The following is a 117878-nucleotide window of genomic DNA, read 5'->3' on the forward strand; positions in this document are numbered from 1 at the left end:
GAAGGGAAGGGAAGGGAAGGGAAGGGAAGGGAAGGGAAGGGAAGGGCAGGGAAGGGAAGGGAAGGGAAGGGAAGGGAGGGGAAGGGAAGGGAAGGGAAGGGAAGGGAAGGGAAGGGAAGGGAAGGGAAGGGAAGGGAAGGGAAGGGAAGGGAAGGGAAGGGAAGGGAAGGGAAGGGAAGGGAAGGGAAGGGAAGGGAAGGGAAGGGAAGGGAAGGGAAGGGAAGGGAACAAACATACAAACCTCTCAAAACTAATTGCCTCAGAAGAGAATTCCTGTGCTACTTAGTGGGTCAATAGCAGTACTCAGTGGAGAAGCTGCCATCTCTTGAAGGTGTCTCAGTGGTAAATGATGGTATAGATGTATACAGCAATAAAAGACCTCAAGTTATCCATTGACTCACTTCCTACTGCATTACCAGTGGAAGATGAAAGAAAACCAGTATGGTGAAAGCAATTGAATTTAACATTGCGCAGATTTGGGGATAAAGCAGCAAAATTAGACCTTGCTGATCCACTAAAGCTGGTCTGATACTCTTTAACTGGAAGAGTTGGCTTTGGTGGAATTCCATCACTGATATGATCATGTTTACTAAACACACAAGTCCCAAAACCTGGTCCACCCATGAAGTTACGCTATCCAGATGATCATTGTACTCCCAGAAGGAAAGATTCATAGATCCTGGCTGCTGCTATTTTCTCTGGAAACAATTTTCTTTGGAAAAATTTCCTTTCAAATAATTTTTTGTTCAGTTTTCAGCAATTGGGTATTTGGAATCTCTATTCTGTCTGTCAGGCTGTGACTCACAGTACCTGTCAGAAGTGTCTCTTCATTTGCAGCTTCCATTGGAGCTTTCTGCTTTCCTTACGCATCTCACAGATGTTGTGGGTTAACCCCCATAGGCAGCTGAGTCCTGCCACATTCTTTCACTCGCTCACTTCCCACAGCTGGATTTGGAAGGGTAAAAATGAGAAAACTTGTGGGTTGAGATAAGGACAGTTTAATAGGTAAATCAAAAGCCACACATCCAAGCAAAGTAAAACAAGGAATTCATACACCCTTCCCCATAGGCAGGGAGGTGTTCAGCCATCCCCAGGAAAGGAGAGCTCCATCATGCCTAACAGTGACTTGGGAAGACAAAAACTGTGAACAAAAACATTACACCCCCTTCCTCCTTCTTCTCGCCAGCTTTATATGCTGACCATGATGCCATATGGTCTGGGATATCCCTGTGGTCAGCTGGATTCAGCTGTCCTGGCTGTGTCCCCTCCCATGTCTTGTGCACTCACTCTCTGGTGGGGTGGGGTGAGAAACAGAAGGTTCCTTGACTATGTGTAAGTGCTGCTTAGCAATAACTAAAAAATTCATTACTGTGAGGGTGGTGAGACGTTGCAACAGGTTGACCAAAGAAGCTGTTGATGCCCCATCCCTGGGAGTGTTAAGGGCAGGTTGGATGGAGCTCTGAGCAACCTGGCCTAGTGGATGGTGTCCCTGTCCTTGACAGAGGGATTGGAACTAGATGATCTTGCAGGTCCCTTCCAACCCAGGCCATTCTATGATTCTATGATTTGTGTGCTATCAACATTGTTTTGGTCACAAATCAAAACCAGCACCATACAAGCTACTATGAGAAAAATTAACTTGTATGCCAGCCAAAACCAGTACACCAGATCAAACTCAGGCTGCTGTTAATAAGCATAATTTAGCCTGCTAAACCTGAATTTAGGCGCCTGTTCTGCCATACACAGAGCAGTGATCAGCTAGACACTGATCTAAATGCTGTTGGTGTTGTGACATTTTCAGTTAATGGGAAAATTGTCAGGCAGGTTCAGTACCTGCTGTGGAGTGTTTTCGTAATTACCAGAATGTGAAGTGAGCAAAAAAGCATGAGACTAGTGTAATGAACCCACACAATGTTGTCACCAGTTTTGTTAACTCATTTGCCAGGTCTAAAAAGTTCTGGGGGAAAAAAAAAAGCACTCCATTGTGCCAAACCAGATAGGGACAAAGCAGGGCAAAGTCCCCTCAGAATCACCTTCTTATTGCTGTCTAGACACCCTTCTCATTTTCCATTGTGATTTCAACTGCTGCACTTTTCTGCAAAGCTGGTGCTCCATTCCCCTCTCTTGCGTGCAGAAACAGCACAGGAAAGAGAGCAGAACGAGGGCAGGAATGGGGTTTTTTTTGTGAATGCTGAACAGAATCCAGAAGAGACACTTTTTTATCCATAATTGCTTACTCTTGATTTCTTTTTCCCTCTGGCTTGTTTAGCTTGATAAGTTGTTTGTTTGTTTGTTTACTAAGACTACTCCATACTAGGTGTTTTTACTTCCTAGCACTTTTTTCTATTTATAAGCTTCCTAACTTTATGCCAACTTCAAATGAATAATTACTGTTGATAAAACGCTTAGTCTTTTCAGATTTCTAATTCAAACATCACTATTTTGTTAAGTGCCTTCTCTTGAAATAGGAATGTGGTGCAGTGGGAATCTCAAGGAGAGCACAAGGTTTCTTAGGATCTTTAGTGGCCTGAAGCTCCTGGACTAGCTCACTGTGAAACAGACGGTGACAACTCAGCTAGGTGTACAGACATGATATGCCATGACATGTTGCATCTGGCACATGTGTATATATATATATATATATATATATATATATACGCATCTGTATAGATGAATAAACATATGACCACAGCCAGAGCTGAAAAAGATTATGTTGCATTCAAGCTTTAAAATCTGCAGCTCTTGCTCTGCCTGATGCTGTGCTGGATATTAAGTTAGGTGTTCCAGGGATACAAATATTTTTATGACCAACAGGATAAATCTATAAATCTCTTTAGGTACACTGCAAAAATGCAGTGGTTTTAGTTCTAACTTTATTTCAGTGATAATTCATCGTCTGAAAACACAACTGACTGCTACTTGCTGCTTTTTTTCCCCCTTATTTATTTTTAGTGTGAATTGTGAGCAGATTTTGTAAATGAATAGGGAAACAATATTTGGAGGGGCTACCTATTGTAGTTACTTTGCACTTCCATGCATCCTGATCTGAAGTCCATGAAGTGCCCAATTGGTTCCAGCACCTCCCTCCTTTCCACAGGAGGAGAAGCATGGAGGCCACCAAGCTGCTGCAAGTGCTCACAGCCTGCCTCCATGATTTCTGGGATTTCTCTTCCTGTCATGGAGGCCATAAGGAACCTACCCCATATACTGGCAGTTGGTTCAACAAAGTTGTTGTCATGCCACTAATCCATGTGACATGCATGGCAGAGCAAATCTGTGACAGCACTTCAGAGTTACTGGTGAGGGGAAATGAGAGAATATTCCTTGATATTTTCCTCAGGCTCTTCTGGCCTTCCATGTGCCCATACAATCCTGAACTATACTAGGTGGCCTCCTGTCCCAGTCTGATGAGACTGAACTGTTTGCTAAGGAGGATGAGTTATGAGGTAGACCAAACTCCTCTCTCTCAGCAATTGTAATATCAAAATTAAGGGGCTTTACTCGAGGAAAATGTGGAAAAACAGAAGAAATAACAACCCTTTATTGAAAGATATATGTATGTTGGCAAAAACAGCAACAAACCCACAGAAGAACCAGACAGCAATCTCAGAGGGAAAAAAAACCAACAACAGCAACAGCGACAACAAAAAAAGTCTAAATGAATACTTCTCTGTCCTTTAGCACAGTCCTAATTGCGGTCGGCAGGGGGCGCTGTTGGATCGCTGGAAGGTGCAGGGTCTGCAACGCCCCGTTGTGGCCTGCAGGGGGCGCTGTAGGACCGCTGGGAGGTGCAGGACCTGCAGTACCCGGTCGTGGTCGGCAGGGTGCGCTGTGGGCTCCGGCAGTCACCCGCGGGAAGAGGGGCTGGAGAGAGAGGTCCCGGACCGCGTGGGGAAGCCGAGAAGGAGATGGGGGGGTCCTCACCTCCGTGGGGGCGAAAAGGAAGGCAGGCAGTACACTCCCACGGGAACTCACCGCTGTCTCAAGTGGCGGGGACTCACCGCAGTCTCAGGTGGTGGTGTCTCAGAAAAACTCCCCCTCCTCTCCCGCGGGCAAGCACACTCTCCGTTGAGGCACAGCAGCTCCGGGGAGCGGGACAGTCAGGCAGGTCGAAGCCAGCAGGATGAGAAGTCGAGCCGACCAGGATGAACAGCCAAAAGAAAACTAGACCTCCGGTCCCCCTCACCAAAAAATGCCTGTCTGCACCCAGGGAGCCAACAACGCAGTCCGCGTCCTCGCCTCCCAACAGCACCAGCCCCCCGCCTCCCTCTCCCGTCTCTCCAAATGGGCCATTAACCTAGGCAGGCTATATCTTTTGTAACGTTAATGACCTCCCTCCCCCTCCCCCCCCTCCGTTTTTTCCCTTGGAGTGGGGCAGGGGAAGAAAAATTCCCCTGATTTCCTAATCTATAACACCTCCTAATCCAGAAGATGAGCTGCAGCCTGTGACCCAAGGCAGGAACATGTTATCATTATTGTTCCTATCCCTTCAGAATTCTTTTATACCATGTATTTTAGCTAAATGTCTTTCTAAAATCAGGTATATTGTACTTAATATTGTGGAGGATCCAAAGTGTATATGAGGGATGTTCTCTGCATGCACAGGGATTAAGAATATTTAAATAGGTAAAGTAAAATATAATTATTAATAGTTTCACTACTACATATATTCTTTTACTTTCATTATATACTATTGATAGAGGGGCAATAAAACCTCAAAGATTTGTTGGAGGATTTTTTTTTTTTTTCACTTTGGGGACCTCAATAAATAAACCAAGTTTTGAGGTTACTGTATGGAAGAGTTGAGTTCTAAATAATAGGAAGAACTGGTGTTGGTTTGGAGCTGGCCCACTTATCTGCTAGACAAGTCTCCCCATGTATGGTTGGTAAGGTTTATGATCAAATGGAGTAGTTCTTAGTCCACTAGATTAAAACTGCTCAGCTGAAGGCAGATAGAGATGTGCAAGTGTGTGAGAGAGAAAGTCTTGATTAATATTGTGTTGCTTTCACCTAAGACTTTGTTTGGGTGCCTGGTGATTTTGTCTTCATTAAAGAAACGCAAATAAGGAAGTCAACACAAGTAGCCCTGACAACAGCTGTTAGAGAAGAAAGAGGAGAAGAGAGGAAACAAGTCTAATAACTTCATAAAAAAGGAGGTGAACCAGAAAACATTTTTAGTGGATTTAGAAAAGGAAACCCGAGATTATTTAAACATCCTTCCTAAATTCAATATTGATATGAATAAGTTTAAAATTCTTTGTCTCCATTTTTTTTTTTTTACGTTTATTAAGCTCTATCCAAAAAGTTGAACAGAGTTTGATTGCACCTCCTTTTGAACATGTAGAAGTTACACAGTTACATAGGAGTAACTATGTAACTTCTACAACTTGGACATTACATAGGTGCCTGTTCAGTGCCTCTGCTTGTGAAACACAAGTGGAAGTACTGGTTGTGAACTGCTGCAGTCATTAGCAGACAGATTCATTTCTGTCAGCTGTCCAAAGATCACTCAAGAATTAGAAACTGGGTGCATGTGGTTAGTCAAAAATGCAGATTAGTAATTTGGTGATGCAGGTTGAAAAGCTGAGATTTTCCAGAGTATACTGATGAGAAAAATGAAAACCTGACCATGCCTATCTGCTGGTAGCTTCTTCCCATATAGTCAGATCACAGTTTAAAGTTAAATACATTTATAAAGACATAGGGTTTTTTTCTGTTCTTGAAAGAATCGGCCTTTAAGACCCTGCAGTGGCTCAGACACAGAAGCCTCACTTACTCCGCTCACAGCTTGCAGGCAGCAAATGCCTTCGTTTCACCGCTGGTTCACATAAGCCAGGCTTGGGCTATTTCTGCTTCCCAAGTAGCCTGCGGGGAGGCTGTTGCTCAGAGCAACATCACCTCTTTACCAGTTGCCAGATCCACTCCTACCTCTGGCGATACACAGTCTGGCTGCTGCTGCCTCACTGCACACCCCTCCCTGAGCTTTCCTCTAGTCCTGTCTTCCCCTCTGTTCTCACATTTCTGAGAGTGTATGTAATAGGTTGTAACTATTTGCATAGGTAAAATACCAGTGTAGGGCCAGTACACTTACACACCTACATTTGCTGGCTATTCTGTTAACAATGGAACAGTCTACCATAACTGTAGTGAAATCTAGGAAAGACTAGTTTCTAGTTTTCTCCTTAATAAGGAGCACTGTAGTAATAGGTTATTGCAATGCTCCTTAAGGAGAAAACTGCTACCAGATAGAACTAGTTCTGGACTGGCCTGGATGATACAGGAATAGCCTGCTCCATAATGAAAGTATTAATGCAAGACTTAATTATGAGGCTTTCTTACACAACTTCATTTAAAATGTTATTTAGTATATATCAGCTCTTGTATTTAGCTCAGGAAATAGTTTTAATAAAACTAACCAAGCTCCTTCAGGTTTGCAGTTTGCTGAACAGCATTTCTCTCTGGGACAAGCAGGCATCATGAGGTGAGAAAATACATCAAGTAACAAATCTGTGGTAGCTACTGACAACACTGCTGAATTCATATTAATTTGGCTCAATTTCTACAACAATATAAATCCCACAGGAAAAGCCTGGTTGCAAATTTTACCACACTTCACCACTGAGACCTTTTTCAGTTTCAGAACTCTCAACATTTCAATACTGGCTACATAGTTTTCCAATTATTCTGTGTATTACCTTCACTTTTACTTCCTTACCTTTTCTATTAAATGTCCTTTCATAGTTTATTTTTTTACTTCTGGGAAGAGAAAGGTTTGGGGAAATAGATCGCCAAACCCATTGGCATGACTCAGTCTGTGAATATCTTGTATTAGGTGTATTATTCTTACACATTAGGTGTAGTGGTTTGAACCTTGTTCTCCCCAGAGGCTAAGAGAAGTGGTAGACCCCAAGGGGTGGAAACCCCTGGAAGTTTTGAAGTTCTGCCCAATGGGCGCTCCTGCAGAAATGTAAACATATCACAACCAGACCGGAAAAGAAGAGTTGTAGTTTGGTTGGTTGTAGGAGAGGTGGCCATGTTGTAGAGCCACAAGGTAGGGGCTCTGAGCCCCTTGGGCCCTCTGGGGCCTCCCAGCCCCTGGCTGGGGGGGCTGCAGGGACCTGGAACAGCATAAAGCTGGGCTAGGTGCCTGTAGTATGCCGGGAGATGTTTTCTCCATGGGCACAGAGCAGCAGCCGACGCTGACCAGAGAAATGGTGGCAGAGAGCCAGAGATAAGACCTAAACTGAAGGAGCAGAGAAGCAACATGCAGCACCAGAGAAAAGACTCCTGGAAGGAGAGCTGAGGAAAGGAGAACCAGCAACTGAGAGCTACAGAGTTCTTGGGGGTAAGACTGTACCACACTCCCCCAAAACTCCCTTGAGATCCCTCTTGGAGAAGAGGGACATGGACTCCTATTTTGGAGAGCAGTTTTAGACATGCAGCACCGGAGAGAGAGGAGCTGAGAAGCTCGGAGCGTCCCGCAGCTGGACCGGGACGGCCAGATGGAATGTGGGGGGGGCGACCTTGGCTTTCCCCCCCTTGCACTGCTGCCACGGTGGCAGCCTGAGAGACAGGGCACAGAGGCCCTGCAAGGAGCTTGAATCTCCTGGAGATACCAGACCGTCACGAAGACCCCCCTGTGTCTCGTGATATGACGTGGTGATACGACCTTGTCTGGGGTTACGAAGACCACGGAAGACCCCTCGGTTGTGAGGCGATGGGGCCGGGGGAGCTTGAATACCTCCCTCGTGGATGCTGGCAGAAAGCCAGCTATCAGCTGCTGCATGCATGAGAAGAAGAAACCTGCTGCCTCAGAAGATGCTGCTGCTTAAGGACTGGAAGGGATCTGTCCTTCTTTCCCTCCTGGACTTTTATTTGGAGGGGAGAAGAGATCTGATCCATTGTAAATACATATGTCATGGTAGAGATAGTTTGTGATCATGTGTATAATGTGATGTTATATTTATTTGTACAGTCATTGTAATATATTTCCCTTTCCCCCACTTTGGAGTCTGGTGTGTTTTGTCTGGAAAAACCCATCTCACATTAGGTTGAGATGTGGGAGGGGGAATGGAGCTAGGGAATTGGATGTTGGGGCTATCTCAAACCATGACATAAATGGTAGCAGAGGATGGTTGCGAACCATCGAGAGAGAGAGAGATAAGAGCCATGATGCTTGTGGTAACAGAAAGAGTTTTCCAGACAAAACACAGACTGTACCATTGTAGAGTAAGTAATACTATAGTAATGTAAGTTAAGTATTAAGAGTAGAGTTAAGTTTGTGATGATGCTATATTGATGTGTAGTAGAGAGATTTTGATTATATTTTAGTTTATTGAAGATTGAATGTTGATTAGAGTTTTTTTTCAGTTGTTGTGATATGTTGACATTTCGCAGGAGCGAGGGGTGGAGTGTTGTAGTGGTTTGAACCTTGTTCTCCCCAGAGGCTAAGAGAAGTGGTAGACCCCAAGGGGTGGAAACCCCTGGAAGTTTTGAAGTTCTGCCCAATGGGCGCTCCTGCAGAAATGTAAACATACCACAACCAGACCGGAAAAGAAGAGTTGTAGTTTGGTTGTTGTAGGAGAGGTGGCCATGTTGTAGAGCCACGAGGAAGGGGCTCTGAGCCCCTTGGGGCCTCTGGCCCCCTCCCAGCCCCTGGCTGGGGGGCTGCAGGGACCTGGAACAGCATAAAGCTGGGCTAGGTGCCTGTAGTATGCCGGGAGATGTTTTCTCCATGGGCACAGAGCAGCAGCCGACGCTGACCAGAGAAATGGTGGCAGAGAGCCAGAGATAAGACCTAAACTGAAGGAGCAGAGAAGCAACATGCAGCACCAGAGAAAGGACTCCTGGAAGGAGAGCCGAGAAAAGGAGAGCCAGCAGCAGAGAGCTACAGAGTTCTTGGGGGTAAGACTGATACCAGATCCCCAAAACTCCTGTGAGACCTCCTGGAAGGAGGAAGATGATGGACTCTTACTTGAAAGAGCCTTGAAGTGCGACATGCACTGTAGAAAGGAGCTAGAGAGCTCCGAGAGGAATGCAGGGGGAGTTGACCTTGGCTTCCCCCCCCCTCGCACTGCTGCCACGGTGGCAGCCTGAGAGACAGGGCACAGAGACCCTGCAAGAGATACCAGACCGTCACGAAGACCCCCCTGTGTCTTCGTGATATGATGTGGTGATACGACCTTTGTCTGGGGTTACGAAGTCCACGGAAGACCCCTCGGTTGTGAGGCGATGGGGCCGGGGGAGCTTGAATACCTCCCTCGTGGATGCTGGCAGAAAGCCAGCTATCAGCTGCTGCATGCATGAGAAGAAGAAACCTGCTGCCTCAGAAGATGCTGCTGTTTAAGGACTGGAAGGGATCTGTCCTTCTTTCCCTCCTGGACTTTTATTTGGAGGGGAGAAGAGATCTGATCCATTGTAAATACATATGTCATGGTAGAGATAGTTTGTGATCATGTGTATAATGTGATATGGTATTTATTTGTACAGTCATTGTAATATATTCCCTTTCCCCACTTTGAGTCTGGTGTGTTTTGTCTGGAAAAACCCATCTCACATTAGGTTGAGATGTGGGAGGGGGAATGGAGCTAGGGAATTGGATGTTGGGGCTATCTCAAACCATGACATATTCTTAATAGATCTTTGTGCGTTAAGTAGGACTGTAGCTATTCCAGTGCTACAGCAAGTGGAATAGCACAGCTTAAGCCAAGACCTTACAAATACAAAAAAAATCTTACAAGACCATACAAACTAGAAAGCCTGTCCCCTTGCCTCAGTCTCAGACCTTCAGAAGTATGGTATCATCCTCCTCTTTTCCTTAAGGTAACATTTTGACAATGTAGGAGGGAAGGTTCAGGTAGAAAGTAAAGCCAAGGAATGGAAGGATGTAATAAAAAACCTTGTAATCCTTGTAATAGCTTTCTTAGCAATATGCTCATTCACATGCTTTACTACATTTATAAGCAGCAGTACTGGCTACCCACCTTTGGTGCTTGCCAGCACAACACCATGATCAAGTCCTGAACACTCATTGCTTACATCTAGGAGCAAAGATGACTTAAGTAACACAACTCTGTGCTTAGCACCAGATTAAATGTAGTCTGGATAAACAAAAATAATGTATTTGAAATTGCCTTCTAATCTGAATACTTATTTTGGTATTTTTTAAGAAGAGATTGCTTAACTGGAACGGTGAACTCAGACTCCTTTAGCTAAAAGGTGAATCATTTTGTTATTTTATGGGTTTTTTTCAAGTCCTACTGCAATCCCCTAACAATTCACTCATTATTTTTATTAACAATCCTCCATTTCAAAGACCAGGAGGAGCTGGTCTACTAACAATTATTATTTTTAGTAGACCAAAGTGTTTTATTAGCATTTCTACTTCGGGTAGGTGGGGAGTACCCTGATAAGTATTACAAGTTAATACGTGGATACTCATCTTGACAAAAACTTTCCAGAATGAGTCAATGCAGCTGAACACAACCAGCTAACCTCTCTCATTTCCTCAAATGTGAACACTTACATTGGTGAGCAGAAGCTCTCTGTATGAATGCTAGGATGAAGTGTTGCTTCACGTGACACATTGATTACATTTGTGGTTCTGCTTCTTTCTTTTTTGTGACTTTGAGTGAAATTTAATTTGTGAGCACACTGGTCATGAATTTAATTTCAATAGTGTTGAAATGGTCAGTTAACACCTTTTGAAGGTTAAATGTATCTGCATGGATTTCAGTGTAAAAGTTTCAGAAGGTTGTATCTGTGATTTTGTTCTTTGCTATAATCAGAGGGTAAGATCAGTAGGGTCAACATAGAATTAAAAAATCCAAGCTCAGGTTTCTTTGCATTCCTAGATGATTTTTTTGGTAAGTACTAACCAGTGTAAGAGCAGCCACACAGATTTCCTCAGGAAAGATACCATGTGTTGCCGAGGTATTGATATCCTCACATTATGATGTGCTATAAATATGTTTTTAAGAACCAGCAATATTTTAAAAGGTAAGTGCACTGACTTGGAGGCTGTGGCAGGAGGGTGAGCCCACTGATGGCTGCTGCTCAGGAACATAAAGGCAACCTCAGCTGGCTTACTTATCTCAGTACCTGCCCCCAGACATTCTCGGTATACATACATTTCCACACATGCGAACCAGTTTTCTTTTCAGAGACTTCTTGTCTTCTGTTTGCTGTTCTGTTTATCAAATGTGGAAAGTAGTTCTTCAAATTGGCAGATATAATTACTTTCCAAATTCACAGCTTAGCTAAAGCTTTTACTTCAGAACAGTAGTAACTGCTACTGAATGAGAGAGTTCAGGTCTGCTGAGAGTGCCTGATATTAATTTGGCTATGTATCAGTTTCACCCACTGCAGTCTCAAGCTGAGAATAAAAGCCTCTTTCACTCAGATGGTCTTATTTATTAATCTCTTGAAAGTTTCCACAGGTATGTGCTCATAACTTTTCAACAGAACAGTTATTTTTCTCCAGTTTAACTACTGTTCACATTCCTTTAGACAGAAGGAAAATGTGTGTCATTGTAGTCAGGCCTGTATAATTATTTTGCTTTGAATCCTCATTTCCAGATTGAAGTGAACAGAAGTGACTTTAGGATCACGTCATAGTCAGTTGAGACACCCTTAACATCAGTAAATTCCCTTTGGATGGATACAGAAGTGATCTGTCTGGGTTAGAGTCTTAAAATTGGGAGAGCCGAGGTACTTACAAATGTTAGACATATTTATAAGGAAAGATGTAGAAGCCGATCTATTCCATGAAAACAGACAAGAAACAATAACAGGAATTCACCGCTCAATGTGATAAACATTTCCTGAAGCTAACCTGGTCTAATTCAGGCAGTGGAGTGGTTGTTTTGCATCCTGAGGGGATGGGACATGGAGAACTTGTATTCCACCACAGCCAGAGCAGAAAGTTGGCTAAATGCTATTTCCTGCATCCAAACAGTAGTGCCTCTCAGTTTGCCTCTCCTGTTTCCTTGAAGGGTTCACAATCACAGCATGTGGCAAATGTTTGTGATGCTGTGCCCAGAACAGCCCAGCATGACACGGTGCTGGATATAAGTACAGCTGGATGGGGTGCCAAAATGGTTAAAAAGGATACAATTGCTAACCATCTTCACTTTGACTAATCCCTTACAGGGAAAATAGTACATAATAAAACCATATTTTTCCTCTGGGCAGTAACAGTTCATTGAGAATTGAGCTGACAAAATAATGGGCAGCCTAGGGCTTAGACCTAAAAGTAAAATAAAGTACCCAGGAAAGCATCTGCAGAGACATAGTTCCAATTTTTAGGAAATCTATGAAAGAAAGTTTCAAATCTAGATACAGAAAATCTCAGCTACCCCAGTGTGTCAGCAAGTGACTAAGACAACTGGGTGGTTCATGCCACATCCCTGTCCTTGAAGGGCACAATGATTGTCTCTTGTTTACTATAGTTGTGACAGAAATAGTTGCCATTTACTATAAACAAGTATATTTGAAACCAGTATTTTAATATTTTATGTTGTGTGCAATTAATTTCACACTTAGCTTCAGTTTTATTCCTTTCTGGGCATCCCTGCTGCTGCTCCGATCCTCAGCTCTGCTGTTGCTGGCATCACCAATGCCACTGCCCTCAGCTGGGCTTGCTGTTCCTGCAGAGGATGGAGTGAGAAGAGACGTGGCAATGGCAGCAGCAGTGGCAGCAGAAGGGCTGGGATGAGCCTCAGAGGAGGCAGATCTGTGCCCTGCAGCTTTCTGGACAGCTGGAGAGGGTTGGACAATCAGGGGTCATTTCACAGAATCACAGAATCGTTTAGGTTGGAAAAGACTTCCAAGATCATTGAGTCCAACCTTTCACCAGTCACCACCGATTTAGTGGTTTTGTGGCTGAAGTGCTACTGTTGAGTGACCATTTGGGATGTTTTGTTTTGTTTTGTTTTTCCTTTTTTATACAGAAAAAGAGCTAGCTTGTAATCAGGACAATAAAGTAACAGAGTGGTTTGAAATTTAACACCTGGCTAAATCCAAATATCCAGGTTTTTTTTGCAGTCAGTATGTTTAGCAGCATTCAGAAACACTGAAGTCAGTGAAGTCACTAAGAAGTAAAATGACCTATTACAGATGGCTAGCACTGAGATTGAGTTTATCATTAAAGAAAATTCATTGCCACAAGAATATATATCTGAGTAATTTAAAACAGAAAAAAAAATCCCAGAAAGGGTGCTCTGTAAGAAATTAAATCAATAAAATATTAAAGAATGTATACCCATTTCCTTAGGATTTCCCCACTGCTCTCAAAAAGTTAAATGTAAATTGGCCAATAAAAGTAAAGAGCTACTACAGCCCTTTTAAAGCCAGGGAAGTTAAAGCAAATAGTGACCGTTAAGGTACTGGTAGAACATCTGTGGAACTGGAATTTCCTGATGACTCTTGGTTTGTAAGTTACCAAACAGGTTTTGTTTCTTTTTTCAAAACCTGATCTGTCATAACAATTAGTCTAAACTTTTAAGGATTTTTTTTTTAATGTAAATGAATTATTGGCTTTCCTTTTTGACCTCTGCTCTCCTGTGAGTCTTAAACAAACACGCTTTATGATGTACAGCCTGAACTAGTAACCAAATGTCCAGCCAAGAAAAACAATTGTACCTCAGCTTTCATTTACGAGTTTAAAGGCAGAATAGGTCCTTTTCTGCATATAGGTAAATCAGCACTGTAATTGTACATCATGATTTGCTGGTAGTTTCCATTTACAATGAAACCACCAATAGAATAAAAATAGCATGAGATTGATTTCAATAGAGACAGATCTGGGATAAATCTTGTAAAGTGCTATATGAAAGTTAGATGCCTCAAGGAAAAATTGATGGGAAGTGAGCTCATGATATAAATATGATATTTCATGATATAAAGATCTTCTTGACCACTGCATTACTAAGACCTTTTTTTTTACTATAAAGAACTTGTCCTTATCTACTGATGATGAAATTCCAGATGCAAAGTCATGGAAAAATTAAAAACAAGAATTATTTGTCTCATATTTGGTTTAGTTAACAAACATTAACATATCATAGAATCATAGAATGGTTTGTGTTGGAAGGGACCTTAAAGATCATCCAGTCCCAACCCCCCTGCTGTGGACTAGTGGACACCTTCCCCCAGACCAGGCTGCTCAAAGCCCAATCCAGTCTGGCCTTGAACACCTCCAGGGACCAAAACTAGCACAGTAATTCTCTCAGTCTAGGCATGGAACAAACCCTGAGAATACAAAGTACTGCTACCCAGCTGGAGCTAGTCAAGGTATTGGTCTCATTCCCTGTAGGATACATCTGCAGGTGTCTCAAGGATGCAGGACTACCGCCTCTCTAAGATCTTGCTTTATGGTGAACTTGCCACTGGCTGCCGCAAGAGAGGAGCCCTGAAGAGAAGATACAAGGACGCCCTGAAACAACATCTCAGCCTTGGTCATATTGATCAACATAACTGGTCTACTCTGGCCTCCAATCGGGAGGCCTGGAGACACACCATCTATAACACTGCTGCTTCTTTTGAGAACGCACGCAGGATCACTCTTGAGGAGAAAAGACAACGCAGAAAGAATCGTGTCTTGCAGAATATTCCACCTAAGGAGTCTTTCTGCTGTGCCTTTTGCAAATGGACGTGTCTATCTCATATTGGCTTTTTTAGCCACCAGCGTGCTTGTAACAATTGTGGGTAGAGCCCTTCTCAAACCTTCGTTCACGAACCCTAGCCATAATGACATCTGCAGGTATCTTTCTTTACCCTGGATTTATAAACAAGATTGGGATTACCTAATATACCTGTACAGGAGACGAGGTGAATCCTTATTCTGTTCAGCCTGTTCCTGGCAGTGCTAGAGTCAGTGTTGAGCCTAGAAGGTCTTTGAACAAGTCATCAGTCAACATAACAAATTACAGGTGGGTAATATACATGAAACAAATTATAGGCACCAAACTTCCCAAAGGTATTGCAACTGCTGACAGAACTTCCCATCATTTATTACCAGATGGAGAAAGAAAGGGAGCTGAAAATATGCGCATGTTCAACTCTGAAAAATGAAATGAAGCCATGTAGTGTTCTCTAAGGCTGTTAGTATGTCCTTGCAAAGACAAACAGGAAGATGCAAAGCTAAAGACTGGCTGAGGCAAGTAGAGTTAAAATTACCTGTAGAATAGCAACTAGAAGACCAGGCTGGCATGAAGTCCTCTTGTGCACCACACTACAGCCAAGTACTGTGACTTTTGGAGCCAAAAATGCATGTCAGGTGGCCTCAACAGTCCTGATGAGGTGACGGGTGAGATGGCGTCTGAGACCAATTTGTTCCAGACAGCTTGTTCCTGTGTTCAGAACAAGGCTAATAAACAGAGGACTGAAGAAATGTGAAAGGTAAATGTGTTTCAAGTAGATGACATTTACTGATTCAAAGTAAACTAGGGGAAAAGGACTTGACATGATAGTGGGATTGGGATTGTGTTTCTTCAGAGGACTGTCAGTTTAACCTTGAAGTAGATCCACTGAATGATGCACACAGGTAAAGTAGGATCCAGTCCCTTTGTTGCTGGATGAGCCTTAAACTGCAATCTGTTTCTTTCCACAACCTGGTCTCAAAAATAAAACCTGCTACTCAGTTGCTACCCAAAACTACCTGATCTTGAGCTGCTTAGTACCTATCTAGATGTTGCTTGAACCAGGATCCAGATACAGATGAGACAAGTAAATCTTTAGGCATGGGGCTGAAGGAGATTTTCTTTTGCATTGGCACAACTGGACCTTGTTAGTATGCAAGCTTGAATGTCTGCTCTGTGAGCAGGATATTCACCTACAAATATCCTTCTTAGGCTTTGAGCATTCAGATTCATATGTCCTCTTCCATGGAAAGTGTCCTCATCACTGGGAGAAGGTTAGGCACAGGGCTGCTCTTCTGTTAGTCTTGTATGTTGAATCAGGTATTGCATGTGAAATAAAAAGCAGTACAAGGGGCATGGGGAAAAGTTTTCTCTTCTTCCTGTTATTTTGTTCTTTCCAGGGTTTCTTAACAAATAGCGTGACCGTCTCTGGCATTTGAAAAATTATGTACTGTGCAGTGCAATAGAACCTCTCTTTATTGCAAAGACATTGTGCCTGTTTTTTAACTTTTTTTATGTTTGCACAGGTATGCGTCTATCTAAACACAAACATAAATTGCTGTACTTCTCTTCCATTTCTCTGCTAGGAAGACAGCAATGCTATTTAATGGTCAAAATAAAAATGTTTCATCTAGAAATGCATGGGGTTTTTTTAATTAACTGCATAAAGGTCTACATGAATAAAGGCATAAAAGTGTATTCATTGTTTCAAGCATGTGGTGAGAATAATGTACTATTAGATTTTTAAATGCCTTATTTTTAATTTTTATAAGTGGCTGACATTACGAAAATTGCATGTCTACATGTGATGCTACATGATCCTAGAAGGACTGGAAAAAAGATAAAATGGAGGAATTTGAGAATATTTCACAGGTGAAAGAATAGTGAGATGGGGCCAGCTGGTTACTGTTAGCTAAAAGGCTTCTGTTTGAAGATTTTCTGGTACTGTTAGACACACCTCAGTTAGCTCTGTTGAAGTGAGTCAGTTAACAGCTTCTTTAAAAAAATATTCCGTGGGTTTTAATGTTTCCTTAGTTGTGGTGACAGAACTAAGAACAGATACTGTGCAATCCTTGTGGCAATGATACTGTTAAACATGAGCAGCCTAGCTGAGGAAAGATAACATAAACTGAAACACGTATATTATGTGTTTGGTGGTTTAGCTTGCCAGCAGTAGATGGCTGTAACCCATCTCTACCGTTAACCTTTTCCATTTCTGGTGAATAAAAACTATTTTAAAACTTACACTAATTCTTACGGTATCTAGAATTCTCTGATTTTTAAATCTGACAAGGTATGTGCCTTTTTTGGAGTGGAAATGGGGGAAATTGATCTTTACTATCCCATCAAGCGTAACACAGCATCAGTGTAGAAGAAACGCGAAGCACCTTGTCCCCCAACCTGGTGCCCCTCCTGCCTCAGTCAAGGTGCAGGACGCACAAGCTGTCTCCTGTTTATTTTCACCTCTGGCTGCCCCCTGGACCAAGGCCAACCCAGTGTCTGAGTGGCCACTGCCAAACATGTGCAGCCCCAGAAGACTATCATGCTGGGGACCAGTCCCCTCACCTAGGGCTACCTGAAACTAAATCTGCAGAGCTAGCAGTAGCAGGAGGGCTGGAGCAGTGTTGCCTATGTCCATGACTCTCCGTCAGACCTGCTTGCTATGACTGCATTTTCTGATCTGTATGCAATAGAAAGAAATATTGAGACACAGACCTCTTGCACTGATTCAGGTCTTTGCTGATGCTGGGTTTGCACTCTTGTAATTCATTAACATTGGACCAATATCTCAAAATCACCTGTATGCTGAGGATACAGAGGAAAAGGTGGTTTTTTTGCAGTATAAGCACATAATGTAGTTTGATCTCCATTTAGTGCATATGAATTATCTGGAATATATTTTAATGCTAGTTGTAATGACTGTACTTCTCATGACAAAATGTCTGGATTACAGTATCTCATAAATCACCATAGTAAGCAGGGTGTGTGTTCCCAAAGGAAGAAAAGCTGTCTTAGCTGTCTGGTAGTAATAAAACTAAAAATTCAATTTACTTTACTTTTAGGTCTAAAAAACAGACTAGGTGAAAAGGTACTATGTAGTGGGTACCAGAGGCCTTCCTGCTATGATTTAGGCAAGGTAATAGATGCATAGTGAGAAAACACTAGGATATGGCTGCAGATGATTGATATGTGATGCTTAACTTCCTTTCTTTCAACTTTCAGATGAAAGTGAGCATCCCGATCTGCACTGTTCTATCTATGGAGCTATCTCAGGCTTTTTTGGTTAGTGAAAGTCAGTGTGAATGGCCTTGTTTCAGAATTAAATTTTAAAAAGTATCAAGGCATTATTACTTTGAATTAATTTCCCACCAGGAAAGATTTTCCCAAATAGTTGTTCCATTTTAGGCAAACTAGAAATTTAACTTTTCAGGGAGGAAAAGTCCTAGGTGTCTCTCTGAAAGGATTTTATTTCCATTTACTGTCAAATCTTCTGGCACTGCCTGATGTCATTCATACAGAATGCATACATACTACTTTGCAGGTGGAAGGGGACTGTATTAGTTGTTCTTAGGAACATAGTGTAAAGATTTTAGCTTTATTTTGTTTTAGTTTTATTACTATGTGCTGTTTTTAGCTCCTTAGAGTGATTTTCATTTAGACTTCTCATTTTACCTTGGAGATGCAGGTTTGTTGCCATCCCAGTAAGAAAAGTGTTCAGATGTAGTATCACTCACAATGCTAATTATTAGTGCTAACACATGTGAAGGACACCCTGCAGACACTATTCATCGCAGAAAGAGCAAGCCAGTCACCCCTGCCAGTCATTCAAGCTGTTACAGAATCTCCTAACAAGAATGCAACTGTATTCATAATTTCTACTGTCAAAAGACAAAGACATTCTCCACAGAATTTCTTGTGCCCTGTTAAAGACAAGGCTTTATCAACAGCGCTGAGTGGGAGCTGCCCACAGGCTCCTCCAGCACCAAGCAAAGGCTGTGTTAGAGGAAGGTGTGTGGCATGGTATGACATGGCACAGCGTGGCAAGGCACAGCGTGGCATGACAGGGCATGGCACCGCTCAGTGCAGCATGGAAGCCAGACTGGGCATATAGCACCTGTCTGGGATAGCTGTGGTGTGAATCACTGGCTCCTAAATGTACAGTGGTCTCTCAGTCAGGATCATTACAACTTCTGTTTCCAGAAACTTGTAGTTTCCCACAAGTAAAATTTTAAGTCATTTGTAACACTTCAGCACAGTAGTGGTGGACAGGATGATTACAGATGAACAGACAGAATAGACAACTTTTTAAGATGTCAAAACTTCATTACAACAGTTTCCACCATATTCCGCCATTTTACTATTGTCACCCCCTTACTAGTTTTTCTGTTCCTCCCTTCTGCTCTCTCTTGTCAGCTTTCCTGTTTTCTGGTTCTTTTTGTCCATTTTTCCAGTTCCAATCTATTTTATTACACATTATTTTCTCATTCTGTTTTCCTCAGTATAACAAAATATATTAATCTCACTTGACTTTTAGTGCACTGCCCTGTGATTTTTGTGATGTATTTCCTTTGGAGGAAGTGCTCTCCTTCCTATTATTTTACATACTTGCCACAGTAGGGCATTTGGATAAAGTTACAGTAAAATCAGTGTGATATTTTGCTGCCTTTTATTTCCTCTGGACAATTCAATATTTACATCTAGTAAAAGTCATACTGTAGCTAACTGTTCTTCTTCTCTCCCCACCCCCCCCACCCCCCAATATGTGTCCACTCAGTATGTGTTCACTGCCAGGACTCCACAAAAAGTGAATGGATCTATGCCATTTTCTGCGTTCCCAAGCTTTACATGGGCTTCCCTAGCCACTTTACTTCTTCACATGTAACACTGCATGCTCTGTCCCTTCTTAGCACCTCCCTGCTATGTGGAAAAAAGCAAGTGCTTGTGCTAAGCAGAGTCTCATCACTGGCTCTGCTTTTCACTGCTTATTTTTAAGACTTGTTTTTGGCTCTAAGTTAATGTAGACAACTTCAATTTCGCTACAAGTCACTGTGCTTTGCAAACCTCTGCTAATGTTCTCTGTCTAACAAAAAAAGTACTGTGTGACTCTCATATAATACACTGTAGAGCCACTGACATCACAGGGCCTTAGATCTGCCCAGCAGCTGGACTCCCTGTGGCAGGAATAACATGATAATGTGCACTGAGCAGCTGTGAAACCAGGGTTTGCATGTTGAACTTCAGCACTGGAATCTATTCAGTGAGAAAAAATGCAAAGGGCCTCTTGATATATACTTAAGTGTTGACAATGTTTTATCCAACAGTGTAATCCTTTCCTGCAGATTCTCATTAAACACCTTGGCTGAAATTTTATTCTTCAATTTTTTTAATAAAGACAGAAAATCTTCTATCTGGTAATAGACAAGACATTTAAAAGGCAGGGTAGTGAAGGCTGGGGTTTTTTATTCCAGTTAAGATTCATTTGCATAAGCATTTTGAGGTTGATAAACTTTTCTTTCTGAAACTATGCAAAGTCCAGCCTACTGTATCCCTGTATTGCTTCGTTGTGTTTTCCTGACTTCTCCAGTCTGGCATTTTTCAGATGTCAGTTCTTAGGACTTACCATCAGTCTGAACTACCCTTCCAGCTTGGTAGTGGGCCTCTGATATTGATTGGTTTGTACCACAACCTCAGAGAAAGACAAAAGAAACCTGCAACAGAGAGAGTGACACTTCTTCCTTAGGAGTTACAAGTGTGAATAGCATGCAATATCTGCACAGAGATCTTCAAACATCAGTGAAGATGTACACAGTGGGCTGCATTTAAAAGGTTTTTCCAGAGAGATGTTGGCAGCATGTGCATCATTCCCTACCTGCATGGGGCTGGCCAAGGCAATACATAATATGGAGAAGGGTTTACCTTTAACCCACTTGCATCTACAAAGCTGGTGACTTCTTCAGAAGAGAGACCAAATTCTTGTGTGGACAGAGACATGTATTTCTCATTCTTTAAAAAAAAAAGAGTGTGTGCTGTTTGTCTGAGACAGAGGGGAGGGGAAGGAAAGGAAAGCTTTCTGATGTGTCTGCAGCAATATGTCTTTGTGCAGTCTTAAAAATTAACTAGGTGCTGGGCTATGTTGCATGGGCCAGGCTGGATGGAAAGAGACGTATAAATCCACATGTTTAGGCAAAGGATCAAAGTCCAAAGGTAAGACTATGATAGAAGAAGATGCCTCTAACTTGAGGTGTAGTGGGGTATGGATGTAATTTTGAACATAACTATTCAATGTGGTATATAGGTGCTTTTAGTTCTTTTTGAGAATTGGCCAAGGCTAAGAGCTTGAAATACAAGTTGAATCATAGTCCTTTACTGCAGTTTGGGCAACATCAAATATGGGAAAGAAAAGTGGAGCCAGTGCTGTTACTGTTAAAAAACTGTTTAATGTTCCCTTTTTGATGCTGATATTTTTTTCTTCTGTTACCTTTGCCAACAAATGACACAGAGCACTCAGTAAAAAGTGAAATAATTTTGGTGGAATTATTTTGCCTTTTTTCCATCACTTAAGGAAAGTAGCTCTTAACAAATATTAACCAAATACTCTCTTCTGTCAAAAATAATCTATACTACTCTAACCCCAATGCCTTTATATAAAGAATACTACTACCACTGGTATATTCTAATGTACAAATTTTAAAACAAGATTTTGCTAAGATTATATATTAGGTATTAAGTTTCCATCAAGGGCCTCCATAATGTAATTTCTCAGTCTAAACTATTTTAAGTATCAGCTCCTGTACAAAGAGACTATAAGCTGCACCAACACAAATGCCGCTAGCCTTTTTTACAGTTGGTTTTAAAAATACCATACAAGTCCAGATACACAAATTTTCCTCGACAAGACAGAGCACACATGAAAATAATCACACAAAAAAGATTTGTTTTCCTCCATCATTACATCTACTTTTATGAAGCAGCTACATCATTATTATAGCTACTAACCAATCTTTAAATGGCCAAAAGCCAAATACATTCTTAGAGCAGCACATAGGAGAAGACTGACTTGATTGTGCAGATTCCTCTTTATGTCCAAAGGGGAATTTGTACAAGAGTACATTTTCCTTCTAACTATACTCCAAGAAAAAGTGAGGAACCATCTTCTACCATCTCATTGTTGTATCTCACAAATGGATTAGTCTGTAGCTTCATTTAAGGAGGTAGGCAGAGCCAAACAGTGGTCACAGCAGTACCAGAAAGTCCTAAGTGTCTTCATTATTTTCCAGATTTTTTTCAAATAACCATTATTTCCAGCTTCATCTGGGCTAAGTGATTCTCTGAAATGCAACTGCCAGTAATGGGCAGATACCTTTACATTACATGTAGCAAGCAGCTACATGTGAAACTGCCACTCATGTAAGCAAACATTTGACAAAATTTCATCCCTGAGAGATTGTCATGGTTTGAAAGCCCCAAAATCCAATTCTTGAGTTCAAGCCCCCTCCCTCATCTCAGCCCAGTGTGAGATGGGTTTTCCAGACAACACACGAGACTCAAAATGGGGGGGCAAAGGATTATATTACAATGACTGTAGTCTGTACAAAAGAATATTATAATACATTACACATACAATCTCAACTATCTCTACCATGATAAAACAGTATTTACAATGGATCAAATCTCTTCTCTCTCCAAATAAAAGTCCAGGAGGGAAGAAGGAAGAGATCCTTTCTACTTTCAGAGCAGCAGTGTCTCTAGGGCAGCAGGTTCTCTTCTTTCATGCAGCAGCTGTAGCTGGATCTCTGCCAGTACACAAGAGGGGGGTATCCAAGCCCCTCTCGGCCCTTCAACTCCAAGCGAGGGTCTTCTCTCCCATGGGCTGTGTTCACCAGGACAAAGGTCACTTCACCACGTCATATCACGAAGTGCAGGGGTCTTCGTGATGGTCTCTATCCTCAGGGGATTCAAATTCCCTTACAGAGCTCCTGTGCTCTGCTTAACAGCAGCGGGGGGGGCGAAGCCCCCCTCTGCATTCCTTCGGCCATCCGACTCCAGTTCCAGGATGCCCAAGCTTCTCAGCTCTCTCTTTTCAGTGCTGTAGCACTCCAAGACTCTTCTCAAGTAAGAGTCTGTCTCCTCCTCCTTTCTAGGACGTCTCAGAGGGGTTTGGGGAGTTTGTTTCAGTTCTTACCCAAACTCTCTCTCTCTCTCTGTAGAGCTACTTCTCTCTCTTCTGCTGGCTCTCTCTCTCAGACAACTCTGTGTGTCTTCCTTGGCTGCATGCTTTCTCTGCTGCTTCTCTCTTACCTCTTGGCTCTCTGCCACTGTCCTCTGTATGCTGCTGCCTCTGCCATTGCTCCGGTGGAGGAGAGAAACTCCCAGCTTCTCAGCTACAGACCTCAGTCCAGTTTAACACTGTTCCAAGTCCCTGTAGCCCCCCAGCCGGGGGCTGGGGGGGGGGGGCCATAGCCCCCAAGGGGGGCTCCTGCCCCTTCTCCTTGTGGCCTCAGAAACATGGCCACTTCTCCAACAACAACTACTACAACCCTTCTTTTCCAGTCTGGGTGATATGTTTATGTTTTGCAGAAGTGCTCATTGGCTCAACCCCAAGGGTAGCCACCCCCTGGGGGTTTACCATTTTATAATTTCAGGGGGAAAACTTTTTTTCCCCCACCACAGAGATATGGCAGTGTTCTTGGGAAAGGGATACTAAATTAAAAACAACAGGTGAAAAATGAGCAATATGTGGGGACTTTGTGGGGACTAATATTTAAAGGGGGTGTCAAAGTGGGTGTGTGCAACAGGAAAAATGAGTTACAGCAAACCTCAGGTATTACATATTATTTAAAACGTGGTTTATAAGAAATGGGTTATCTGACTCTGGAAATATTTTTCTTCAACTCTCATTCCTTTGGAGTGGTTTTGTAACTGTATAACTGCTGGAAGAATATAGGAAAACAGTTATATGGACTGGTGTGGAGTGCAGCAGTCTCCAGTCCAAACCCCTGCCCAAGGCAGGCTGAGTTGTGGGATCAGACACAGTTGCTCAGGGCTTTATGTAGCCAGGGTTTGAATTCCACAAAGGGCAAAGAAGGCACAGCCTCTCCAGGCAGCCTGTCCCAGTACTTAGTTACCCTGCTATGGAAATTCCCCAAGCTGGCTTTCTCTATCTGGAAAGTCTCCTGTTTCTACTTAAGCCACCACTGACAAAAATGCCTGGCCCCTGGTAACCTCCTTGTAGGTAGAGCAGACACCTCAAAGTTGCCCTCCTCCAGTCCAGCTTGCTGCCTTTCCTCACAGTGTCTGTTGAAGCCTTGCTCATGTACATCCAGGCCAACATCATCTACTGCTCTCCTCTCATCCACAAAGCCAGTCATTTTATCACAGATGATCATCCATCGGATCAGGCATGATTTAGCCCATCTCCATCTTCTGCCTTGTGTGCCCATATACGCCCAAGAGTTCTTGTGTCACACATGATTTTCCCAGGGACTGAAAATGAGGCAACCAGCCTGTAGTTCCTCCGATTGTTCCATTTGCCCTTTCTTAAAGATGGGTACATTTGCTTTGCCTTGGTCATTTGGGGCCTTCTCCAATCTCCACAACCTGTCAGAACTGAAGGAGAACAGCCTTTTGAGGATGTCAGATAGCTCCCATAGCACCCTTGGGTATAGACCAACTGGTCTTAGGGCCATGGGAATGTTGACAGCTCACCTGAAAGCCATCAAGTACCTCAGACTCAGTCACTACATCACTGCCCTCCATCAAACAGCTGGTCCAAATATGCTGTTTAACCTCCACTGGCTAAAAAGCAATTCATGACTATAGCATTTTTGACAGAGCTATGTGAAGTATTTTGATATCTTGATTGTCATTCTGTTGCACTACAATTGTCACTTTCCAGTGTTTTCTGCTCTTAACATAGTTTTAATTTCTTGAGAGACTGTTCTAGTCTATTCATCTTAAGATGCTGAAAGGTAGCTTTGTAGAGGATTTTTCCTCTCATTTAAAAAATTTCTACATGTGAACATTTTTAGTGCTAGAAAGATGCTTAGTTGGTGAAAACAGTTTCATGTTGTCATAGTTTCATGCAAATCAACTGAAGTGCATGGATTACACAGCTGAGCTGCAGTCTAGCAGATTTAATACTTTCTGAGTGTTCTTCAGGCTGCTTTCAGTACCTCTTCAGTAAAAATTCAACCTTCAAAGGTCAAGAAGGGCATAAGGCCTCTATATTGACTGCAGATTTTGATACATTCATAGGTAAAAGCAATGTGACTTCCAAACCCTAGTAGTATGTAGTTCTATACTGTAGATTTGAACAATACTGAGATTATGTGCGATAGATCATGGACATTTAGGAACAACTCCTCTTTCACAGAGTATTTATTTTAAGAATCCTGATGACCTTGACAGTGGCAGCTAAGGAATTTTCATTTAAAAGAAAATCCTGGATCTTTTAAAAATTGTTCTCTGACAAATGAAAGGCAGATATGTATAAGCAATTATTCTTAAAAGCATTTGAGATGCTGGATATAGTAAAAAAATAAGCTAAAAATAGCTACTAAGTTGAGAAACAAAGTCACCCATTACATACAAGATCTAATCCATTCTCTAGGTCCTAGGAAGTATCCAGAAAGATTTCAGTTGCTGAAGAAAACCTTGTTTTTTTCCCCAAGTGTATCTGAATATGTAATTATTGCATCATTTTAGAAAGATTTTCAGATAATCCACCAAAGGATTCTTCTGCTTACATACATAGTAGAGGAGACTTACACCATATTTTCAGTCTAGATATTGCTGGGACCTTGGGGTGGAAAGCTGGGAATGGGGGGAAGACAGCCTTCAGGACAACACCAGTGAAGTACCCTTGCCATGAGTAGGATCTGTAAACCCATCTGAAAGTAGTTTCACTGAAACTTCACTTCTCCCTATACCTTGGCCACCTGAACTAATGTTTGGCAAGGTCTGTGTTTCTTTCAGATGTCCCCTCTCTTCATGGCAGGAGGAGAGAAAAAAAGGCAGAAGACCATGAAACGAGGAGGCAAGGGTGGGAGAAATCTTGTATTCTAAGGAAGGAGAAAGCCTATGAAACTAGAGATACTGGGGAATAGACCTCCTTCACTGTGCGCTCAGTTATGTAAGCAGGCAGAAAATGTTAAAAAGCAGCAAAGGCAAAAAGGTTTGACTAGTTGCTGTGAAAACACAGTTAACTTTCTCTTCAGCCCTTCTGGGTTTGGTCACTTGAAAAGAATAAGTGCTCTTCAGAGGTCTGTTGCCCTAGGGAGTAGGGACATTATCTCAGTTAAATATTTTGTTTGCTGAGTTTCCTGGCATGGCAGCTATTCAAATTAAATTTAGGGGAGAGGGAAGAGGAAGACAGGAAGGGAAGAGTATGTGTAGTGCTTGTATTTTACCTTGTATTATAAGTGCTTAAAGATATAAAATAGTTGTATAGTCTGGATATTTAGTTTTTCATTGTTGTCTGATTGTTGTTAAGGATTTATGTATCTCACAAGCAACAGCTGCTCAGTGCTATGGTGCAAATAAGGCACTAAGGAAAGAATAAATGCTCCTAGTCTCACTGCCCCAGTGTAGGTTCACCTGGGTTTGCTCTAATGGAAAAGCAAATCCCCTCTGCTCCTGGGGGCCCCTGTAGCAACAAAAATTGTATGTGTCAGGATGCAAGGCTTACAAGTGTGTTGTATGTTAATTCATAAGAGCACCTCCTTGCTCTGTATGCTTGGCAAAGACATGCCATGCAGGTACCTGCAACAGCACTGCTTGGTATGTTGTTAAAAACAGGTTTGCTGATTTTTTCAGAACTTGAAAAGGCATAAAGGGTGGCTGGGACTAAATCAAAGTTAAGGTCAACAGCATTTCAACTCCTGCTTGTAGATGAGGTATTACAAAATCATCCTAATAATGTAGTGGTTCAAAAAGGTAATTAAGGTTTAACTGCCTGGTGAAAGCAACATGTTTAATTAACAACAGTCTGCGGTTAAACAGGATTATGAGCATTACCTACAGATACGTGATGTGTACTCTTCCAGTATGTTTTCTACTTTAAACTGATTTCACATTAACACTGGGAAATCCCTGTTTCCAGCATCACTAATGCAATTCACACAGCTGGTGCCAAAATATACTAAAGACTCACTCGTAACTGTTCATGCTAAGCGACAACTGTCACTGTCCTTATCACACACCAGTTGGCAAAATACACTTTGAAGCCTTCTGACCATTTCTGCTCCCTATTCTCTTGAGTAGCAAAGACAAGTTGGCTGAAAGGAAGAGAAATAAAGGTGTTTGATGTAGACAAACTATTTCAATAAAGATAGTGAAGATTTTAGTAACTAGACATTTTCTGCTAAAAGATGTCTTAAATACTGCTTATTTAAATGAGATAATGAGGGGGTAAAGTCCCTGAAAAATAAAAAAAAAATAAATAAATATTAAGGTAGGCAAGATTAGTATGATTTCATGGTACAGGCCTCCCAGTAGGCCTAGATTCTTAAATCCAAAGGAAATTATTTTTGAAAAATATAGCTAGATCTGTCACAAAAAGTTCCAGCATCCTGTTTTGCAGTATGTGACATGGATTTTAACAAGTGGCATCTGCTTAAAGCCCATCCTGACATGTTCCACGTAGTGGAATTTGTTTTCATCTTTTGCACAACTTAGGGGTTTTTTGAGGAATCTTAGAAAAGTTAAGTTTTTTTGAGTAAAAGAATATATTTTTAAATATGCTGGTTTACTTCAAGGACTTGGTTGCATCGTTTGCTTGCCAAGCTCCATTACAGGCACAGAAGACAGACAAACTAAAACAAATACTGGCAGATCCTAGAAGAATGCAACCATGTTTAAGACTCCAAGAGCAAAACTCACTTTGAGAGCCACAGTATTTAAATGAGGGCACTGAGCAACATATTCCCCTGTCTGAAGACACTGAAACATAAGGCAAGGCAAATAAGGGAGACAATGCAAATACAAAGGATCTGTGTGAGGTTACTGGCTGATCCAGAAAAGAAAAAAAAAAAAAGAGGAAAAAAAAAGAGAAAAAAAAAAGGAAAAATAAAGGGGAAAAAAAAGAATAAAAACCTCCAAACTGTTATTTGTATGCAAAGAGTAAGAAACTGAATCATTTCAGTTACGAAACAGAAAAACTCAGGCTATGTATTTGGGATACACGAGGAAAATAACTTAGTGCAGGTTCTTGAAAACTGAGTAAGTATATCTGGAAAAAGTTGAGTGGCTTGATTTGGAATAAAGAACTTAACCTAAAGGGTATTGCTTGTTATGTCCGCTCAGGCACACGGAGGGCTCCTTGTCTGTCAAAAGCAGGTTGCTATTAATTCACCACACTGTAGTCTAGGGCATTAAAATGCCCTAAAATGATCTATTGGAAAGAAGAGAATTTGAAAACTACGGAAACTTATCTAGATTATTGAAGTGTTAAGCTAAGGATGAACAGGAACTGGAACTGGGAAGCCATTTTATGTAATACAATTTTCCACATTTTAATTGATTGAAGAGGTACTCACTACAATATTTTATTTATTCTGTGACTAAAAAAAATCCACCGCTAACATTTTTAAAGACTGTCACAGCCATTCAGAGCTAGCAATAGTAACTATATCATTCTGATCAGCACAGTACAAGTATGTTGAAGCAAATGGCCTCTTCTTTCATTTTTGTCTTGTAATGCACTCAAGTTATAACCTAGGTCAATTTTTGTGAGGCCTCTTGAAAATGCACCAAGTAATGGTGATCTGACTAGTGACCTTAGTTATAACTGCAGTCTTCATCTTGTAGCTTTTCTGTCATTTTCTCTTGTGCTAGATAGCAAGGAGTGAGAGCCAAACACATGCTCCCTGTCAAACCAAACCTCAGGCAGGTAGGAGATGAAAGCACAAGTATTAAGTTCTGGGATCAAATTAGCCTTTGACCCCAAAAGGCTTTCAGCCCCGTGACCCTTAGTGATAGACGATACTATGTTAGCACAAGCAAATTTTTGTTATTAATGCCACTCAAAATGCTTATGTGTTAAGTGGGGACTGAACTAGGCCAGTGTCTTCAAAGCACTGAGCTCTTTTCAGAAAATCTTTTATTGAAAATTAAATGAAAAGTTAGGGGATTTTGAATAGCATACATAGTACTTCAACAATTTCAGTGGCTAATCACTGCTTCCCAGCAATGGTAGTGAGCTGGACTGAGAAACTGAACCAGCTTTAAAACACAGAAACAGAAAACACAGAAACATAGAAAAAGTAAAACAGGGGGGAAAAAAAGGAAAAGAAAGGGTTATGCAGTAGGCAGAATGCAAAACAGTTTGCTTCCTGGCTGTCCAAAGGATGACAGGATCACTGTGTGAAAGCTGGTGTAAGCTGGGTACATGCAGCAGGAACTGGAAAAAGCAGGTACTCTAGAGTGCCCTGGGCAGCACCATAGCTGAACCCACCATAAGAGTTTTAATTTTTAGTGCTCCATCCTCTGTCAAGTAAGCTTCCAAGTTCAATCCATTTTGCCACAAGTCTATGTGTTCACTTCTTTCTCGATTTGGAACCTGAAGGTGATCAGAGTAAACCAGCAGCTTTCTTGAATTAGAGCATTACTGTATTCAGAATTAATGGTTGAAGGGTTGATGTCATTATTAAGTTTTTAATTTTTGGCTATTCCTGACAAGAGCCCAGTGTCTTCAGCACAGCATCAAGATCAGCTTCTTGCTGCAGTATCAGTGAAGCATTTTTCTTTCATGTTCACTCACGTCAGTATTAGACTTTTACTCCAGTCTTCTAAGCATCTAGTAGCAAACTGAGACAAGTTATAAAAAAAACCAAAACAAACTGCAGATATCAGTAAGGGATATAATCTAGATTTCAAGTTTTATTGCTGCCTGATTCTATTATGATTATTTTGGCTAAGTTTCTTGGTAGATTCAGTGAAAATTAATGTTGCAAAATGTGGAATATGTCAAGATTATCTTAAGTCAGGATGTTCTTCGATGTAAGATACTCATAAACTTTCACGCCTAATCAGCAAGAAAGGAGACCTAATCAATGTGGACCCTGAGATTAGCTCAGTTAGTTACAGAATGCTGCTAATAACACCAAGGTTGTGGGTGTGATCCTTGTACGGGCCATTCACTTAAGAGTTGGGCTTGATGATCCTTGTAGGTCCCTTCCAACTCAGAATATTCTGTGAAATGGAACAGGCAGCAGTTAGCAACCCTTACTCAAGGACATCCAGGAACTTACAAGTTTTAAGAATGTAGTAAATCAAGATGTTGATGTATGTCTATGTATACATTGCTAACTTGGCAAAATACTCAAGGTCCATGTATCCTATACCTGAACTACGTTCATTTTAATACTAAAACTTGTGCCTACAGGTCAAAAAGACCCCTGCCTCGTGAAGACCCCCTCTCCTAAGCATGTATAGCGGTTATGTAACTTGTATAGAAATTACTAACTCATCATAATAGAGGAACTGTACTTGGAAAGTTACTAACTCCGAACTTCTGCGTATAAATAATGGCATGAAAAGTCTGGAGGGTCATGCTTGATTTGTGGACCACCACTGAGCACCCAGGCTTGCAGACATCTGGAATAAACAATCCGTGTCTCTCTCAGGTGTGTAATTATTAGCTTGTTGCACACTGGGTAATGAATCTGATTGTGTGGACAACACTAATGTAAGTTGAATTGCTTTCTTTACCCATTATAGCTGGTGATGGTGGTTTTCCTGCTTGTGTAGTTGCAATACCCTTAATTTATCCAGTAATTTCCTTTGGCACATTTGGTACTTTCTGAAGAAATTAAGAGTTCTTTTGAGAAAATATCTTCCTAGACCATTTAAATTCTACAGATCAAAGTGTCTCTTTTCTAAGTTTTCAGAGGGTGGGATTTTTGTAGTTCACTTTCCCCAGAAGAAAAAGAAATTCCTCATCTTATGGAAAATGTACACTAAACAGCAATATTCTCCTGTTTTTCCTTCTGTACAGAAGATACAGTGAGCCTACACAGGATCTCTCTTGACTATCTAAACAGTAACAACTGAAGCAGGTAGTCAAGCACTTCACTAGTCTTCACATCAAGTGTTCACTATTTATAATAGCAGTATCATTAACGACAGAGATGAGTAAAAGCAGGCTGAAATAGGTAGGTAAAGGGGCTGATGCTCTAACTGTCTAGCAGATTTCGAGCAATTGAGTCAGCAGTCCATCCCGTGCACCGAACACAGATCATCAGTTTTTTCAGTCTACTTGAACCAGCAGTTCTGGTCTCTTAGAAGCTATTCATGTAGCTTGTCTTCAGGTGCAAATTCTTAACAACAAATGACTTCCTTTCTGCTAAAAATATAGCATCACTTCCTGCAACTTCCCAATACTATATGCAGTGAAGTTAAGCCTTTTTGTAGCTTGTGCAAAGGTGGTAGAGCATAACTGTCTACAAGAACATTCTTGCAGAAAAGCCAAAGGGTGGGGAAGACAGGGAATTTTTCTCAACTGCCTTAGCTCATTTCTTAGCTCTAAGAGGCTTTAATTACCTCTTAATGTGAAACTCTCTGAAGTCTCCCTAAACAGCTTTCAGGTGGTTTTGAAGGCGGGGTTGGCAAGAATAGGCTCTACTTCAGATTAAATTACTTGCCTCCCTAGCTGTTTGCATGATGAACAATAAGCAGTTCATTATGTTAAAGTATTGAGGCACACCTTAGGAGAAACACGACAAACCACCTTTGTAAGAAACACATGATACCATTACAGCAACAGTTCACAAAACAAAAATTTTAATCTATTTTGCCTCAAATGAATTCCACTGTCATCTCAAGAGTAAGATGAGACACCTGGCAGTAACGATGCATGACAAACCAGAATTGATATAGAAAGAAATAATATCATCCCTCACAATATCCTGTTATTTCACCCCCACACTTCTGTGCCACACTGTGGCAGCTAAACTAAGCAGGGACCTAACTGGAACAAAAATCATCCTGACGTCTTCCTTTCCCTTTCACCACAAGATGCAAATAAATACACCGGCTAAACCTAAACAAGCACAGACACATGAATGAATGGTAATATGGAGGTAAGGTAGGACTTACCTCAGCTGCAGCTTCAACTGTATGGAAACTTACAGTAAAAACATTTTAAGTCTTCATCATTAGGATTTTTTGGTGGTGCTTTTAGAGGTTCTTCTATGGTGGGAAGAGGCAACATCATTTAGAAAAATAACTTTATTTTTCTGTACTCAATGTTAAAATAATCTGGAATGCAAGTTGAGCTTGACATAAAGCAGAAACCAGCAGTTCCATCAGTGACATTTAGACACTACTGCAGTTAAGTTTTTGAGAAATTTGAGTCATTTTGAATCCAAAAGCAAGACTCCTAGTACACTAAGAAGTGTAAAATTACAAGTCTAAATCTCATCAGGCATAAAACTGAAATTTCCCTGAGAAGATGTAATTACAAACTAGTGTAAACACTTTATATCACAATATCAGGGGGCTTTGAGAGTACAAAAGCAAGATTTGGCTACAAAAATTTAAATGCAATTCCTTAATACTCCATGCTAAAGACAAAATTTTCAAGAGGACTAAGAATTACATGTAACAGAACTGCAGCAAGCAGATTTAAATTATGACAGCTGGCTTTGCATATCCCCTTTTGCATAGTTTTCAGATAATTTCTAATGTTATATTCCTGAGTCTTTCAGTACTCAGAACAAAGTCTGTGCAGTCCAGCTGCATTTCCCCCCAACCCTTCATCTTTCTCTTCCAGCTAGCATTGCGTTCATGGGAAAAAAAAAAAAGAATAACCATGAATAACATGCATTTTCCAGGCCCTAAAACAAACGGTTTAGCCAAAGGAAATCCATTAATTATACCTTCTAGAAAATAAATATTCCAAATAGTTGGCCTTCCAAAAGTTGCTGTTGTGATTTTGTACCTAAAGCTCTGAGCCTCAGTGTGCAATACCAGGGATGCCCATATTCACTCGAGACATGTCTTTTCTTCCCCTTGTCCATGGACAAGGCAGGGACAGCATCAGCACCACTACACCAACATGGTTTATTATACCCATCATCAGCATCACCACCATTGCTGTTACGTGTCAAAGTACTTAGCAGTATAGTATTTGTACCTATGTTTTGTAACAGGAGCATACAGTATTTCACTTCTTTTGCATATACAAAGCCTTGTGTCGCAAATACTCTTCCAAACATTTCACTGCAAAAGGGTCAACATCAGTGTCAAACTTATTAGCGAAGAAGTGGTGGTTTCGTAGCATCCAGTTCAAGTCTCCTACCCCAAAAACACAGACAGAGCGAATGTGAACTCCGCTGCATGGTGGGTACGGTGCACCTTTGGACACGTCACCTTCAAAGTACTGCCACTTGACAAACCTGGCCAGTGCATTCATGTCAGAAACATCGTACTTGTCACTAGAAGAAACTGCACCTGGGACATCAGGGATTCTCTGAATTGTTGCCCACAGGTACTCATCTGGGCTGTAAGTATCTTTTGCCCACTCAATGAACTTAAGTATTTTGCTGCTTTCTAAAACATATTCTACAAATCTTCTGCTAACTATAAAATAGGCACTACCAGAAAAAATTGGAGTACTCAGAGGTGGTAGTTGTTTGTCTGTGCCTGTGTTCTTTATTTTACCATCAATAATCTCATGGTGTTTTTTCCACCTTACTTCTTTATAAACAGGCATTTTTTCTGTTTCCAAGCTGTTTTCACCTTTAAGGGCTTTCAATTTCTCTACTATTTCCTGGTTAGTTTTTATAGGAAAGTCCATACCACATAGATTTATTAGGTATTTCCAGTTTGAACTTCTACTGTAGAGATCTTTCATGCAGTTAATGTCTGCCTGCACCCTGCTCCATGAAGCATATACCACACTCTCTAACTGGCTTGAAATAAAGACATTATCAAAACATGAGACTATTCCCTTCACAGCAGTGAAAAAAGATTCTGGAGATTTTTTGTCTACATGAATGCAGTAAAAATTCTGTGGAGCATAGATTGATCTTAGAAGTCTATCAAGCATCTCAATTTTGTGATAAACCACTATTGAGTAAGCAATCGGAAATTCTGCTTCTTCATTGCTGAGAGGTTCCATAATGTATTTCCTAGTCTTGGTGAAGGAGGCACAGTCTGCCGTCATGTTAATATAATCATTTGTTGTTAGCCTGGGGCGTTTCTTAAATGACACTGACAATGTCTCAAGCTTTACCTTTTGTATTTCTTCTATATCCCCCTCAATAATCTTGGTGCAGTTAACATTGCTAATAGGATCTTCTTTTGTTAGCTCTAGATGTCTCTGATTTAAGAAGTCTTCTTTCTGGTTAACTTTCAAAACTGAAATGATTACTAAAATAAGAGTTAGACCCAAGAAAAGCCTGAAGCGCAAATTATGGCAAAACCGTAATTTCCTCTTCAGCATTTCAAATACCAGGTAGCTTCGCACGGCTAAAAAAAAAATGTCCTCCCTTCTGCTCATATCAGCATCAACAACTTCAGAAACAAGTTTGTGTTTCTCAGGAATTTGGCGAGTTTGTCAGGAAAATGGAAGGAAAAATCCTAAAAAGAAATGAAATATGATGTCATTCAAAGACTAAAACATTTCTTAAAAAAATTATTAATTAATAATCACATTGTTATTTAGTGACAGTAAAAAGATGAATAGTTCAGTCAAAAATATTCTGTTGAAAATCAGAAATTAATGAATAAAATTAGTTTATTTTTCTAGAAAAAGACTGGGAGAAGCAGATAGTTTTTTGTGAAACCCTATTTCCACAGTACTAAGACTACAAACCAAAGTTCAGTAAGAAAACAGAGCTGATTCAGCTGCATCTAACAAAATTTAAGTCAGATACATTACTGAGAAGCAAGTATTTCTTGTTAATTCATGCTTCAGAGTTTGACAAGAATGCTTTACACCCATTTCAGTGTTGACAGACACTTGACATTGACATTATCATTAAAACTTACACTTCCTGGATGGTAGTCATGCATTATTTCTCACAATAAAAGAAGGCAATAAAGGCAAAGAAGATTCTGAAGCCTTTCAACATTTTTATGTGAGGTACAGTCTCTTCAATGTCTTGTGCATGAGCTTAGAAATACCAGCAGTAAACAGCTGATGAGAAGAGGGGGGGAAATTAGTATAGCAGAGTACCTCAATTTTGAGAGAGTTGTGAGAACAACCGTTACTGAATTGCTGAAATACCTTTTTAAGGTAAAAGATAATACTTATCACCTATATCTCAAGCTGACTTGTGTGAAGTCACTGCAAATGCACAAATCTAAGAGCACAGTAGTGTTGTATTACCATTTTTTAAACACACTTGTTTTTATGTGGAAATGTGCTGCAAGGTTGAGTAGCAGTAAGATTTCTAATATGACAATTTTATTTTCATCTTTACTTCACAGGCACTACATCATTTTTGTTTGTTAGCTTTGCTTCCTTTTAAGCACCTTTTTTCTGTTTCAGATATTCTGTGAAGGGATCACTGCACAGTAATGCAGCTGCTACAGCTGTAGCTGTTGAGAAAACTAAAGTGTATTACAGAACTGGGTATCTTTTTTTTTTCTAAGTACTACCTTAAGCAGGTAAATTGATATTTACCTGAATATCAAGAACAGGATATCCTTAAACAACTTACATTGCTACTCAAGTGCCATTTCTACTCACAAATTCACTGCCTAATAACTTAGTGCAGGTTTGAATTTCAACCTCTAACTGCAAAAGCCTATACATTTTTCAGAGAATGTCTTCTAAAATTTGAATCTGTAAGTTAATGAAATATCCAGTATTTGAGAGATATAAAGCTCCTTAAATTTTTGCTACTTTCAAGAAAAAAACAGTGCCTCTGTATAACTTTCTGAACAGCTCTAAGAATAACAGCTACTCAGAAAAACTGGTAAGAAACTTTAAGAAAAAGAAGCGGTACTGCATCCACTTCTGGGTTTTGCTATAGGCTGTTTAGCATAAGAATTTCCTTTTTTTGGCCCTCTTTTATTTAAGCTACCCCAGTGTCATTTTAGCTTTTACTTCGTCAACTGTGGCTCTTAACCTGCTACTTGCACATCTCAGAATAGGTACATTTAAGAAACTGAGGCCTGGCATCAGAGTTTTTTGTTAGTAATGCTGCCACTGGGATGCACTACACATTGGGTCCACCACTTTGCCCACAGCACTGCAAACTGAGGGAGCTGACACATGCGTAGGAGATGGGGGGCAGGTGCGGATCACTGTACAAATGTCTGACGCAGCCATGAGGATCAGCAGTATTCTAAGTGCTATAATTAAGCATTTTGTAACTCAAGCCAAGAGCAGAGACCACAAACTAGACATGAATTTGTGACTAACAGCATTATATAAACATCTTAACTACTGTAAAGTGTACTTCGTTTTCAGAGTTGCAATTCTAATTATTATATCCTGCATTTCTTATTTATCTTAGGGAAGGTAGACATTTGTTTGGAAGAAAATTTAAATTTTAACCCTTAAGACAAGTAGCCAGGTGAGCTAGCATGCAATTACAGCTGAAAACATAAGAGAGGTACATTCACACTTTGAATTAAAACAAAATTTTAAAAGAAAAATTCCACAATTCCAGCTTTCAGTTTGCAATGTGACATCGAACACAATGACATAAGTCAGAACAAGTTTTAACGTGTTTTATAACTTTATCACACACTTGCTTACTTGATGTCCTGCTAGTTTTGACTGGTAGATCTGATCCAATAAAAATAATATTCATCACATATTAAATTAACAAAGGAAGGATACAAGCTGTGTATGTGATACTGTCTATTACTGTTTTCTGCCTAACAACTTAAAACTTTTTTAGAACTTAAAGTGTACTTCAAATACATTTATATTTGTGACGCTTTAGGTGACAGAAGTCGGAATACTTTCTTTAAGCTGTTAGCACTACCATTTTATCCTATTCTTAGTTTTCAGAGGACCACTATCACGGAAGAGTAACACACACTCAAGAAGATTACTACCCCCTCGCTGTTTTTACAATGCAGGGAAACAGTCTTAATTGAAAGTGACCATCGTGGTCTTCACCTTCTAAAATTTTCCAAGAATAAAGCTTGCTAAGAAGTCTTTCCCGCTCCAGTTTCAGAATAAAACTTAATTGAAAGCAGGATAAAGAATCTCTTTCAGAAAGGCCTTGTATACCCAGCTGGGTGCAATTCCTCTATTGTTATAAGACCCTGCATTTTCATTATACCAAAATGAGAGATCTGCAAACATTTACACATTAACGTGGCTCTTATCTTTATGTGGAGATTTTTCCCCCACAGTCAAATTTTTTTTCACTGACACACTGCCTCCTCTGACCAATTTTAACAGTAAGTTACTATTTGTTTACACTTGCAATTTCTAAGTCCTAAAACTTGATCATATCCCATTCACAGAAGCTGACCTTTACAGGGTAAGATTTGGTACCTTCCATCTAATAATGCATCTAATATTCTTAACAAGCCCAGAATACTCATTAATATAGCATTCAACTGCATTCAGTAAAGCTTTTAACATCTTTTTCTTTAGCTCTGCGTAGTTTTAGTGTGCATACTAGAGAATACCCTGTCAGAGGCAGCACTTTGCACTGTGGGAGAGCTGAGACGTTTGTGCCGCCACAGAGAAACAGCTTTATTTGGCAACTTTCGTCTTGCTCTCAACTGAAATTCAGCTGCAGAAGTTACATACCTGACACACTTCCTTTTTTACTGCCTCCTACTCAAGTCAGAGTCTGTATTTCTGATGCAGTAGTCATTAAAAGGGGAAACTTAGAGCAGTTGCTGGTAGTTGGGGTAGTTAGTACAAAGGCTGAGTTAGCTGCCCGCTTCCCTCTTTCCTGCCAAAATTATTCTTCACTGCTGTATATAAACTGTACAGCATGATTAAACAAATCCAAGATAATTTCAACTTGATTTCTACTAGAAACTCGTGTTCACCATTTAAACAGACCTTATGGAAAGAAGGATTATTATACCTAATTTAAATCTCCATTTCTGACACCTCTTTGGTGTCAGAGAGCATATCACTTGGCTCATTTGCATCTTAAGTTTGTTTTGTGAACAAGTATTAAGCACCTGGCAGTTTGGGAGCAGTCTTGGTAAAAACTAGGTTCTGATTTAACTTTTATACTATTTAACTGTAAAGGTGCAAGTGTAAAACAGCCGATTTCAGTAACAATGTCTTTAGCTGGTCACTATATAAATTTGAGTTAACTCTACATGCTAAATTACTAATCTGCCCATGGAACTGACTGAAATGAGTCAGCACTAGACTACATGGATATTTATGATAAAGGAGCCACAGACAGGAGGGAGCAGCACCCTCCGAGTCCAGCTTAGCATATGATTTTAGATAAGTTTGGCTTCACCCACCCTTAAAAGCAAATACAAAATCCCACAAGAAACCTAGGTTTCAAAAAAAAGCCCAAAAAGACAACTAAGCAAAAAACTTTTACAAGATCATACCACAACTTGGAGGGAGACCAAAGTTCACATGAAGGTTTTATGCAGACAGGCTGGACTGGAGGTGGCAGTCCTAAGAACAAGGATGCTTGTGAGGGCACAGAGCCAGCAGAGCACTGCTACACCAGCCCTGACAAAGGGTGTGAGCCTCAGTCCAGCATCGTGGACACCAGCCTTTGGCTGCCAGCACAGCAGACCTCTTCAGCTGCAGTTTCACAGTGCAACTGGTCTGACACCATGATGTGCTGGTGGTGAAAGGAATGACCCCACATCTCTGCCAACCACACATCAGGCCAGGAGGGGTACAACAACAGACTGAACCATCTGGGCTCTAGGGAGCTCTCCAACATCAGCTCTCCTGGCTGCTGGCAGGGCCATAAGAGCCCCTGACAGCTCCAACCAGCCCCCTCTGCACTCCCCTGTGACCCCATTGCATACCAGTGACACCGCTGCAGGGTCAGTCTCTAGCCCCACAATCTGGCCACGGGCCACAAGCTGATCCAGTCCAGCCTCAGCCAGGGAGGTGCCTGATGTCAGGGCATGTCTGTGCCCACCAACTGCCCCGCTCCTAACCAGGCCCTGACAGACCTGACATGGGGAGCCACCAGCCCTGCGATGCCATGGAAATCTCCCCTCGCCATGCCACAGTCCAGAAAACACAGGCTCTGGGCTGTAGGCTCTCGCTTGGACTGATATAGCTGGGAGTGAGAGATACAGCTTTTCCTAAATGAGGTGAAAAGCAACAGCAACCTCTAACCAGCCTTATGCTAGGGTGGCTATTCACTCTGCCCGAGTTACAGCACCAGTATTGGGAAAAGGGGACTCCTGGCACTCCAGGGCCTCCCTCATGCCAGCTCACCTAAAACACATTGTCCTCCTCTGTCCTGCCTGAAGCAATTTAGAGAACAGAGTGAAATAGTAAATTAAGTAAATATTTTTTGTATTTAATCAATTACCAATACATTTTCACTCAAAGTATAATTTTTCCTCCAAAAAAGCAGTTAGGGCTTGCAGTGAAACGGTGCACAGATCCATGTCACAATAAGATGAAAATCATTAGGGGCTGGTGGCATAGGAATAAAAGAGAAAAAGCAGTTATCTTTTAATTTTGGCACTTCATTCTTCTCTTGTAGCAGTGGGAAAACGGTTAATGCAACACTTCAAACACTGATTTAGCAGAAGCATTGCAGCCTCCAAAATACATCTTGGGCCAGTATCAGCACCAGAAATTCAGAAGGCGGCAGGTACACGGTAAGAAAGTACTCTGGGGTACTTCAGCAGCCTGTACATTTTGTTAAAAGCTGGCAAAAAGGCAGGAAAGACCTTAGAGTTAGGAAGCATCACAGAGGCTGGCAGGAAGTCAAAACAAGTTCTAACAAGAGCAGGGAAAATCTGATAGGTCTTGCAGACCTAGCTGCAATGTCCTGGTGTCATGACTCTCTCAGCCTTGTGGGCTGCTGAACTAAAGTTTCCTTCATTTTTCTTCCTATTCTGCTTCCTCTAAACAAATATCAGAGGAAGCAGACAGTGATGTTTGCTGTGTTGTAGTTGCTTCAGTGACTTTTGGCATAAAGGTACTGTGGAGAGCACCCAGCAACATGAACATTATGCATAGGCCTCTATTTTATGTCCACAGATACATCAGCTTTTAATCAAAGCTTTACAACAGTTACTTGAAAACTTCCTGGCAGTTGCACTAACATCCTACATCCATGCATGACAACATGAGACTTTTATTTTTACAGAAATGTATTGAAGAAAAGCCAAGTGGAAAATACAGTACTGAGTACATCCACGTTCGAAGCGGTAGTTGGGACGGGCCAGGAGACAAGTAATCATCTTGATGGGTGGGGAGTGAGAGTCAGAAATTACTTATTTTTTCTCTGTTCTCATTTTGGAGGAAGGGAAGATATAAGGAAACTTCAGCTACCCCTGAGAACAGTAAGTGGGGTTGACCTTGCTGTTCTCTTTCCCCATTCACAAATTCCACCTGAGATACAAACCTTTTCCTCAAAACTACAGAATAAGTCCCTCTACTGAGGGTGGATTTGCTGGAAAGCCCCTGAATTTTACCAAGGCATATCCGGGATGCTTCCAAGCCACAGATCCCAGTTATTACAATTAGCCTGCTTCCATTCAGATTCAGTTATGCAAAACATTAATTCTGATGAGGAAGTGATTTTTAAAGCTGTAAGCACCTTGCATGAACACAAACATGCCTAAGCACAGACAGACTGAACAGATACAGTGCTATTGGCAGAGATCTGCCAGACAGAGCAAAGTCACATTTACTCAGCCTCTCCATGATATCAAGCAGCACAATCTTGAAAGTAGATATGTCTGTAACTGGATCAAAGAACTCATGTTTGTTCCATTAGATAGTTTTCAGTCTTAGTGCAAATGAGAACTGGCCATAAGCTGAGTAGTTGGCTTACCATTAGGCTTTATGGGACTCTTAACTTTGAAATCATGCAGAGACAGCAGCAGGGTTTCATGTGGGTACAGTTGTCTGCAATTGACAACACTCTGCAGGAACAGGGCTTTTCTTTCAGAGCTGCCTAAGAAAATAATAAAAGAGAAAAATGCACTCCCTTTTTATAGAAAAAAAAACCACACATTTCTAGTCCCTTTTAAACAAAATTCCACAAATGGCTAGTACTGCTACATTCACCACTACATGGAAATTTAATAGTGAGAGTAGATAAAAGTAGATAGCTGTTTTTTTCAGAGATTAAAAAAAGGATGAAAATAAATTCAAACCCTTGGGTTATTTTTTGAGAGCTTATGTTCAAATGTTAGGAATCTGACACACTAAAATATTTGTGTTTAAAAAAATGAGTAAAACCCACATGAGCATACACTCTGTGTAAAGTGTAAACTGAAAAAAGTTACTAGTCTTTCTAGTATACTCTTGTACTACTGTATCAAGTAAATCTTATGCAGAACAGTTCAAAGCCTGATTACTATTTGCATTCCTGTCTATCCTTAGAGGTCCCACCAACAGAGCTAATGGTAAGAAATTTCAACTAAGGAGAGTAAAGATGTTAAGGCAAAGTCACTCAGTGCCCAGTTCCTACCTCAAGAATTCTGTGACTCTTAGCGTGGACAAAAAGATATGTTTTACCTTAAGGTAACTAACACTGAAATTACACAGAAATCCCAAAACAAAAAAATCACAAAATCTTTAAAGTAATGTCATCCTATTTAACACCCAGTAAAACTGCCCGGTGTTTATCAAGGTAATTTGGCTACTTCAAAGTAAAATGTGTATCTATTTTTTTCACGTAATTCTAAAGTAGGAACTGTAATTTCACCAGAAACAAGAGCAGTCACTGCACTTCTCACGCCCACCTTCAAAATTTTGCTGATTGCTGCCTTGGGACAATGCTGTATTTCAGAATGGGACACACTGGTAGGAAAGGTAATCTAAAAACAGAACTAAACCCCATGGCAGAAGGAAGAGGCTGTCAAATTTACTTGGATCCCTCTTCAAGCACAACATATAAAATATTCTGAGGAGATATTCTTTAGCCCTATGTAGAAGCCATAATTTTAAAGCCATGCCTACACTTAAGAGTTCCTCAGTGAGCTTTCTGGGATAACCTATCACAGATGAGGTTTCTGTTTGTTTTATTAAGTTCCTCTAACACCACCACAATTAATCTGAATATAATAATGCTTTACAGTGCAAGAAATGGTGTCCTTGGAGCTATGAAGTAAACTTAATAGTACAAGTTAGTTGTATTGCTGGGCACTCTGCATTTCTGTGGAACTACCTTTTTTCACCATTCCTAAGACAGAATTCGAGGTTGATAGTTAGGTGTTCTCAAGAGCAATTTTCAGGAGCTTATAAACCAAAGCAAGTGGAGAACTTCTGAATTATGTTGAAAGCCAAAGGAAAACAGAGAGGAGATTATTAAAAAAACAAAATTAAATCTTTTCATAAGACTAGCAGTGGGCTTTCCAACATAGTAACAATGGTAACAAATTTGAAGAGCAGGATTTTGTTCCATGAACACCATATTCTCAGCAAACAGACTGTAAACCTTTAGCTTGTATGTTTGCCTCTGCATTTGGTTTATGTTAGAAAAAAGGTAGAGCTGGCAAAGGTATTAGGGTTATATTAAGCAACTTTTGGCTCTTCTGGCCTCAGGAATTAAGTATTACCCCAGACAATTCAGATTTCATAGGAAAGACATTATGCTGATAACTAACATTTATTATAGGCAGAGTAGAAAATCAATGAGGAGACAAAATATAAGTAGTATTTTCTTTTGTATACAGATACTTTCAAAAGCAATGTACCATCCTAACTGAGCTCCAACTGGAGCTAAAAATACTGCATTATTTTTCACAAGGATTTTCAAGTTGAAATAGACAAGAAAGCTATATTTGTCCCCTCTTGTCTCACTACCATTTCTGACTGTTATTCTTGCCAGCTCTGTGGTCACCCACCTCATATTCCATTAAAAATGAAATTTAAAATAGCGGACTCCAAAATGGCAATTCCCTCCTGCTGCCACTCCTCCCCTTTCCCACAAAGAAGTCTACTTTTTTGAGTAACACTGAAAGGAGGCAAAGTGCCAGAATATAACTGAAACTCCTGTCAGGCTTCTTTCACAGTCCTCTCACACAACCTGGGCCACAGAAAACTATTTACAACCTTCTAAACAGTTTCTCAATTCTGAAGAAAAAAAAAATAAGGAAAGAAAAAGGTAGTTCCAGTGAGTTTGGGGGAGGGGGAGGGGAAGCCACACCCCAGGACTGCAACACCTCGAGCATCAGACGTCCCCCAGACTCTGTGCTCGCTAACAGATTTCACACCCAACCACCACCCCCCGAGGGCAACGGCCTGCCCCGGGCTCCCCTGCACGCACTGCCGCGGGGAGAGGCAAAGGGAGGACGGGAAGACAGAGAGATAGACAGAAAGTGGGGGAACAAAACAAACAAACAAAAAAGGAAGCGTGGAGAGGTAAAAGCAGATCAAAAAGGCAGAAGGAAAACGGGGAGAAAAGGGAAAAGACTGGAAAAACAAAATAATTACAACCAAAGAGAAAAGGAGAGAGAGGAGAGGGGGATAAAGGGAGAGAAAAGGAGGGGGAAAGCGGGGAAAGAGGGAAGAGGGGGGAAGGGGGGTAAAGAAAGAAAAAAGGGGAAAAAAGAGAGAAGGGGAGGGAAGGTTTGGGGAGGGAAGAGGGAGGAAAGAGGAGAAAAATAAGGAGAGAGGCACAAAAATGCGCCTCCCTGGGCTCCAGTGCCGCACCTGCCCGATGGTCCTGCCGCTCCTGGAGTTGCGCTGCTCCGCTCCGAAGGGTAAGGCGCCCGGGAAGAGCGATGCGCCAGCCCGGCAGAGCCGCCACCCGCTCTGGGGCCACGCCGTTCCCGGTCCGGCGGCAGTGCCCACCTGCGGGGCCGCGCTCGGTGCAGGGTGGGGCAGCCCCGGGACCCGCAGGGAGCCCGGCGACACGGCACGTCCCGCCTGCGGCCGGCGCCGGACTGCGGCCCCTGCACTGGCCCGTCCGCCCCCGGGCGGCCCCGCGCCTCTCACGACACCACCCACCCATCCACCTCCTAGTCCGACCCGACCCTCCGCGGGCCGCCGGCATGTCCCGCCCCCGCCTCTCCGCCCCACCCCTGCCCCCGTCTTTACCTGGGTCGGGACGCCTGGATCGAGGCCCTTGTTTGTCCTTTTTTTACTTTTTTTTTAACGCTTCCCCGGTAATGCCGGTAGCGCTGGAACCCAGGTAGGACGGGGACAACTCCCGTACGACTCAAGGCAACAAAGGGCTTTTTCGCGGTTCCCCGTCAGGAGGAGACAACACCCGCAGGGCATAGCCCCAGATGGCCACGCACCCACCGGAGCTGGTGGCCGGGTGCCACCTCGGGGCAAGGGGGAAAGCCACCACGAAGAATCACAGGTTCACAGAATCACTGAGGCTGGAAAAGACCTCCAAGATCATTGAGTCCAACCTTTGACCAAACACCATCATGTCAACTAAACCAGAGCACTGAGTGCCACGTCCAGTAGTTCCTTGAACACCTCCAGGGATGGTCACTCCACCACCTCCCTGGGCAGCCCGTTCCAATGCCTGACTACCTTTTCAGCGAAGAAATTCCTCCTGATGTCCAACCTGAAGTCCCCAAGAGCTCAATGCTACTTATCACTGCTCTCTAATCCCAGCAGTCCAACCATTTATGCGCTGAGTGGGCTCGGCGTTTGTGAGCGGGGGGACCCAGCGGGGCTAGTGCTCCCCAGCCTACTCGGAGCTGGCCTTTTGCACACAATTGATTCAAAGAAACTTCTGCCAATCTGAAAAGCACTTTTATTACGGCCGGGGAAATGCAAAAGGGGCAGGTGTTCTCCCCTAGAGCACTCCGCCGAGCCAAGAAATAACACAGCTTTTTATACAGTTTGAAAGTAGCAAGTTCAAAATTATCTTTACACACACTCTTTTTGCAGTCTGTCTTATCTAAATAGACATTTAGTTTTACCCTCTATTCTTACCATTATAGAGTAGTTACATAAAGTTTTATCATTTCAAGCAGTTTCAGGTTCCCCACCCCTCTCTACGTGCTAAAAAAAACTTTCCCTATTTTCTAAGCTATTTTATCTCAATTGCCCACAGTTTGGGCAGAAACTTTTAAGCAGTTTTACATTTTGCAAAGTCACACTTACATTGCTGAATAGCTAAATTTTATTTCATTTTCTATTTCAATTCCCTCCTTTTCTTTAAACTAATGCAAATTCTTTTGCATCACTTTTGTGCAGTCCAGAGCACGGGTACTTGTTGTGCTATAGTTCTTATTTTCCACTACATCCATAGATTGACAATTGTAAGGAGGAGAGCTGTCAGCATCAAAACCAAATCGGGTGAATCAGGAAGTTAAATAGCTGAGCTGCTGTGGGTGAATGTCTATTGATTAATCTCAAAAACCTGCTCCACCAATGATGTTCTCCAGTCTTTGTCACTTCTGTGATGATGTTTCTTATCTCTGTTGTGTCGTGTTTCACTTGCCACAGCATGCGACGTGAAGTAGCATTTACCTTTTCCATCATTTGTTCAATATCTGGATGATAGAGCATTTTCTGAAGGATATTAATATCTATGCCTATTTGTAGTTTAGGCACCTCATGATATAACATATATTTATCCGAGATCAATTGCATGGTGGTCACAGGAGCAGTGTATCTAAAGTCACATCTTATTACTTTAGTAAAATTGCAAACACAAAAGTTAGTATCATTAGTTAATTTTTTACAATTATCAATTGTTATACTTGTGCAAGGTGTCCTGATGCAGGCCCATCCCTTACTCACATAATACACTTGGGACTGTGCCTGTATATTTGGGAACATTTCAAACGTACACACACTGTCTTCTGTATCTAAACATAAATCCTCCTTCTCTATTACAGCATTTTCACACACATATCCTAGTTGTTCTTTAGGTATACAGGCCTTTGTGTTGTCAGTTTGTCACTTCCCCATGTCCTTGTCATATCTTGCCCAGACATTATGCCCTATAGGTCTAACTACAATGTCTCAGTGTATTGCTCCTAATGCTAAGACAGGAAATATGGTCTGTTCTTTTACCTCACGGATGGTAAGAACATATGCCTCTATCTGTTCCTGTTCTGTGTTATATGTGAAATTCACTAACTGCCACCATGCCTGATGTTCTTTTTCAAATTTACTTGTGGTGTCTTGCCTGGATATGATCTCTCTTATCTCTTGAGGTAAAATTCCTGAGGTTTTTTTTCTTATAATTCCTGATACAGATTGTATCCATTGCTGAGTTTGGATACACTGTATTGCTACTGAAACATCTTTTTTGTAATTTTTCAAAGACATTAGTCACAACTTGAAAGTCTTTAGATATGTGTTCAGTTAACAAGATCATCAAATTTGTAGTAAGAGATTCTGTTTCAGCTATAGTCATTAATGATGATCTGAGTGGTACTTCCAGCTTTCTCACATCAGAGGTTACATTGCTGAGTTTATTAATTAACATTTCTTGATCTATTGAATTTAATACTCCTAGTCCCGATCCAAACCACCCCATTAGATCTCTCTGGGCTCCAAGCATTCTATCTTTTAAGACTTTGGAGAATGAAGAGTTGGCAGACCTCTTTTATAGAGGATATATTTGTTTGTTCTCTAATGGTTGGCTTGAAAAAGTTTTAACATACACCCATTCCTCAGAGGAAATGTTATGTAAGGGTTGGTCTATTCTTCTTGAGCGAGTACTCATTACTTGTTTGTTAATTTTTGACAGTTGTTTACTTAATGAGATCAGGTATTCTCGTATATATCTTTCCCCAACCTGTATGAGATCTTCTCCTTGATAATAATTCCTATGGGGTCTTCTATATAACATTTCAAAAGGGCTCAGCCCTTCTTTAGTCTTAGGTTTGACCCTTATTTGCAATAAGGCCAGAGGTAAAGCTTGGTACCAATGTAGGTTTACTTCTTGACAGATTTTTGCCAATTGTTGTTTTATTAAATGATTCATTTTCTCCACCTGACCACTTGCCTGTGGTCGATATGGAGTGTGTAATTGCTAATTGATTTGCAGGATGTTGCTAATTCTTTGTACTATGCTAGCTACAAAATGTGGTCCTCTGTCCGAGGAGATGATGTCAGGTACTCCAAATCTGGGGATAATGTCATTAAGTAGTACCTTGACAACTTCTCGAGCCTTATTGCTTCAAGTCGGGAAAGCCTCTGGCCAATTTGAGAAAGTATCTGTCAAAACCAACAGGTATCTGTAACCTCCTTTCCTAGGCAACTCAGAGAAATCTATCTGCCAGTGTTGCCCTGGGAGATTACCTTTGCCAATTGTCTCTGTCTCGATTTTATTGGTTGTGTGAGGATTATTTTGAAGGCAGGTCTTGCATTGTTTAGTAACCTGGATTATTGTAGTGTATAAATTTCATCCTATTATTTGTCTCCTTAGGTATTTGTGTAGTGCATCTGCCCCCAATGAGTTTTGTTATGTTTTACCTGTACAACTTTCCATAGTACCTTTTCAGGTACCACTATTTGTCCTGTTTCTAAGTAGTACATGTTACCTTTGCGTTGAACTTGCTGATCTTTTATTAATTTTAAATTCTCCTTTGAATATGATACATTAGGGCTTACCTCTATGATTTTGCCATCAGGAATTAGGGAGGCAAGTTCTACCTGGCCGTTTTCTGCTGCCTTTTTTGCCTCTCGATCCGCCAATCGGTTGCCTTTTTCTTGGTCTGTATTCCCCTTTTGATGTCCTCTACAATGCATAATAGCAAGCTTTTTTTTGGTGACTGGACAGCTTCAAGTAATTTTCTGCGTGCTTTATCTGTTTTTTTGTTTTTGTTTTTTTTTTTTTGGGATGTGAGTAACTCTCTTTCTTTCCGCACTGCTCCATGAGCATGAACTACTCCGAAGGCATACTTTGAGTCCATCCAAATATTAATGTCCTTTCTTTTTCTTTCAATGCATAACCAGCTTTGTGGATTCCATCTTTCATATAGCTGCTTCCGTCGGTGAACCACATTTCTGCCTCGGGCAGTGGTGTATCTTTCTAGTCCGGTCAGCTGGAATATGTTGCTTCAATAGTTTCAATGCAATCATGATACACCGGTCCCTCTGTGGTTGTTGAACTTGATAAGAATGTTGCTGGATTTATGATGTTAGTGGTGACGATTTCAACATCATCTTGTTCTACTAGAGTGGCCTGGTATTTGAGAAACCCGGAGGGCGAGAGCCAGTGACTGCCTTTCTGTTCAAGCACTGCTGAAACCACGTGTGACACTAGAACAGTCATTTTCTGTCCCATTGTGAACTTTAAGGCTTCCTGTATGTTCAGTACTACTGCAGCTACGGCCCTCAGACCTCCTGGCCATCCTTTGCTCACTTCATCTAACTGTTTAGAGAAGTATGCCACTGCTCGGCAATATTGTCCGACCTGCTGGGCCAGGACCCCCAGTGCAATTCCCTGCCTTTCATGTGAAAAGAGCAAAAAAGGCTTAGTCACATCTGGGAGGCCCAGTGCAGGTGCCTGCATTAGTTCCTTCTTAAGCCGATGGAACTTGCTTAGCTTCTCCAGTCCATGTTAATTGTTGATCTCTATCTTGTAGAATCTGGTATAGAGGTTTGACTATTAGTCTATTTTTGTAGATCCAAAGCTTGCACCAGCCAGTCATTCTAAAAATGTGCAAAGTTCTTTTTGGAGTCTGGGGCAAAGGTATTTTACAGATGGCTTCTTTTCTTTCTGACCCATGTTGATGTTTTCTTCCTGAGATTTCTACATATTGCAAGAGGACTCCGCTGTCTGAAGGTGCAGTCTATTCTTCAAGATCTTTGGCAAGCTGATCTCCAAAAATTGTTGGATTATTTTATATCCTTGTGGGAGAACAGTCTATGTAAGCTGTGCTCATCTTCCTGTATCCGGGCTTTCTCATTCAAAGGCAAAAAAATTTTGATATTTTTTAGGGTCCAAAGGCAAGCAGAAAAAGGCATCTTTTAAATCTAAAACAGAAAACCAGACATATTCATTTTTTGTTTAGTTAGAAGTGTATATGGGTTAGCTACCACTGGGTGGAGCTTTTAATTCTTACCGGCCGTGTCCCAGGTTTTAATCTTACTGTTAAAAGTTGAGCATGTCTGGCCCTTCCTGGGGTCCCGTCAGCCAAAACCCCGGGTAGATTTGGTCATAGATTGCTGGTGGTACTTCTCCCGATATCTGTGGCTGGATTAGAGCAAGACTTAAAATTTCGATTAATTCATTTTCTTTTACTTTAATTTTGTATATCTCTATTGTTGAACCTAACTTCTGCATTCAATTTTTCTAATAGATCCCTTCCCAAAAGTGATTTAGGAGCATGAGGCATATAAAGGAATTTATGTATACTTAAAGTCTTACTTAATTTAAAACTTAGTGGTTTCATAACAGATACTTTTTCAACTTGATCAGTGGCTCTTATTACATTCAAAGATACATTGTCCATAATGCTTAACAGAGAATGTTGCTCCAGTATCTACTAAAAATTCTATTTTATGTTTATTTTTCCCCAGTTCCATTATAACCAAGGGATCCCTGGGGGCAAACTCCTCGGTCCCCGTTAATCCTGGTCCAATTCTGCCATTAAAATAGGTTTTTGCCTTTTTTTTTTTTTGAGGGCATTCTCTTTTCCCATGTCCATTTTCTTTACAAATTGCACATTGGTTTGGTCTCAATTTCTGATGGTCACTACTTCCAGGGTGCCGTCCAGGTCTCCTAGAGCGATGGTTTCTTTTATCCAGGGCGGCGATGGTTGCTTTTGTGACAGTTTTACCTAATTTCTGTCTTTCTACCCCAACTGGGTCATCTCTATATTTACAAGCAATATCCTTCCAATTTTCTAAATCTCCCATATAGAAATTGACTTTAAGTTTTATAGGCCTCTGCGGTCCTGCAGCCTCCCTTAAAGGGGCTTGTATAGTCCGCCTGGCCTCTGTGTGTTGGGAGACAGATTTTGCTCTCGTTTTACTGCATGTCCGCCTGCTCAGGGGAGATAAGTAAGGAATTTCCCTTCTTCCCCTTTCTCCGTCTCTTTCCCTCCCCTGTTGTCTTGAAGATGCGGACAATTTACTGTTTGGTCCTGAGTGGGGGGCAGGAGCCCCTCCTTCGGCTATTTCATTTGCCCTTTTTCCAAAGGGACTTACATAATCCTTAATTCTACTTTCTAACTCCTTGTTGGTATATTTCAAACATCTCTGTCCTATTGAACAGGCTGAACAACATCTTTTGAGTTCTCTTATACCTTGTTTTACATTCTCTTTCTCTAATGTTAGAACAAATGGGTCTCGTGGGGCTAAATTAATGCCACACTCCCTCTGCCATTCTGGGTGTTCCCTCAAGCAAAAGAACATATTAGCATAGACCACTTCGTTCCATCTTCCATGCCTTCGCAAAAACAACATTAACTGCAGTAAAATATTATAGTCTAATGATCCGTGCTTTGGCCACTTTGCTCCTTCCTCTAATTTATAGAGGGGCCACCATTCTGAACAATATTTGATTAGAGTTTTCTTGTTAGTAATCTCACCCTGAGATTCCCCAATTTCTTTCCAGTGCGTTAAAACACATCCTAATGGACTTTTATCAATCTTTTGTTTTCCTTGCCAGTTTCCCATTTTTAGCTTTTGCTTTGGCCTGTTTCTAGTCGTGCCCTTTGCACAGATGTAAACTCGTGGTTATCTGCAAATTTCAGTTATATACTTTCATCACACACACACCACACCAGTTTTGAGGCAGGAAAGTTCTGAGTCAGCCCTGTTAGCTTGTTCAAGTATCTCCTGTCTGTAGCAATCCTCAGTCTGGCAATAAGAACCCCCTTTCTTAGGTGTTTGCAAAATAGCCACGCTCCACACTTACTGATACAAGGTAACAATTTCACAATCTAAGTATTAATGAGGAAAGAACCACCTTTTATTCCTTTCCGCCTTATTTTACCTGCAGATTTTGTTACTCTCAGATACTGTATAAAACCATATCTAAACTTAACCATTCCAATGTTAAGATCTCTTAATGCCAGTCTTGCCCCTAACACGCCAAAATTGCCAACATTTAACACAGATTACAGGTATGAGGTGAAAAATTTTACAAATTGAGCAAAGATATGGGTTTGCACTTTCAGATGTTGTCAGCCCTGGAGTTTGTGGCATCTGCAAGCAGCCAGCAAATTTCCTGGCTTAATTCCTGCAAACAATGAGTGTTAAGGTTCCGCCTAAAACCATAAAACCACAAAACCACTATCTCCCGTAAACACACGAAGGTAGTCCTTTTGCCGTGATTAGGAGAAAAACCAGTAACATATATGAAAACAAATATAATTTCCCAATATTTGCTTACTTAACATACAACAGTAATTTCATGACATAAGAGACAATACTCACAGACAAAAGCAAACAATACAATTCAGCAAACACATGGAACACAGACAGCTGGTTTAAAACAAACCCAGATTTAATATATAACCAAACTTATAATAATCGCAATTCCAAAGCCAAGTCCCAAATCTAGCCACAGTGGTAAACCCAAAAACATCTGTCACAAAAACCCTATACCACCCTTTAATGGGACTGTTAACCCATATTCAGAAGGATGCAGCCCTTTGCCCAAAATTCCTCTTTTGGTATAGCTTTGGTGAGACTCTAACTCACAATCAAAGCCATATGCATCTAGGACTCGAACCTACTATTAAAAGGGTGTTGCTCTTGTTAGCTGCTAGCAAGCTCAGAGCCCTAAAAACCGGCGTACGACTTACGGTTTCCTTCCCAAAACCCTAGGGAAAAATAAAAGAGTGCTTTAAAATTTGTATACTTGTGTTTTTAGAATTTGTATACCTGTGCACAGGGTCTTCATCTACTCCCGTGGTGATCCAGCGGAGCCCGGGGAGCCTCACCGGAGTAACGTCCCGGGGCGCGCAGAGGGTCCCCGGTTCCGGAGGGTCCTCACCGGCGAGCAGAAATCTGTCCCATCTGGGGTGCCAAATTGATTCAAAGAAACTTCTGCCAATCTGAAAAGCACTTTTATTACGGCCGGGGAAATGCAAAAGGGGCAGGTGTTTTCCCCTAGAGCACTCCGCCGAGCCAAGAAATAACACAGCTTTTTATACAGTTTGAAAGTAGCAAGTTCAAAATTATCTTTACACACACTCTTTTTGCAGTCTGTCTTATCTAAATAGACATTTAGTTTTACCCTCTATTCTTACCATTATAGAGTAGTTACATAAAGTTTTATCATTTCAAGCAGTTTCAGGTTCCCCACCCCTCTCTACGTGCTAAAAAAAACTTTCCCTATTTTCTAAGCTATTTTATCTCAATTGCCCACAGTTTGGGCAGAAACTTTTAAGCAGTTTTACATTTTGCAAAGTCACACTTACATTGCTGAATAGCTAAATTTTATTTCATTTTCTATTTCACAATGTGGGTTTGAAGTGGGTCAGTGGGGGAGAATCAAGAGATGGAAGAGATGATGGGGTGGGAAGGCACCCGGCCTGGCTGGGAAGCTGTGCGTGAAACTTAACAGCGGTGAAGAGTAAAAACATGCCTGGACAGAGTCTGAAGAAGACTCTGATTTCTTGTTTGCTTTTTCCCATCAGATATCTGTCCGATGATACATACTCCACAGGATTTGGAGAGCTGTGAAACATAAAGGTGAAGCTTACAGACAAGCAGCTTCTTATTTTACCAAAGTACTTAAAAAGAAAACAGAAAATTAATTTCAAGGAAATAGGAAGTTCAATAAAAGTGTGTACCTCATTAAAAAATCCCAAGTGCTGCAGCCTGCAGCAGCTTGAACAGTGCTTGTAGATTCCCCTAAAATCCCTGCACATCAGCATTATCTGGAGTGCACCATGATTTGGCAGCTGGAGGCACATCTAATAGACTCTCCTGTCCTTACTTCATCCCAGCTGTGAGCTCCTACTGAAAGGTCTTACATCTGCACGGATCAAGAGGCTGGAAACTGACAAGAAAATGAGAAGATTGGGCTTCAAGGCTTTCACTAGGAAATAGCTGCCAGAAGAAGGGGGAATTGCCTCCATGTGTCACCACCTGGATCAGACAGCTTATTTTAGGAATGGACTGCATACCCTCAAATCTTCATAGTTAGTTGTCAAGAAAATTTTCACTGTATGTATACCCTGAGTGTAGAGAAGTAGCGTATAACTGCGTGCTGTTTTGGCAGTCGTCCCTTTTTCCTAACAGATCGGGGGGACGAAAGGGAGTCTTCTAGTGTGTCTGTTATTTATAGGGCTGAACTTCTGGTTCTTTGTGGAGCACCATGCCAAAAAAGCTTTTTGTCTCTAAACCCAGCAGAGGCTGGTAACAGGAGAGAGAAATCTGTGGGGAGGGGGCAAGATTTCCTGTTAGTTTTTCCCATGAAGAGTAATGTTTTATCATCAGTAATGATCTATGATTACAAGCAGTGACTGTATCCTGTTGGTCTTGCAAATTAGAAAAATAAAAGCATACATTTAAGTATTTGTTCTCTTGCTAAACCACCTGCAATGCATCGCAGAATTGCAACTGCAGTACAATTAAGTAACAGCAGAGCTGAACACTGAGTATTCTTAAGAGAGTGAATTGGGTAAACTTTGGGGGTAGATGTTTGCTCTCATGGTTTTCCATCCCCCCTGCGCTAATTACTTACACAGCTAAAGATGCAAAGAAGTGTGTGATGCAAAGTCATCAACCAGAGTTGATGAATATTTGTGCAGAAACAGAAAGTACCTCTAACAAGTACTTCCTGTGAGAGAAAAAAAAAGCATTAAAGTTATTACTGAATGTAGTTATTTCAGGTAGCTGAAATTAAGAAGTCTTTTATTCTCTAACTCTTGCACAGATAGAAAGTGAAGTTCTCCATAGACTGACATGATTACAGAGGTGGTGATCCTTGGCTGACCATGCTGGCAAAGACTCATTTGTTTATTGCAGCTTTGTAACATTTCAAGGACCATAAGTGTTTGACTTACGGTTCCTTTCATGGATAGTTTTTGTCAACTGATCCTGAAATAAAATGGATGAAGTGGGTTTGCACCTGGTTTTCACTCTTCTAACCTTGAGTCCGGAACATGAAGATGACAGAGTCCACAAGCTGCCCTTCCTGCTTTGTGACAGACCACTGACAGATGGGACTGTATGGCAGCTGTAAAGCAAAAGTGAAAAGGTTACGTCACTTACAATTTTGGAAGTACTGACAGAGAAATTAAAACAGTAGAAAAAGTGGAACTTAGGGACAAAATATAGACAAAAGTGAACAAAAAGCAAGTCACAAATAAAGGAAATTTAAAATACATAAATGATTTTGCTGTGAATTTTGATTGGTTGGAATGAAATCAGCTTGTACAGGAGTATTTCATAGATGTGGTAAGACCAAGAATCCAGTGCGAACAAGGCATACAAATAACATTGAGAAAGTTTCAAGAATAGTTTTTTGTGCATGGCTAAACTTACATAGTTACAGTGCAGGAGAATACAGCTTAAATATATTTCCACTAAGAGGACAGCTGTCTTTATGCTTTCTCCAAGTTGATCTCATTTGTAATTTGACAGCTGCCTTCAGGCTTTTAGGCTTTTTCTTGGAAAACATAAAGAATACAAAACATTTCTAAATACCTTAGATTTTTTTAATGCTATGTCAAAAAGTTTAAGCTGCAAAGAATTTTTTAAGCCTAATGTTTACTGCTAATTCTTGTTTCTTCTCAATTTTACCAGTTTTAAGGAAGTAAAAGTTTCCTTTTCCTGAAAGTAGCATGGTCTAGCATGTTGTAATGTTAACTGAGTTTTTGTGTCTTATAAATATCTGTTATAAATATCTATAAATATCTGTTTCTTGAGGACCACCGCCTCCCTAAGATCTTGCTTTATGGTGAACTTGCCACCGGCTGCCGCAAGAGAGGAGCCCCGAAAAGAAGATACAAGGACTCCCTGAAACAACATGTCAGCCTTGGCCATATTGATCACCATAACTGGTCTACTCTGGCCTCCAATCGGGAGGCCTGGAGACACACCATCTATAACGCTGCTGTCTCCTTCGAGAACGCACGCAGGATCACCCTTGAGGAGAAAAGGTAACGCAGAAAGAACCGTGTCTTGCAGAATATACCATCTAAGGAGTCTTTCTGCTGTGCCTTTTGCAATCGGATATGTCTGTCACGTATTGGCCTCATAAGCCACCAGCGTGCCTGTAGCAAATGTGGATAGAGCCTTCCCAAATCTTCGTTCGCAAAGCCTAGCCATGATGATGATGATGATCTGTTTCTTGTGGTAGTTCAGACCTAGCTTTAGGAATATGCAAGATCCTAATATATGTATAACCTCAGATAGACAGAGGATCTTAACCTCAGGTTTGAATCCTGCTAGGGCTTGAAGGTTTCTCACATAAAGAAACTGTGATCTTACTACATTAGCCTTCTCTAAGGAAAGATTTGCTACAATCCAGAAATTCGTATTATCTTTTCTGGAAACATACCTAGTAACATTTCCTTTTGTTGTAAATTTTAAGAGATGCTTTTGCCCTAGATTCCCCATACTTCTGGCTTTTTACCTGAATAGGGGAAAAAAGTGATCTTCAGTTTGCAGATGAACTGCTGAAAGCTGAGCCTCTACATAAGTCAGGGGTGGGGCCAGAGAAATGCAAACACCGTGTGCTGAAATAAAAGGTCCTAAGAAGATGATCACAGCCGCCAAAACCACTTTAACACAAAACATTGTCTGACAGAAGGAAGACACCTCAACCCATTTAAGAAAATAAGGAAAAATACATCTGAAGCACATTGTAGCATTCTTCTCTTTGGAACAAAGTGTCTTCTGGTATGAGTGAGTATTAATTTGTAGGGATGAGCATGGCTCATGCCTAAAGTTAATAAGGGAAGGTCATATTTTATTGCTCAGACCATGTGTAATATATATTAGAGATATTCTTTTATTTTAGCTGTTGCGTGTTTACACAGAATTGTCATGCTTTTTGAAAGACAATTTTTTCAGGTAAGTTTAAATAAATTTAGTATGAATGAACCGTGTCAGTACTGTATGATCAAGGACATCCTGGGACAAATTCTTTCCCGGACACTGGCTGGCAGTTAGTGCTAATTACAGAATTGAAAACTGTGTGGAGTGGATAGGAGCCTTGAGTTGACAAAATTAACTGTAAAACATATACTGAGTAAAGTAGGGGCCTCTCATTGTACCATTGTGGTGGGTTTGACCTTGACTTGCTGCCAGATGCCTACCCAGCTCTCTTGCTTTGCTTCCTTCATGGAACAGGGTGAGAAAATTAGAGGGAAAAGCTTATGGGTTGGAATAAAGACAAGGACATTACTTAGCAATTACCATCATGGTCAAAACAGACTCAACTTGGGAAAGATTAATTTACTGTCAATTAAAAATAGAGTGGAATGGTGAGAAAAAAAAACCAGACAAAACTATAACCACCTTCCCCTTAGATCCTCTGGTTTCTTCTCAGGCTCAACTTCACCCCTTCTTTTCTGACTTCTCCTACTTCTTCCTCCCTGAGTGGTGCAGGGGCATGAAGCAAGAGCATTGTGATCAGTTCATAACTGCTCCTCTCTGCCACTCCTTCATCCTGATGCTGTTCCTTTCCATGTCCCTGTAAGGGATATAGTCCTTCACAAACTGCTGCACTGTGGGTCATTTCCACAGGGTTCTGTCCTTCAGGACAGACTGCTCCAGTATGGCTTCCTGCCCTGGGTAACTACTCCTGCCAGGAGCTTGCATGGCCTATCCACTGCCTGCAGCTTCCTTCAAAACGCATCCACCTGCTCCAGAATGGGATCTTCCATTGGCTGTGTGTGGATATCTGTTGAACAGTGGTCATCCATGGGGTGCAGCGAGACAACCTGCTCCACTGTGTTCTTCTCCAGAGGGCTGCAGGGAATCTCTGCTCCAGCATCTGGAGCACCTCCTCCCCTTCTTTCTCCACTGGCATTGGTGTCTGCAGGGCTATTTCTTCAGTTTTTCTCACTCTTCTCTCTCACAGCTGCTATACAGTGGTTGTTACACTTTTTAAAATACGTTATCACAGAGGTGCCACCAGTATCATTGACAGGCTCAGCTTTGGCCAGCAGTGGGTCCATCTTGGAGCTGTCTGGAACCAGCTGTGTCCTGTATAAGGCTTCCCCCTGCACCCACCACCTCACCCCACCGACTTTGCCAAGTAAACCGAATCAAACCGATTATGTTATTTTTTGTTACTCTGATCCAGCTAAAAAGTGTGACTTGCTGATTGCACTGAAAATGTGAGAAGCAAGCCTGGCGTTAACATTTCTGCTGGAGGAATGAATGTCCCCTTCCGCTGGCTGCTTTGGCAAAAGTGGTGAGAAATCAGCCTGGTGTAGCCTGGCAAAGCCAGTACTTTGACCATAAGGAGAATCAGTTGAAGTCCTCCCAAGATACTAAAAAAAGACACAAACTTGAAGCTTTCTAACTATTTCAAATTTTATTTATGAAAAGTATCAATTGTCTTAGAAATTCCCTTTTCCCAAACTAATAATAAATCAATACCAATATTATGTATACAAATGTAAATAAATACATACATACATACATGTATACATACATACATGGAGATGTATGTCTATGTATACACCAGGAATTATGAACTAATGTTTGAGTCAGTTTCATTTGTCCTCTACACTTCTGAGACATTTCATGAATTTCGGAGCCTGGTCTCATAATTGCTTAAAAGGTGATCAAACTGCTGAAAGGACTGCAGACTGTGTATCTGCAATGCTCTGCTCAAGCCCTTCCTATGATTGTCTGTTAACTGTTTCATAACTCAGCTTTCCCAGTAAAGTTTGTTTCATTTCTCCTTTTCTTTGTTGAAGGTGGTCTGTTATTACAGCTGCTGGTGGGTTGATCCTGGCTGGATGCCAGGTGCCCACCAGAGCAGCTCCATCAGTCCCCTTCCTCAGCGGGACAGGGGAGAGAAAAAAAAATATAACAAAAAGCTTGTGGGTCAAGGTAAGGGCAGGGGGATGTCACTCAGCAATTACTGTCACAGGCAAAACAGACCCAACTTGAGGAAACAAGTTTATTACCAATCTCAAGGAGAAATAAAACTAAATCATAAAAACACCTTTAGTCCCACCTCTCCCTTTTTCCCAGGATCAGCTTCACTCCTGATTTTCTCTGCCTCCTCTCCACAAGTGCCACATGGGGATGGGTAATGTGGGCTGTGTTCAGTTCATCATGTGTTGTTTCTGCCATTCCTTCCTTCTCAAGGGGAGGACTCCTCACACTCTTCTCTGCTCCAGTGGGGGTCCCTGCCATGGTCCCTGCCATGAACTTCTCCAGTTTGGGTCCTTCCCACAGTCAGCAGTCCTTCACAAACTGCTCCAGTATGCGTCCCTTCCACAGGATGCAGTCCTTCAGGAAAAGACTGCTCCAGCATGGGTCACTGTGGGGTCACAAGTTCTGCCAGCAAACCTGCTCCAGAGTGGGTGCCTTTCCATGGGGCCACAGCCTTCTTCAGGCATCCACCTGCTCTGACATTGGGTCCTCCATAGACTGCACCATAGCCCTCCATGGGTTTACAAGGGCACAGCTGCCTCACCATGGTCTGTACCAGGGCTGCAGGGGAACCTCCGCTCCGGTGCCTGGAGCACCTCCTCTCCCTCCTTCTCCACTGACCTTGGTGTCCGCAGGGCTGTTTCTCTCACATACTCTTACTCCTCTCTCTGACTGCAATTGCTCTGTACAGCAACTTTTCCTCTTCTCAAATATGCTATCCCACAGGCACCATCTCTGTCAATGATGGACTCAGCCTTGGCCAGCAATGGGTCCATCTTGGAGCTGCTGGCACTGGCTCTGTCAGACATGGGGGAAGGTTCTAGCAGTTTCTCACAAAAAACACTCCTGCAGCCGCCCTGTTACCAAAACCTTGCCATGCAAAGTCAATACAAGCTGTGAGAACAATTCCACAATAAACTGGTTTATATTCTCTTGTGCTCATGTTTTGCTAGTTAAACATCTATTTTCTTTCCACTATGAAGGGTAAACTCATGTGATCCTATATCACACGAGCAGCACCTTTGATTAAGTTATAATATTTTTACAATGACAGTATTTTGTTGCTAGTTCTTATACAAACTGCTAGTCTGGTGCTAAGCTTCCTATATGCATTTTGCTGACATCGCAGACTTCAGGGTTGTTAGTATAGCATATATAGCTAATACGATTTCATGTTATACTGTCCAGTGTTGCTACTTGTAGACAGGATTAAAAACGAATTCTGTATCAATACTTTTTTTTGGGCATATGCAAACATTAATGCCAGCTTAGGACCATGAATATAAAGTGCCTTTGGATGTTATTTATATGTACAGCATTAACCTCTTGCCTTACTTTGTTCTTTCTTTATCATCAGGCTTTCAACACCTACTTATAATTTCCTCATATTGCTTATTGCTTTCTTCATGACATTTTGTCTAATTTCTTTGAAATAGACAGTACTTTTATTATTTCTGGATTTTCTTTCAGTTAGACTTTCCCTGTATCTTATCTGTTATTGTGGGTTCCTGTTTTATAGCAGGGTTGCTCTGCTGGCATAAGCTGAAAATTTTTCAAAAGGATTTCAATTTTAAGGATTTTTTTTTTTAACAAAATTTGCTCTGCTGGCAACAGAATGTCTGTCCCTCTGGGCAATCAGTCTCCATACATATACACCATATATGTGATTCCTGAGAAACTGCACAATAGTATGAAATCTGAACACATGAATTTTCCAGTACTTCTGTAGGAGTTCTTTTCTACTATGGAAATGGAGCAATTTTATCAAAAAGATGGATATTGCTGGGTTATGTATTCTACTGTACCTTATACAGTCTTTCACAGTGCCCTTTCCAAACTCGTCCTGTTGATTTTGCAGACTTAAGTTTCCAAATCTGTTTTGTTTCTTTATGCTTCCAAGATTTAGTGGTTTGGTCACATAGTCCATTATTTTTCTGCCCTGGAGGGTACATGTGGGGTCCTAACTACAGACTAGTCAATTTACATTCTGCAATTCACCACACCTTTTTTTTTTTCCCCTAAGTTTAAATCTGGGTCTTATGTAAACATTTCATTCAGGTTTGAGTGTCTCATGTCTGTCACAGACAGATGCTGAACAAGAGGTTCCCTAAGATTTTAAGACTGCCTATAAAATTGATGTCTCTTTGGAGAATTTCTTAAGTTTCTTCTTCACACATGATACCTTTAAACAGTTTCATACTTTCTAGGTCAAGAATACTTAGTATGTTTCCTTAGTACAGTCTGATAAACATGTAGTTTCACTTACATATCAATTAATAAAGTAATCTCAAGTATGCAGGATAAACCAAGTTTCTTCTTGTCGTGGTTTTACCCCAGCTGGGAATCAGCTCCCATGCAGCTGCTTGCTTACTTCCTCACAGCAAGATGGGTGAGAGGATCAGAAGGGTAAAAGTGAGAAAACTTGTGGGTTGAGATAAGGACAGTTTAATAGGTAAAGCAAAAACTGTGCATACAAGCAAAACAAAACCAGGAATTCATTCCCTCCTTCCCATCGGCAGGCATCCCCAGGAAAGCAGGTCCCCATCATGCCTAATGGTGACTTGAGAAAATCAAATGCCATCACTCCAAACATTCATTCTCTTTTCCTTGCTTCTAGGCTAAGCATGATGCCATATGATCTGGGATATCTCTTGAGTCAATTGCATTCATCTGTCTCAGCTGTGTCCCCTTCCAACTCATAGAATCATAGAATCAGCCAGCTTGGAAGGGACCTCTGAGACCATCAAGTCCAACCCTTGATCCAACACCGCCGTGGTTACTAGACCATGGCACTAAGTGCCACATCCAGTTCCATCTTAAAAACCTCCAGGGATGGAGAATCCACCACCTCCCTGGGCAGCCCATTCTAACGCCTGATTACCCTCTCTGTAAAGAATTTATTCCTAATATCTAACCTAAACCTCCCCTGGCAGAGCTTAAGACCATGCCCTCTTGTCCTACTGCTGGTTGCCTGGGAGAAGAGACCAACCCCCACCTGGCTACAACATCTTTTCAGGGAGTTGTAGAGAGTGATGAGGTCTCCCCTGAGCCTCCTCTTCTCCAGACTAAACAACCCCAGCTCCCTCAGCCTCTCCTCATAGGACTTGTGCTCCAGTCCCTTCACCAGCCTCGTTGCTCTTCTCTGGACCTGCTCCAGCCCCTCAATATTCTTTTTGAACTGAGGGGCCCAGAACTGGACACAGCACTCCAGGTGTGGCCTCACCAGCGCTGAGTACAGGGGAAGAATCACTTCCTTGGATCTGCTGGTCGCACTGTTCCTGATCCAGGCCAGGATGCCATTGGCCTTCTTGGCCACCTGGGCACACTGCTGGTTCATGTTCAGCTTCCTTTCAACCCAAACTCCCAGGTCCCTTTCTGCCTGGCTGCTCTCCAGCCACCCAGCCTGTAGCACTGCATGGGGTTGTTGTGGCCAAAGTGCAGGACCCGGCACTTGGCCTTGTTGAACCTCATCCTATGGAATCAGCCCAACTCTCCAGCCTGTCCAGGTCCCTCTGCAGAGCCCTCCTGCCTTCCAGCTGATCGACACTCCCCCCCAACTTAGTGTCATCTGCAAATTTGCTGATGGTGGACTCAATCCCCTCATCTAAATCATCATTGTGCATCCCTAGCCCAATCACTCGTGTGGTGAGGAGCAGAAAAGGTCTTGACACTGTGTAAGTGCTGCTCAGCAGTAATGAAAGCATCCCTGACTTATCAACACTGTCTCCAGCACAAATCCAAAGCACAGCCCCATACAAGCCAATATGAAAAAGAAAAAGCACATTTCTTATAGGTTTTTTTCCCAGCAGCTCCATTATACCTTCCTGAGGGACAAAATTTCTGCTGGATCTCTTTGATTTTTTTTCCATTGGTCCTTCTATTTCTAAGCCTTGTCTTATCATGTAGTGTTTATAGGTGGTGGTGTTTTATGGCAGATTTTAAAAAATGAAACAATTAAAAAAGCAGGAAGTATTTTTCTCTTGATGATGAGTTACAGGTAAGAAGCTTGTCAGAAAGAAAGAGTTTAATTTCTTGTTATCAATACTAAGTCCACAACAGTTTAAAAGCTTTTCAGTCCTCAAAAGAATGAAAGAATGGAACTGTTGAAAAATAGCATACCAGTTTCCTTGTAAGAAGTTCAGAGGGATCTTTTGCTGCTGGCAACCTATTGAAACTGCGAAACAACTCTATATAAAAAGGGGTGTATTTATGTAAAATGAACAAACACACAAAGAAACAAACAAACCTGACTTGCAAGCAAAATTCAGAATTTTGCACTATAATGTAAAAAGGTTTAGTAGGGAAAAATATTATAACCAAATATTCTTTGTTTGCTGGCACATACTTAAAAATCATCTCTGTAGCTCAGCTAGGAAGTCAGATTGTTGCCACCCTGAAGAAAACCATTTTTCCTTCAAGATCTACATATGAGGATTTGAACTGTATCCTTGAAGAGACTGTTGTCCAGTACAAAAGCCTTGTGGCTCAAATATCTTCATTTAATCAATTTATTTGACATTCTGTTTACTCTTAAAGTTGTTTAATCTGTTGATTGGCTGCTAGCTGTGTCTTAGCATGGTGTTCACCAGAAGGGTTTAAAACAGCCTGGAAATCAATGAACTTAGTTTTGATTTACCATCAAAGAAACCATCCTGTACTCTGAGACAGCACGTTCTTCCCCATGTTGTCTAAAGTAAGGAAAATGAAGATTATAAGCAAGTGCAATGCTAAAAATCTCTATTCAAGCAGACACCAGCAAGCTGTAGTGATATAAATGGATACAGCAGAGAAAATCATTCAAGCAAATCACCATTCTCTCAATAATCTGATGTAAAAAAGCTGTTGTGTGAGAAGACCTGTAGTCTGTTATTTTCCAGTGCTAAGTTAGAAAAGAATGGCAAATAAACAGAGGTTATCTCAATCTGAAAAGCTGCACTTAAGTAAATATGAAGTTTTTCTAATATTGTAACTTGAAAATGTGCCTTTGCAAAAATGTGTTTCTAATACAAACTGAGAAGAAAGAGGACTTGATGTACAGATTTTCTGGTATCTATGGTTTCTGAATTAAATAGCTAGGGCAATTATTTCTTCTGTTAAGTGTTTTTAGGTTTATTGATTAAATATTCTGCATAGATGTAGAGATTGCATTGCTGCCGTCATTGACATGACAGTCCAAATCTTTTGCAGCCTTTGCTTCTTGCAGCTACCTTCTGACTAATATTTCAAGATATGTTCAAGACAATTTATGGTCTGGGCCCAAAACGTATTCACTTAAAGCTCAGAGTGAAGTCCAGAGTTGACAATTTTGCTTCTCTGGCATAGTGCTGCAGCCTTCTGTATGAAGAAGTGTAATGTATTGCTAGACTATTCTGGGAAACTACTCTGGTGTTCTCACAAAAAGAAAGAAACTCTCTCCTATGTTAGAAGTCAAAAAGATTAAAAAAATAGTCATTCCTACCACAGCAAAATATTGCACGTTCTAATTGTGAAGGGGCATAAAATGAAGTAGCAGATGTTAATCATACTGGTTATTGCTGAACATTCTCAGGATTTGCTAATAAAGCAAGTACACATTAAAGGACCTTTTCTGTATCAGACATGATTCTTCAGAAATTGGTTCAGGACCAAGAGTTGATTGAATAAAAATCACTAGATATAATACCAAATAATGCACAGGAAATATTTACCTTAACTTTGGGATTTCTGAATAAAAATCACTTAGGTTTTTTTTTATGAGTTAGAACTTAATATAATCCATATTCCTGGCAAACATATATATGGACAACTTGACAAATCAGAGGACTGGGCAATCACCAACCATATGAATTTTAACAAGGGCAAGTGTCAGATTCTGCACCTGGAATGGGGCAACACTGGATGGGTGGACACACCGGGGAATGAGAGCCTGCAGACTAGCCCCACAGAAAGGGACCTGGTCCTGGCTGATGGCAAGGAATATGAGTCAGCAGTGCCCTGGCAGCCAGGAGGGCCAACCGTGTCCTGGGGGGCATCAGGCAAAGCATCACCAGCTAGTCAAGGGAGGGGATTGTCCCGCTCTGCTCTGCACTGGGGCGGCCTCACCTTGAACATTGTGTGCAGTTTTGGGCACCACAATATAGGAAAGATATTAAGCTTTTAGAGAGCATCTGCAGGAGGGCAATGAAGATGGTGAAGGGCCTTGAAGAGAAGCTGTATGAGGAGCAGCTGAGGTCACTTGGTGTGTTCAGCCTAGAGGAGACTGAGGGGAAACCTCATAGCAGTCTATGGCCTCCTCACAAGGTAAAGCAGAGGGGCAGGCACTGATCTCTCCTCTGTGGTGAACAGTGATAGAACCATAGAAAACAGAATGAGTCTGTGTCAGGGGAGGTTTAGGTTAGATATTATGAAAAAGGTTCTTTGTCCGATGTGGTGGTTGCATACTGGAACATGCTCGCCAGGGAAATGGTCACAGCACCAAGCTTGATGGAGTTTCCTTGTTTGTTCCTTTGTTTCTAAATTTGACATTCTGGAGGATTATGAGTTGTCTATTGAGGAGTGATGTGGAGAGTGAGCTGCCAGGAACAGGGCAGTGTGGTGAACCGGAAGGCTAGAAAAAGTATAACTCTATTTGCTAATGTTATGTTATTTCACAGCCTCTTCTCAAAGATTTTTCCAAATATATCAAACTGCTAGGTCATTTGGTATTAGGTTAGCAAGTTTCCTGACAACACGAAGCTTGTGGTGTGGTCACCACACTGGAGGGAAAGGATGCCATCCAGAGAGATGGCTTAAAGAGGCTTGAGAGGTGGGCCTGCACAAACCTCATGAAGTTCAACCAGGCCAAGTCCAAGGTGCTGCACTTGGATCAGGGCAATCCCAAGCACAAATACAGGCCGGGAGGAGAATGGAATGAGAGCAGCCTTGAGGAGGACTTGGGTGTGTTTGCTCATGAGAAATTCCAACTCTATTCTGGGCTACATCAAAAGCAGTGAGGTCAGCAGATTGAGGGAGGTGATTCTGCCCCTCTACTCTGCTGTTATGAGACCCCACCTGGAGTGCTGTGTCCAGCTCTGGGGTCCCCAACATAAAGACATGGACTTGTTGGAGCAGATCCAGGGGACAGCCACTAAGGTGATCAAAGGGCTGCAGCACCTTTCCTATGAATAAGCTGAGAGAGTTGGTGTTGATCAGACTGGAGAAGAGAAGGCTCTGCGGAGACCTTATAGCAGCCTTCCAGGTCCTAAAGGGGGATTATAAAAAAGGGGGAGGGTGACTTTTAACATGGATATGTAGTGATAGGACAGGGGGTAATGGCTTTAAATTGTTAATATATATTCAAACTAAGAAAGAAATTCTTTACTGTGAGGCTGGTGAGGTGCTGGAAGAGGTAGCCCAGAGAAGTTGTGGGTGCTCCATCTGTGGAAGTATTCAGTGCCAGGTTGGATGGGGCTCTGAGTAACCTGGTCTAGTGGAAGGTGTCTCTGCCCATAATGGGGGTGTTGGAACTAGAGGATCTTTAAGATCCCTTTCAACCCAAATTATTATATGATTCTATGTTCTTCCAAAAGGCAACAGGTTTAGAAACCTATATTCTGGTTTACAGGCTGTAAAAATTTATTAAATATTTGGCATAAAAATATGCAGTTCAAAACAGATGTTTGTACAGATTCTCTTCCATGGCTTGATTTCTCCTTAAAAGAAGAAAATCTTTGTTTACTTAGGGTTTTTTATACTCTCTATATCAGACAAAACAGTTTGAATGCTTTTGTGTCACCCTCTTATCTCTAGAGACAGTTAGTTACAGTTGAATTCACTAGTCTGATGTGAGAAAATATCAATCTGAAAACTAAAAAGACTGTTTCTTCTCTTCTGTCAAAGAAGGAAGTGGAAGATCATTCAAACCACCCCAGAATATGATGCTCTTTTTCACTCATAAGTAAATATTTTGCAATATCTCAAAATATTTATTCCACGTTAGTACATTCTGGTTGCAAAGTACAAGTGCCAAGTACAGGACTGACAACAGTCATGAATCTCTGGTTTATTTTTTTAGGCAACAAAGGGATATATGATTCTTTTTATTAAACCTGTCTGATACTACAGTGATGATGGCTGTGAAAAATGCTGAGTTTGGGAGATAATTAGTTCTGTAAGGTAAAGCAGGCTCTACTGAATCTTCTGCTCAACCTGTTTTGTAGCATAAATTATGGGTTCCCACTGCTATTTCTTTGCCAAGGTAAATAGTGTGGGGCAAAATGCGCAATCCAAGTGCAGGAGGTAGGGATATTAATAATGTAGAAAAACTAGTTAGAACATCTCCACATGAACCCAGTAGGGAGTTAGATAAGCTGTTTTGAACCTCTGCAGCTCAGGATACCCCTCAAAAAGTAAGTGGAATAGGAGATGCCCTAAAACAGTCTTGAGGTTTGGGGTTTTGTTTAGTTTTATTTGGTTTGGTTTGGGACTTTTTTTATTGGGTTTTTGGGGGAGGGTGGGGGGGAGGAGTGATTTTCAATTATAATTCCCCATGAGAAAAACAAGTTTTTCATTTCTGATGGGTGCAGCTTAACTGAGAGAATTGAAGAAGTAGCACGCAGTGCTTCCATGATGTCATTAATTTAGCAACAAACATACCAGCTGCATTATTCAGAGCAAGTCTTGTATTGCTTCTGGGATTCTTCTTTGTACATGTCTTTTGTATTCATAGCTTTAGTTTGACTAAGCAAATGGTTAGGGCAGCACCCAGCCATGCTTACTGGCAAGGGCAAGCGACTGCAGTCTGTCCATAGTGAGGCAATTTTTGGGAAGCTGACGCAGAGCAACCATTCTACTCACAGCACTGATGCGTCTGGCACAGGCTGCTTGCAGGATTACCAGGATGTGTGCACAGCATATGGAATGTAGCCTGAAAATCAACTGTGGAAATTATGGCTAACACTTACCTTCATTGTTGTGCAAATATTTCCTCTGTTCAGAAAACACAAGGTTGTGGTCAAATAGCATGTATGGAGAAGGATCTCTTTGCAGTGGCAGACACGAGTGATGGTTAGGGCTATTTCACAGAACCACAGAATATGCTGAGTTGGAAGGGACCCACAAGGATCATCAAGTCCAACCCTTAGCCCTGCACAGGACAATCATGAAGAGTCACAGCATGTGCCCAAGAGTATCATCCAAATGCTCCTTGAACTCTGTCAGGCTTGGTGCCGTGACCATTTCCCTGGGGAGTCTGTTCCAGTGCCCAAACACCCTCTGGGTGAAGAACCGTTTTTCTAATATCCAACCTAAACCTCCCCTGACACAACTTCAGGCCATTCCCTCGCGTCCTGTCACTGGTCACCACAGAGAAGAGATCAGTGCCTGCCCCTCCTCTTCCCCTCACAAGGAAGTTGTGACTGCAGTGAGATCTCCGCTCAGTCTCTTCTCCAGCTGAACAGACCAAGTGACCTCAGCTGCTCCTCATACGGCTTCCCCTTAAGGCCCTTCACCACCTTTATTGCCCTCCTTTGGACACTCTCTAAGAGCTTAATATCTTTCTTACATTGGGGTGACCAAAACTGCACACTGTTCAAGGTGAGGCCACACCTGTGCAGAGCAGAGCGGGACAATCACCTCCTATTTCTTCAGTAGGTAACAGAAAGAAGATTGCTAAATGTAAGAGTGGTTGCCTTATATAGATTTCAGTGCTGTCACAAACGCAGGCACGCTTTGGAACCAGCATCATATATTGGTGACAGCAGGAGTATTACAAACTACAGGCTCCTTTTAGCAATGAGATATTTTCACCAGAATCTTTCTTATTTGCTCAGTCATTGCTTACTGTGTGATCAAGGCTGGAAAAGCAAGCCCAGGGAAGGAAAAAGAAAATTATCTTAAAAACTGGTAATCAGCATGTAGGGAAAAACATTACAGCTATTTCCTTCATTGCCTCTTCTCTGCAATGTCAGTCACTAGGACAATAACTTTCATCTTCTACTCTTTCTGATGTTACTGTATGTGTAAAAAGGCTTTGTCCTATGTAGGCTGAACACTAACAAAACCTTTTCAGCTTTCTGCAAAGAGAATAAGGTGAGGGCCTATCCAGGTTATTTCTGGACACAAAAAAGCAAATTTATTGCCCCCACTGGGGCAATACATCTCTTGTGGTTTTGAGAGGGTACTGTTATTCACAGCATTTCCATGAATTAATTCAGTGGTCACTGGTTCAATTTTTTATTCTTCATGTCATCTTGCAGTAAAGACAACTGTTTTGACAAACTGGTTTACTTTCTCTTGTAAAGTCTTCCCAAACTCATGAAGTTTCATAAACATCAAATATCTGCTCCTTTTAGCTCTGTACTCATTCCCATTTAAGCTTATGCACATCTAAGAGGCTCTTCCTTTTGACAGATTTCTTACCTTTAGCATCTCTGCCTTCTATTCTTCCCAATGAAGAGCAGAAATTAAGAGCCCAGTAGTATTAAGTTCTAGGTCAGAAAATATTTTGGTATATAATTTTTGTTTGCTTTCCAATTTACCAGAAACAGAAATTATGCATACTCACCAAAATCTGAAATGAAGTTATTTCTGATATTTCTTCAATTTAATGAGCTGAAAAATCTGTCCCATTGTTTGTGGCTTTCTTAACAGATCTCAGTTAACTACTTCCTGTAACACCTGGTTACTGCTTACACACCATTTCTACAGGAATACTGTTCAGAAATAGCTTGACAGGAACTCCAAGTTGTCTAACATCTTTCCACCTGCAAGGCATTGCACACGTCATGACAATACAGTAAACATCTCCTAATGTATGTCACTGAGATCCCCAGTCTTGTTCTTCTACATTTCATTGTGGGATTCCTGGTAGCAATCTGTGTTGATTGTTGAGAAATTCAAGGTATTTTGGAACAGAGACTCTCAAACATATGAGAATCTCATTTAGTTATCTTCAAGGTAATAAATTGCCTGAGATGCCTTGCCCTGTATTACTTTTCTTGTGCTACCAAAGCCTCTGTTGGTAGGATTCTCCTGAAGATTGTGCCAAACATTAATCAGGCTATGTTGTATCTTTCCTTTTGTAGCAACTTAGAATTTAAGTCAAAGGTTTAAATTGCTTTTATAATATGGGATTGACTGGTTACAAACATTTTGATCTGGGCCAGCTGTAGCTGGAAAAAAAATATGTGTGATACACACCTGACATTCAAAGGACCATCATTATGATCCAACTTAATTAGAGCTAGTTAGGTCACAGTTATTTAATCTAAGACATCTATTAAACTATTTTTGGAAAAAGGAAAATTAGGGAGGGATTTAAAATGCATTTAAAGACATTGTTAAAAAAAAAAAAAGCAAAGCTTGGGTTCTTCAGCAGGATTAAAATTTTGAGAATTTTGAGCACTAAACATGAAGCAGGTTCACATGGCACAATACAATGCTGTGCAGAGAAAAGGGGAAGCTAGTTGAAAGCAATGCTATGCATTTTTAAGAAGCTAGTTGAGGGTTTAGTGTGGAGAAAAGGCAGTAGAGAGAGAAATAGTGATTCAAAGGCTGAAGGAACTTTTGAACACATGGATATAAACTTTCAAAAAGCATGAAGCTTTATGCCTTTATGTTATATTTCTGCAATATCTGAATTGAACCAATAGTAATCAAACAAGTTTTGTCTCTCATACATAGTTTAGTACCATACAAATGGTAGTTGCTAGAATGATTGGTCATTACCAGAAGATGTTCAGTAGATAATATCACCTATGCCTTATTATGCAGACATTAATCATACCTGTTGCTTCACTGTAATCTAATGCAGTCTTGGGTAGCCATTACATTAAAGTTCAGGTATTTCTCCTCAGAGAAATACCTAGGTCTATTTAACTAGAACAAAACTTCAGACTGTTAAAAATAATAAAGAAAAAGGAAAAAAAAAAAGAAAAGAAAAAAGAAGAAAAAATTAACTTCTCTGGTTTCCTATTCCAGACTAAAATACAGAAAAAATACTTTCAAAGCAGGTATTTGTTAGACATTCTTACATGACTGTTTAGTACATATCTTTATTTCATCACCTGGTTTCAGCACACTAATATTAAGGATTGCCAGAGTGTCCTTGAATTGAACTCCTGAATCAATGAGAGTTTTGTCACTCTGGGAATGGAAACTTCCAAGGAGCTGGATAAAATGCTACTAGTTTTACTACATGGCATTTTTTTCTCTGAGTCATCTCCTGAATATTTCACTGAGCCTAGTGTAACCAGAATTTCCAGTCTGGCTAGAATATCCCAGTATCCAACAGATATGGTTTTGCTATTTTTCCTTATCACCTGGAGGAAACAGGATATTCCTGCTCTCACCTTAAGCCCTGCATAAAAATGCAGGCTTTCACAGCATGTGAGCAGGAGACGGGACTCTGGCCCAGGGTTGTGATGCGATACAAGTCTTACGTTTTACTGCAAACCAACAGGAACAGAGTATGTTCTGCAGTGCAATAAATATTGGTTAGTATGATGAGTCCGCAAAGCTTATATTCAATCAGGTACCCTGACACAGGCCCTAAACATAACACATGCTCTGCTTTCTTTATTCTGGTTTCTATGGCTGTATATACATCCTAGGAAAAAAATATAAATGCCTTCCACTAACAACAAAAACTGTAGGTACAGTAGTATAAACAGGGAACAGAAGTTCCTCCCTAGCTGCCTGAAATAGCACGAGTTTTCTCACTGCGAGTAGGAACTATCAAACTGTTCTTCTGTTGACTGACAATGCCAGCAGACATGCTCATCACTAAAATTTGATGACGCTTTTGGAGGAAACATGTCTACTAACTCCACTAAACTTTAGCAGAATTAAGTACTCTAAATTTTAGTTAACTAAATTCTACTCGTTCAAGATCCCCCCTCTCCAATATGAACTATATATAATTAATAACAAAAGAAAAACAAGGACGTAGTATCAAGGGGGACTAATGTAGCTGGATCACAGCTCCCCATCATGAAAACTGATAAAAATTAAAAATGTTTCAACTATTTGACAGAATGAGAGAGAAATCGTCGTTTAGACTTCTGTGAAATTAAGTAACCATGTAGTTCTTAAACAAATAGTTCCTCGACTTAGTATTTCTCAAGGTCTTCTTGGTGACTAAGGTTGTAAACCTTTTGCCCAAACCTAGAGACGCTGAAAAAGAATTCCACGCATGCCATCTTGTGGATGTCACAAGAACATCAACATTTGTTCTAAAAAGATGGATTCGTTCCAAAAAAAAAAAAAAAAAAAGGCGTGGGGAGAAGAGGAAAGAACACAAATATGTATGTCCTTAAATACGAACCTGCTGCATTATTCGTTACTATCAGGAAGAAACAAGTTTTGGAAAATAAGGTTTTTTTGCTTTTGTTTCTTCTACTTCGGCTGAATTAAACTAGTGGCCATGGGGTCACACTGTCAGCAGTTAATGGTCTGTCATTAGTTAAGCAACTAGGCAATGACTTCAAGATTTGGACTTAATATTCAAGACACTTCCGTTATGAAATACCACTTAAAACACTTTTTGTAACGGTATTTTCTACATGCTCAGAGACAGCAGAACAGAATAGATCTGGTAGTACATGCTCAGGATATCTTTCTCTTCCACTTTTTCCTCCTTACATATATTCTACCACCACTGTTATTCAGTAACAGCTACATATATGGTGCTTCTCTAAGTCGGTCAAAGCTACTCAAAAGCTACTGAAGTAATGAATTTAAACATTTGCCTAAAAAAGATGGTGGGGAATTGAGATAAAAGAAACTGAAGAAGTTAAGTTTAAGGTACAATCACTTTTAAAATTTGTTTTTGCCTTCTTATCTAAAATAGCTTGTGACCTCAGCTTCCATGAAGCGGTAACAGTCAGTGTTTTATAAGTATGACATATAAGTCAGTTTCTCAGAACAGGTCCCGTTTTGCAAAAGTTATTTACTTGGAATGCAATTAAATACTAGCACAAGTCATAGATGTTTACAAGCTTTTCCCCATTAAAAAATAGCTAACCAAATTAGAAGGAAGTTCTGAAATATTCTTGTCATCATGGCTAGGCTTCGCAAATGAAACCTGTATCAAACTGGTGAAATCAGCAACTGTGTTCTATAAGGGGGAAAAGACTGCAAATTCATTTCAGGGATTTTGATGGTGTTTCTAGATACTTATGCGTTTAAACACAAATATGCTTATGTGCAGAACAGCGGTGCTGAATGAGACACTAGAACTCAAAAGGCCTTATGTATCACTGATACAAACAGACCGTCTGGTGGCAGGCTAGCTGCTCTGTAATTTACAAAGATTATAGACATTTTTCACACTTAATACTATTTTGAACTTAGAGAATCTCAAATTTATTTGAGCCAGATGAGGGCCATAGGAAAGAGTTTTAATCACCTAAATACATTAAAGAGCTTTATCAACATAAAAAGATAAAAGAACAACTGGAGACAGGAATTGAAGGAAGGGAAATGCTCTGTTACCCTTCATTTTTCTTTAAGTTATATAGAGTGAACACAGGAAGAGCACTTCTGTCTTGGTGCTTTTTTGTCCAAAGGAGATCCCTGCACTACCGGTGATAATGACAGAAAAGGAATGTGAGCATGATGGTAAATCAGAGGTGAGTAAAAATGTTTGGAGTTTTTGGTTTTGTTTCAGTTTGACCCTTTTTTTTCTTAAACAAGCAACTACAGTTGGTTACTACCATATAACAAAAAGTTCTGCTCTCAGAGTCTTCACAAATGTCTGCTGTGCACTGAAGCATTTGGCCTTTTCTAAACGAAAAGGCAAACCCAGAGTTACCAAGGGAGCGGCGATCCTTATCGCGTGGGCCCTGGGTGCGACGCGCAGCCTTTCAGATGAGAGGGTCAGGATGTGGCAGCTGGTGCAGCACAGTCACAGCTGCCACTGCTCAGTTTCCATGGCACGAAGCCGCAGGAGGGACCGGGCCCTGCTGTCCCAGGGGCGCGGAGCGTGAGAGTCCCGCGGGCAGGAGCGAAGGCCACGGCTGTTACCGAACACGGGACCGCGCCCGCCGCCCTCCACAGCGCCGGCACTCGCGCTCCGCCCGAGACCGCCTTCCGGGCGCCGGATACAGCGCACTGGGCATGCGGGGCGGACGGGCCCATTCCGGAGGGCGGGCAGGCCCCGCCGGAGAGCCGTATGGATAGAGAGCAAGAGCGCCCCGCCCCATCCTCCCCTGCGGTTGGTAGCGCCGTGTGCGAAGGGGTGGCGGCGGAGCGGTGCGGCGGCGGTGGGCTGGCGGCTCTGCCCTGCGCCATGAGGCACCTGCCGTACTTCTGCCGCGGGGAGGTGGTGAAGGGCTTCGGCAGAGGCTCCAAGGAGTTGGGCATCCCCACCGGTGAGCGGGGCGGGGGCGGCACCTCCCGGGAAGGGCACGGGAGGGGTGTCCGCCTGGCTCGGCTGGGCCTGGCGGGGGGTCCGCACGGAGCCCCGGGAGCGCTCCCGCCGGCGAGAGCCCAGGCCGGGGGTTCTGTAGCCGGTCCCTGTCGGGCCCCGAGCGCAGCCGGACCCGCATCCGCACCGTGCTCCTGCCCGTCGGGGTGCGGGAGCGCCGTGACTTAGCTCGCCTCAGCCCAGGAGCCGCCCGGCTGCCCTGCACTGCTGCCTTATTGTCATGACTTGGCTTCCCGAAAACAGCCCTGCCTTGTGCCGTGTCAGCCTTTTCCTGAGGCTTTTTTTCCCTCCTGCATTGCTTAGAGTCTTGCGTTCTCCTTTTGTGTTATTCCCCGCCCCTCGGTCTGTTAAGAGGTTTCTCTGAACGATCTCTGTCTAGTCATGATGGTCTACAGGATGTGGATAAGTGATCACATGCACGGTGCTATGGCACCGTTCTGATAGATCTCAGAACAAGAAAGGGAGTAGGTATTGGGAATCGCTTTAAAGAGAAAAGTTCAGGGGGAATAAAGCAGAGGTTAAAACCGAGTAGGTGGGCTTCGCCTACAGCGAATATATTTGCCTATTCCTTATCTTTCCCAGTTGTCTGAATGCCTTAAACAGCCACTGAAGTCAGCAGTCATATTGCACTAATTGTAACAGCTGTGAAACTCTACGAGACCATTCTCGTGGTGCTGAATTTCTGACAAGATTTCACGTTTTTCCCTTGATTGCTTATAAATGCCGCGTTGGTACTGTGGAACAGGGAAGGGGGGGTCATTGTTTTTTAGCTTTGATAAAAATGTAGTAAATGTATATTTTAAATCAACTTCATATCTTGCATGAAGACATTTACCCACTTGGTAAATAGAAGTAGGATATTAATTTTGAGAGAATGTTAAATTCAATCAGAGGGGAATTTCATTTTGCTATAATTTTGTAGTTTTCAAAGAAAATCACAGAAATCCACAGATGTCTCCAAAAGGCAACTCGTACAAAATTGACAAGTGGTTAAATAATAATCGCATTTATTCCTGCATATTTTATTTCATAGGTAAGTATTTTACTAACAAGTAAATAGTTCTAGGATGCTACTTTATAGTGCAGAAGAAACTTAGTTTTTTTAATTCATCTTTCACAATATTAAAGCTATGATAGTTATCCTAAAGGTGAAATGCATCCTGACTGGATATATGGCATATTTATTAATTATTATTGAAGAAGAGAAAGTGAACTGTAAAATACAGCATGTGTAAAAGATGTCATCATCATGGCTGGGCTTCGCGAATGAGGATTTGGGAAGGACTCTACCCACATTTGCTACAGGCGCGCTGGTGGCTAAAGAGGCCAATGCGAGATAGATGTAATACCTCTGGTATTGCCACAGGGACTGAATTTTATGAAGCTGTTTTATACTTTACCAAATGGCATGTTGCATTATTCTCGTGAATGCCAGTGTTACATTTATAAGTAGTACGTAGGCAGGGTTTGGCTTTTCAGTATTTGAAGATCCTGTTATGTCCTTGACTTACACATTCACTCCCATTTTACACTTTCTAAAATTTTTGCAGCTAACTTTTCTGAGCAAGTGGTTGAAAGCTTTCCACCTGATATCTCTACTGGTATATACTATGGATGGGCCTGTGTTGGAAATGGAGATGTACATAAAATGGTTTTGAGCATAGGATGGAACCCTTTCTATAGGAATACTAAGAAATCAGTGGTAAGAATTTTGCTTTGTGTGGGATTTTTATTGTAACACGAGCCAGATGTTGAATTTTAATAAGATAAGCAGAATTTAATTCATGAATGAGATCTAGGAATTTGCTCTTAGAAATGCATTTGGTATCTATATCATATTTATATTCTATAAAGAATATACTCTCTCTATCCCCCGAGTATAGACATGTAGGTGATTAAAATTTATTTTCTTCTTTCTATTCCACCATTTCTTAATTATTTCTAAAATAAAAGTATAACACTACTTGAAATGATGGTTGCTCGAGTTGCTGATAAATGCATTGAATTTACCGCTTATGAGAGCCCTAGCATGAGCTGCAACATACTAATAATCTATAGTTTTCTGCAGTGTATCTGCTTTTCAAATAAGAGATCTTAATTTTTAATGATTTTTTTATTAATACTTCTCTTAAATTATGGAATCCAAACATGAGGTGGTGTGGCTTTATATACAGAATAAATATTTGAAGGTGTGTAATAATAGGATGAAGAAGTTAAAATCTCGAGCTGTGATTTTCTTGCTATCAGGTGCTGGTGCTTTCCCTGAGTCTTGCAGAGCTCTGTTTTATTTATTGAAAACAATTTTGTTTGGGCGTGAATCTCTGCTATTAAGTGTTTGTCTTAGGCAAATGTATACTTTTAAAAATTTTTGCAGATAAGTTTCCTGAGCAAGTAGTTCAAAGCTTCCCATATGATAGCTCTGCTGGTATATACTACGGGTCAGCCTATTTTGAAGAGGCAGATGTGAACAAAAATGTTTTTGAGTGTAAGGTGGAACTGTGTTCTTGAATTTTATCATTAAATTCCAATGTGAGCTAGTTGTAAAAGGTCACCTTAAGCCAACTGCTTCAATCAAAATCTTCATAGTTATTTGGATGCATCAACTTGATGATGAAACATTAAGCTTTGTTTGGGATTTCCTGCCTTGGAAATATTACCTCTGAGAAGTGGTGAAGCATTTCTCCTGAGTAACGTCTCTCTGGTTTGTTTTTTTTTTTTCCCTTTTGGCTCTCAGAATACTTTTTAAGTGAGTAGTTTTTTTTAAATTTCATGCAAAATGCAATTCTTCTTCATGACATAAACTAAAGCCCTAGTGTTTTAATCTTCCATTGTACCTTCTAAACTAAACGTCCCTTTTGTTGTTCTCTGTTGAGGAAAATTTGAATGATGGATATTAGGTCTACATGCTTACAGAGAGGGAAAGAAACTCTTAAGTTCATAATAAATGCCCACTTATTTCTCTTCCTTTAGGAAACACATATTATCCACACCTTCAAGGAAGACTTTTATGGAGAAATTCTTAGTATAGTCATAGTTGGATATATTCGACCGGAAAAAAACTTTGATTCCTTAGGTCAGTATTGAAGGTCTCCCTCGAACTAATCTCTTTTATGTCTTACTCATGCAAGTTCTATGTCTTCCCTGTCTTTCCTTCTATTATGAGATATTTTATCTATTAACCTTTGAAATTTCAGTAAAACGTTTTCATTATCTAAAAAACCCAAAACCATACCCCCACATCTTCCACTAGAAAACTATTTTTCAGTCACTTGTCTGTGGAGTAATTTAAAATCAAGGACTTGTTATAGAAGCATCAGTTGAATGTGTTCATTTCTCTTTTAAAATGCAGTAGTATTTCAATACTGGTAGTATTTCAATACTATTAGTATTGAAACAGAACTGCTAAAGTCTTTTGGAAAAGCAAGAGAGTAGTGCTTGTAACAAATAAAAATGCAACTCTGTCATGTTTGAAAACCCAAAGAACTCTGCCTTTAGACCTCATAATTATATTCTACTTCTGTGATTGTTTTTTGATATTTTGTGGTACCCCATGTTTTCACTTGATACTGTGTTCAAAATTCAGACCAACTTTTAAATACCCATATTCTTATCTTTTTCAGAGGCACTCATTTCAGCAATTCAGGAAGACATTGAAGAAGCAAAAAGACAGCTAGATTTAGCAGAACATCTTAAACTCAAAGAAGATAACTTCTTTCATCTGCCAGAAGGAAAATAGTAAACAACCACTGAGAAAACCAATACAGTTTTTTATTTGTTTGTTTGTTTGAACTTCTTTTTCTTATTTTCTTTCCCTGTCCTGGAGCCTTTACATTTGCACTGCTTTCATAGGTGCTTTTTTGTCATATGTCTGTTAGGTAACTGAGATTGAAACCAATCATACAAGATGATTTCAGTTTTCTTTGGTTAATTCAACATTAACCCAGTCATGCAAAAGGACTAGAAGGCTGTAATAGGTCCTTACAGATAAATTCTGTATCCTAAAGTTGCCAGTTGTTCAGAAAGTGGAGTATATTCAGAACATGACCAAAGTTAATTGTAAACCTAGGGTATGGATAGTTCAGTTAATGAAGAATGTCTGTTTTTAACATAGAGAATGTTATTCCAGCTTCTTTTCTGTTTTATGTCATTCTTAGATCTGGATTTTAGCTTAGGAAATTTTGCTGTTGATTGAGTCAGAAATTTCCTGTGGTTAGATATGATCAGGTAACAATAGCAAGATTAAGTCTCTATAGGACTTATTTTTTATATACTACATTGCTGTCATAGTTTAAACTCTTGCTTTAATTGAAATTATTTATTTTAAGTTTATTTGAAATGGAGGAAATCACTGTTGCTCATTATGTTACTGGAATCTGAGCTATAATTTTTCATAGTTGCTTGTACATATGATAGCACATGACCTGTGTAGTTTACTTCTGGGGGGTGTTTCACTTAATTTCAGGAAATGAATGTGAAAGTCGATAAACTGTAAAAGTTCAGGGACAAAAGATGCAGGAACAGTATAACAAGATTTCTGCTCATTGGGCCTCAAGGGAAAATAGGTAGCGAGAGGCAAATCTGCATTTTATATGCTGCTGGTATTTGTTATGAGAAAATGGGGAAAATCTTGAGGTCTTTCTCTGCACTGTCAATAAAATGTCTGACTTCAAGGCTGGCATTATTGTAAGGCACAGAAAAATCTCACTAATGCTCTGCACTAAGTGCAGGTAAGAGCCAAAGTTTTGGCTGACCAAGTAGACAAGTACACAAATGAAAACCGTTGGGGATTCATTGCATAATACGTCAACACTGTAGTGGATATTCGTTATTTATTACAAGTAGTTGCAGACAGTGCTATTCTGAAATGCAGGAATACAGATGGGGATTTGACTAGATCTCAGAAGCTCCCTTCCAACCCTGACTATTCTGTGATAGGTAAATGGAGGGAGTACTATCAGAATTGATAGTAATTTGGAAAATATTTCTCCAAGTATGTAATGTGTGATGCCAAATCTACTCTTGTTTTTCTCTGATAAATGGAATGGAAGCGAGTAAGCTGCAGTGACTTTGTCACGACCATAGTCTTTTGACATCTGCCTGTGATGTGTCTGAAACATATTCTGAAATTCTAAATGATTCTGTGAATGTGTCTCGGCTGTGGTTTTTTGAACTACCATGTACAGTATGGAATGCACAATTTCTGTAGTGAAATTTAATGAATTTATTCCTTGTCCTATCCTATTCTATCCTATTACGGTCCTATCCTAGTATGGTCTTAAGGTCTGCCAGGGAAAATTTAAGTTCGATATTAGGAAGAAATTTTTTACAGAGAGGGTAATCAGGCATTGGAATGGGCTGCCCAGGGAGGTGGTGGATTCACTGTCCCTGGAGATTTTTAAGATGAAACTGGATGTGGCACTTAGTGCCATGGTCTAGTAACCACAGCAGTGTTGGATCAAGGGTTGGACTTGATATCTCGGAGGTCTTTTCCAACCCAGTTGATTCTGTGATTCTATTTGAATCCTACTTTTCACTCTTGAGGTTTAAGAGAGTTTTGACAAGGTAGCTGTTTGGGTCTTTGTGGCAGGTGCTGTCAGGATGATAGTTTCACTTCATATTGTTTTAAATTTTAGCCAGTGTCATGGGCTATTGCTAGGGAAGAGGTCAAGAGGTCTTAAGGAAGTCAAGGACTTGTGTTTGTTCTTTAGGACTCCAGGAGAAACTTGATTTCATTTAAATAAATTGTCCACCAGTGCTGGTGATTGCAGAGTTGATAGATTCAGTACAGAATTGGGGGAGAGGGAAATGGGACAGCAGTTATCAGCAGTTAGATATACTTTCTTTTAAAGGATAATGGAGATGATTTAGTGGACTTCTACTATATAATGAAACTGAATTTCCAAAAAGTCTGTAAAAGAATTGTCTTACAAGGGTGATGGTTGGAATTTTTTACATTTTAAAATGGAGGGATGAAGGGAGAATTATTTTTTTTGTGCAAAGAGTTTATGCATTCTTCAGATTGTATTAATGTTAAAATCATATACTTTACTACTCTTTTTAGAGAACAAAAGCCACACTAGTCAACAAAGTGTGTTGTCAAGAATAGATTGTTGTTCATTGTAGTACTATAGTTAAACACTCATAGCTGCCTTTAAAATTCTTTTTTCCAGTAATGTCATGTGTCAGTTGTGGAAACCATGGTGCCTTAAGCTGGTTGTCTGAATAATACTCTTCTGTATCTGCTAATAAATGCTACTATCAAAAATTGAATTCACCATTTGGTTATAGAACTACTGTGCTATGGATAGAGAACAGTGGCAAGGGGAAAACTTGAAAGACTTGGGTTGCTCTCAAATCCTAGCTAAGATGTCATATATGGATACACTGAACTAATAAACTGCTCTTTATGTGTTTGTCTTCAAATTTGAGAAAATGTTATTACATTCATTTGGCTAAGTATACCTGTCCATATTATTTAAGAGAAAATGTTATATATCATTGCTTAAGCTCAATGCATAATTCCTAGCACAATATAAAATTTATGAAGGGTTATATTTTTGTATTATGTACAAATAATTGTATTTATTTTGGTTGATGTTACTACACTGTACCAATTACTAAAGGAACTGTAATTGACAAAATTATCCTTCTTGTCTTGGATTTCCTTTCCTTTACCATTCCTTGCAATGTTAGTGGTCTGGGTTTTATGCAAAGCTTTGTAGGGGTGACTGCCTAAAATGCTGAACTGATGGAAGAGTAATGGGATATTGTTCAACCTTCTTATTGTTTTTGAAAATTGGCCCCACTCTGGGGACTTCAGTGCCTCACTCTGAGCTTGCAGGAGCTAGAGCCTTAGAATTCACAGCCTGAAACCCCTGAATTGGTTTGTCTATACACTCTCTTTCAGAGCTTTTTCAAAAGCTGTTTGTTCCTTTTAGGATTCAGATGGAAGGAGCTGCATTCTTCTATGTTCTGCTTCAACTGTCAAACATTCATCAAAGATTTATCTGCTGCTTCTGAAGGAGAGTCAAACTTGTATCTTAAAACACATTATGATGGCTCTGGCCACTTTTGGAAAAAGAATTCTCATACTTCCTCACTTGGCAACTGTTTATATGTAAACCTTTATATAACCTCTTTGTAGCATCGCTGAAGTTACATCAAGAAAGAGTGTAACACTTTGGGGTGGTATATGTGATAAGGATCGCTTTTATTATGTCACGTGTGGATTTTTCAGTGTAGACTGGTATCTGTCAGAAAACATGCTTTTGACAACAGACTGCCCATACTGGAGATAGGGATTTAAGAGTGAGAAATCCCCAAGCACCTGTATTGTTCAGGATTTTTCTGTAGCACTCAGTACTGTAACTTTCAAGCATCTAGATTTTTCTATTAGTTTTCTTCTGGAACAAAATCAATATTAAAACCACTTACAATGTACTTCACTTCCTTTCTAGCAAAACCTAAGAATAGTGTTATGGAAGAAGAAATTTTTTTCCTATATGCATACACTCCATTGGAAGGAGAAAGTATGAAGAACTGATAGCTTACACTTCCTTTTGAAATCAAACTACTGGATTACGTGAGAGGTGACTGGATGGTAAAACTGTGCCGGAGATTTGAATTTGCCTGGCCGTTTTGAAAGAGCATTATTAATAAGAGGTAATTGTCTAGGAGGAAAAAAAAGTGCAACCAGTTAAGTAAGAGCTTGAGGCTTGGGAAACTCCAAGAATAAATGAGAATAGCAAAGAAAGGGTTACAGGGTGTGGAAAGGACAAAACAGAAAAAGGCTCAAGTGCCTGTCTTTGGGTTTCTAAATGTATTTATTTTCTTCAACACATCTTTCTTGGGATGGTGGCTGGAAGAAGGTGAGAGGATAGAGAGAAGCGTTGTGGTAAAGGATTTGTGGATTTGAATTTCTTTAGGTATTTTTTCAGGACAGTGTAAAAAGCATAGACACAGTAAGTCCATAAAGTAGAAAGCAGTATCTCAAATTCGTTTGTGCTGACTTTTGTGTGTATTTACTATTGGTTTCCTTCACTGTACTGTTTTCTGTGAACTTTCTCCAGAGGTGTTCGTGACTAATGAATGATTCCCTCTGAGTCAGTAGCTCTTGGAAAAATAACCTTTTATAAAATATACAACTCTTCTTGGTCTCTCTGTGCACTCTCAGCAGGCAGTTGTAATTGGCAACACCATAAAACTGATAGGACTCTGTAGGTATCTAGTTTGGGCGTTCCTAACCACTACTTTTAAAATGCCACTTAAAAAAAAAGTCTTTCTCACAATTCTGTTCCTCATACTGGGTCCTTCTAATATTATCTGTCAGTTAGTTGTTGCTCTCTCAAGAAGACTCCTTCAAGGCAATGTTCTGTCATCTTGTAAAACATGGATATTTTCATCCTACCCATATGGCACAAAATCATGCAGTCTTCCTGCTGCATCTCAGGAGCAAGCATCTCATCTGGGCTGTCATTGGAATCCTCCCTAAAGCACTGCTTTTCTGGAAGAAAACAAGATACTAGTACGGCTTCTTTCTTGCAGCTGATACGAAACACGTTTGTAATGTTATGCCCAAACCAAAAGAAGACCTCTGGAAAGAACTGACATTTGAATTCAGAGCTCTTCATTTTTTGAGTGCATACTCAGAAATGTAATTTTATTCCAGTCTTACTTGCACTGGCAAGCCAAATTATATTATGAAAGAGATTTTATTTTTGAATGCTTTTTTATTATATTGGGGGGGGTGATTTATTTTCTGTTGTTTGTTTGTTTTCTGGGGTTTTGGGGTTTCTTGTGTGTGTGTGTGTGTGTGGAGAGTTTTTTAAATATTGAGAGTTAGTATATATATATACGAAAGTTTTAGTAAAATGATGATGTTAGTCTGAGCACTCGTAAACAAAAAAAAACCAAAACACATCCATTTCTTGTAGGGATTTAAGACTGCTTAACTGTACCTTGGATTAAGTCTTTGAGATTTGGTAAGAATCAGGTTATATAAACTGCTAACAGTAATAAAGCATAATGTTAATCCAGACAAGGGTAGGATAGCAGGATATCACGAGTAGTCTTTTTCAACATCACCATTTCAATTTATTTTTCGTTCGGTTTGTTTCATCTTTTGTTTTCCCTTCAGAACTCTTCCTGATAAGAGCTTAAGTTGAAGTGGCAGATCAGATGTGCCTTTCCAAGTAACCTTATTATTATGTTGCTTTTGATAAATATAAACCCTTATTTTGACCTTTTTAATCTGTCACGTGATTTTGTATTTCTTCGTTACTGAAGGTGCAGTGATTAAGTCCTAAGTGGATTCCACAGAATTCTTTAAAATTTACAGGGGAACCATGAGGTCTTTAGGAGTATCTGACACAAAAAAAAATCCGTTAAGGATTTATGGCATAAAAATTAGTCTTTCTTGCATTGAATTCCTTTGTAGAGATAAATGATTAACAGCTCTAGAGCTGTTTATTATTGGAAATCTGAAGGAACTATTGTAAGGCTCCTTCTACTCTCTGAGCCATCTGACCATACTGACAGTAAATAACAGCACTTTTTTGATGATTTTGTGCAATGTCATTGTTGTTAAAGTAAATTACTGACTGAGTATTTATTCCCTTTGGCATAGTTTGAAAATGCTGAACCATTTAAAAGATAAATGGAAATTTTCTGTTGTAAGTACTCTCTGCTTATTTCTGTTCTCTGTGGCCCAGGAAGATCATAAAAAGGACAAAAGTTCTTTTGCCAGTGTACTTCTTGACTGTATTTCACTTTGCAGTAAATCCAAACTCTCTGTTTGTGATGAAACACTATTTAAAACCACTGGAATTAAGATTACTTAGGTGTTGACAGTGTATAGAATATTTCAGATATTTTTCATACAAACAATGAATACTATGGAGTTACTTGGTGGAACAGGTCGTGTCATAAATGCAATTCCACTGGAAAAGATTATGAGGAAAAACACTGGCTTTGGAGGAGCACAGGTGCATCAGATGATATCAACAAAGAAACAGCTATTGTATTATGAATTGTTTTGCAACTATAATTCCACAGTAGTAAACTACTGGCACCCCATCCCAGTGACATTAGATAAATATGCCCATATCTCTTCATGCTTTCATAGTGATTAGCATGGTTCTTGGTAAATGTATTAGGGCACATTTGAATGGGTGTTTGTAATAGTTACAGTGTACACACATGTATTGGCAAATTATTTGCTCTCTACAGAATGGACAGAAATGTATCTCTTAAACCAGCGTACATCTAGAGTGCTGCCTAAAAACCTCTGAAATAGTCATGTAAAGCTTTAGAAAAATTATGATTTTAGAAATTATGCCCCTCTCATGATCTATGTTGGCTGAAATCTTGAGCTTAGCATGCTAGAAAATTATTAAATACAGTGCAATAATTTTGTAAGAAAGGCAGCAAAGCAGAAAATCTATAAAGTAGTAAAGAGATCTCTAAATGAATAACTTCCATCCTATTCAAAGGTTATCTTCCTCATTTGTCGTGACGAGGGAAGAGAGTAACACTCAATATGAGAATCAGCAAGCTTCGTTTATTGATCACTGCTAACAGCTTAATATATGCTTTATAATTAGCTCATACATATTGCAAAAACTAAGCTCATTATTGGCTTTGCTTAAATGTTGATCTCACCTCTTACTCCCTTCCTTTGTTGACACAGGTGGTTCTCAGTTGCTTTTTGTTTTGCTAATCACAATGTCCTGTTTACTAGCCAACTAACACATACAAGGGCACTGTAACCTCGTTATCTCAGATTTTCCCACTGGCCTGGGCAAACTGTGTTGTATAGTTTAACAGCTCATCCATAGCTTTAGCTATACCCATATGCCCTTGTTCTGCTAGCCAGTTCTCTATACTGATTGTCTCCCAGGAGACCTTTTTTAAATATATGTTGAATTGTTGCCATCCTATCCCGTATATACCATATCTTCATCTCCAGTCTCAATCGCTTGATGTTCTTGAAGTAGTTGCTCATGTGAGAAGGAAGGGCTTTGGATTGATTCACAGCTTCTCATACCCACCTTCATGAAAAGCTGTGCCTTGCTGTATTCTCCAGATCTGTGTAATGGTTCCAACAAAAAGGAAAAGCAAAATCAGCTGGTAAGAAAGTAAGTAGTTTGGGTTTTGTTCTCTGATGGTAGAGTGTATCATAATACACAGTCATTTGATAACATCAATTAAAAAACCAAAACTATGTGAGGTCAAGTAGGAGGGGTCTTGTTTTTTAATGACCTGGTAGAGCGTATAGGTCAGTGTACAATTTTTAATGTGTCAGAGATACTGTTTTACCCTTCTAGTACCACAGTTGTGCTCTTGTTGCTGTGATGGCATAAGGCTAAAGACAAAGGAAGTTGGTAGGACAGCTAAGGGGTTTTTTTATTAGATTAGGGATAGTCAGAAACAGAGAAGCTAACAGGGAAACAAACACAACTTACTTCTTACCTTAGGCTTAGAAACACAAAACACTCAGAAATACTTACACTTTTAACTCCGGCATCTAGAAAAACTTGAAGACTAGTGGTGGGGCCTGAGCCTGCTTTCCCCAGTTCTATCAGTTTGGTTTAATAAACATGTTTCTTCACTCTACAAATCTTTTATGCTTTAGCTATTTCAAAGTCATCGAGGTGATTTTTATATGATGGTACAGAATGCTATCCATTAAAATGGGTACTTTCCAATCGACTGTTTTGTAAAAAGCAAGGGTGTTTAAAAAAGCATTTGTAAGTGAGAGAAGCCGGGATCTCCTATATCACTGCAAGTAAAGCCCTGCCTATTCTGGTGATGGAGTAGAGACAGTACTTCATGTGCCTTTAGCTCAGCAGCACTGAGCTCTTTCTTGGTTTTCATTTTTAAATGTCAGCTTAGTCAGTCATAAAGCCCTTAAATGCCAATACTGCTCTTCAGGAAGGTCCTACCTTGAGTTTTTTGCTGCAGTCAGAGCAATCTGGGCTGTTTGCCCAGTCAGAGTTACGGTCAAGTGGGCAGCAGCCTTCTTCACTGTACAGTGGCATGTTAACTGGACACAAGGGAGGAGCAAAAATAACGATGTTGCAAGATAAGCCATCTTCAACTCTAACAAGAACATTCTGGATTATTCAAATTGCGTTCGGTAGTTAAAAGTTTGGTGTGCAAATCACAGGAGAGAATGTGTCCAAATAGCACCTTCTATTCTGGTGTCTCCTGGACTTTGTATTCATTCTAAAACAGTCTGAGTTGCACATTCCCCCCAGTAAACTTTAGCTCTATGCACAAGATAAGCACTCAAATGCTCTCTTCCCCAGAAAAGCAAATAAGGCAATATCACAACAGCAAAAAATGTCATTTAACTTCCATTCAAATATATACTGAGTACCTTTGTCTTCACAATGAATCAGACATGAGGAGTCCAGCAGGAGGTGGTCAATATTAAAAAAAAAAAAATCCTGAGTCTGGTCTTGAAACTTTATGTGCCTACAAAGCATATTTCTTACGTGTTTTGAAATCTGTGAAAAGCTCTTAAAGAACTGCAAAGACTGTACTGGACTTTTACCTTTTTTTTTTTTTTTTAATCCTCCTTATTGTCATTCTATCACTTGCCTTAAAGAGGAGTCCCAGACTGTTTGCAGGGTCCAGGCACGGACCACAGGGTCCTTGGTATAGTGCACATAACAGAAGAATGCTGCACGGTGTCACAGCAAATGTGGGACATGAAACCCAAGCTGAAGTGCTGAGCCTCTGTGGACACCAGTAAATGTGCCAAGTGTCAGCTGTTGCAGCCTGCAGTGCACAGCCCAATTGGTAATTGAGGATCCAAAAGGAAGAGTGAACAATGGCAAATGAGTTTAAGAGGAGTAAAGCTCTCTTGGTCTATAAGCTATACAAGACATTCAGTACTTGTCTTTGATATGCCTCATTCAGCTCTTGGTCTTCTGTTAAAGGAAATAAAGTGAAAAGACAATAAATCAACCAATTAACCAATAAATTAACCAGTTATGTCCATAGAACCTCCTTAGGCGGACCACCTCACTTTTTTGTTTTCTCTCCAACTCCAGTTTCCCCTGGCACCCACAGCTAATTGTGGTGGAGGTGTGAGCTTTAGGGCAAGCAAACCAGATGTCTGCCTTTCTCAGTGAAGTCAGAGGCAGAAGAAGAGTAGATTGGGACACTTAAAACTTGAAGTCATTTTCAGTGAGCAACAAGAGCATCCAGGAGCGAGAGTGGCACAGCTGAGGGGTCACCCAATAGTGGAGTCACCTCCATGCAGAAGTAGTGGAGCAACATGAGCCAGAAGATGCTGGCTTGAGGAGGCAGGTATGGTAGGGGAGGAAGGAAAGGCAGCGATTCATGTCCCTGAGATTGGAAACAGTAATCCAGGTCACTGGGTTCAGGTGCAGCATATTTTCAGGGCTGTGCGAAGATGAGCTGGTGGCAAATTTCTCTAAGAGTTGGAAATCAGGATCACTAGAAATGGCTGAGGTTGAGGGAGTATGTCTAGCACACACAAGTTTAGCACCCTTATCCCCACTCTGCTATGCTATTTTTTCTGTTTCTCGTCTCTGAGGAGGGTGAAACTCTTTTCAGCCAAGTCAAGTGTTGGGGAGGAAAATCAGTGGCTACAGAAGGACAGTAATCTGACCAATTTCAAGATCTATATTTTTGGAAATAATAGTGCAACTACAAGATTAGTGAATCATCATAATTAGGTTATTAGCAAAATTATTGCTGCTACGATAGGAAAAGAAAAAAAACCCAGTACTATTCAGTATGGTCTGTTCCATTAATTTATCCTGCCGCCTGAACTCAAACTGAGTGCATATGCAGGGAGTCCACCCCCCATCCCCATCCTCCAGGGATGACAGGGACCACACTTCTGTGATTTCTTGAGGAAAGCTTTGATGAGCTATGGCAAATATGGGCGCTGAAACAAACGAGGTTGCCACCACACGGAGTTAGATTTCGAGATTTTTCTGCCGATCTTTCCGGCATTCCCCTTTTATTAGGGTTCCTTTGTAAACAGCACCCGGTGTTTGTCTTTTAGTTAACTGAAATTCCCAGGAAAATCCTAAATCAGTGTTTTGATTCCACACTGTCTCAGTTTAAAGAGACTGGAGTGTTTTGCTAAAGAGGATGAGTTATGAGGTAGACCAAACTCCTCTCTCTCAGTAATTGTAAATCCGAAATTAAGAGGCTCCAATCAAGGAAGTATGGAGGGGAGAAAAACTCTCCACTCCCTACCCAGCCCCAGGGAAGGCTATCAGCCAGCTCCTTTGTGTAGGTAATCACCCAAAGCAGAAAACTGTCCTCTCCATTCAGCATCCCTCCCCCACATGCAGCAGGGGAAAGAAAAATTCCCTTTTGGTTTTTTAGAACAAGTAAACCCATGACACACACATTCACACTCGCATCATGTTTGACTGTTTTCAGCCACGGGAAAAACATGCAGACCACAGAGACCATTAAGTGGTGTCCCCTTTGAGAACACAGCACTCCTTTTTGATCCTAATTAACTGAATGCAGGTGCTGCTGGCTCAACTTGTTCCCACAATGATTCTTTCTACTTTGCCCTATCTATGTATTAGTTATATATTTTGGTCCAGATTGGTGATAGCACTGCATACTCCACTAGCTTCGCTAGTAGGATGAAGAACTAGAGACACAAAGATTTTTTAAAATTCCTTTTCCTGTAAATGTTGTCTTTCTTGGGGAGAATGAGCATTTTGTTCTGCTTTCCTTAGTCCTTTCCAGTGTAAGGCTTTTGCAAGGCTTCCTGCAGTGGCAAGGCCCTAAGAGTTTAGATAGAGTTCATTCTCTCACTGACATATTGTCTATACTTGCTTTTTATTCTTAGAGAAAAAGATTAATTTTTCTACAGATCAGGTTATAACATACAGTCTGTCTAAATGCCCCTAGGAGTAGAGGGCAGTCCAAGTCTTTCTCAAGGTTTACATGTACCTAACCATGCTAGCACACAAACATTTTTAGCCTGCTTGTACAAGTAACACTCAAAGTAATTTGATGGTGATCTTTAATCTGATGGTGACCATTCTTCTGAGATGCAGAAATTCATGGTCACCAGACTTGGAGAGACTATTCCCTTGCTTCGTACTTTTTCATGACTCTATTATTGAGCAAATACTTAGAGAGTCTCCTTGGTGTCATCTGTAAGAATATACGGAATAATCCATCACCTTTGAAACAATATCCCAATGCCACTGCTTCATCACCAAAAGCAAACATGGGCCTCAGCAGAAAAGAGAACCAGATACTAGCAAGAAAACAAATGTGAAACCTGACAACAGTTTCACCTAACTCAACTTCTCCTGATGGAGAATTTATCAAAATCTGGAGATTCTGTTCATACTCATCATGAGTAGCAGCCTTTAATTTTACAGTCAGATATAAATGTTTAAATGCTTTAACTTGTGTGCTTCTCTCGCCAGCAGCAGAGGAATAAGACTTTCTTATATTAAGAAAAAAATTAATTTTTTTGGTGTCTGAAAGTTCGCAGAATGGACAGTTGTGATAAAAAAGATTTTCCTACTGAAACCTGTGAAGGGTATTACTTTCAGTAATATAATCAGAGGTTTCCCAAGAACAGCCTTGCAAAGTTGCCAAGAAAATCAGTCATGAAAAGGTAAAATATTTGTCCTTGGCCTTTGAACCAATGCTAAATGAAAACAGCAAATGACTCAGTTAAAGATCTAGAAAGATCTTTAAGTTCTCAGTAAAAATTTTACTCAGGATAGTATGACAGGTAATGTTGCATAATGCTGCAGGAGAACTATTTAGTTAGTTAAATAGTTGCTTGCCTTTATGGGAAGATTGCCAGTTTGAAGACTTCATCTCTTCAATTCCAACCTATTATTCGTTGTTCCTTGTGTAAAAAAAAATCCCAAATATGGACAAATGTTCGTGTCTTCTTTTTGAACTGTTTTGTTGTATTTGTTTCTGCACCATCTCTACGATGCAGAGATCCATAAGCGTCTATTTAAAATGTTCAGTTTGTAGCTCTTCTGTTGCAAGGGAAACATTTAAATGTAAAAGTCGTGTATGATGTGTGAATCTGAAGTAATTATGAAACCACTGATCACAGGTCTGGAGGCATTCACTCCAGAGAAACCACTTTATCTTAGTATTGTTATACTCCCCTGGATTTTTAAAGACAAAAATGTGTCTTTTCAGACCTACTGAGCTGGCTTTATCAATATATGTACTTTCTTGTTGGTTGATGGTGTTTCTTTGGGCTTTTTTATTTGGTTTTCTCTCACCTAAACTAAAACACTTTCTATTTAGAACTCCTATTCAGGCCAGACACTGCTTCAATGTCACATCGATTCTTGCATCTTTATCAGAACAAGCAGCAGCTTTGACATACGTGAAGCTCAGTCTCCTGTATCCCTTTCTGGAAACAGAAACTGATCACACCGTGCCACTTCTTGAGCTAAAGTTTAATTTCTGAAGCTACTGTAATGCTCTTCCCATTGAGTCTATTCCAACACTAAAAGATTTCATAGTCCTTGGAAACCTTAGGTACAAAACCTGAAAACTATTAGAGAATTTGTTAATGGGAAGACAGCAGCACCCTTCCAGAAGGTCACAGAGATCTCATTACTGCAAAATCTAGGTGGTTTGGTCTGATGGCGTTATAACTCTTTTTTTTTTACCTTCTTTTTTTTTTGCAGACATCTCTGTGAAAACACAAAATGGATGACACGGAAACACAGATAGTGTAATTTAATGCAGTTCTGAACTGGAAAAATTAAGTTCTCAGTCCCAAATTCTGCCCAAACTTCCTGTGCTAATCTCCTATCAGATGAAACATACCTTTAATCAGTGCTGTTTCCTCAGCTATGAATTTTTTCTGGACTCTGTTTGGGTATAGCACAGTCTGATCTCAGATACTTGCATCATAAATTGTAGAATTTTTTTGCATTGTTGCTTTATTGTTGCGGGTTTTCTTTCTGTGCAGGAATATGTCTTACAGGATGATTCCAATTTCATATCAGAAAAGGATGCTGCTGGTCTGCCTTATCTTGACAGACCAGCAGCACCTCCTGATACTGAGCTACAGCACAGGCTAAGAATAGATTCCCAGCAGAGGAAATCACCACCTCTTTATGCAACAGCAGTTTCCTTTTGTCGTGGTTTGAATCTTGTTTTCCCCCAGAGGCTAAGAGAAGTGGTAGACCCCAAGGGGTAGAAACCCCTGGAAGTTTTGAAATTTTGCCCAATGGACGCTCCTGCAGAAATGTAAACATATCACAACCAGACCAGAAGAGATGAGTTGTAGTTTGGTTGTTGTAGGAGAGGTGGCCATGTTGTAGAGCCACGAGGAAGGGGCTCTGAGCCCCTTGGGCCCTCTGGGGCCTCCCAGCCCCTGGCTGGGGGCTGCAGGGACCTGGAACAGCATAAAGCTGGGCTAGGTGCCTGTAGTATGCCGGGAGATGTTTTCTCCATGGGCGCAGAGCAGCAGCCGACACTGACCAGAGAAACGGTGGCAGAGAGCCAGAGATAAGGACCTGAACTGGAGGAGCAGCAGAAGCAACATGCAGCACCACAGAGAAGACTCCTGGAAGGAGAGCCGAGGAAAGGAGAGCCAGCAGCTGAGAGCTACAGAGTTCTTGGGGGTAAGACTGATATCAGCCCCCCAAAACTCCCTTGAGACCCCTCTTGGAGAAGAGGGACATGGACTCCTATTTTGGAGAGCAGTTTTAGACATGCAGCACCGGAGAGAGAGGAGCTGAGAAGCTCAGAGCGTCCCGGAGCTGGACCGGGACGGCCAGATGGAATGCAGGGGGGGGAGTTGACCTTGGCTCCCCCCTCGCACTGCTGCCACGGTGGCAGCCTGAGAGACAGGGCACAGAGGCCCTGCAAGAGATACCAGACCGTCACGAAGACCCCCCCGTGTCTTCGTGATATGACGTGGTGAAACGACCTTGTCTGGGGTTACGAAGTCCACGGAAGACCCCTCGGTTGTGAGGCGATGGGGCCGGGGGAGCTTGAATACCTCCCTCGTGGATGCTGGCAGAAAAGCCAGCTATCAGCTGCTGCATGCATGAGAAGAAGAAACCTGCTGCCTTAGAAGATGCTGCTGTTTAAGGACTGGAAGGGATCTGTCCTTCTTTCCCTCCTGGACTTTTATTTGGAGGAGAGAAGAGATCTGATCCATTGTAAATACTATATGTCATGGTAGAGATAGTTGTGATCGTGTGTATAATGTGATATGGTATTTATTTGTACAGTCATTGTAATATATTCCCTTTTCCCCACTTTGAGTCTGGTGTGTTTTGTCTGGAAAAACCCATCTCACATTAGGTTGAGATGTGGGAGGGGGAATGGAGCTAGGGAATTGGATTTTGGGACTATCTCAAACCATGACACCTTTGAAACCTCCAACCTGAATGCCAGTTTTGAGTGGCTGCACAGATTTGCCGAGGTTACAGCTGAAGGTATTTTGCCTGCAGGCACTTTTGAGACAGAACACATAAGAGTGAGACACAGGGAGAAAAAGAATAGCATAAAGGAGCTTCAGATGTGTACTGCTGCTTTATGGGTTTTACCCATCAGTTTTAAGAATGAATGTTATTTCTATCAATAAGAAACATATTCTCTTTTTTAGACTCTGTGTGCAATATGTTGAGTTAGAATTCAGAATGACTTATATGACATGAGTGAATGACTGGATGTATGAAGAGACACAATAAATATAAGAAAATACTTCCGGACTATTACAGGACCCTAGGAGGATTAATACAGTTCATCAGTTGTGCTTCTAAAATAATCTTGACTACAATACTGTAGGTCAAAAAAAACAGAAGTCAGCTTTCCATATGTCTGTGGCTTCTATTTTCCTGGAAATGAAAGGTCTTCTAAAAATCCACTGTTAGCCAAAAATAGTATAAGAAACTACAGCCAAAACTCACTCACTCACTAGCTCGCTCGCTCACTCGCTCAGTCTGGCCACCTACTGCATGAAAAAGAATGAAACAAAGACACTGAAGAGTGGAACTAAAGAACTAAAACTCTTCTTCCAGTTAATTTCATCGATTTTCACAGCAGTTATTTGAGACCGTGATTTGGATTTATAGAATAGAAAAATCATCAAAGCAGCATTCCATTTTGTCATAATTTTGAAGTGAGAAGGTTTAGTTTTGTTCAAAACTGTAGAAACTCAGTTGCATTTGACCTGTATACATCTTGGTATAGGAGGGAGACAGGATCACTGCGCACCTCTATGCACAGACATGACAATTTGTAGCATGCTTTGTCTTTCTCCAAATTGTAGTGAAAATAATTTCCGGGCAGATGGAGCTCGTCAGCCCTGTAAGGCCATCCATCTAAGAGAAGGTCACTCTTCATCCTGAGGACATCCTGAGGACGTACATCCTGAGGACCTCACTGCCACTGTCCAAGCTTGCTCGGCCCCAGCAGATGAACCTCAGGATTAAAGGGTGGGCTCAGTTCAGCACACACTGTGTCTCACCTAAAAAATCTACTGCGCAGGCTCGAAGGGTAATGACCTTTCCCAAATCTTCGCTCGCGAAGACTGGCCATACAGTGAAAATAAAGCTAATTACTCTGAGAGAGGCCCATTTGCCTTCAACAGGCAATTTGCACATAGCATTAATTCCAATGGAAAAAAGGAAGAAAAATTTTCCACTCTGTGAAGAACATCTCCACATCGGGTGGTAAATTATAAGGGGACAAAGTAGACTTGAAAGTAAGTGGACCAAGAGAACTGAAATGAATGATCAACTACATGCACATATCCTGTCACACCTTTAGCACTTCAGTGATCATTTTAGCTGATGTTTCTTTATGTGTTTCCTTTTCATGTAGCAGAAACAATAGAAGTACTTATTATATTTTGGAGGGTCACTCAAATAGTTTTAATGACATTCAATAACCTACACATCCTGACATTCTAAGCATTCTTAAAAATCTGCTACTGTTAATATCACAAAAGTGCATTTTTATTGCTTAAAATACCTTATTTGAAGTAAATATCTAGGTCTTAAAATTCAGAACTAATTTTTAGAAAATCATAAAAACATCCTGATTGTTTTGTGAGGTTATTTAGGTGCCTGAAGTGCAATATACCTTGTAGTTTACCAAATTATAAATTAATAATTAGATAGCAATGTTATGGCGGTCCAAAACATTTCATAGCAGAACTCTTATAATTCATTTTTAAATGTCAGAAAATAGTACATTTGTCACTTCTGATGTAATATTGTTTCTTTCTGATGTGCTATTCAATTAAGTATCAAGACTAAGTGTTAATTTTGCGTAACTGATAATTTCCAGTGTGCTCAACTCTCTAACAACTATGTTTTAATCTAAATTCAGTGTCCACACATAAACAGTGCTATTTTTGTCTGTATATAGATCTCTTTCAATGTGTCTCAAGGCTGAAATTTTCAGGAAGCACAAAGGCAATTCTATACTCATGTCTCATAACCAGCAAATAAAAGTACCCACTTCTGTGATGCTCCTACAACAGTCCTTCCCTTGATCTCCATTTGTTTTGAAGTGCTCACACTGAAATAAGTGAAACTGAACTGTGCAGTGGGAGTTAAAAGAAGAATAATGTCAGTGACCCCAATATTTCTTCTTCCTAAAGGCTCAGTTCACAAGTGGATGAATGTGAGCAGCACACTTCATCCACACATGAAAAAGCACAATGCAACCTATGAGGGTAGCAAGGCAAGTTTTGGGTTGTTTTTTTTTCTGTCTTTTCTGGTTATACAAACACTTGATAGATGCCACTGTTTTCCTTGTTGGTAGGATTTATCCCACTCACAAGTACAAAACAAAGAAAAACAACACGGAAATAAATCCTGTGGCCTTATATCACCATATGAGTCACTGGCATTGTAAATGCAGTAGAATGACTCTGAGCAGAATTAGAATTAGAATTCCTATATGATAAAATCAGACCTCAGCACCCAAGAAAACAGGTGTCTCTATGTGGATATTTTATAACTCTTTTCAAATGTGGCACATAGAAAGTCATGCATTTTTTTTGTTTGTTTTTCCTTGAAGACTGAACCTACTAAGGATTTTATTTAGTTTGTTTAAAGAACTGTCTCTTGATAATGTGTCAGATGGCAACAGAAATCTGAAGAATGCATCAGGAAAATATATAAGAAAATTCGCATGCTGCTCAGTGTTGGAGTCCTTGGAAGAGGAGGACATCCACCAAACTTAGTGTCTATACCTTGGGCTTGAATCAATTGCCCATGACTGGGATCTAGTGCTATTCTAGATTCCTTGCCAATAAATGCCTCCCTAACCTTAGGTGCCTATGCAGAAGGTGCTGGACTTTTGAGTCATAGTTGCCCAACTCATGCATCCCAAGTGATACTTAGATGCCTCAGTTTAGGTAGCTGGTTTAGCCTCTAAAGCCAGGAGATGGTTTAGCAGTTAGGTGAAATTCACCTTCAGTGGTTTTGCTCTCTGTGGTTTCAGGTTTTTTAGCCAATGGAGATGTACGCACATTTATTAGTATTTTTAAAGTAAATAGCATAGGATTTGAAAGACTCACAAAGAAATTAATAACTTTATTTCATGTTAAGTAGTTAATATCATCAGTAAAGATAAAATTAACTGTATATATGGGTAAATGAGTGTAAGACAGGCTACTGAACTGTTAAGCAAATTCAAGTTTCCATGTACATTGAATAAAACTGTAAGTCTAGGAAAAATTATATGTTAGTACGAGATTAAAATTGCTAACATAACACATAATTGCAAGTGGCAAATACATATTGTGAAGAAACTTTGATTAAGGCAATTCTAAAGGTTAACTCTAAAATGCCACTAAAAGCTCTTATATTTTAAATGTAGTGATATTTGTTTTTAAGTAAATAACCCCTCAAAAGTATAACAAGAAATTTATCCATTGATCAGCTTCTTGTTACACGTCATGAGCTGGAATCTCTTTTACTCTTGACATATGTAGAACTCATAAACTCATACCACAGATAAACCACTGAGCCCTGAATTATTTAGTATGCTGTAATTATTACGGTTATTTTCCCTTCAAAACATTTTGATTCCTTAGAGTGTGATATGACCCAATGATGAAATATAAAGGAATTTAATTTTCTTCTGGTGAAACTAAGAGGGAGAAGTTTTTTTAAAAAAAATGTGAAAAAACTGAAAAATTTCCCTGCAGAAAAGTAACATATTACTGTAGCAAGAAAATATACACCAATTACTGAAATACTTCTTTAGTATATATGAAAAAAGTTAAAAGTAGTATAATTTTGAGATATTATGTCTTTTAATGTCAAGATAATACAATACATATGTGTATGTATAGTTGCATTAACTCTGAACCTGGCTAAAATATCTAAGGGCATTAAAATGCTATTTTAGTGGCATAAGCACCAACAAAGTGAAATATTTCAAATTTTTAATTTAAACATAAATTCTGAAGTGTCAGCTATGCATTTCAATTTAGTATTATATAGTATCTATACATGTATATATATATATAGTATATAGTGTATGGTAAGTATATAATATTATAATTCTTAAAATACTATGCAGAGTATAGTGTCCCAATTCATTTTTCAAGTGAAATCAAATATGTATGTCTTACTTGGAATGGGATAACATAGGAGTCTAGCAGGCTTAATCCACATTCTGCTTCGCGGAGCTTTTGATCAGGACTTCTACATAAAAAAGTTTGACCTTCCAGAAAGGACTAGCTATCCTATTCATAGTACTGAGCTGTAGACTTGGAGAACCTTTTGAGTACCCGATCAGAATTAAAGACAAATTTCACTTAATGTTGTTGCTCTTTGTCTTCCCTTTCATTGATTTCTCCAAATGTGTCTTCTATATGGAACACCTCTTTGTTATCTGGTATATATATGACTGGGCTATATGCTAACATATTGACTTAAGTTGTGTAGCAGAAACATTTGTTCATTTTCTTAGTTTTCTCCTCATGTCCTAATTTTTTTTGTATGGAAACGGAGAGGGAAAAATTACTCTCTTGAGAGTCCGAGAAGCAATTTACAACAACAGGTAAGGGAGAAAAGAGTTACAGGTACTTTTACTTCTCTGCACATGTTTGGGACATTTCTTCTGAATCCTGAAACCACAGTAATTTTGTGGTGTAAGAGACTCATTCCTCAAGCATCTTCTACTTAGATCCTGGTAAACATGATCGTTGTCTTGTGCTCTATTTTAACCTTTTCTGAAGAATGAATGTTGGGAAGGAATTAAATGTAGAGAGTAAAAGGGTGAAGGAGAAAGGAGGAAATAATAGACACATAGACACTATGTGTCTATGTTCATTTCCTTAATAAAAATAAAGATAGGAGATGGGACTTTTCTCTGAGGTTTTGGGAACTTTATAAATGTTGCAAATTTAATTAACTGTGTTGGTAACTGCAGTTATATAGAAATAGTCCTCAAAAGTTTAATGGTATACATGTTTAAGGGTTGCATATATGTGTGTGTATTTATATAAACTTTGAAATGGTAGAAAAAATACAAATATTTTGTTTACAGTAGCCAGTTGAGAGCTGTCTCAACACCATGTCATGACCTGAAAATTGTTGACGTTTTGGAAATAAGCTGCCAGTTTATAAAATGTGCTCTAGTTAACACTAGTGTTTTGTGTGTTAGAAGACCACAGCGGAAGTAGTTGGAGGAATCATTATATTTGAGTCATGAGTAACTGATCCCTTCCTTTCTTCACACCAGGATGGTCAGAAACTGAGTAAGACATAAGAAGTTCACTGACTTAGTCAAAGAAGATTTTTTGGGTGCTATTCAGTCACATATTGTATTCAGACCGTTGGAATTCCTTGGGCCCTCCTCAAATCTGTCTGGTATACTTTCTAGTCTACAAATAGACAATTCTTATGAGTAAGAACTTGGGAGACTCTTTTTTTTTTTCCATGCAGGTCTGCTTCTCTCACTCCAAGCTTAGAAACCTTGTGTCTTGTGGGAGATGGTCATTGTGCCCCAGGTGTATGTAGTGTGTTGCGTATTGTGTGCTGTCTACTTCTGCACACTTATTTACCACCTTCTAGATCTCAAGCAGCCTGTTTCCAGTGGCTGTGTCTGATCTTGTCACACACACTTCTCATAACTTGGAATGGCAGCTGGTCTTGAGAGATATGTGGTATCATCAAGGGTTATAGACCTTTATGATCATAATAGAGTTTCTTTGTTAGTCAAACAGTTTCTTATGTTAGGTGATGGGCATTTGTGGGATGCGGCCGCTCCTGTCCTGTGCTCTACAATACTGCAACAGTGTTTTGGTCAGTCAGCGTGCTTTGATGCACTATGGCAGTAGTAGCAGTATTAGTAATGGTAGTAATAACATATACTAAAACCAAGGAAAAATAAATCTCATGTTTGGGAAAAAGCTAACCATGCAAGTCTGTAAAATGGGCTCTAAATGGGACAAGCATTAGCTTTATAGTATAGCTGTTTTGTTAATGCAGTCAAAAGATCATGTGAACTCAGGGAATTATACAGTAGAGAGGTTTTCCCTCACGTAAGTGCAGACTTGTTTGACTTTTCGAAGTGCGCAAGTTTCGAGCTGGCTTCCCGCCAAGTCCCCGAAACTCGACAACAAGGACCTGCCTCCCAGAGAGGGAAGAGAAAAAAACCGACTTAAGCAGCCAAAGCTATAGCAAAAAAAAAAAAATATATATTTTACATATGAGACAGATATATACAATGAGAATATGTTGTAGATTAGGAAATCAGGGGAATTTTCCTTCCCCCTGCCCCACTCCAAGGTAAAGAAACAGTGAGCGGGGGGAAGGGAGGTTATTAGCATTACTAAAGATGTAGCTAGCCTGGGTCGATTGCCCACTTAGGAGAAAGAAAAGGCTGGGCTGGAAAGCGGAGCAGGGGGAGCCCTGGCCGGGAAGGTGAGAGGAGTGGTGTGTGGCTGTCTCGCTGGGTGCAGACAGGCAGTTTGTTGGGGAGGGGGACTGGAGGTTTAGTTCCCTTTTGGCTGTTAATCCTGGGGAGTTCGACCTCTTGTCCTGTCGGCTTTGACCTGCCTGACTGTCCCGCCCGCCGGAGCTGCTGTGTTTCATCGGAGAGTTTTGCTTGCCCGCGGGAGAGGAGTTTTGGAGACACCACCGCTTGAGACTGCAGTGAGTTCTTGCCACTCGAGACAGCGGTGAGTTCCCGTGGGAGTGGGCGGCCTGCCTTCCTTTTTGTCCCCACGGAGACGAGGACCCCCCATCTCCTCGGCTTCCCCCACGCGGCCCGGGACCACCCCTCCGGTCCCCCTTTTCCCGCGGGTGACTGCCGGAGCCCACAGCGCCCCCTGCCGACCACGACCGGGTACTGCAGGTCCTACAGCTTCAGCGGCCCAACAGCGCCCCCTGCCGACCGCAATTAGGACCGTGTTAAAGGACAGAGGAGTATTCTTTTAGACTTGTTGTTGTGGTTGTTGTTGCTGGTGTTGTTGTGTTTTGTGTTACTTTTTTTTTCTTCTTTTTTTTTTTTCTTTCTCTTTTGTACCAACATTTATATATTTCTTAATAAAGGGTTGTTATTTCTCCTGGTTTTTTTTCCACATTTTCCTCGAGTAAAGCCCCTTAAATTGACATTACAATTGCAGAGAGAGAGGAGTTTGGTCTACCTCACAACTCATCCTCTTTAGCAAGCAGTCCAGTCTCTTCAGACTGAGACAGAATACTATACACCACAACTCCAGAAATCCCAAACAGTTCCCCAAAAAGGGAAGAGGGGGAGGGAGAAGGGAAAAGGACAAAAAGGGACAAAGACCAAACAAGTCAACCAGCCAACTGAAGGTAAATTAGCAAAATCTCACCACTTCCCTTTGAACAAGCAGGATGGCCAGACACGGCCCAGCACTCTCCCCTCACACGTGGCAGATAACAGCAGTCACTGCAGGCCTCAGCTCCAGATAAGCCAGACCGAGACAGGGACCCACCGTTCTCGAACCTCGCCGGAAAGGAAGAGCTCGAGGTCCCTCCTGCTGGCTTTATTTATACCTCAAGTTACATAAAGGAATAGCATGGAATACTTCCGTAATCACTTTCCTAGTTCCTTCCTGGTTACAAGCTGGTCTCCAGGAAGGCCTGAGTGAAACCATTACAAAAAGTAATCAGATATGTATAGTCAAGGAAAGTACGTTCAACAGGTGGGCTAATATTTTATTCGCTGATTTGATTCTGCCTTTGAAACTATAGAACTTTTTAACAGGTTCTAAGTGTTCACTTCCAGCAAAAGCTAGAAGCTATAGTAAATTTTGTCCTGTTTGCATGAGAACTCTGCTTCAGGAATATGACAAGTGATAAGTAAAAAAAGAGGTCGTGTGCCAGCAGGGGATGAATTTTTGCAAATAATTTAATCTGTATTAGTTCTGGCTTAAATTGTGAAAAGTAATGTCCACTAAATACTAGAACTGTATTTCACCACTGAATGTTTATTTTACATAAAAATCTGAATTGAGCATCACATCAAATATTGCAATTAAATATTGCATCATATAATCATCAAACATTGAACTGAAGTCTACGCGTAGTGCTTGTGCAGTATTTTGCTTATGTACCTGATGGGTCACTTTATATTTTATTCATGCCTAGGACATTATTCATCTAATCATTTGTGCATTCTAAAAGCAGAATCAGAATAATTATCTAAAAGAGTAAAATATTCAACTAAGTGAAGATAATGGTGGTTTAGACAGAAATAATTTGAATCAGTGAGAAATGTAAAAGAAAAATTTGCATATGTGAGCCCTGAAAGTAATATGAGAAGATACAGTGCAGCTTACACAATGCACATAACTATTTTTTCTGTTTGTGTCTTATGAAGACACATAACTATTTGTGTCTTATGAAGACACAAATTCTATCACAGTAAGTTTAATTTGAATATCTTATTTTTTAGAACAAGTATTACATGCCATCTCTTGTTGAAATAATTGCAGGAGTATATTTCAAACTTTCTGTAATACAGAGTAATTTGATTTGTATGTTTTATAAATGTATTTCACCAGAAACTACCTTCTGGTATATCTCTCTTGTCAGAGGAATATAGGACCGTGCAGATTCATGCAAGAAATACAGAGGTTCAGATATAATTTCTGGATTAAATTCTTCATTCACCAGATGCATTTTCTGATGCTTGAAAGTTGCAGTAATTTTCATAACATCCTAAAAAAGAAATAATTCCAGTGAGTTGCAATATTCCGTTTCAGCCGATATTAGTGAAAATATGATGCACTTACTGAATAAAAGAGATAATACAATTTTACTATCGAATTTATTCAGTTAAACAAAATTATCTGATTCACAGGTGCAGTGAAAATTAAATCTAAATGAAGATTTTATTTCTTATTCATTTGCCTGTTAAAGCCACACACAAGACTGCAGGTTGCTGTTTTGAAGCATGCATTTTCTCTTAACTTTCATTAGGGCAGCTCATCACAAGATCAGTAGAGTGCAGGACACTTGATGTTCTGCAGAGAGCTAACTGATTCTGTGGTACTGTTTCTCTTCTGATTTCTACTGCTAAATTTATTTAAGACATTAAAATCCAAAAAGTTAAATGCCTTCGTGTCTCATTTATCTGTGTGTAGTGGCTCATGTTTCAGGAAGAATCTAGCAAAGGATCTTGGGATTTGTAGTTTTCCAGGCTCTCACGCATGCTCAGTGAAATACTTGATTGTCATTGGTTGAGAGATCATGTGACACGTTTGGATGCTGTATTTAAACTGCTGCCTTTTGCAAAGGACCTGTTGTAAAAAAACCCTGATTTGCTCAGAAAGAGGAAAATCTGTCCTGGCTGCATCAGAGTGTCACAGAGGATGAGAAAGTAAGATTTAACATTAGCACAGGTCCATGTAGCACAGGGGCTGGGGCATGTAGCACATATCCTCACTGCCATATAAAATGTTTTTCTTTTTCTTCTTGTGCTCAGACATAAACAAGAAACAGTAAAAAGCTCTGCACACTAGTATACATCTAGATGTATTCAGGGAAAAGAAAGACTGTAGAACCATCACTCTGAATTCCAGTGTTCAGATCTTCAGTTTCCCAGCAGTGCTTCACAGAGCAGTCCCCAGCTCCAGGACAGGTGGGATGATCATAGTAGCTGAACACCTGTTCCCCATCAAGTGCGGCACCCCACAATGACTACACAGGCAAACAAGCAGTTTTGCAAAGCAATTCATTCATTATTGAGCTCCAAATTAAGGTTTTCCCCCAGGCCCTGGCTCTTTCTGTTGCACCTTCTCAGAGTTTCACAGTGTCTTGAAGCCAGGCTGTCTGAGAGATGTTTAGTCCTGTTCTCAAAGCCCGTGAAGGCTCCGGCTGCATATTTGTGAATTTATTGTCATTAGATAGTTCTATGACACAAGCTGCTGCCCCCACACTTTACTTAGTGCTTCTTGTAAGACTGATATTATGAGGTACTTGTTCAAGAGAAGCGAACCCTAGGAAAAAGATAATTAGGCAGAAGTGGAACTTCCTCCCAGCCACAAACCAACTGTAAACAAATAACTTCAACACATGCCGTCATCTATGTTAGTAATTTAAATATGGTAGGAAACATTCCTTCTCTTTCTCTGACAAGGCAAATTCCTTTTAATTTTTGCATTACTTCAAATTAAGATTTCCTCTATTTCACACATACCAGGTACAGTTTCTTTAAGAGATTATCAGTTGGTAGGTGTCAGCTTAAATTCTGGGTAATTTTCTCAGTTGATATTTTGCTCTGGTTTTATATGAGGTGTTACTTCTCTCCCTAATTTTTGTTTCTGTCTTTAGATGTCATGTCCACACCAGCTTTTATACTGTTTAAAAATAGGCTCACACTTATATGTCAAATAAAGTTTTAATTCCATAGTTTAGTCCTTCACAGAACATTATTTTGAATCTGTGTTCTTCCCAATGCACTCAAATCTTTGAAAGTCAGAGTGATATCTTTATTTGCCAATCTATTGAAAAAGCCTGTGTTTTCAAACTTGCAAAAGATCTAAGTTACCACAGTCAGCCAGGAAGGATGTGGGAAAAAAAATAAAAAGAAATAGTTTGTTAATCTTAGATAGCAAGATAAAAACATAAGTACACAGAAACTTTTTGTTATTTCAGGCTTATGATCAGAAACCCAGTTTTACCATGAAGGCAATAGCCCTAGTCTGAAATTCAGTGATAATAACAAAAATCTTACCATTATTTTGTATGAAAGCAGAAATTAAAGGGAAATTGCCATTTCAGAGAAAGAGGAGGAATGTGTTTCGTCAGCACTTTCTAGAAGTCTGAGGTAAACAACTCAAGGTTTTGTCACAAGTAATGTAGTGCAGTGTATTAAAGAAATTGTCTAAACTAATTTTAGGCAATAAACCAGTTGCTGAGAAGCTTTCTCAGATGAGCAGCAACCTTTTGGGACTTCACTTACACTGAAAAACTCATCAGGATGATGAAAAAGTCAGGTTTGTGCTACTGGTGCAGGACAATGTATGATCAAGAGCTCAAGAACATGTTATTTTCCACAGTCATTGACCCAATTAAAAATTATGGTATTCATAGCAGGCTTTAAATTGTGAATGATAGAAAATAAAAACTTCATTTTTTATTCTATTACCACCTTATGCCTCCATGGCCTCCCAGCATGGCTCAACCTGTCCTGTAACAGCCCATACTGCGTTTCCAGGAATGCCAGTGGTGAACTCAATGGAACTATGGTTGGTGAGGAGTTTTGTCATGCATGTGATGGAATAGAGACGCATGAAAACTCGGCTTGAAGGACATAAAATACCTATGCCATGGAGATAATTTTCAGCCTTTAGCAAAATTGGCTGAATTCAAAATAGTGCTTCCCAGACAAAAAAACTTGTGATACATTTAATGGTAAAATAAAAGACAGGAACATTGCATACCTGTTAGTTTGGAAAGGACAGAACTAAGTAGATAATGCTGCTATTCTTCTTCATTCATTCTTCTTTTATTTATATTAATATATTGCAGGTCTCCTATGGCTAGAAAAGTGTCAGGGGCAAGGTCTGATGCCCAGACCTTCCCATGGAAAGAAAGATCATTTATAATTTGAGATATAGGCGTAATTATTGGTAGACATATTTAAACCAGTCTTCCAAAGTAAGTATGTCTTTTGCATGAGTAGTATAACTTTTCCTGAGACAAGAGTGAAATACATAATTTCTTGAGTGTAGGAACTTGTCTTTGGAAAAAAAAAATCTCAGGCCATTTTAGAAGGTCAGAAAAGCCATGAAAAAAACAGCTGTGAGAAGCAGTCCAGAATGGTCATGACAAGGTCTCAAAAGGACTTGCCTAAAATCAAGCTGAAAAACTGATCCCCTCAGTTAAATGGGTTTGTATAGCAAAAGATTTCCTGACTCTTTCTAGGCTTGGAGACTAGCAGGTTCACTGCAGCCACCATTCACCCACACTGCCAAGATGTTCTCTGTGGAGGCCCAAAGGACAAGGAATGTAGCAGCACTGTGTTGCTTCTGTTGTGGTTTTCTGGAACCCAGAACTCAACTGGGAAACAGAAGGACTTAGCAACTTATTCATAAAGAAAAAAAGCAACCGGCTGTACAATGAGACAACTGATAAAAGCTGAGTTAGACATTGGGAAGCTGGGGAAAGGCCAGAGTATCTGTCCTGCACAGAAGTTAAATTATTGCCCCAAATTATTGTAGGTGTTTATCTATTCCCTTTTAAAAAGACTCTAGATTTTTAAAACAAAATTCTTAGGAATAATGTGGAAGCTGAAGCAAGGAAGGGACTGAGACCTTTTTTAGTTAACCTGTATAAGAGGAATGGAAAATTACTGTGGCACATGCCTGGATCTGCAGTAAACCAGAATTGTTGCAATCAAGCTGTCCTATGGGGTGCACTGCCCAGCAGTGAGGCATGGCTCCTGATGCAACCAAGATGAAGTAGGATCTAGTCCCACCTGAAAATCCAAGCTCTCAGGAGCGATGAAGAAGAGCCATACCACATAAAAACCCCAAGCCAACAACCAAACCCCCCCCCCGCAAAAGACCAAATCAAACCAAAGACAAACAAAACCAAACAAATAAACCAAACAAGATGAAGATCAAGAAAGGAAGAATCTCATATGACAGAACAAGCGTGGTCAGTGCAGGTAGATACTCTGTGCTGGAAAACATTCTGAGCCAAGAAGTTGCTGTTTCCCTGATGTGTGGGCAGGAATGTATTTCAAATGACATCAGCTAAAGCTTTGCTCTGAAAAAGAAAAATTGACTGTGTTAACACTAATACACTCAGATGACAAACTGCTTCTTCTCTTTCTTATCATAAGTGTTTAGGAAAGAGAGAAAGCATTGTGTACACACAGTATGATCAGTTAGTCTTGAGAAATGCTATTGTTCTCACAAGTCCAAGAGTGTTTAGAGAACTGTGTCTGTATTCTTACAACCTTTGTACCCAGACAACATTTCCTGCTTTTGCAGTGCAACAAAAGTATGAGGAAGCATTGGGAACATTACACACATTACCTCTAAACTCACGAGAATTTCTATGCTGAAAAGGTGAGAGAGCAAAGAGTGGATAAACTTGAAAACTGTGATCTCAAAAGAATTTATTTTTTCCACAGAATATGTTACCAATAATTTGGGAAGAGAATGTATTGAAATGAAAGATAGATGTCTACCCTTCTCTTTCCCACTCCTTGCTCCCTTCCCATCCAGCAAACAGATGGGGCAATGTACCAGGACTCAACCAGGAACTCAGAGAATGGTCATGCACAGCACCACATTGCTCAGAGGTATTTCTTTAGTTTCCTTATCTCCAGACTCTTATTCCTTTACTCATCATCAATGTGGAAAGTGGGAGAGGAGAAGTCACTATTGCAGCAATAAAAATACATCAAATAAACCACTGATCATGGTAGAAAGCTGCCAACAAGAGAAGTACCTAAAGGAAAAAACTGGCAAATGTCTGTGTCGAGGACGACTGTATGTTTCTCAGAAGGAAGCTAAAAAGGATGAAGATTGTTTAATGGCATGTGTGGAAGGGAGCCATTCGCTCACCGGCGCGGCAGTGCCCTGGAGGACTGCAGAGCCTCCCGAGGCGCCGGTGCACAGCAGAACGGCCAGAGCACCACCCGAAGGGCAGCCCCTGTTAGTCCAGCACAGCCGGCACGAACGAGGCTTCTGTGCTTTTTTCCTGTCACATTATTTTTATGCCCAGCTACACAGCTCTCAGTTTGAAACTGAAATAGATTATCTCACTGATGTTAGCCACACAAGTTTTAAGAGTGTGAGTTGCAACCTTGTGGTTGCTTGTAAAACTGAAACCCTCGGCTTCCCAGGGTTTGTTGCCTCTTCCAGCCTAATACCTTTTCTTTAAGCTGAAGGAAATCACTTTTTCCCTTGAAATTTTTCCTCCTTAAGAGAATTAACAACTTTACCCAAAACACATTATTTTATAGATTTCCAGTCTTAAAGAGGGTACTCCTCTGAAAGCCAATTCTGAAATCAGTACTCTTTTTTTTTTTTTTTTTTTTTTTTTTTTTTTTTTTTTTTTTTTTTTGTTGCTTCCAGGTATCTCTGCAGATTTAATGTGCTGGAAACAGAGGTATGTGCTCCAAGAACCTGAGGACCTTGTCTCTGCCCCAGCTGACTCCTGGGAAGGACAAGGAGCAAAGCCACCTAAATACCTGCTCAACTCAGAGGAAACAGAAGGAGTACAGGTTTTGTCCTCTTTATGCAGTAACTCCTATACTCCATGAAAACAATGAATCAACTAAATTACCTAATATTATAATATTTGCTCTGAAAATATTGATTTTAATATGTCATTGACCTATGGTGTGCTGGGCTTTACTCAGCACTGAGATGTCAAAGCCCGTTGTAGACTAATGGATACAGCCAGCTGCATAAAAACGCAGTAGAAACACCACCACTGCTTCTTCCTCTAGTTAATGTCAGTAATGTACTTTTACACAGAACTATTACTGTTTCCAGACATCTCCAACAGGTTGTGGCAGGACATCCTAAGATGTTCCTTACAAATTATCATAAGGTTTGGAAAGTTCTTGATTTCAGGCCACATAGAAAACAGAGATGGTATTGGAGTTGGAACTGGATGACTTTTGAGGTTGCTCACAACCTGAACTAGTCTATGATTCTATGAAGAGACATAGTAGACATATAACTGAAATAAAGTAAGTCATTCAGGTACTTCTGACAGTTGATGTATTTACTTTGCCTTGTACACTTCATTTGAATGGAAAGATTGTCCAGAAAATACTGTAGATTTCCAGGAAAAATGCCAGGAGGCCTGCATGGATGACCATGGAGCTTCTGGTCAAATTCAAACACAAAGAGGAAGCATATAGAAAGTGGAAACAAGAACAAATTATCTTGGAGGAATACAGAAATCCTGTCTAAACACCCAAGGGGGGAATTAGGAAAGCAAAAACCAAATAAAGTTTGATGTAGCAAGGATGTCAAAGACAAGAAGGTTAAGCACATATAAAAGTTCCTAGGCGACAAAAAGAAGACTAGGGGAAATGTGGGCCCATTACTCAGTGATCGTGGTTATGGTTAAAGGACCTGGTTATGCAGGACATGGAAGAGGCTGAAGTACTGAATGCCACTTGGTCTCTACTAGCGAGGATGACCTTCAGAGATCCCAGGTCTCAGAGACCATGGGGAAAATCCAGAGCAAGTAATACGTACCCTTGCTGGAAGAGAATCGCATCAGGCAATACTAAATAAACTGAACTTACGTAAGCCACGTGCCATGATGTATAAGCACCCACAAGTGCTGAGGGAACTGGCAGATGTCATTGTAACGCCACTCCCAATAATCTCTGGTCATGGCAACTAGAAGTGCCTGATGACTGCAAACTGAAATAGCTGAGACTGTTCAGCCTGGAGAAAAGAAAGCTGAAGGGAAATCTCATCAGTATATATAAACACCTGAAGGAAGGGTACAAAGAAGATAGAGTCAGGCTCTTTTCAGTGATGGTCAGTGACAGGCCAAGAGGTAATGACACGGATGAAAGACAGAAGGGTCTCTCTGAACGTCAGAAAACACTTTTACACTATGAGTGGGACTAAGCACTGGCACAGATTGCTCAGGGAGAGTATGAAGCCTCCATCCTTGGAGATATTCAAAAGCCATCTGAACATGACCCAGAGCAACAGTCTCTAGGTAGCCCTGCTAGGGCAACCATGTTGGATCAGATGATCTCAAGAGATCCCTTCAAGTATCAACCAGTATATCTTTTCTGTGATTCTCTGATTCTGTGAAATGCAGTGCATAGGTTTGTATCTCCTCCTGACCTAATTAAGTGGTTTTGGATACAAACCAAAATAGGACTCATTGTTCTCATAAGGCTGTGCTTCCCATCCAGCCTAGAAAGGCAGAAAAGACTTTTCTCAGGTTCTAATGATACTTCTGCTTCTCAGCTAAAACTAGAAAGTACAGTGAGTGATCTGATGGATAACAGAAAATCAAATTTAAAACATAAAGAGAAACATTAGAACATCAATGCAGATCTAAATAATGCTAGGCTGGAAATTCATATGGATTTGTGCCTTAACCAAAGCAGCCCTTAATTCCCAGTCCTGAATTGCCATGAAGACACAGTGCTTCCCTGAGAAAAGTGATGAAGCAGGTGGCATCATGTGTAGATTTTTGAAGGTGCTATGAGGACTTCTGTGGTTTGCACTCTACAAAGTAAAATACATTTGTATATTACCAGAGGATTTGTAATTGAAAACTGCACACAGGAATAAACTATTAAATAAGAAACACTGTTGAGCTAATGAGGGCTAATGACAGTATAATATCGCATATTAGTTTCAAAGCAATTACAAACTTAAAGAATGGTCTGAACATTTTACAGGAGAAAGCCTGGCTACTTTACCACATGATCCTTATGAGTTCCTTCCAGCTTAGAATATTCTGTAATTCCTGTGTGCTGAGCTATTGTGTTTGTACAATATTAGCACTTAATGCTCTTACTAGCACAAATGCATTCATTAGCACAATGACAAATGCAATATGTTTAAAATAGTGCCAAACAAGGGAGAACTTCATTGACAAGCAGTAAATAGGATGACCACCTTTGCATTCACAGATTTGTTTAGGAAAAAGCAGCTAATTTCCTTACTCTATACCTACAGCTTTCATGAAGCGAAATTTATTTGGAACATATTACCAAACCTATTTCCTTATTTTCCCTTGTTTTACTTATTCAGATTAGATGGAAGCAAGTATAAAATTCTTCCCTAGATATCACAGAAATCATTAACATCTTTTCTGGCTACATTAATATTCTTGTGTGAAGTGATGTCAATTAGATTCCATTTTTATTTGGTCTGTGTGATTGGCTATGAGATAAGGACTCAGTAGGAAATGTAGAAAAACTTTATTTTCACCTTGGTGTACAATGTTTTACTCTTTTGTTAACCACTCAGCACTGGTTGCTGTTTCTATAAAACTCAATAGCAGCATGAATGTTATTTAAACATCTTGGATTTTGAAAAAAATGGCTGAGCTCTTCAGTCATATCTTCTTAAAATAGTTCACATTTGTGATGAACAACTGGCCCTTTGAAAAAGACAATGAAAAATCCTCCACAAACTAAACAGAATCATTCCATTTCTCCCACGTTTTCTCTGTGTCCTGCCCTCCCCAGATTTAAACTGCGTATAAAATACAGAAGCAGCATCACGTTGAGAAGGGAATTGTTTTCCAGGGAACCCTTCTTTCCATAGGTAGTAAGCATATCGACAAAAGTAACATACTAGCAAAATGCTATATTTTAAACTATAAAGTACAGAGTTATCTTTTGTGACATTTTAGTAGATACTAGTGATATGTAGTGCTTGCTTCACACTACTGATATTTTAAATGCAACACCTAAGGAAAAAGAATAATTGAAATATTTATGACACTTCCTAAACCATGCACGCTGCTTTTTGCTTCAAGATCTCAAGCTGTGATGAAGCAGAAGGGCAATGCAGGCAGCAGATGGATTACTTCCTGAAATTGCCACAATGCCCAAAGAAAGAAGGACATGGGCCATTCTTCCTAAACTACGCATGCCACAGGGACAGCCACCCTGCAGCCCTCATGAACAGGCAGACAGGCTACTGCTCCAGCTCATCTTCAGTGCTCCTTGGATACTTCTGCTCATCCAGCCCAGCTAAATACTGCAATGGCTATGAACCTCCCACACTCCTTTTAACTTTCTGTGAGAAGTTATTTTCTCATGTTGACTAACAAAAGATTCACTGTTTGTCTGACTAGAAGGACAAAAGGGGGAAGTAACAATCTTCTCTGATCCACTAGTGGTTAGAAGCATCCTGAAACGCAATCATCCATCATTAGGAAAGGAGATCTACAGCAAGCTCAAACAAAGCTTCGGTTTTGTTTGCTCTAAAGCCAGTGAAACAGTTTGTTTTTCCCATCAATTTCAGAATTTGAGTGAATCTAGAAGAATGCAGCATAAGATCCAGAGCTACTGCTGAAGCTTAATCATATTCACATGTGAATTCACTGGAACCTGACGACTTACCATCACACATCTGCTTGTTTATTTTATTCATCTTTTTCCATATTCACAGCTTTGTCAGAGGTTTATAAAAGTTGTTCATTTCCTACTTTACCTCTGTTCATAAAAATATTGTATATACCAATTAAAAAGAAACTGTAAAAAAAAGCTTATGCCAGTTTCCTTTCCTTCCTTGAGATGGTCTTGAAAATGTATCTGTTCTGGGACATACTCCATCTGTGAGCAGATGCCTCCCCGACTTGTGCTTTATTTGCTTGTGTGCCTTATATTGGAGTTCGTTTGGCAGCAGGTCTGCTAAGCACTTAGTATGCTGCCTTTGTTGGAAACGGCTGTGTTTACACTAATAGCACTACTAGTTCTGTATTGTTCTGTGTCAGAGAGGAGAAAGAAACATGCTGTTAAACTGTCAAACAGCTTGCTGCACCGTGCTTCTTGTAATATGACTTTGCAGCAATGATTCTCCTGCAATGACAAATAGTGATGACAGCAGTCATGACACCAGTGATGATAATAAAAGTATCTGAGGTTATTTTTTTTTCTGTAACAGAAAGCAGTAGAAACTAATTCAGCAGTTTCTTACAGAGCAGTTTCTGTTTCAGTTATCTGCACAGTTTACTTAGGCAGGGTAATGGTGTAACTGCACTGCTTTGCTCAACACATGAGGCAGCTTAGTGATTAGAAAATAGGGACAAAAGTCACAAGGGACTAAGTCTTGTGCTTGTCAGAGTGAAAAAAAAACCAACATGGGTTTTCAAGGAGAAGGATAAAGCCTGTGGAACACAATCCACAATTCTGAAACAAATTGATTAATAATAGACATTCAGCTGTTTCTTCTCAGACATCCCCCGCTTTTTCTGTATGAGATTTATTATCATCAATGTGACAGGGGAAAATGTCAATACTTTTACTTTGATTGTGTTGGATTATTTTTTACATCATTAGCACTTGTTACCATAATCTGTATGATACTGCCATAGGTTGCTTATAGCTCTGATCATGGGATCATCTAATGAAACATTATACCTTATTTGACTGTTTCCTGTGACTGTGTTTCCTTTTCTGTAGGAAAATGAAAAGTCAACCTGAGATGGCAAAAGTGTCTTAACAGAGATAATATACAATATTTATTAAAATAAGTAATTAAATACAATATTTTAAACAGTAGAACGATTCTGTATCAAAGTGTGAAGCAGACTCGTGTGGGATATAGCCAAAGCATATCTTCTGTGCATGGCAATGGGTAAAGAACGTAGCTAGCTGTTTACAAGACAGATCAGAATCATTACTGCAGTGATCTAATCAAATCTCCCATTAGATACGCAAAACAATTTTACTCTGTGATAACTACATTAAATCCTTAATTACAGAATCAAAGTAGACAATCCAATGCAGTTACAAAACACCTTGCAGCAACAAGACCAATGTCTCTTGACATCAGCTAAGGAAGCTGTAATAGTCACTTACTGTTGCATAAACCTAATAAGAATAGTATTGGATTTCCAACAAGTTATTTAACCTTTGGGTGATGACTACCTGCTTCAGACAAGAGAACATTTCCTTTGCAAGGGAAAAGGTTACTTGTACATCATGTTCTTGGAATGGGTTGTAAACTGAAGGGGTTGTAACTCCTTTACACATTGCAGATCAATTGGATTACCTTTTGATAAATCCTGACATGTTTTATATGTTTTCATCATGACACTGAGGCTCTTGGTGACCACACAGTTGGTGATAGTACAGTTGTACTCCACACTTTGCTACAACTCTACACATATCCTTCTGTATTAATCAAGGCTTTCCTGTGAAAGGTAAAAGCTGGCATAAGCTTGTACCTTGTGCTACTTGCAGACAAACTTTTTCTTCTTATCTTTTTCAACATGAAAGCCTCTTGTCTTCAGAGCAGTAACATTTTGGACTCAGGTCACATTGATCTGCCTCGGTTAAGCTTTGCCTGAGTGTTGCCCACTAGAACTGGGGTTTGGGCTGCTGAGCAGCTTCTTTTACAGCCTCTAGCCCAGGTTACTACTTGTGTTTCAAGCAGGAAGGTGCTTTTTTTAGAAATACTGGGTACATGTAATCACAGCTTCACATGCTTCCCCACCAGCCTTCTTTATCGCAGCAGGAACAATCCTTTGAGCACACACAAGTGAGACATCCTAATTTCTTCCTCATCTCATTTCTCCTGTGCACTTCTCTACTATCACTTTGTACAGTGCCACATAAGACAGAAGTGCTGTGAGGATTTTGCATAGGCCGTGAATCCCAGGAGAACATCTGTTCTGCTTGTGGATCTCCAGTGCACACCACACATAATTTCCTGTACAGTTTATTCCTGTAATTTATTGAACAAACCTCATTCTTACACATTCAGGAGCCCATGGGCAAAAAAAAAAGGAAAATCTCATTTCAGACACCCAAGCACTGCAAAATGAAATGAGTTACTGCTCTGAAAATTTCTGCCCTTCTCTCTCATAAACAGCCTCACAACCAACACGACTAGAAGATTCACTCCCAGTAACATGAGTCGTTTCCATGAGCTAAGGGGAGAGCTGCTCACAAGAGCAATGCCAAGGTAACTGGAAGTCTGACACCTCTTACAAAGACAGGAGGTGGGGCAGAAAGGGAGGCAGCCATGATGGGACACTGCAGAGGACCAGGAGCACCAGCAGCACCTGGGAACATCTGTGCAGGGCCATGACACTTGCAGCCATGCATCTAATGGTCTCCCTGTCCACTAATGACTCTGCATTAGACAAAACTAAAGAATCACTGTCTTCATAACCCAGCTGTTGTTTGGGGACTATGGTAATAATTGTGCTGTGTTTTGACCTTAAACCAGATTTTTAAGGAGCGCATTTAGAAATTCGGAAGTTCACATCTTACCACACAGAATTTAGCTTGATGGGCTCTTAAGAAGTCCCCCTGTGTTCAGGTAATCAGACTACATGAGTATTGTTATCATTTACTTTGGCTGAACAGCAGGTGTCCACCGAGCCTGCGCAGATCCCCCACCCCACCCCCGCAAAAAGGGGAGACGAAAGAAAAAAAAAATGTGAAACACCTGGGCTTGCCAAGGAAGAAAGTTTATATTTACACAGAGAAAAAAAAAAGAAGAGAATAATAATGCTACAAACACACAAAGGCAAAGGAAACTAACAATAAAAAATTCTACCTCTTTCACGGAATGGCGTCTCAGACAGATGTAGCTGCCTACAGGGCCATACCAGAAGAAAGAAGAAGGGCTGAGCTAATTCTCCCTTCCTTCTTATAGTCAGACTGATGTAATATGGTATGAAATATCCAGTTCCTCCTGGAAAGAGGAAATGTTATTTTACTACACAAACCCATCACAGTATTATTTCAGAAACAATCCCTCCAAATATATTAATATTTTAAAATTATTCAAAACTATGTCACTCTACCACTCTACACTTTACTGTCATAGCCTGTGCTGATAAGTTGTACCCAATTGTCAGGGGTGACAACGGGTCTGTCAGCACCTTGGCACATACTGACGAAGCAATAGATGTTGACCAGATCAAAGTATACCCCTGAGATGGACTGAAAAGAGAGGACTGAAAATGGAGGCCCTGATCCTGACAACATACTGATGCATCCTGAAGAAGCTGTCCCGTGGGAACAGAGAACACTGTCTCATGAGAACAAGGACCTGTTTTGAACGAGAGTGGTTGGGAAAAACATCAACATGAGAGAAAAATAAAAGCAGGTGCTTGGGACTGTTGCGGGAAAGAACTGGGATGTTTTGAGAAAGAGCAAAGTTGTTGTGAGAAAGTAGAGTTTAGAAAATGCACCTATTAGCTGTAAGAATTCTGGTGTGAAAGTTTGAACTGTCCTATCCGTGTGCATTACGTGTGTTCAAAAACTGTACTTAAGGGGCTGCGCAGCAGCCCCGCTGTCCCTGCTTTTTTCTTGGAATAAACTTTGCTGGAACCTTTTTTTCGTGTCGCTTTGGCCGTTCCGACATTATCAGCGACACCCGATGACTGGGATAATAGCATTTTAGCTGCTTTTCCAGAAGACATTATGTTATGCTTGTACTGAGAGTAGAGGTGGATTTTTCCTCTGCTCATTTCCCAGATACACTTACTTTCTGTCTTAGGAAAATGATGTTCTCCTGTCTGCCTAAGCTTTGCTCTGCCAGTAAAGCTGCTACTCTCCTTTGTGACATTCGGTACTCAACTTATTAACATTTGACAATTGTGAGATTTACTGGAAAATGTGTTAAACAAGACATTTCAGGAACACTATGTACTCTATGCCAGTTAAACTTGCTGAGCATTTGGGAAATGTAATAATACATTGGATACTTTGAATTTTTCATCTCAGACTGGGAGAGGAAAGAAATATGAACTCTGAACATCTCAAACGCTTTATTTTGGTAAACATTTTCTGTTTTCCCCAAACAGGTAGGTTTCTCCAGGTGTTCCTATGCACTTCTGCAAAGAAGGGTTTAAAGGCCACCTCAGTTGAATATGTATTCTTCATAGTCTTCTTACATGCAGCTTATGACCCCACAAGAAGGAATGGAGAAGAAAAGAAGACACAAGTAGCATGCCAGGGTTTTTTCCTTGGATATGAAAATACCCTGATTTATAAGCTGTATCATTAAAATCATGATAATTTTAGCTTCTTTTCACTGCTTTCACATGCTTCTCTGAATTATGAACCTGGGATTATGTGTTTATCTCAATGTGTAGCTGTGAAATACCATTATAATTAAAAGGAAATAAGTTTGAGATTAGTTCATTTTGTTTATACTGGTAAGCAGAAGGAAAAAAATGTTTTTGAGGTTCTGTCCTCTGATGTGACACTCCCTTTACTTTACTGGGAGTGCCATGAGTTTATCAAACCATAAAATCTGACCTTTGCCTTTCTGAAGAATCAATCTTGAAATCTCTTGTTATGCCTTATATACATGTTCTCCCCTGGAGAGTCTGTATGATACTGTAAAATGACAGTGTTTTACACATTTGCAAACAGGACTTAGGGCCGCACATGCACATCACTATGAACACCTGCCTCCTAGTAACAACCCATTGCATATCCAGAAAAAAAAAAAGAAAAAAATATATGATACTATGGAGAAACATTTCCCACTTCCTTCAAACAGTTTAGCAAAAAAATAGTTTTTTAAACTTAATTTGAACTTTTTTCATGTTTTAAAGAGAAAGCATCTCTTTGGGGTGGGACTCTGGGAGATTTCCCTTGCTGTCAAAAGTAGTTCAAATGAAAATCTCTCTGTACTAGGTAGGACATAGCATCAGTAGCATTAGGATTGTGGCTAATTGCATAATCATACAGCTCTTACGTGCAGACAAGTCTTATATTGAGTCAAAGTACATGTTTACATATACAAGATGAGTGGGTTCAAGACTTTAATCAGATTACTGGCAGCGATCAATACAGCCTCTCTAGTTCCTTTTCAGTTTTCTTAGTTCATTTGCATGTCTAGCTACTGTTTGTCCTACGTGCAGTCTAGAGATTCAGAAATAAAGGGGTTTTTCATTTGTCAAATTGTTAATTTGAACTTGATAATAGCTGCCAAGTGGTAGAGGTATAAAAAATTAGGCTGAAATCATCCCAGCTTCTCTGCAGCTGTGGAGTTGTGGGATAATTAGTTGCATTATGCTATGGATAGTAAGGAAAAAAATACACTGCTTCAACTTTTATTTTTCCCTATCAAGACACCTACACTTCTTTCCCTTTCTGTCTCCCAATCTTTTCTTCTACTTCCCTTTTCACTTTTCCGACTGCTATTTTATCTCTTACTTGCCAAACCTTCCCTGTCAATTTCCCTTTCCTTTATAACACAGTTCTGTCTAATATTTATGGCCAGTACTATAAAATGTGGGTTAATAACGCAACAGTATAAAACTGACACAAGACAGATGGCTACTTTAATTCTATTTTAAATAACTACTGGTGAAAAGTGTCTTCAATTTTCTATAAGATAAAGCAGCAATAAAAGCCAAAAAAATGTGTACAGAGTTTAAAAAATGCTAAAGGAGTTGCTTGTCAAAGATTTATCACATGTTGAGTGAGTTTTAAAGATGGTCCAAGGACTAAATTTCACATATGACTAGCAGATAGGTGATGGGAGCATGCAACCCAGAATCAGACTTCTTATGGAATAGAGGGATGGCCTGAGCTCACTTCTTCAGGTACTTTGAAGGTAGACACTCAATGAAGAGAGGATGTAACCAATCTTTCTTCCAAAAAGATTATTTAGACAACTTATGCAGACAAGAACTTGGCAAAAATAAACTTGTTAGGAAGAAGACTGTTGAGAATATTTGACTAAGAGGTTTTTTGGTGGTTGTAACACTGTTTGACTTCACTGTAACAGTGTTTTGTTCTTTACAATTTCCTTAAAAAAAGGATGGTGCATTTAGTCTGAACAGAGGCTGACATTCTGCAAGAACAGCTGTTGTAGCTAGTAAGTTCTTAACATGTTTCCTGCCTGCCATGTGTGCTTTATCACTTCTGCACTGAAAAGCAAGTATGGGGATGCTGCTGCTTCTGATCTTTCTAATTATACTTACATAACATTTGTATACTCTGATCCTGAAAGTGGCTACTGATGTAAAACTGTTTAGAAAGAACAGTTTCAAGCATTATTCTGCTCCTTCAGTTGTGCAGCGTAAGACTTAATAGCTATTCTTTAATTAAAAAGAATTTTGCCCAGACTATAGCACTGATTGCATATAATCTCAATGCTAAATCCATATGCTTCATGTTTGTGTATATGGTTTTTCCTTAAACCTAAATTTAAAAAGACCATCTCCTCAACATACACAAATCCTTCCTCAGGTGAAATCCTCTTGACCTCTTCCCTCTTAACTCCAGATCAGAAATCTTGGGAATGAGGTCATGAGTTTAGCAATGGGATTTAATTTCTTCTAGCTCAGTAGTTCAAAACCATTCCTAAATAAATAATAGCTTTTGATTAGTATGTGAATGGATGTTAATTGTGCCTATTCTGTTTCTTCCTATAATGATGCTGTATGACAAACTCCTAGTCCTCTGTTCAGTTCAAATGTTCAATTCAATACTCACAATAATTAAATTCTCCAGAATCATACCACTGTGGCAGAGGCATATGCAGTACTCTGACTATTTAATATATAATTTTTGCCTGAATAAATAAAAAATTCTACTTCTGACTGTGTAAAGCCAGTAGGTACGTTCAGTTCTAAACATCAAATAAAAGCGATTTTAATTCAGCATTTTTTTCCGAAATTGTATCAAATGGAAACTTACCAAGTTATTCAATTGCAATCTTGTAAATTTAGCTGTCAGGCTTATTTGATGACTAATGTATCTCGCAGAAGAGGATTGGGGGATGGAAGAAAATGCACATATAGATTATAGTAATTTGTGCCCTTAGTATAGTAATCTGTGCCTGTATTCAAGACTTTCAGCTGTGACAAACTTAGACGAGGATATACGTTGGATTTTGCATTTAAGTCTCTGGTTTACCTTAAAGACAAAAAAAACCCCAAACCCTTGGGCAAGATGCTCAGCTATTAACACAAAAAGCCCCAACTATATCAAAATTGCTGTAGCTTATGTTTGCTACATTTATTTTTATTTTTTTTGGTATTTTCACAGAACTCCATTTTCTTTTGGATTTGATCCTACCAAAATAATTGAGGATTTTGCTATCAATTTTAACAGCAGGAGAATCAAATCGTTAGTGGCCTGAAAAAGTCCACTGAGAGAATAATAAACTTTTCAATCCCCTCAAATTTTTAGGTTTTTTTTAAGAATGAGTTATGTCTGTCTTGTCTCGCAATAAATGTTGTTGCACATAAGATTACTCCAGTCCTATTCCCTTAGATATTTGGTGTCTTCTGGAAGACACTGATTTTGTTGAGCCAGACTCTCAAAGAATTTGTCAGCATGCCAAATGAGAACTGTCACTAAAATCATTCCACCAACCAAATACCAAATTGCTGACTCAAAATGTGTCAGATTTCACTGTGGGTATGAGAAAAAGTGATGTCTTTATTTAACACGGTGATGCGATTCAAACACAGTTAAGAAGGGGGTTTTGCAAATTATTATAGTAACATGCTGCTGGCTCATGGACAACTTGTTGGCCACCAATAACTAATAACCAATAACAAGGTCAAAGAAACAATACAAAGCACTTAAGATGTGATACTTCATCTATTGCTTTTGAAACACAAAATGCTCATAAAGAAAAAAGTTTACACCAGTGTTCTGA

At 40.3% G+C, this 117878-nt stretch overlaps 2 protein-coding genes across 9 annotated transcripts; one reads left to right on the forward strand and one right to left on the reverse strand.

Annotated features, from left to right (window-relative positions):
• Window positions 1–31438: 31438 nt before the first annotated feature.
• On the reverse strand, window positions 31439–72703 carry GCNT1 (glucosaminyl (N-acetyl) transferase 1). 8 transcript variants are annotated; one of them, XM_039388816.1, is made up of 5 exons: window positions 72467–72703; window positions 53725–53812; window positions 51508–52305; window positions 40574–40696; window positions 31439–34220 (listed from the first exon to the last, which is right to left on the reverse strand). In XM_039388816.1, exon 5 carries the CDS (start codon window positions 34138–34140, stop codon window positions 32803–32805), a length of 1338 nt encoding a protein of 445 aa, XP_039244750.1. In that variant the 5' UTR covers window positions 34141–34220; window positions 40574–40696; window positions 51508–52305; window positions 53725–53812; window positions 72467–72703; the 3' UTR covers window positions 31439–32802. The 8 variants fall into 8 exon arrangements, 6 of the variants coding, with proteins under 6 accessions (XP_039244750.1, XP_039244749.1, XP_039244751.1 ...); XM_039388815.1 differs by having other exon boundaries at window positions 52422–53812; XM_039388817.1 differs by lacking the exon at window positions 40574–40696 and having other exon boundaries at window positions 51508–53812.
• On the forward strand, window positions 72576–76870 carry RFK (riboflavin kinase). The gene is given in 5 exon segments (XM_027722350.2): window positions 72576–72816; window positions 72818–73025; window positions 74632–74783; window positions 76052–76154; window positions 76702–76870. Coding segments are annotated over 5 exon segments (624 nt in total). The 5' UTR covers window positions 72576–72771; the 3' UTR covers window positions 76818–76870.
• Window positions 76871–117878: the final 41008 nt, after the last annotated feature.

The sequence above is a fragment of the Pipra filicauda genome, unplaced genomic scaffold (genome assembly GCF_003945595.2).
Source record: "Pipra filicauda isolate LSUMZ 115617 unplaced genomic scaffold, ASM394559v2 scaffold68_size4259465_pilon, whole genome shotgun sequence".
Classification (NCBI taxonomy): domain Eukaryota; kingdom Metazoa; phylum Chordata; class Aves; order Passeriformes; family Pipridae; genus Pipra; species Pipra filicauda.

Bases quoted from the DNA above. Each gene is read 5' to 3' on its own strand.
- GCNT1 (XM_039388816.1), bottom strand. From the start codon at position 34,140: ATGAGCAGAAGGGAGGACATTTTTTTTTTAGCCGTGCGAAGCTACCTG.